This window comes from Dendropsophus ebraccatus, unplaced genomic scaffold (genome assembly GCF_027789765.1).
Source record: "Dendropsophus ebraccatus isolate aDenEbr1 unplaced genomic scaffold, aDenEbr1.pat pat_scaffold_476_ctg1, whole genome shotgun sequence".
Classification (NCBI taxonomy): Eukaryota; Metazoa; Chordata; class Amphibia; order Anura; family Hylidae; genus Dendropsophus; species Dendropsophus ebraccatus.
Window position 1 is genome coordinate 1 of NW_027210080.1, and position 120,304 is coordinate 120,304.

A 120,304-nucleotide genomic window follows, 5' to 3' on the forward strand; every position below is an offset into this window, starting at 1 on the left:
AATTATTTGTGGCAGGCGAGAACTTTCTGCATACTGTTACTATAACACATTTCATTAATGTTCTTTTTTGACACTTTTGTATGGCGCTGGTCATCTAAGCGATGTGTTAAATTATAGAAACGTTATTTAAATCCTCAAATATATAATGTGAGAAACTATAAACTTAGCAGCTAGTGAGAAAAATTCACCCATTGTTTGCAACAAGTGCCCTACATGTTTTTCATAGTCAACAAGGAGAGAAGGAGAAAAGAAGCAATGTAATACTAAACTAGTACAGGCAGACATTTATACAATACCGTCAACACCCTTGTGCTAATGAAGGGCTTGAAAACAATTTATAAGCAAACACAATGTACTACTAATGGAACACTTGTAAGGGAACTTACATCACTTTCAGGCTGTGTGGATCAGGAGTCATTAGGGTGGTCCCTGGAGCTTCTGTCTACTCCACCAGCCCTGATTGAGGGATTTAGCTATATACCCAAACTGGTAGGATGGAGAGAAGATGCTGGGGATGGCCTTGTGGTTTCGCAGCATGAAAGTGATTACAAGTTCCCTTTAAATATTATAAAATGAATGTTGAACAATCTTACGAGGAGGATACACAATTACTTAATACCAATACTGTAAATGGGACTCAAGAACTGTGCTGTTGTTTAGGTCTCTCGCAATCAGGATATAACAGTCTATGAAATTGTACTGAACATAAGTTTGAGCTTAAGTGGCTTGATGTAGCTTTTATATGAACATCAACAGAGATGAATATAGTAATCTCATATCTCTTACCAATAAGACATAAAACCAACCAAGATACGTCCATATCTTGAATTTGACTGGTAACTGACTGCTTAATAGTCCAGGGGCAGTTTGTGCAACTGATTGATAGCCTTCCCTGCAAATTCTGTCTATTTTACCTGAATCATGTTGTAGAGCATTAGGGGCTAAGAAGATTGATATGCAATATGGAGAGGGGAGTTCAGCTCATTCTAGGTTTAGAGAGTGGCCTGTGGCACAAATTGACAAGCCTTCTTTGAATGAATATGCTTATGAAGGATGTCGACTTCAGTGTCAAGTGGGCAGTCTTACTCAGTAACTGACAGCTACATCTGTATGCATAATCATACACTGTCAATCAATGGCAAACACCACTTCCTGGACTCCTAAACCTAGAATGAGCACTGATTTATTCAAAAAGTAACAAGTTATCCTGAATCTTTTCCCACGAAAGTATACAGTGTGGAAAATAAATATTTAAGACACTGTCGATTTTGTATGTAGAATGTAGAAGTCTGTAATTTTATCGTAGGTACACTTCAACAGTGATATACAGAATGTATCAAAAAAAGTCCACAAAATCACATTGTTTGATTTTTAAATAGTTAATTTGGGCACCTACTAACCAGCATAAATTCTGGCTCTCACAGACCTAGTTAGTTTTCTTTAAGAAGCTCCTCCTACTCTGCATTATCTGTATGATTAGCACCTGTTTTACCTTGTTACCTGTAAGAAAAAAAAAAAATCTGTCCATACACTCACTCACCCTCCAACCACTCCACCATGGACAAGATCAAAAAGCTGTCTAGGGACACCAGAGACAAAATTGTAGACCTGCAAAAGGTTGGGATGGACTACAGAATAATAGGCAAGCAGTTTGCTGAAAAGGCATGAATTGTTGGCACAATTATTAGAAAACTGAACAAACACAAAAAGAGTGCCACACTTCCTCAGTCTGGGGCTTCAAGCAAGATCTTGCCTCAAGGGTAGGGGTGATTTGAAAAAGGTCAAGAATCCGCCCAGAACCACACGAGAGGACATGGTCAATGAGCTGAAGAGAGCTTGGACCACAGTCTGAAAGATTACTGTTAGTAAAATACTACCCCGTCAGGGATTAAACTCCTTCAAGGGATGCAAGGTCCCTCTGCTCACACCGGAACATGTCAAGGCTCATTTGAAGTTTGCCAATTACCATCTGGATGATCCAGAGGAGGCATGGGAGAAGGTCATGGGGTCAAATGAGACCAAATAGAACTTTTTGGTACCAACTGTCTTTGCTGTGTTGGGAGGAGCATTAGAAGATAATAGAGTACAACACCATTAAAACTATCCCAAACATGAATGGTGGTGAAGAAAGGATGGATGTAGAGAAGTGGCCCTGTAAGAAGCATTGAAAAGGTCCTGGAGTGACCCAACCAGACTCCAGACCTTTACCCAATTGAAAATCTTTGGAGGGATCTGAAATTCAATGTTGTCCGCTGATAGCCCAGAAACCTGAAAGATTTGGGATCTGTATGGAGGAGTGGGACAAAACCCCTGCTGCAATGTGTGCAAACTTGGTCCAGAACTACAGGAAACGTCAGACCTCAGTAATCGCAAACAGAGGTTTTTGTACCACATATTAAGTTCTATTTATTTGTTGTATCATATACTTATTTCATGCAATAAAATGCAAATTAACCCTTAAGGTCTGAACTAATTTAATTTTTGCACTTTTGTTTTGTCTTCCTTGTGTTTTAAAGGCCATAGCGCTTGTATTTTTACACCTACAAACCCAAGTGGTCCCTTATTTTTTGCGTCGCTAAATGTATTTTGCAATGACTGATTTAATTGTATATGTGTGGTGAAAATAAAAATAAAATGCAATTGTATTTAAATAGGGGGGCGGCTGTGTTTACGCTATTTTCCCTAGAGTAAAACTTACATGTGATATATGTTCCTCATGTCAGTACGATTACAATGATATATAACATGCATAACTTTTATTTTATTTGACAGCTTTAAAAAAAAAAAAATCTTAAAAAAAACCTAAATGTTCCTTATTTTGCTCTATTCCCATCCTTATAGCGCTTTTATCCTTTGCTTTATGGCGATGTGTGTGGTGTCATTTTTTGCACCATGATCTGTTCTTTCTATTGGTACCTTGTTTGCATATGCAACTTTTTGATCACTTTTTATTACAATTTTCCTGGATTTGATGAGAATGCGCAATTTTTTTGTGCTTACGCGGTTTACCGTGCAAGATCAGGAATGTGATAATTTACTATTTCTGGCGATTATGCACGCGGCGATTCCAAATATGTTTATTTATTTATTAAATGTGATAAGGGGGTGATTTAGACTTTTATTAGGGAAGGGGATCAGTAAAAAGTATCACTTTTTTTTTAAACATTCACAGTAATTAGAGGCCCCTTGGGGCACTATATAAACTGCACTGATCTCCCATTGAGGTTAATGCTGTGTATATGATAGAGCACCAATCCATTAGATCGGTGCTCTATTACTCTGATCTGCTGCAGACCAGATACATAGAATACTGAGCCGGGATCATTCCGACGCTGAGGCCTGGCCGGATAAGGAAAAGGGATCCCCCCTCCGCAATGCGATCCCCCCACTAGATTACCACGGAGAGGCACGGGTCGTTAAGGGGTTAATTATTTAAGAATCAAACAATGAGATTTTCTGGATTTTTTTTTTTTTTATAGATTTTGTCTTTCACAACTGAAGTGTACCTAAAATAAACATTACAGACCTCTCCAGTCTTTGTACATGGAAAAACTTGTAAAATCTGCAGTATATCAAATACTTAGACTTGACAAAGCGCTGAGGCGCGAAACAGTTGGGTGCCACCGCTCCCTCCCTGTGATGTCTGAATAAACGCACAAAGAGATCACTTCATCCGGTGAGTGCTTGGACTTATTTTCTATTTTATATATCAAATACTTATTTGCCCCAATGTATATCAATCTTCTCAGCTCATATTGCTTTACAACATAAATTGGGTAGAGTGGACAGAATTTTCTTGGGGAAATATGCTTTAATATGTTATGGAGCCCACAATTTAATTGTCCAATCTCACACAGATACAAACACACATTACATCTAAAATTTATTGGAAGAAACTGACTTATCAATATCGTTTAAGATTCGGAATACCCCGAGAAAACGCAAAAAAAGCACAGTGAGAACTGACAAAGTAGGAATGGTATTTCTCAGTTGGATTTCTGAGTTAGTACTACCGGACACTAGTACTAACCGATGAACCCTGTAAAGTGGTGATTGGAAATTTGTAGATCTGTGGGTTTTTAATATGTGCAAACATCACATGACATACTAGAATGACAAGATGGTTTTATTATTGGAGAAGTGCCTCTACTGATCGGTTACTCTCACATTGAAGGGTCGTTCATCTGTAAATTAGCAAATAATACTGATATCAAACATGAAGTGCATATGTGCGTTCTGACACTTTAGAATTACTACAGCAAAAAAGTGTGCATACGATTTACGGCTGCTTTAAATAAATAAGCGGTAAAACCAGAGCGCTCAACGATTTAAGGAACAAGAGGAAGCCAAAAATAAGGTCTGATAAATCTTCATTACATAAATGTCACTCATTTCTCTGATACGTTGCAGGGTGTGCCAACCATTACTATGTTACATGAAGCCGGGGTTTATACATTGGACACGTCTGCAAATTGTGGGCAGTGCTAACGTTTTGTGAAAGCACAAGAAAAGATATGTTGCATAAAATGTGCATATTTCATTCACAGAGCTAACTTGGGATGAGAACTGGGATGAGAAGTGTTAGGACTTACACACTGGGTTACCTATATGGTTACCAAAGAAGCCTTTCAGCTTCCAACTACTAAAACAGTTTTTAAAATTAGATACTGGAATTCCTCATGATGATGTATCCTCAAAAATGATTCTCTAATTTAGGATTTTTCCCCAGCCTGGTGCTTACAAGAATTATTTTTATCACATCAAGGGGAACAACCTGCCTCTCCAACAAACAGTCCAATAGATAAAATAAAAAAATTGCATCATACAGAGCAAGATGATGTACACAATAGTGTCTACAGAAAATAAAGTCCACCTAGTAATTTTTGCTCATAGATTAACTTGACTAAACTATAAGATATCACAAAGGACCTCATATAGCAGTTTGTTCCCTTACCTGTACTAGTACCAACTATCAGAATGACTATGAGGTATAGCTGAATGAATCTACAGTAAGATTAGCTGAACACAACTGAACTATTGAACCAAATGAATTCATTGTTTTGTTTAGTCTTCCAAACGACTAAAAGAATCATGCAGTACCCCATGGTGTAAAGCACAGGTGTCAAACTGCTTCCCTCCAGCTGTTTCAAAACTACAATTCCCATCATGCCTGGACAGCTAAAGCTTTGGAAATTGTAATTTTGCAACACCTGCAGCGTCTTGAGTTTGACACCTCTGGTTTTAAGGGTTGAAAATTTCCATTTTTTCCCATCTGACGAGTCTGAAATACACTGCTAGGAGTGATGACTGTGCAGAGCAACATTCCAGACTTCTCCAGAGAAAGAGAATACTGTAGTTGGAAAGCGGAACAACTGTTTCTAACACTTAATCGACAGCCCATTCATTAGACTTGTAAGATTTAGGTTCAATAAATCTTAAGGTAGATTTGCTTAGCCCCCCCCCCTTTCCCCCCCCCCTCTCCTGCTTTCATATGGGATCAGGGGGAGGTGATGGTGGGGGGGGTTGAAGGGGATAAGGTCTTAGAAGATTGGAACTTAGCATAAATATATAGGTTTTTCTGACATTTCCAAGACTGAACTGTGATATCATTTTCTGTGAATTGAAATTTTTAAATTTGTAAAATAATACATATTATAATGGGGAAAAAAGATTTGCTCAACTCTACTCACCAGTAATGCTACATTGCAGTGTCCCTATAACTGTGCTAATAGCATATTTTCCCAGAATGTATGTAATATATAATACATCTATATATGTCAATTATACATTAAAATATAAAACTTCAAGACTAAAACATACACTGACTCCCAGACACTGCCAGGGTTTTCTGTATACCCTCCATTAGATGTCTTATAATAATAAGCACACCATTAGGCCCCCATGATACTGTAAATATATGTATAAAAAAGGTATTATCCATTTTGACGGTACCAATTTATAATCTAAACAGTGGTGCAGGATACGACGTTTCACAGCAGCAGCAACTGTTTCTCCAAAGCTTTCCATTCTCCCATATACACCATATTAATAGCTGTGGCTTTGCTGGAAACGGCAGCAAACCATGAAAGTGAATGAGTTTGCTGTTTATGATTCTTGCCTGGAGGGATCTCTGGTTGGAAAATACTTCTCAGTGTAACGTTTGAGTAAGAAATATGTGCCTACTTATTCTTTTAAGACTCTGCGTTATAAAAATATACAATATAAGATGTCCTCATACAGTATGTAGAAAAAGATGCAGCGAGATACAATTCAGTATCAACAGTATATTGTAAATGGAAACGGGAGACATTTCTCTACCTTCAGCTGCTTCTCTTGAAGAAGACTTTGCAGCTGCCACAAGTGAGGGCTCCATAGTGGCATCCAGATGCTTCATCTCCGCAGATCAAGCAGGTCTTCTGTGGTGGGAAGTAATAGTCAATAGGCAGCAGGTGTTCTCTGCCTCCTTCCAGCCTGGAGAGAGTATACATAAAGACAAATTATTCTGGGCAAACAAAACACCTGTTTATCTAATGGAAAAAAAAGCCTTTTTTTTTTTTTTTTTTTTTTTTTTTAAGGGATAGTTGTTGGGTTCAAGTGGATTTTTAAAGATAAAATATAAAATAAATAAATAAAACCAAAACAAAGAAAACTATTTCAAAACAAGTAAAAATATTCATATAAAAATAAGATTATAATGATCAATATATCACCTTTTTTATTTTGTGATGAATTGTATACAAGATCGTACTACCCACAGTCTGCCTAAGTAAAGACCACGGCCCCAAAAGGGAACCATCTATTTTCTGCCAAAAATCTGATCCGGTAGAACAAAGTAAAGAAACCTATCCCACAAGAAAATAATAATAAAGAAAGAATAGCACAGGATGGAAGAATGAGAATTTTATATTAACATGGAGACAAACGTGAAGAGAAATACAGTGCAGAGCAGTTACTCGGCAGCCTCAGGGACGGGGAATGGAAAAACCATTGATAATACCATGTTTTACAATCCAGTTGCAAGGAGACTTTAGTTAAATAAATAGCACTAGCTGGAGAACATACTATATTCTCTTTTTTAGAGTTTATAGACCATGGAAAATATGGTAAAAATCTGAACTTGTTACATTATTCATGACTGCAACTGTCCAGACACCCACTGTATCAATCAAGACCCCCTAGTTCACTACTGAAGACCCCCCCCCCCCCCCCATGAGTGAAATTAGGGAGCTCTGGGTCACACGCACAGTATGTTGGTCAGAATCTAGTCCTTATTTTAGTCAGGTTTTTTTTATCAGTGTGTAAACAGAATTGGCTCCTAAGCACAGAAAAGGTGCAAATCATTCCCTTATCGACTTTCTTCGTGCTGCTCCACATCTGGTCTTGGCTATAAATACTGACCAAACACTAAGTGTGATCTCAGCCTTAGGCTACATTCCTACGCTGTATTTGGGGGCCATAGAGGGAAAAAAACTTTGGGAACCTATCCAGGTTATCCAGGATTAGAAAAAATTAACTCCTTTAAATAACCGCTATGTTATACGTTTCCCCTGCTAAGGCTGCTACAATTGATCAGTATGGAGACTCCCCCATGTATTAAAAATAACATGTAACATGCCTATCAGATATATGAAAAAAAGTCTTAACAGTAAGTGTCCCCTCAACAACAAAGCCTGGGGCCTCTCGCATATCATATTTTGTTACATACCATTTGGTTGTCCTCATGTTGCCCCCATAGACAATGTTATGAGTCAGAGGGAGGGCTTTGTCAGGGGCAGAGTATCTTTCAACATCTGATGGAGGAGTCACCTTGCCTCTAAGTTTTACCATTGTGGAGTTGTATTGTGTTCCTTTATCCTTGTCAGACTCCTCCATGTCTGCGTACGTCCAGCCACTAAGTCATCTCTAATGATGACTGGAAATCAGAGCCCGGAGCTCTTAGATACAATCACTTCTAATTAACAGCAAGTTCATTCAAAGTGTTTCTCACCTAAAATTACTACCGCGGCATGCCTGGCTCAGTATAGGAATTATCTCAGGGAATCATTCACTGCCAAATAGTTCAGGACTCATGTTGTTCCTATTATAGGCTTGCTGCTTTGAGACAATTAAACCTTGATGTTCATTGATGTCTTCAAGGCTGCTGCATATAATTCATTTGGCTCTGACCAAACACACTAAACTACGCTGTAGTATGATGTTAGACAATAAAAGATGACAAAAGAAGCAATAAGAAGGGCAGTAGGACAGAGTCATAAAATAAGAACCGATGCTGGCACTGGGGAATCATAAAAAAAGCCCACCAGTACAAAGAGAGAATCACACTTAATAAAACACATGTAAAATAAACAGAAATACAAGTATTCAAAGCTGTGTTTGCCATTGGGCATCTATGGGCTTGTGTCTAGGGCAACAGAACTAAGGGGGAGCACCTTAGTGAGTAAAACTAAAACAAAACTTTATTGGTAGGCACTATGAACACCATTACACCAACACCTAGGGTGCCCCAAAGCCTATTGGGTAGAATAAAAAGATTTAGAACAAAGAAAAATAAATTGATTTTACTATATTTTACTACACTTGAACAATTGAGTTCATATTTACTATTGTCAGATTTAAAGGCCAAAATGGAAACTCTGCTGAAGGCAAAGGGTGGGGAAACATAATAAAGAATGTATACTTACCCATCCCCGTGCCCCCTGAAGCAATGTGTCACCAGCTTTCTGACCACCTCTAGCCTCCAGTTTTCCAGCGCTTCCTGGCACGTCATGACCTGGGGGAAAGTACCTGTTTAGCCAATCAGTGAATGCAGTGGTATCCCACCTTAGTCACTGACTGGATAAGTGGACATTCCTGAACCAAGTCTTGACATGGTGAGAGCGGAAGCTGCAGGAGCTTGGCGGGGTCTTGGTGAAGTGGTGCTATGGGGACACAAGGATGGGTAAGTAACTAAGTATACCATCTTTATTATGTTCCTGCACTTCCCTTCCTTCAGCAGATTTTTCATCTTAGCTGGACTTCTCCTTTAAGGCTTGATTTACTGTGTTTAGTGTTCATTTACTGTACACATTTTTATACTCTCAAAAATAAGAAGATATACAAAATTCTAAACTATGAGGGGCACTTATCAAGTATTTTTGGCACTGGGCTTAAAAATGTCCCTGCTTTGACAATGCTTCGTTAATTTACAGTATGTAAAGGCGCACTTCATGAAACCTACACCAGCTCAGTCCGTAAGAAAAATGCTAAATTTAGCGGACACAGAGTCTGCGCCCCCCCATTCAGCCCCTCCCCACCCCTCTAGTGCAGCGGGCATAGAAGGGCCTGATGTGAATTTTTTCCGCAAAACAGGCATTTGTGAAAAATTTATTTGCATCTGGCCCTTTTATACCAAAAAAATAAAACTTTTTAGCTTGATAAATGCGCTCTATATGTTATACCGGTGTTAAAAATTAACCTATGATATATTACAGTTTCTTACTGACATACAAACAGACTACGGCCATGTTCACATGGTGTAAGACACCAGCCATTGGGTGACCTAGCCAAGTCACGGAACGGCCAGTGTCAGAGAAGTTATCCTCGCCGGTGCTGCAGTACCGGCCAGATGATCTTGACTTTTGATGAATTGGGTTGTGGGCGCATCCGTGCGCGCCCACATCCCAATTTGCCGCTGAACACAATGGAGCAAACTGATATATCTCCTGCGGCCGCTATTCAATGAATAGCGGCCGCAGAAAAAAGACATGTCAGTTTTTTGCCGCGCCGCTAGGGATCACGGCCGGAGTGTATATTATAAGTATACACTCCTGCCGGGATTCCATGGATGGCAGTACTACGTAAGTTCCGTAGTGAAATGTAGACCAGTATAAATATTCTGTATGTTTTTATGGAAGTAAAAACGTGCATTTTAAATCCACAAAAGACGCAGTGGGAACAAAGTTTCACTCCACATGTATGTGTTATATACTGACTGCTTCCTATATTTTATTCAATACAAACAGTCACATAGTATGCTGCACTGTAATATATGTCAGGGATCATCCTCAGTATGTCAGAAGATATACACAACGCTATTCTGAAGCAGACCCGCCAGAATACTAGAGGATCCTCCTGTGGGCCCAAGCTTAGTTGGATACTAGTTTAACATGTATGTAATACAGGTGCAATCTCTGTGCTTAAATTATGACCACATGTCCCAGGAAAACTGTGGGTCTAATGACCTGAACTAGCAGCATGATAGGGATCTGTGCCAGTATTAAAGAGAAATCTGTCAAAGGGTTATGTTGCCCTATCTAAGGGCAGCATAAACCCCTCATTCCACCAATGGATTAATACAATTTTTTCTTATATTAAAGCTCATAAAACCACAGCAGACCAAGTACATTGCCAAACCGACTACCCATCTGATGCCGATTGACTGCTTTCAGCCTCTACACAGTATAGAAAGAAAGCTGTCCTCCAGTGGTTTGCTGTTTGTGGTTGTCCGCCCCCTCTTCCCCCAAATGGGGTCCTATTATATATGGTTTTTCTCCATTTATTCTCTATAGCCTCGGAGCACAATGCTTGGCAGCTTCCATACCCCTTTAAAAATGGCAACGATCTGTATATATGCATTTCTGTACTTTTTTTTCCGCTTGGGTTTTATAGCATGGCGATAACCCATCAGATAAACATCACAGGGTGGAGATAATAACAGAGATTTCCTAAGGGACTTCCTATCCCATGAAGAAATATTATAGTTATAAAATGAACACTTTTATAAAGTAACTATTAAACTCTGCCGGTCTGTACTCCAAGCAGCAGGAGTTGAAAATACACTAACTAAATCATGCCAAGTTGAAAGAGTCTACGAAACTGTAGAAATCCATTAAGGCTATGTATCCTGCTGGCAAAACAGTATATGAAGTGTGTTGTGTTTTCTTAAGTAATTTAATCTCCACTTTCCTCCTGATGTATCCAGAAAGGAGACCATGGTTTGATTATTTCTGATTTATGTGTCAGGAAAAGTAGCCTTCTCTGTGTTAAATATGTATATAGTTTCACGGGGACAGAAATTTCTAAACTTTCTTGCATCTCCCAGACTGTCAGTGTAGAACCCGGAGGATACGCTTAACCAAAATTATGAGCCACAAGATTCCCATGTTCAGCTAGCTCTGGAATAAGTATTCTCACAGCAGCTATTTTGCCGAGCGATCTTCCCATTCCTCTTCCCTGATTAAGTTCTCCAAGGCCTGTCAAGTAATTGGGTTAAAACAAAATCATCTCTGCAAAAGTTATTCTTGTCACAGGCTCAAAGTGAGTGTTGGATATAGCGATATAACTTGCCATGTGGTGCCTCCCATCACTCTCCATGTTATAAGGATATAAAATAAATGCTATTCATTGGCAGGGAACACATAAATCACAGATAGTAAAGTCGAACTCGCAGCATTTCTTGTGGCTTTGCTGGAATTTCAACACATGCAACAGGAGTGACTTGCAAGGCCAAACCTGTTGGCTCAAGAAAATCCAAAGATTTGTAGGGTTAACCTGCCTGGATTTAACCAGTATCTGCAATAAGCTGGTGAGATTTCTTCTGGTTGAAGGCAAAAGAATAGAGAAGAACGTTACAAAGAAAACTTTCTGGTCTGTTCACAGGATATGCTTAAAAGACTATTGTGCAGATGTAGAGTTGTATTTGCTGACTTGTAACCACAAGACCAACCACATCACAATCCTAAAATCAGTAGTCGTATCATGCCTGGAGGACACTGGAAAAATGGGCTACAGCGTAATCTGCCACAGTACAATCTGCACTACATGGGGAGTGTATATGGGGCTCACATGTGAAAGAAATCTAGACTTACTTGGAATTCCTTGCCTAAACCACACATTAAAAAATAATTTTGCTTGCTCTCATACAGTGTTGAGTAAGTGGAAATAATCCTTTAGGATATAATGCAGGGTTTTCTTTATTCATTTATTATGACTGGGATAAGGTTCTCTTCTGTGCTCAGTATGTTATGTACATAGCTGACATAGGAGGCTAGATATCCCTGTGTACATATGTGTACATCACTGTAAGCATGTCCACTGGTTTCGGTGGAAGTGGGTTCTACACCCATTCATTTCAGCACCGTGCTGTACTGTCCGGATTGAAAATACAGGAAGGATGTGGCTCCAATATGGCTGCTTCCCAAGGAAGGGTTATAAATGAAAAAGTAACATAATTTTTTGTCTATATAGTTACTTCTAAGTGCAATGGATGGAGCAGGGATGAGGAGGTGGATCCCTTGGATCACCGAGGAGTGCTGACGAACCTTCTCCAAGGTGGAGTCTAAGGAGAGCCAGTCAACTACAAGGCTGCTGAAAACTATCAGGTCGCTAACCTCAGAGAAGGTCCCTGGTGACCACCGATTGACGGTAGTGAAGAAGTACAGCAGCCTGGAACTAGATGCTCTTCTTCTGCGGTCACACTTCAAAATATAAGAAGGTGCTGTTCAGAGTGGAGCTGAGCTGAAAATTAGAAATGGAGCAAAATCCAACAGTTTGAAAGATGCTGGGAAGCGAGGAAGGGGAAAAAAGCTACAGATCACAGGTTTGCTGACTTGAACACACCGACAACTGAGCACAAAGGTGTAGAGGTTGTTGCTATATACCCTCAGGTAAACAGCCTGGAATTCTCTAGAACCTGTGGGCTGAGCTATAAATACAGGTGAACAGGTGCACGCCTGCCACTAGAGGGAGCCCAATCCTCCAGGAGGCCAGCTCAGAATGGGAGAAGCTGGAAGAAGCATACTAAGAAAAGCAGATGACCACGAGACAGAGCGACCTGAGGCAGGTAGGGATGACGAACATGACCGCATGCCATTACACTAAGCAATTAAACAAAATTTAATCACATGTCACATTCCCTTTAAAGGGGTTTTCTCATATAATAAACTTTTACTATTTGGTGCAAAAGTAATGATAATGGTTATTAATAGCGGACGTGATTATGGATGCTTGCCTTTCCTCGCTATGTTACTTACTTTTGGCCTTTTACTCTACTATATACTGCTCCTTGCCTAGGTAACCGACCACTGCTCTTTGCTCTGAGAGTGGTGGCCAGGCTGTTGACATCCTTGGTGGTTGATTCCAAAGGAGCTGGTATTCCAAGGTAGCTTGATCCCAAACTGTAATTTTCATACAATGTAATTTTCATACAATTTTCATACACTGTCATACCGCTGCTAGTAAATGCTGGCCCTCTTAACCTGCCGCTGCCTGGAGCATACTTTACCTGATCTGCACTCCGGCTGCATCCGAGGCTCCTGGATCTCGTAGGTCCCGCCCAGCCAATCGGTGACTGTGGCAGGGCCATGCACTGATTGGCTGAGCGGGACCTACGGGGATCAGGAGCAGCCAGAACCCACCCATAGGGAGATACAGAGATTCAGAGCCAATTCAGCTGTGTCCCATCCTTTTTCAATGCATTTCAAGTATTTTTGAAAGAACTTTTAACTTTTCTGCTGTTAAAAAATATATATTATATATATCATAACAACAATCAGAAGGGCTGCTCTCACATAAATGAAAACACTCTTGTAGATTAAGCTTTCTTTCTTTTATATTTCTGTTGTTCCCTAATTGCGTCACATCAGCAATATTTCTTTCAACTATAAAAGAATATAAAGCTGAACCTTTCGGCAGGATGCATAATTCCTAACATTGCATACATCTCTTTTCCAAACCTCAAAACATTGTTGGAAGACTTTTAAAATATTTTTTACCACAATATTATACTATAAATTCTCAAATGCTCAACACTTCTAGAGTTTTTAACACAATTCTCAACCAAAACTTCTTTTTCTTTTGGCTAATAGTCTAGTGGAAACTAGGTCAAACCATCACAATTGCCAAACAAATGGAAGCTAAAAGACACACAAAAGTAAGATCTAAAAACTGGACTTAGTATAAAAGCTATACAACCAACTGGGTAATACATTAGTGAGAATGATTACTGTGGTGGACATATAAATAAATGGAAAATCTACAAGACCTGTAAACCTTAATAATTTAGACTCATGTAAAGGGGGCATGGCAAAACAGATTTCCACCCTCTTACAAACTACAGGGGAGCAGCTGCAAAACAATGAGTTGATTTATCTGAGCACCGAGGAGGGGAAAAGAATGGCCGAATGCCCGGTTTAAATCTATAAATTTGGCTTGATTAAGGGTGGACGTCTATTGAATTCAACGTGCAGTTCCCTGACATAAAGCCAATGGGTTAAGCAACCTAAATTTTTGATCTTTATTATAGGGTCAAGTCTAGGCCAAGTAAAAGCTCTAATATTGATGATGCTTCTGATGCCAACTTTTCCCAACATAATTTGGCGCTGGTTTAATACACATGCTATTGAATACTCAACTAACACTAACATCTAGTTTCCTTAGCAGTACATGTAACATAATAAATACAAAAAAATTAAAATAAAAAACAGATGCAAATAGAAATAGAATGTTTTTGTTAACGAAATGTCTAAATGCAGCCGTACAAGCATCTCATCTGAAACTCCTCGGCTGCCAAGGACTGATAGCATTTAATATGGACACTGGTATTCCGTCTACAGCTTACTACACCCCCAAAATGTCTGAAAAGACTGTTAACATTAAAATGTACCTGTTGTTAAAACTTTTTAAAATCTAAACAGTAGATGTGAAATAAAGCAAGTTTACATTTACATGCATTTTGTTTAGTTATCATAGAAAACTAGGTACTTCCTGTGTTTCCCAGGTCATTTGAGCACTCACAGAGAAGGAAGTCATGTGACTGATGGACACATTGAGCCGTGACTCTCTGTACAGGTCAGATTTCATGTGTTTAGTTCAACTAGCACAAGACTAAAAAGCTGCCTTCAGGAGACTAAAGTATAGCTTTGCTTTACAGCATGATAAAAAGAAAAAAATATACTGTAAACTGCTTTATTTCATTTTTTATTTACATTTTGAAAGTTATAAAGCGCTCTGGCTGCATCTGAGGCTCCCGACTCCCGTAAGTACTGCTGAGCCAAACAGTGCATGGCCCCGTCACAGTCACTGATTGGCTGAGCGGGACCTACGGGAGCCAAGAGCCTCAGATACAGCCGAAGCGTGGACCAGGTAACGTATGCTGCGGGCTGTGGGTGATGGGTGGTTAAAGGGGCTGGTGTTGCATACTTGCAGCGGAATGAAAATTGTAATTGTAATTGTAAATCACAGTACATGGATTCGCAGCGGATTCAATCCGATGTGAATCTAGTACATGTGAAGCTACCCTAAACTTAAAACATTTTGAAAGGTCCTGTACACATCTGATACTACCGCTGTTAATATGAGAACCTTTATTAAAGGGAAATTTCAGCAGATGTCACAAATTTAAATGATAGCTCCCAAGTGCGCATGGGGTGCTGAGGATGAAGGTATGTCTGTTACCATCATCCTCTGCTCTGTTCCGGTGCTGCTAGCTGTGAAATCCTCTGCCTGGTAAGCTGTTACGAGCAGGGGGCAGGGTTTACACCATTGATAAACCTTAGGCGGGGCGGATCGCTGTGTCTAATGATTATCAATGTATGGGGCAGGACAGGATGGATTGGTGCTCACCCAGTTCTCCTAATGGCTTACCGGGCAGAGGATTTCACAGCTTACAGCGCCGTAACAGAGGCGAGGATGAAGCTAACAGACATACCTTCATCCTCAGCTCCCCAGCCCCTTCAAGCTGGTGATAAATATCAGATTAGATTATTTTATTGGGATATGACACCAAATAATGTCTTTAAAACTTGAACGTAACACTGTCTGATACTATTGTTTTCCCTGGTAGTTGTTTACCGTACCTTAAAGTAGATGAAAGTGGCCAATTTCAGGCAAAACTATAGTTTTTTCCAAACAAGGACAGATGAGTGTTATCATCTGAAAAGTTGACTGCATTGGAAATGAAAGATCATTCGTTCAAGAAAGATCTTTTGTTCGTTAAGACAAATGTACCATCACTACAGTAAATCAAGCTAGCTTAGGTCATCAATTGGAGGGGTAATGGATGCACTAGGGGTGCTAGGCCCGCCTCCAATGCACCAAACTTGCTAATTAGTATATTTACAAAACGTTGACATCTCGGGAACCGGGGGTCAGTTTTCAGGGGCACAGAGGCACTGATCAGTGGTGGCAGCTTGATTTACTGTAGTCAAAGTACATTCCCTTTAACCATCTTTCAGTAAAAAAATATTCTGGAAACGTTCCCAGAACATTCTCCGAGTATTTTAAAAATATTATATTGGTCTTTCACCCAATGTCATTGACCATGCACTGGCAGTTTGGACAACTTAAACGGCCTATATGGACTAAAGTATTGTATTGCCCCCCAAAAGTTATACAAATCACCAAAATACACTTATTACGGGAAACGCACATAAAGTGTTTTTTTTCCTGCACTTACTACTGCATCAAGGCTTCACTTCCTGGATAAAATGGTAATATCACGACCCCGACCAGAGATGTGCGGCTGTGGCTGCTGGAGAGGATGATGGCAGGGGGATGCTCAGTGTCCCTCCAGTGCCCTGTGCCCCTCAGTGTCCCCCTGCCATCATCCTCTCCAGCAGTCATAGCCTACACAGCTCTGGGAGTCGGGTCGTGACATCACCATTTTATCCAGGAAGTGAAGCCTTGATGCAGTAGTAAGTGCAGGGAAAAAGCACTTTATGTGCATTTCCCATAATAAGTGTATATTGGTGATTTGTATAACTTTTGGGGGACAATACAATACTTTTATAAAATTTTTCGCCAGACTTCTTTTTTAATGTGCACGGCTGTGTCTTTGAAAAGAATGTTTATCAGAGGATTTGTTAAACCAGCAATCTCCTTTCATCTAATGTGTATGGGCGACTTTATATATACATAAATTGTTGTTGAGATAATGCATCTTGAATGTAGGGCTGTCTATAGCGCTAAGTCACAGGTAACCTAATGGATTAAGAAATGGATGTGAAGTCAACATTCATCAGACATGTCAACATGTAGTCCCAGCATATCATCCTTAAACAGTTACTATCATTTCAACAAACTTCACATAAATCAATAATATAATAAAATGCAGAAAACTTTTAGAAGACTTTATAAGACACAATAGGAGCTCACTCAAGTATCAGGTTATATGTTAACCATGCAAGTCTATGGGGCGGAAAGGGGAGTTTGAGAGGTGAGGGTCAGAAGCAAACAGACTGTAAAGAGACTATAAAAGATCCCACTCCTTCTTTGTGTGTGTATGGGGTGCGTAGGAGCAATCATAGATATTAGGCTCAGGGACAATAGAAAATTACCAGTAAAATTACTAGAAATAGTGCTACCCCTAAAGTACACACATATAGCTTATACTAAAAAATGGCCTAAAAGAAATGTACACTTTAATGGTGCGTTCACACCTACAGGATCTGCAGCTAATTTTCTGCAGCAGATTTCATTTAAATAACTGAACACAGCATCAAATCTTCTGCAGATCCTGTAGGTGTGAACGCACCCTAAGAGTAGCTTCACACACACCGCACTGCAGCGGATTTTCTGCTGGGGATCCGCAGCAGATTAGATCCAGATGAATGAAAACAGCATCAAATTTGCACCATCAAATCTGCTGCAGATCTGCTGCAGATCTGGTGTGTGTGAAGGCACCCTGAGTAATAATTTAATAATTCGTACTGCTAATTTAAAGGGGTTGTCTTTTTATAAATGTGCTCAGGCAGGTAAATAACTATACTTACCTTACACACTTCCCCGACACTGTCATGGAGCCCTGATTCCAATGCACAGCGCTTCCAGGATCGGGGTTAACAAGAGACACTCTCTATTCACCAGCCACATGGGTGTCCCTGGAGCACATCCATACCCCAGCTCTTTTATGCAGCCTACTTAAATTTATTAGATGGTTATGGTTATGTTTATGGCTCAATTTAATAAAGTCAAAAGAGCAGCTAGATTGTAAAGGTCTCTGGCAGGAAAGAAAGTGTAAACTATTTCATATGTATTCACACTACTGTAGTATGTAAAATAACTAGGTGAAAATTAGTGCAGCCCATGACAGTCAGTTAGGTATAGCCTATAGGGGAGATTTATCAAACATGGTGTAAAATAGAATTGGCACAGTATCCCCTAGCATCCAATCAGATTCCACCTTTCATTTTCAAAAGAATCTGTGGGGAATGAAAGGTGGAATCTGATTGGTTGCTAGGGGCAACTGAGACACTTTCACTTTACACTATGTTTGACAAATCTTTCCTAATGTTCGCACGCCTTTTTTTTAATGAAAAAAACGGGTGCTAAAAATGATCACGAATATTATTTATGGCCATTCTTATTAAAACATTGGAGGAATGGAGGAATATTATAAGTGTATCCTTTTGGCATACAATTGAGCAGTTTGCATCTAAATAGCTTTGTTATAGACACAAATCTAACATTCCTACCTATTTAGTGTTCATATTGCTTTATCAACACACAGCAGAAGTTTAGCAACCTGACTATCCTGATGTATTAAGGCCCGTTCACAGGCAGAACTTCAAGCGGCACTCGCGTCGCGGACACCGCTTTAAATTCTGCCTCTCCCATTGTTTCACTGGGGTTTCTTGTGTGCCTCCGCTCTCTGCTCATATAATTGATATGCGTAGTTAAAGGGTTTAAGATATTTAAGTCAACATGTTTCGTATTTTCCAATGTTCTCTTCATCAGGTCAATATAATACAGGCATAAAACAAACGTTTATTTATACTTTCACTGGCAGGAAGTATGGGTATGGGTCATCATAGAGTACAATTACAATCAAATTAGAACACAAAGACAGAGGCACTATGCTACTCAAGACAATGTAAATTGTCATATCACCTATGACCTATAATTCCTGTGAGTGAAAGTGTAAATAAAGCTTTGTTTTTATTCGTGTATTACTGTATATTGACCTGATAAAGAGAACATTGAGGTTCTCAAAACACGTTGACACGTAGATACGAACCTGCCACCCACCCGCTGGCTTGTATGTCGACTCCAAATATGAATATTAATATAGCAGATAAAATGGTTCTTTCTCTGGAGCTTCCTAAATGAATTTCTGTACCTCTGACATATATTATGTTCATGAATCAGACTAAGGCTGTGTTTACACAACGTATGTTTTACATAAATCACGGCTGTTGTTGCAATTTGCAACAATGACGGCGATTTATGCAAAACATACGTTGCCTTTGAATGTATGGAATCCCAGCCGGAGCGTATACACATAGTAATGTCCGTTTTCTGCGGATGCTATTCATTGCCGCACGCTCCATCGTGTGCATCGGTGAATTCGGATCCGGGCGCACACAGGTGCGTCCGCATCCAAATTCACCAGAAATAAAGATCATTCGCCCAGTGCTGCAGCACCAGCCGCGATGATCTTCAGTAACACCGACACAGAACGGCCAGTGTTTCATGCAATGTGAACATGGCCTAAAATTGTATAACCTAATCATGAATCAAAAAACCTCTAATCTGTTGAGGTCATGGAAAATGGCAGCCACACTTTATTCCAGGTTATGAACTTGTGCAACAATAACTTATGAGAACATGCAGCTATTTTTACTTGGATACATAGCAGTCATAAATATAAAGGTTGATCTGAGATTACTGAATCACAGGCCATTGTTTTGTGACTATGCCTAAATATTGAGAATTGAGGAGGAATCTATAAAGATCTTCTTCTAACCACACAGATTTTCCTAGAAACAATCCTCATGTAATGCACATGTGCTGACTTGTCCACAGCAGCTATTATGTATATGAATCATATGTTCAATAATCACACCTAATAAGTTTAAAATGCAAAGGAGCAGCTTTGTGACTAGTGGAAAAGGTTAAAATCCCTGCATGTAGAATCTCGTACTACTTATATTTTGCAAATAATTGTCTCTTCTCTTTTCTCTTATATAATATCACTGTCTCTTTTTCTCAATAATCTTAGAAACAGAAGATTGTCGGCAGAAAAAGACCACTTTGTCCATTTAGCCTGCCCTTAGTATTTCCCTTCTTATTATCTTAGGATAGATATATGTTTATCCCAGACAGGTTTACATTCAGTTACTGTAGATTTACCTACCACATCTGCTGTAAGTTTGTTCCAAGCATCTACTACTGTTTTAGTAAAGTAATATTTTCTCATGTTGCTTCTGGTCTTTCCCCCAACTAACCTCTCATGTCTTTTTTTTTTTTTTTATTCTTTATTTTTACAAAGACACAGAGCAGTGTACAGCAAAGGCCCACAACGGCCGACATTTTACAACTTATAAAGAACAGCAATGAACAGTCAAACCATCTACCTTATACACAGGACAAGTTCGTTGAGGACCGCGTGACTTTGCGGCAGATAGGGCCCACCGACCCCGCTCAAATCTTGTTTTTACCAATATATAGAGGTAGAAAGCAGTAGTTAGACCCTAGAACGGGACATAAAGAAGACAACAGAACAACAAGGGGGGAGGGGGGGGCTCTCATGTCCTCTTGTCCTTGAGTTCATTTTTGTTTTTATCAAAAAAACACTTCCCTCTTGAAGCCTATTTAGACGTTTAAAATTAAGGTTTTAATTACGTAGCCCCTTTCTCTTCTTTCCTCCAGACTATACAGATTAAGTCTTTCCTGATATCTTTGCATATATCTCAGACCTCCACCATTTTTGTAGCCAGTCTTTGGACCCATTTTATTTTATCAATATATTTTGGTAGGTAAGGTCTCCAGAACTGGACGCAGTATTCCAGATGTGGTTTCACTGGAGCTCTATACAGCAAGATTACAATCTCCCTCTTCCTTCTGGGTATACCTCTAGCTATACAGCCCAGCATATGATTTGGATGCACTGGTGACTCATTTTAATTAGGCTGGGTTCACACTACGTATATTTCAGTCAGTATTGTGGTCCTCATATTGCAACCAAAACCAGGAGTGGATTAAAAACACAGAAAGGATCTGTTCACACAATGTTGAAATTGAGTGGATGGCCGCCATTTAATGGCAAATATTTGCTGTTATTTTAGAACAACGGCTGTTATATTGAAATAATGGCCGTTATTTACTGTTATATGGCGGCCATCCACTCAATTTCAACATTGTGTGAACAGAGCCTTTCTGTGTTTTTAATTCACTCCTGGTTTTGGTTGCAATATGAGGACCACAATACTGACTGAAATATACGTAGTGTGAACCCAGCCTAAGGCTGTCAGAAAACACTACCCCTAAATCTTTCTCTTCTGAAGTCTTTGCCAACACAAAACTGCCTTACCAAAGGAATACTAGGGACATGTCTGCTGGCTTGGACAAAAATCCATCTCCCATTGACCTGAATGGGAAACTCATTTCATCGTCCACATGGCACAAAAAAATCTTTTTTCAAAACCATCTTGAGATTTTTTTCTGCTATGAATAAAGCACTCTCTTACTTTCTCTTGTCTGTGACTTGCAGTCACAGACAAGATCATTCTCGACTGTAATGTTCTTGGATCAGTCTGGATGCTGTTAAACTAAGTTATTATACCCTGATAATTTGGTCAAATTAGAAGCCAGTTACACCTGAATAAAAGCGTTGCTGTGTTTGGGAGTATACAGTACATGTCATGTAAGACAAATGAATATGAGTAATAGCCTTAAAGATACAAAAGTTGATTATCCAGTTTACTGAAAACCTACCTTGAATGAAAAACATCTCCCCACACGTATATACTGCCAAAAAACTTACCAGGACAGTACCGGTAACTGAAATCAGTGCTGGGAATCGGTAAATAGGGTGGCAAATATCATAACTATAGTAACTTGTTTCCTAATAGACCCGGAGTAAACGTAACACACAATGAACAAAGTCCAGGCACACAGCACAGTTAATCCAGGGCCACACAAGCACCAATGATAGTGCCACATTCTCCAGCAGAGAAGGTGCAGACAAAGTCTGAAGCTTTTAGGAAATAGAAATTATAAGGTGCATTAGGAGTGCCTGATGGTTTTATATGTGCTACTGAGAAGAGATTTTCTACAGAACCAGTTTATATTACGATATAAGGGCAGTTACAGGAAAACAAGTCATAAACTATATGTACTCTGCTGCCACTGAGGCATGGATTAGGAGGAAAAACCCTTATATCTGTTTCACTATAAATTCAGATGTGTGTTTTTGTAATGAATATACAGAAAACTAAAAAATAAAAAAAGTGTAGATTAGGGCCTGTTCACACTGAGTTTTGTGGTTTTACTGATATGTATGTTTGAATATATATATATATATATATATATATATATATATATATATATATATAGATAGATAGATAGACAGACAGTGGTGCCTTCGATTACGAGCATAATTTGTTCCGGGTCTGAGCTTGTAATCCAAATCCACTCTTAAACCAAAGCAAATTTTCAAATAAGAAATCATAGCAATGCAGACAATTTATTCCATGCCCCAAAAATAATGATTTATTATTCTGAATGACATGTAAAACTAATGAAACAAACATTCAGAAACAGCAGAATATGTGATATTATAAGTTACTGTACAGTAATGTAGAGAATGGGAAACACAAGGACTGACAGAGACTGCAGGGAGCAGGAAGGAATGAGCAGGGCAGATGTGGGCACAGTATAGCAGCACTCTCTGTCCAGGGAGAGAGGGGTTACAGCTATGAAGAGATTACCCCCACAGTCCTGTCCCCTGATGTAAGCCGCAGCCTGAAGAGGATCTGCTATGACTTGGAAGGTGAGGGAGATTTCCTGGGTCAGAATACAGTGCTGTAGACCCCGCTATGCAGGCCATGTCCCTCCCCCACTCGTGCTCCCTACCAGTACAGGGTACTCTTACACCAAAGCAATACTCTTAAACCAAGTCAGAATTTTGAAAAACTGTGAGCTCTTAAACCAAAACGCTCTTAAACCAAGGTACCACTGTATATCTTTGTTGTGAGCGTGTGTGCCAAAAACTAAAGACAACCTCCAAGTGACAGACAAGACTCCAGACACAACAAGACTGTGCACAAAGGAGTGAAATTTAAAGGTCAAGGAAAAAGCTGCTCAAGGGTGTGGGAGTCATAAAGTAAATGTGAATATTAACTTGCACGCTGCCAAATGCCTATGAAATAATTACACCCGTCCAGCTCCTGAGCTATACGATGTAGGCAGGGAAAGCATTTTATTCCTTATCATGTTTTCCCTCTTCTCTGTATTTGTTCCCAGCCCTCCCAGACTTCACTTTACATTCAGGTCAAAAGTTGCATGGTCTTTTATTGTATGAACAGTCTCCTGAACGTCTCCTCCCCTTGTAGCCTTTTATTTCTGTATTACCTTTTCTCCCTCTGTTCCTAGCTCTCCTCTGCTTCCTTCCATCACTGTAAATAGCAAGACAAATGCCGACCTGTCTGCAATGGTTTTAACATATATCTTTTCTGTGTTTTAGGCCAAAGTACGCAGTCCCGTCTTTGATTCCAAGAGAAGAGACTTGGTTTTATTTTGTGTCTTCAGGGATGAGTACAACTTATTGAAGCAGCTCCCTAAATCAATGGAATGGCTAGAGTCAACTAGTTTATTTATGCACATCCCCTGTATCAACGCTGCTTTCTATCAGAAACCCACATGGTCCAATATACTATATCAATGGTCCCTCTGACAAATCTGCAATTCCTCAGCAACTCAGTCCAGAGCTCTAACACTCCCTGGCCTCAACCAGGATAAAAGCCAAACAACTCCCACCCAAATTTGGCATCCGAGTGTCACACTGGCAACCGGGAACATGGGATATCCATTTCCTGACCTTGAATTAAGTCTTTTTATCCTGTATTTAAAAATTCCGTTTCTCTCCTTCAACAAAGAGAACCCTGTTAAACTTAATTTCTCTACCAGCCACACACCTTGCAATATACTCCTTTTCCTAATGTGTGTGATGCATGTTATAAAATGCAATGCTATTATGTGATATGTAGATGTATATGTGGTTAATAAACTGTATGTACTGTACATACTGTGCTGTCATCTAATATTTAGTGCCCTGAACTGATGCACACATGACTGTACAGTCCAACGCCTCACTAAGCAAAGATCCCAGTCCTTGTAGATTTGTGAACAGCGATAGCACTGACATGTAGGTAGAAAAAGAAAAGTAGAAAAGACACTTTTGTAAAATAAGGTAATGATTCACTAGGAAAATGAAACATACAGTAAAAAATGTAAATATTTTTAGATATTTTGTTAGTCAAAGCAGAATACTTTTATGCTTTGCACACTTTTTGTAGAAGGATGAGAACTTACTTTTTATAAAGGGGATGAATATCAGGTAATGGGCATGATTATAAAGTCAAGAGGTATGTATGATGGGGCGTTTACACGGAACGATTATCACTGGAATTTTCGTGATAACAATCGCATTTGAGCAATAATTGGCTCATGTAAAGACAGCGAACGATCAAACGACAAACGAGAAATCGTTCATTTTGATCTTTCAACATGTTCTCAAATCTTCGTTGGTTGTCCACTAAAAAATTTGCAGATCGCTTGGTGTAAACAATCTTTCACAGGTTCACCCTATGTGTGAGATGGGCTTAAGCAATCTTAAAACGATCGCAATAGTGATTTTTCACTTCGTCTAAACGTTGATCGTTATTAAAAAAAAATTGTTGCTTCAAAATCGTTAAACGATCGATTGGGCGAATTATGGCTCTGTATAAACGTAGCATTAGACATTCTACCCCTCAATGTAAAACATTCACACCCCCTGCTTGTGTAATCCTGCTCATCACCTGATATTCACTCCCATTATTAAAACTAAGGTCACACTCATCTGACTATTTAGGGGTTGTCTGTCCAAGACCCCTTTTTTGTAAATGCCTAGGGAGAGGATGGGTCAAAACAATGACATCCATCTACCTCCCTGGCTCTAGCACTGCCACCTGCATTCCATTGCTCCGATCCCTGCTCAGCCATTCATTGCCAAAGGTGGGACACTACTGCAGCCACTGTGGATGTGTATTGTTTTCACCTCTCCCTGGGCACTGTCAAGAAAGGAGCCCCTCTAACTAAATTGTCAGACAAATTATTTATTTACAAATGTCGTGAACAGATGGGCATATCAAGGAAAAGTGCAAAAGATACCCTTTAAGACATAAAGGTCAGCCAATCTGTAAAGTTGAAGGTAACCTTAAGTGTAATGAAAATGATCAAATGCTACAATGAAACTGGCTCTCATGAGAACTATGCTAGAAAAGGGTGACGAAAAGTTAGTTCTGCTCCAGAAAGAGATCAAGCACCAGACAGAATTGCTGAAACCCAAGGAATTGGAAATCCGTCCAGTGGAAATGCACTTTCATCTGATGAGGGAAAAGTTGAAATTTCTGGTTCCAACTGCATTGTCCTTTTGAAAAACAGAAAAGGTGAGTGGGTGGTTTCTATATGTTGGGTTTCCACTGTAAAGCATGGAGAAAGAGGTGTAATGGTGTGGGAGTACTTTGTTAGTGACACTGTCAAAACTCAAGGCACACCTAATCAGCAAAGCTTATAAAACATGCAATGCTACCTGGTTTGTGTTTGTGGAACGAGACAATGAAGACAAACACACCTCCAAGCTATTTGACTAAGAAGAGAGTGATGGAGTACAGAATCAGATGACTTGGCCTCAATACTCTTAAAGGGGAACTAGCAGCAGATTAGACAAATCTAATCTGCTTATAGTCTCCTATTGCGCACAGGAAGCCAAGTAGGAAGGTATGTCTCTTACCTCCCTTCTCAGCGCTGTTTCCATGCTGGCAGCAGTGTAATCCTCAGTTCAGACCACCGTTAGGAGCACTGCCCCTAACGGTGCTTCGGACCAAGAATTACACTGCTAATAGCACATGAAAGGCAGTGAGAAGGGAGGTAAGAGACATACCTTCCTCCTCGGCACCCCATGGACAATAGGGGGCTATCAGCAGGTTAGACAGGTTCACCTTTAAGACCAAAACCTGAGTAAGATAATTTTAGATGAGTTGGATAAGTGCTAACCAGTGCTCAGCACCTCTGGTAACTCCTTCAACATTGTAGGAAAGACATTCCAGGTGACTACCTTACGTAGCTGTTTGACAGAATGCAAAAAGTGTGGCAAGCTATCATCAAAGCAAAATGGGTCTGCTTTGTAGAATCTAAACTAAAAGCATATTTTGGTTTAACATTTTTTTGTCCACAATTTTATTCCATGTGTGTTCCTACATAGTGTTTTATGTGAATCTATAAAATAATAATAATCAGCCACAACTTTAGAGCCACTGGAAGGTTGGCAGGTGAATAACACTGATTACCTTGTTACAATGTTTAGGAGTGTATACTGTATATTGTCGTTGGCACCAAGTCAACAGAGAGCCTATGTGTTGGATGGGGAAAAAAACAGTGTAAGAACCTGAGCAGCAAAGACAGATTAGATGGCTGTGTCAGAGCACCTCAATATAGTCCAAGCAAGGTCAACTGGTGGAACAGTAACAGGTTACATAGTGAAAACAGGGAGGAAAGACTACCTCATCTGTTCGAATCTAAACAGAGCTACTGTAGCACAAATACTCAAACACGTTGATCTGCGGAGCCTCAATTAGGAGTCTCAAAACACGGAATAGCCAGAAATCTCGCCAGGGAATGAAAACCTAGCAAAGGGGTGACTACAGTACGGAGACAACTACAACCACCAAATTAAGTGGTCCTTCCAGTCAATATCCAACTCAGTTATGAGTCTAAGGATATGACAAGGGAAATACCAAAGCGTGGTATCCATCCACAGACCGCTGTTTCGGGGTGTTGCCCCTCATCAGTGTGGCGTAGGATTCTGGCTAGTGGAAGCAATGGCTAGTAGACCACTCAGGCAAAGCAACCACTGATCTCACTGAGACTTTTCTCAGGGCATTTTGTTAACCAAAACGGACAGCAGTGCACAGTGTTCATCTGTTCACACTTTTATTTTACTGTGTGTGAACCTAGCCTGAATGTAGTTTAAGCCTTGCCATTTGTTATCCAGATTTTTCTTGTTTTGCAATTAGTTTCTGAAGAAAGAAGATGTTACATCAGCTATAAGGGCACCTACTTCATTCCTCTCAGCTATTCTTCCATTAGCAATAACTATGTTAACCATCTTTCCTATTCACAGAATCGATGCCTGAAGTTGATTTTTTGTGGAGTGTTTTCGGCTTTGTGTTGTTACGTACAGTCATTAGTAATCACTACAGAGGTAAAATCTTACACTTGTTTGCCAGTGCTATGCACATTAACTTTAGTGACCTGCACATAAATATTTTCCCATTCACTTTCTGCCAATAGAAATCTTAAAAATAGTTAGGGATAAATTAAAGAGGAAGGAGGAAGTCCAACAAAAATGAAAAATGGCAGGCAGACAGGGGGGTGCGAGAAAATAATGAGTGAGCGGCACAGCAGAGTTGAGTGCGTGGCATAGCAGAGTTATGTGAGTTGTGAGGTGAGTGGGGAGGAGGCTGTGGAGGCGGTTGTGCCACTGCAGGGGGGGTGTTGCGGTACTGTGGGTGAGTTGCGGCGGGGGGGGGGGGGGGGGGAGTGAGGGGGGGGTGCCGCGGGCTAGTCATGGGGAAGGTAGATTTGATGATTCTGTGTGTTTGGTGGGGGTGAATGCACCAAGATAAAAGCAAAACTATGCAGAATCCATAATAAATTGATATTGGAAAGATGTAAAGCTAAATCATTTGGGGGGGAATATACCTTAAGGGTACAAACCCACTTGACGTATTTGCTGCGTGAATCAGTCTTAAAAATAAGCAGGCAAAACGCAGGTTGGCTTTATACAATTGTTCTGTGTTAAAATACGCAATTGCTTATTTTTGAAGCATGAAGCTACATGCGTTTTTCACACAGGTTGTTAACAACTGATGCTTTGCTAACAACAAGCTTCACGCTTCAAAAATACGCAATTGCGTATTTTAACGCAGAACAATCATATAAAGCCAACCTGCGTTTTGCTTGCTTATTTTTAAGACTGATTCACGCAGCAAATACGTCAAGTGGGTTTGTACCCTTAAGAACTGAAATACGAAATATATTAGAATATTACATATATTGTCACCTTACACCTTTTTTTTCATTGGGGGGGGGGGGGGAATAGCAGTGCAAGGTTATGGTCAATGCACCTGCACAGTTATTTAATTCTGTTTTACGTGCAGACTGATTTGTATTAAAAAATATACTTTATATAGCAGGTTTTTGTTGCTTCTGTGATTTCTTATAAAATAAAGTACAACTATTCAGTCCCTGGCTTTTTATGAAAACTGGCCCTGTATATGAGTAATGGTATTTTCCTAGTAAAAACAGCTATCTGAATTAAGATTATGCACGCTGGTAGGAACACATTGAAAGTTAAGATGATTTATTCATTGGGGATATATAGATGTACAACACTGATAAGTTTTAGCACCTGGCATGGTCACACTATTACTTGCAGTTATAGAGTTAGAACACATATAAAGTAGAACGTTATGGTTTTTTAACACACCACAAGAAACTTTTAAATGAGAACCATGGCCATTAACCCTTCTCCCCTCCTTAAACATTCACACAAAACTTTAAAATGCTAGCCAAAATCAGACAAGATTTATATGATTTACCAATCTGGTATGAACTAGGAGTGTAGTGGAGAAGAAGAAGCTCAACAGTACTGCTTCTTTAGAAGTATAGCCTACATATAGCATACATATTCTACAATTTCTCTGGACTTTTTAACAGTAATATAGTAATTAAAACCTTTTTTTTCCCCATACAACCATCTTTACATTATGATTTCTGGGTCATGGTATGATGCCTATTGCTGACCAAGGAGATCACTCATATCCACACTCTATACTATGCCTGACATAGTATATACAACTTGCTAAGGCAGAAGACTCCCTTCTTTGCCGTGGGATATAAGGCTTATTAAAGAGGATGTACCACCAGGTACATCCTCTTAATATGACCCACAAATAGAACAGCGCCATCACGCGGAAGCCGGTGCCACTGTCCGTTTTTTGAACCATGGCCTGATTCCCGTATATGGCGCCGTTCTATCCACCGGTACCGGGCCGGGGCTGAAGCACAGGAGGCAGTCCGGACACTAGGGGCGGGCCAGCCCGCCTACTGCGCTTGAGCCCCAGCCCGGTACCCGTGGATAGAATGGCGCCGTACTCGGGAACTGGGCCTCGGTTCAAAAAACGGACTGCAGCACCGGCTTCCCGTGACTGCGCTGTTTTATCTGTGGGTCATATTAAAGAGGATGTACCTGATGGTACATCCTCTTTAAGCAAAATTTCCTTTAAGCTACAGTGTGTTCCATTTAAATGGAACCCAGCACCAGCAATACGTATGGAAGGGTGCATGTCTTCCAATCTGATGCAATAGAGGCTGCCTATGTGGCACCCTTACAAATCTACATCAGCTCAGAGCTGGCAGAGGATTTTGTTTGCAGGTGTAAATTCTAGTTAATACAGTATATGTGGAGACCATACCCCCTTTGTGATAAATCCCACCCACTAGCTCCAAGCAGTCTCTTGAAAATTTTCCTCCAGACAGTTTGGTATGGATAAACTGTATTAGGCTATGTTCACACAATGTTTTTTCAGCTCCGTTTAAAATGACGTCCGTCATTTTAAGTCAAAATAACGGATGTAAATTAGCAGCCTGGCCTCCCCTTAGTGCAATGACTGGTGTTTGCACATTATTCTAGTTTGGGATTACTAATTGGCCTTTAGATGCGGCTTGATTGAAAAGTCCATTGAATTTTATAGTAAAAACAGAGAAAGAACGGTGACAAAAGAAAACTGTGTATGAACAACTAATAAAAAACGTCTGCTGTTTGCAAAAGACGTCCGAAAATAATTATCATGATCATTGTTTTGATGTCAGTGGTGATAACTTCCGTTATTCAATACAATGTGTGCATTGGACGTCCGTCTTTCTATCGACTTCAATGCAGTGCCATTGCAATCAGTGAAATCACGGCAATAACAGAGGTTTTTTTTTTAAATTGCAAAAGCTGCTGCCTTTTCTCTATTTTTGACGTTGTGTAAACATAATCTTACTGTTATCTTTCAAAAAACAATGGTAGGTAACTAGATGTGAGCGTATAGATTCTGTGTGCAGTCCTTAAGGGATAAAAAAATTATATGCAAAGGCTAAAAAGTCACTGAAATCCCATTAGATGCTTTCCTGTGACTGATTATGCTACCGTGTACTGGATGGCACCTAAATGCCCCCTGTTCTCCGTTTGTTGTGGTAAAGTATGGCATTTTAGTCATGTGATTTATTATTTATTGTTCATTCTTCCTAGTCAAGTGGTTCAGTAACCATAATCAAAGAAAAATGTGAGCACTTATTTTGGAATGTTAATATAGTTAACCCCTTTATGGTCACCCACTACCAGCAGGGTGCACAGATTTTCAGTTTGCAGACAAGATTTTGGCATGGCTACAGTGAAGTGGGGTGAGTGCCTCACTGTGCGCTCCTCTTCTGAGAATATGTTGTTACTCATAGAGATGAGTGATTTTCCAGCACGCTCGGGTTCATCCGAACCTGAAAGCTCTGCATTTGATTACCGATGGCTGAAAAAGTTGGATGCAGCCATATGCTGTATCCATGTTTTCCAGGCGTCCCCAGGGCTGTATCCAACTTCTTCAGCCACTGGTAATCAAATGCAGAGCGTTTGGATTCGGACGACCCTAAGCATGCTTGAGATTAGCTCCTCTCAAGTTACTAACAGCTCCTCTACCCTATGATCAATATTGCAGAAACAAGGTTTCCTGATGACCCAACTGGAAACTGTGAGACCACTTTAAGACAAAGACCTTGAAAAGCAGCCTGTGTCATAGTGACATGTAAGATAATTGATTAGCATACATGAGTACGATTGAGGCTATGTTCGCACAACGATTTTCAATGGCCACAATTTGATACTCAAAATCACAGTCCTTATTTAGAGTATCAAATAACAGCCGTTGTTTAACATACTATGGCGGCTGTCATTACTGTGACGGCCACTGGTAGATTTTTCACACCCTTTTGTGTGTGGCTATTTTACAGTTCCATTCATTATTGTGTAAATTACAGTGAAAAGAGGATGTATAAGGGATATACTTAAAGTATATCCCTTGAAGCATCAGGTTAGACTATGATGACAGGAATGGGGGGGGGGGTGGATGAAAATAGAGCAAAAGAAAGAGAGAGAAAGAGAGATGCACAAAGAAGCTGCAGTAGTATGTAATGAGTATTAGATCTTACTCTACTGCTGAATTGACAGTTCAGACTGCTCAGTATTGCTTTGTAATGTCCTCCATGCTTCTACTGCTTAGTGTAAGCTATAGATATACAGGGGAACAGGATCCCTCATCTGTCTGTGAGATATATAGAAGCTGATCTCTGCCCACAAGAGTTGTGGACAACTTACAATCAGAGATAGATGCTACATAATGTAAAGCTAGTTATGCAAGTTATATAAAACCCAAATACAGCGCTACTCTCACGTATACAGTACATATAACAGCTTCTCCTGACTTTGGCTGTAATTACACAATAATTTATCTGCACAACCAAACAGGGCCAATTAATATTTTTTAGCCTAAATAAGTAGACATCTCTGTTATTATTATGCTATATACTACACTAATACACAGTACTAGTGATGAGCGAATAGTACTCAGTCGAATAGTTATTAGATCACATAGTACACTAATTACGCAATTCGATTGCGTAATTAGATCGAACGATAATGCAGTAAAAATTTGATTCACCCTCACACCCCCCGGTCCTTTTTTCCAGCCAATAAACATGCAGGGGGAGGGACAGGCACTAGGAATAGGCAGAACTTTAAAAAACCTCTAACTCTGATTGGCTGGCTAAACTATGTCACCTCCTGAGTATATACGAATAGGGGATTTTAGATTCGTGTCACTTGCTGGTTGGAGCTAGAGAGGGACAGACTGTATAACAGGGAGAGAAAGCTTTTAGGTGAAGTTAGGTAGGGAGGGACCCCCAAAAGCCCTTGTTAGGGCTAAAAGTATAGAAACCATATATTTAGAAGCTGTTGTAAAACAGGCAGTGTGTTCAGATATCTACTGCTGTATACTGTTATCTTGTTATCTTGCTGCTAATTTGCCCACTCTGTGTCCTGTAAAGGAGTTGAACAGTTTTTTCATTTTATTATTGTAAAAAACAATTATATATCCAGTATACGGCTGAATACTGTGATTGCAGGATAATATCTGTTATCTTGCTACTACTGATATGTACGCAAGTGCATACCGCTAGACCGAAACGTAAGCTTCTACTTTACGTTCGTAATTTGTTCAGGAATGTTGGGGGAACACGAACCGATCAAAATAATTATTTTTTTTTGTTCGTCTTCGGGATCCAAACCAAACATTGGGATGTTCGCTCATTGCTAGTGTTAGATGCACCCAACCATGCTTCCCCTGCTGTCCCATATGTGTTGGCATCATTTCCTGAGGTTTCATTTTGCATTGTGTTCATTGTGCGAATATTGATTTCCAGGTCCCAAGTATTTTTCTCCCATAGACTTTAATGGGATTCGATATTCGAATATACAAATATTGGGAGCTATTCAAATTGAATTTAGAATTATCAAATATTTCACTTTCCGCTCATCTCTACACAGTACTAATATGAATTATAATAAAAACATAAATTTAGCAAACTGTATCTCCTCCAGATGTCCCCACTCTCCTCCTATTGTCGACAGCTCACAGTCTACCACCACTCTGCTCTAAAACCAGTGGTCTAGCTGATTTAGATAATTATACATTTATATACTATGGGGAGATTTATCAAACTTGTCTAAAGTGAAACTGGCTCAGTTGCCCCTAGCAACCAATCAGATTCCACCTTACATTCCTCACAGACTCTTTGGAAAATGAAAGGTGGAATCTGATTGGTTGCTAGGGGCAACGGAGCCAGTTTCACTTTACACCATGTTTGATAAATCTCCCCCTATATATATATATATATATATATATATATATATATATATATATATATATATATCATCCTTAGCAACCCTTAAATCAGGATACCATTGGAATGTCCCTTTCAGCAATTCTAGTACATTACGCCATTTTCGGATTGTACTATAAATACTATAAAACAAAGTACAGAAAGCATGTAAGGGGAAAATAAAAACAAGCTCCCTTAAGATGCTATGAAAATGTACAAAGGTGCAAGAAAATGTACCTGGAACCCTTCTACACGTCCATAAAAGATGTCCAGATTGGAAATTGATGGCAATCTGGGCTAGTGCCAGATCCAGCAGATTGCAGACATTAGATCCCTGCAGTTCAATAAAAGCAATGAAACTAATTACATTGGAAAGGAAAATATTGTCTTGTTTATTGGTTTCTATTCATGCCCATAAAATTGAGGAAAACCAAATTTTTAGGCTTTCACACAATGAAAAAAGCTGTAAAGTAGGTATAAAATGAGCGTTTTTCTTGTTTAATAATGTGTTAGATTAAAATCTATGGAAAAGTGGATGTCACTGCACACATTGTTTAAAACGGCTATTAAAATAATGAGCATGTTCAGTCTCTGCAGGCGTTGGTGAGAAATAATGGGCAGAATAACAACAAAGGACTGTAAAATGGTAAAAATTGAATGTAAAAATGTCAAATAACCAGACAAATTCTTCATCAAGTTCTCCAATGTTAGGCCTGATTTATAAACTGCGAAAAACTGCAGAACAGTGTGTGAACAGCCTTAGGCACACAGAAGAGAAAAGGGGTCCCCTTTTTCTATTTAAAAAGACGTACGTTATTGCCACAATTTAACTGACTTCAATGCAATGCATTAAAGTCAATAGGATGACGGATGTCCAATGCACAGTGTGTAAAATAACGGATGTTGTCTGCGTGGACGTCAAAATAATGATGATGTCAATTATTTCCGTACGTCTAATGCAAAGGGCGGCAAGACAGCTAAATGACGTCTGTCATGGACGTAGTTTTAAATGTAGCTGAAAAAACGTTGTGTGAACATAGCCTTAGGCTATGTCCCCAGGCAGAATTTTTGGTCAGTATTTTGCAACCAAAACCAGGAGTGGATTGAATGTTCACACACTGTTGGAATTGAGTGGATGGTCACCATTTAATTGCAAATAATTGCTGTTAGTTATGCATTGAAGTCAATAGAATGACGGATGTCCAATGCACACTGTGTATTAAATGACGGAGGTTGTCTGCGTGGATGTCAAAATAATGATCTTTTCAATTATTTTCGGACATCTTTTGCAAACAGGCGAGATTTTAAACGGAGAATGAAAAACAATTTGGGGGAGGTTGATCAAACAGGGTGTAAAGTAAAACTGGCTCAGTTGCCCCTAGCAACCAATCAGAATCCACCTTTCATTTTCCAAAGAGTCTGTGAGGAATGAAATGTGGAATCTGATCGGTTGCTAGGGGCAACTGAGCCAGTTTCACTTTACACCATGTTTGATAAATCTCCCCCTATGTGAACATAGCCAATTAGTGGCTTGTGGATGGAGGGAATGGGCTACTGAGAGCATGCACAAAAGGGAGAGGACTAGTGCACTGTGCTCGGTGTCCTCCATAATGATGAGGGCATCATAAGAACGGCTGCACAGAATGAAGTGATACATGGTTCTGTTCGGCGTCTCTGTTCTAGGTTTTGCTCTCAGATGGGTGAGTCTCATTTGCTGTGTCTTTTGGCAATACTGTTAATGTTGCTAAATATAATAAAAAGCTTTAATTCTGGTTAAAGGACAATCATATTAAGAATTATAGATGAGGTGCAATGACGCTGAGATCTATATAACCAGCACAGCAAGATGGAGCTGACTGAGTATTATTAGTCTGTCTGGTCTTAAATGTTGTGTATGTTCACCATGTTAGTCACACCTCTCTATTGTGCCAGCCTCTTGTCCCAACTAAAAGGCCATCCTGAGTTGTATGGAAGCATCAAACATCACAGAACCGACTGGGATACTGACAGTAAAAGAGAGAGAGACATGTCAAAAGTGTTTTATCGACTTATGTTAAGACCGCCACTATCAGTGAAAGGAAATGAGCTGCTGCGTGCTCCTCTTTCTGCTCTGTTTCTATGTCTCCTCACATCACACAGAGCATATATATATATATATATATATATATATATATATATATATATATATATGAATGAATGATAACTCAAAAACTTTTTTTCCACTCATGGTCAGTGTGCTTGGGTGAAGCCATTTATTGTCAAACTACTGTGTATTCTCTTTTTAAATCATAATGACAACAAAAAACATCCGAATAACCGTGATCAAAGGTTTAGATACCCCTGTTCTTAATACTGTGTGTTGCCACCTCTGACAGCTTGAAATGTTTTGTGGTAGTTGTGAATAAGGTTTTGTTTTTTTTTCCCAGATGGTAAAGCCGTCCATTCTTCTCGGCAAAAAGCCTCCAGTTCCTGTAAATTCCTGGGCTGTCTTACATGAACTGAATGCTTTAGATTTCCCCTATGTGGCTCAATGAATTTGAGATCAGGAGACTAAGATGGCCACTCCAGAACCTTCATTTCGTTCTGCTGTAGCCAATAAAAGGTAGACTTGGCCTTGTGTTTTGGATCGTTGTTATGTTGGAACATCCAAGTACGTCCCATGCGCAGCTTTCAGACTAATGAGTGCTGTTAACCTGCTGTTAACCTGTTATCTTTCCTTCAATTATGACCAAGTTTCCTGTGCCTTTGTAGCCCACACATCCCCAAAACATCAGCAATCCACCTTTACAGTAGGAATGGTGCTCCTTTCATCATAGGCCATGCTCTCCAAATGGAACGCTTATGGTTGTGGCAAAAAAACATCAATATTGGTCTCGTCACTCCAAATTACCTTAATGGTGCGTTCACACCTACAGGATCTGCAGCTGATTTTCTGCAGCAGATTTCATTTAAATAACTGAACACAGCATCAAATCTGCTGCAGATCCTGTAGGTGTGAACGCATCCTAAGGCTGGGTTCACACTACGTATATTTCAGTCAGTATTGTGGTCCATATATTGTAACCAAAACCAGGAGTGGATTGAAAACACAGAAAGGATCTGTTCACACAATGTTGAAATTGAGTGGATGGCCGCTTTCCATCTTTCCATCGACCCCCCCCCCCCTCCTCTCCCACTGAGTTCACTTACCCGACCAGTGACCTATCTCCCCAGGCGAACGGCCACAGTCCGCACTATCCCCGCCCCCCACATCTCACCCGCGGCAACCCCCGCCCCGCGCGACTTGCGGCTCACCTGCCCCCCCCCCTTTATTTGGCCCACTCAACTGTCACTCGGTGGCCTGCCGCGGTCCGTTCCCCCCCCCACCCCGCATCTCACCCAGTGAACGCACAAAACCCTCCTACCCCCCCCCCATCTCACTGAGTGAAAGCACCCCCCACCCCCCGCTCCCCACCCCCTCCCGCGGCAATCCCCTTGCTCAACTCGCGGCTGGTCCGCACAACACTTTTTCACTCATTCAACTCAGCTATTTCACCCATTCAACTCAGCTATGCAACTCATTCAACTCAGCTATGTCACCCATTCAACTCAGCTATGTCAGCCTATGGCTATGGCTGTATCCCAGTTTTCCAGGCGGTCCTCTGGCTCTATCCACCCTCTTCACGGAGGCTGCAGACAGCGGGAATCAGACCCCAAGAGTTCAGGTTTATACGAACCCGAGCCTCGGCAGGTTCGCTCATCTCTACCAACGACTAACCATGAGTGGAAAAAAAGTTTTTGTGTTATCATTTATATTATCTGTAAAAAGGACAAGAAACCAATCTTTGGGGGAATGTAAACTTTTGAGAACAACTCTGTGTGTCTCTCCTTCTCTCTCTCTCTCTCTCTCTCTCTCTATATATATATATATATTGCATTTTCTATGTGGAAGGTACCCTTTTAAAGAGTTTGTAGCGATATTGAATCCACCAACCAAAACACCCCCCCCCCCAAACCATTGATACCATCTGTAATCCTTCCTAGTTCTGTCTTTTAAAATGCATTCGGTGCCTTAGCAGCCGAGTCAATGAGGCGGGGCCTAGAGTTTCTGTGCCTCAGGCCATGCCTCACTGACATATTTTAGAGGACTAACTGTCATCAAATAGCCGGTACCAACAATTTGGGGGTGGGGGGAGGGGTAAAGTATTACTTTAGTCAGTCAATAAACTACCAATAGTGCTCACATGTACACAGGATGGGACGAGGCAAACCGATACTTGGTGATATTACTGGAACACTGCTATATGCTATTACACATGCTGACAAATGACTAACAATGAACATTAATCAAATTTTTACATTTCAGCACTGAGGGGGGGGGGTTATATGTCACATGCCATAGCAATGTTTTTTTGCCAAGGGAAGAATTTATAACTGGTCTCCAAAGAACATTGGTGACTTCCGGGCTTTATTCTACTTATCCTGTGCGGTTTTCATTGGCTTAAGTGGGTAACAAAATGCATACAGGTGCAGAGAGTACAAAGCTATGTAAGGCTAAAGAAGTGATGCTGTGTATCTTGGGTTTAATAAAACATGTAGGCGTAGAGGATGGACACATCTGTAGCTTGTTAACTGTAGGCTAGTGTCCATACAACTGAATAATTTTTACCTGGACCATGAATGTGGAATGCTTGAGTTATGTGGCTTATATTATACAGTATGTGTACTGCTAAAAAGTGGAAAACAACGTATGCGCTAACTGTGTACGATTGGTATTCATTTGATTAATGGGGTCACTGAAGGATGTTTTGAAAACAGCAAACATCACTTAACCCCTTAAGGACAGAGCCTGAAATGGCCTTAAGGACAGAGACAAATTTTATGAATATGACCTGTGTCACTTTATTCATTAATAACTTGGGAATGCTTTTACCTATCCGGCTGATTCTGAGATTGTTTTCTTGTAACATATGGTACTTTACATTTCTGGTAAATTGGAGTCGCTACTTATAACGAATCTTTATGAAAAAAACCAAAATAACGTGAACAAATGTGAAAAAATGCATTTTTCCAACTTTGGAACTTTTCTGCTTATACAGAAAATGGTTATACCACATAAATTATATATTAAATAGCATTAGCAACATGTCTTCTTTATGTTGGCAGCATTTATTAAACGATCTTTCATTTTTTTTAGACAATAGAAAGCTTAAAACATTAGCAGCAATTTTCCAAATTTTCTGTAAAATTTCAAAATCAGATATTTTTAGGGGCCTGTTCAGGTTTAGGCTGGGTTAACACTACGTAAGTTTCCGGCCGTAGCGCGTTCCGTGAATAAGCGGCCGGAAACTTACGTAGTTTGCGTACAATGTAAAGTATATGATCTACGGCCGCACAGTTCACACTACGTACGAACTTACGCCCGGATCGTATGCGGTGCCGTAAAAAATGAACCAGACCATTATTTCGGGACGGAAATGCCGTCACTTACGCCCGTAGCGTTACATGCGGTCCCGTACGTAGTGGTGATTTCTTCATTTTGAAAGCTTTTTGTGCCGATTCCAAAAGGTTCTGTGGAGTGTCCGGGGTTAGGCGAAGATTTCCAAGTAAAAGACCGCTGTCAGATTGCTACGAAGAGCGCTCAGGAAGCGTAAGTACACTACGGGCGTAAGTTTGCGTTCCGTACGTATCCAGCCGCAACTTGCGTAAAGTCCCGGCCGGAGTTTCATACGTATATGTCCGGCCGCGAAAAATATGCGGCCGGACATATACGTAGTGTGAACCTAGCCTTAAAGTGTATTTGAGGGGACTGTATGTTAGAAAGCCCCACAAAGCACCCCATTTCAGAAACTGCAACCCCCAAACTCTGCAAAAGCACATTGAGAAAGTTTTTAATCCTTTAGGAGAGTCACAGAAATAAAAGCTAAGTGTGTAAGAAATTAGAAAATTTTAATTTTCTGTGCAGAGATTTTATTGTAATCCAATATTTTTCATAATTGTAAACCTATTACCAGAGAAATGCACCCCAATATTGATTGCCCGTTTCTGCATTTTATAGAAATACCCCATATGTTGTCCTATTGCGCTACTTGACGCAACCACAAGCCTCAGATATATAGGAGCACCTAGTGAATTTCAATGCCTCCGTCAGGGGCATAACTAGAAATGGGTGAGCCCCATAGCAAACTTTTGATTGGGCCCCCCCCCAACTGACCACTAAACGGTCAAGTGAAGTCATAACTGCATAACTGCTAGCTCTGGTCAGGAGTGCTTGCAGTTAAAGGGACATTTGCAAAACCCAGGAGACCAGCAGGGCCACCCGCTGCTGCAAATGATGACGGCTCAGGGGGCCCAGTGTATTGCAGGAGCAGGCCATGGGGCCCCCTGATGCGGCGGGCCCCATAGCAGCCGCTATGGCTGCTGTAGTGGTAGTTACGCCCCTGGCCTCTGTTATATTTGGTCATTTTTGACTGTACCACTTCAGGTTGGCAGAGGCTCTGGGGTGCCAAAACATAAAAAAACACCCCTAAAGGGACACCATATAGAAAAAAGTTCCCTTCGAGGAATGTAACAAGGGGTGCGGTGAGCATTTGGACCCCACAGGTACCTCACAGATTTTCAGAACAATGTGGTGTAAAAAAGGAAAAATTCAATTTTTTTCACTAAAACGTTCTAGTCTTGATTTTTCATTTTTACAAGAAAAAAAAAGAACACCAAACTTGTAACGCAGTTTCTCCCGAGTACGGAAATACCTTACTTGTGGACATAAAGTGCCAAGCCGGCGCAGGACGAGCCTCCGAAGGGAAGGAGCGCCAATTGGCTTTTGGAAGCTGAATTTCACTGGAATGAATTTCAAGGGCCATGTCGCATCTACAGAGCCCTTGTGTTGCCAAAACACTGGAAACCCCCCACAAGTGACCCCATTCTGGAAACTACACCCCTCAAGGAATCAAACAAGGGGTGCACTGAGCATATGGACCCCACTGGTGACGGGCACAAATGTGGAACAATGTGACGTGAAAGTGAAAATGTTCTTTTTTTTTTACATTCACGGTACAAATGTGCCCGTCATCAAGGGGTCCATATGCTCACTGCACCCCTTGTTAGAATCCTTGAGGGGTGTAGTTTTCATAATGGGGTCACTTGTAGGGGTTTTTCACTGTCTTGGCAGCACGACGGCTCTGTAAATGCGACATGGCGTTCATCATCCATTCTGGCCAAATCCAGACTCCAAAATCCAAATGGCGCTCCTTACCTTCGGAGGCTTTCCCTGCACCCACATGGCACTTTATGTCCACATGTGGGGTATTTACGGACTCGGGGAGAATTGCTCTACACATTTTGTCCGTTTTTTCTCTTTTAACCCCTTGTGAACATGAAAAATTTAAGGCTAAACCAACATTATAGTGCAAAAAATGTAATATTTCATTTTCACCCCACATTGTTCCACATTTGTGCCCATCACCAGTGGGGTCCATATGCTCACTATACCTCTTGTTACATTCCTTGAGGGGTGTAGTTTCCATAATGGGGTCACTTGTGGGGGGTTCAACTGTCTTGGCAACACAGAGGCCTTTCAAATGCAACAAGGCCCAAATGGCGCTCCTTCCCTTTGGAGGCTTACCCTGCACCCGCATGGCGCTTTATGTCCACATGTGGGGTATTTTTGTACTCAGGGGAAATTGCTCTACACATTTTGAGTTTCAAAGATCAATGATTTAGTGTAAAAATTAAACATATTTTACACTATATGTTGGTCTAGCCACATAACGGAATCCGCCCGTGCATAGGATGGAGTCTATGACACGGGTGGAAACGCACACCCGCATCAGTCCGCCGGCGGATGCCAGCTGCGGAATGCACAAAGGGTTATCCTTCGCCATTCCGCACTATGCACGTACCCTAAATTTGTAAGTCTACCCTGAGGTACTCTCACAGAGTTTGTAGAATTTCACGCCATACCGTGATCTCTTATTGGGGCGGTACTGGCGGAAAGGACGTGTCTGGGGGGCAGCGTACGCTACGCTACCCCCAGACACGTTACTGGATGATGAGGATGAATGGAGGAAAGAAGGATCCCCCCATTCATCCTCACTGGCTGTTTTGGTGTCGGAGGCAATAATAACGTATGCGTCCACCACCGAAAACACCCTGGGGGCCATTTTTATATGGGGACTAGTATATGGGGTATGTAAATGTGTAGTGGTGTAGTGTAAAACTTTATTTCATGTAGTGTGGTGTAATGTAGTGTTTTTTACGTTTTTTTTTTTTTTTTTTACAGTAAGAAAAAATATACCTACCCCAAGAAAGTAGTTGCTGATAAATGCCGCACTTATGTGCGGCACTCATCAGCAGACAGTGGCGGTAGGATATAGGGGGGAAAAAACACCCCTACGCCAAAAAGGAGGAGTTGCTGATCAGCAGCGCACTTATGTGCGATGCTGATCAGCACTCAGCGGCGTTAGGGTGCACAAAAAGGAAAAAAATATATATTATTCACTGATCAGCTGCTAGGGGGCAGTAGAGCAAAGCTGCCGAAGATCTACGAAGATTTCCGACGGAACCCGATGGAACCCAGAAGTCGCGTGGAGGGACCCGATCTCCGCTCCGGACGCCGGGATCAGGTGAGTATGGTACACCTACACCACATACACCTGGCTACCTAGCTGAGGGGTGCAGAACCGGGGAACATTGTTTTTTAACACTTTGATCGCCGTGATGGCAATCGTGGGGGTGGCACCGGCGCCATCTTTTCCCCGGACACTAATGGTGATTGGTGCTGTCTTGGACAGCACCAATCGCCATTGCTTTCCGGGTCACAGATGACCCGGAAAGCTGTTTTCAGCTGCTATCGGCTGATCTGTATTGATCAGCCTATAGCAGCGATCGTCGGCACGGGGGGGGGGGGTTAATCCCCCCCCGTGCCGATGAGCAGAGATGGCCGGCTATACATTATAGCAGGCCATCTTCCCCGAACGCTGTGTGTGAACACACAGCGATCGGGGAAACATCGGGCGTAAGTGTACGCCCATTTGCAGTAAAGCCCACCCTGCAGGGGCGTACACTTGCGCCTGATGTCGTTAAGGGGTTAAATCTGGTGCTCACTTGAACCCCTTCAAAAACTTATATTTGTGGATCTCACCCATTTTATCAATAAGGAAGCACAAAACTGAGCTAATATTCACAACTCAAACCCCACAGCATGAACAACACTCACACCCATACTGCCTACTACGGGACATTTACCGAAATTCACATTGCAGCTATCCTGGCACAATCTGTGACAGTTAATGTGAGGGTAAAGAAGGCTTAGAGTTGTAAGATTGTTTGGTCTGTGCCACGTTTAAAGTCTAAGGCCTATACTTTAGGACCACTCCACAATTTCACAACTTCAAATATAAAGTAGGTTTTATATTTCTATATAAAAAAAAAGTTATTTTGACAATTCACCACAAACATTTTACTCCTCTTTGAATGTAGCCATACGCACTAGGTTTTTCAGTGGCATCACTCTAAAGTACATATACCTTACATATTGGGGGAAGTTATCATGGCTTCACCAGACACAGAATGGGCAAAAATTTGCTAATTTTGGTTTAATTATGACAAACATACAAAACTGAGATCTTAATAATTTCCCCCAAATAACTTTAAATAACTCTTTCTCAACTTTTTCTTCGCTCAAGACTCAATAACTGCAACTAGCACCCGGACTGCTAAGAGTTGATATTCTCTTTCTTCTTAGTAATTAAAGAGGTACTTAACAGTTTTAGTTCTTCACCTATGGGGCTGTATGTGGTGTCATTTTTTCCGCCATGATCTCTAGTTTTTATTAATACCATATTTGTGAAGATCGGACGTTTTGATCACTTTTTATTAAATTTTTTTAATATATAATGTAACATTAAATCGGTAATCCGCACACTTTTTTCCCTCTTTTCGTGTACGCCGTTTACCATTCGCAATGACGCTTGTTATATTTTAATAGATTGGACAATTACACACGCTACGGTATATTATATGTTTTTTTGTTTATTTATTTTTATATGTTTTATTTATATAATGGGAAAGGGGGGTGATTTCAACTTTTATTGGGGGAGGGGTTTTGGGGTTGTGTGTTAGTGCTTTTAACTTTTTTTTTTTTTTACACATTTGAAGTCCCTTTGAGGGACTTTTACATACACTAGTGTGATTACACACACTGATCATTGCTATGCCTCTGCTAAGGCTCTCCCTTTTCTCCCCCATTCTGTGCAGCTCAGACAGTGATTCTGTCCATGAGATGGCTGCAGATGCAGAAGCATGTGACATACATGTCATTATGCATCTTTTATAGGTATACACTGAGCACCAGTGCACAGGGCCTAGTAGGCTCCCAGCAACCCATCAGCACCCTATGATTAGACTTCAGAATTACCAATGAGCTACAGTGTCTTGCAAAAGTATCTACACCGCTTGGCATTTTTTGTGTTTTGCTACCTCACGTGTAAAGAACATGGCAACAACTTTGAACTTTATTTTTTTTTATTGTGAAGCATAACAGAAAACTTCAGTGTGCATAACTGTTCACCCCCTCGGCACTATGTAGAGACACCTTTTGCAGCAATTACATCTGCAAGTCGTTTTAGATACACATCTTGATACTGGGATTTTTTTCCCATTCTTCAAGGAAAAACTGTTCCAGCTCCTTTAAAGAGACTCTTTCAGTGGGTATATGCTGTCCTAGCTAATGGTGTTTACACAGAGATTTATCTGACAGATTTTTTGAAGCCAAAGCCAGGAACAGACTATAAACAGAGAACAGGTCATAAAGGAAAGACTGAGATTTCTCCCCTTTGGGAAGCCTTTGGCTTCAGAAACCTTTCAGATACATCTCTCTGTGTAAACACACCATAAGGGTAGCATAAACTAATGACAGAGAAGCTGAATAGAATGATGTATTGCTTACATTATTCTGTGCAGCTGATTCTGAGATATCCTCCTGAATACCATGGACAATACATAGTCCTCTCCATTATGTGCATGAGCAGTAGTCCTCAATATTCAAATAAAGCAGAAAACTCCGCCCACCAGCTGCTGATTGGAAGTTATCTATCCATGCTGTGTATAGGTAAACAACTGTCAATCAGCAGCTGGAAGGCGGGGGGAGGGGTGTGGCAAGAATCCTATTCTCCTGCATATTAGGAGAATGGCCGTACAGAATGATGTAAGTAAGAAACTGATCTGTTCAGCATTTCTGTCACTAGTTTATGCATTTAAGACACTACAAGGCCACCGGCTGATAAGCGGATTACAGAGATAACAAAGTGCTTTGCTTCGTTATTACTGTAAATCCCATCATCTCTACATATAACACTTAGGACCAAAAGTGGCGGAATTGACAAGTCAATTTTTTCAGTGAAGAGCCGTGGAGAGTGGAAGTGCGCAAGCCCTCCCATAGACACACTGTGTGAGACTGAGCCAGGCAGAATTCAACGGCGGAAAGTTCCACCGCTTTTGCTCCATGTGAACTGGCCCTTAGATTGCACACAGGGGAACGTCATTATACTAAACAAGTGACTTCTGAAGGAAGTAGTTTGTACCAGAACTTTTTAGATACCGGAAATAGATGACTAAATTTTGTACTTTCACAAGCCACTGTATGTTTTTCCTCTCTGTCTAACTACCTACTGTAGGTGTCACAATCACTACTGGTCATATTATCTAGGGGATTACCTGCCATTAAAAATAACTTCTGACATGTCATCAGGCATCAGTCAAAAGTTATGATCACCCGAAGAGTGAGTGCGGCAGCAGTGCGATCCCCCTCCCGGCTGTATCTCCATAACGGCTAAACCCAACAATATAAATCTATGAGACTTCATTGCTGGAATTAGAAGCCTGTCAGGGAGTGGATTGAGCTGCTGTTAAGCTTTCCCCCGTCTGTAACTGAAAATATTCAATATTCAATAAAGCAATTGGCCTGTAAAGAAATGCTGTTCCCTGAGTAGCGTACACTTACTTTTTAATTTCACTCTGCATACACTTTTTAATTTCACCCTGCATCTCCCATCATATCCTTTGGGCTATAAAAGAGTAACATTAACCTAGCGCTAATATTTCACACTTTATTTTGTTCTTTATGCTTCTAAAATTCTTGGCTTTCAGTCAACGACGTGGCTTCAGTAAAAGCTGTTTATTGTACTTCTATGTTATCTAGTTGTGGGCTTGACTTTAAAAAGCAAGTGTGAAATATTCATGGGAAACTCAAATTTCATAGAAGCACATAAAATGCAACACAACTCCTGTTAACCACAAAGCCAACCAATTCATTATGCCATACAGGGAATACCTAAAGTATAATACAAGTTACTGCTAGCAGCACTATATCTCTGTTAACAAACGACACCTCATAAATAAATGCTAGTAAAGAGACTTCAAATGTTGGTAAGGCTGGGTTCACACTGCGTTTTTGCAATCCTTTTTTGCAATCCGTTTTTTGCAAAAAAGGGATGAAAAACGCATAGCAAAAAACGGATGCATTTGTGTGCAACCGATTTGATCCGTTTTTCCATTGACTTCCATTGTAAAAACAAAAAAAGGGATCCGTTTTTTTGACGGACACAAAAAGGTTGCTGACACTATTTTTTTTTGTCCGTAAAAAAAAAAACAGATCCGTTAAACGTATGCTAAAAACGCAGTGTGAACCCAGCCTAAGCAGATAGAAACACCACACAACTAGCTTTAAATAGACCAAAACACTAGTGTACTTCAATATTTCAGAGTTACCACCTTTAAAGGTAAAGTATGAGCAGGCTAGACGCATCAAACCTGATATGTCCCTATTGGGAATGGGATGCTAAGGATGAAGGTAAGCTTCTTACCTTCATCTTGGCACTGTTTACGAGCAGTTTGTAGTTAAACCCCTATGCTAAATGCGGTGATTTAGTGCCCCAGCCAGCCCATCCCTTCTAATAAATTTCAGCAGAGTGGGAAGGCCGAGGGAGCGCCAGCCACAATAGATCAGTGAACTAAGGGTGGTAGTCCTGCCCCCAGTGCACCACACCGCCTTATTAGCATAAGGATTAAACTACAAACTGCATGAAAACTGTGCCAAGGATGAAGCTAAGAGACTTCACTGTGCGCTTGGAACATATCAGCAGTTTAAAAGGCTTTCCCTTTAAACATTAAGTAAAAGGGTTCAGCAATGCTTGAGTGCCCTAAGACACACCCTTAGGGCACATGGTGATTATATGGGGGTGGAGTAACCCGCTGGGGAGGTAGATGTTAGCGGTACCCGGGCTGCCACTGTCAGATGCTATGGTCACGGTATTGGCACGAGGGTGCAGGGCTAGACCACGGGAACTTGAGCAAGTGGGACCCCAGGACAATTCTTCCTTGCCCCTAGTCAAGGCACCAATAACTAGAGCAAGAAACAACGGGAGCTGTGCATTTATTAATGAGAAGAGTACTTGCTGTTAGCGATGAACTGAGGGTAGCGACTTGAGGATGTACCCAGATCTTGAGTAGGATTAAGAATCTTGAGGATGAGACTGGTCTGGACTGGACCGGAATAGGTCTCAGAGGTAGTTGAGAGGATCACACTGAGTTGCGGTCTTCTCCCTGAGGAGCAGCAGAGAACATGTCCTTCCCTCTTGAAGGTAGAGGGAGAACACACACCCTAGAGGGAAGTGACTAACTGACCCCAGCCAAAAGCTCGACGGCTTTTGGGGTTACTATGGCAGCTGGGAAAGTCACGTGACACTAGGCCGTTTGCATTTCCACACCATGTGGCAAGCACAGAAAAATATGCAAATCAATATACATAGGAGAATATGAAGGATACCAAACTTGAACACTGGGGGGCAATATAAGATGAGCCCTTTGCAATGGCCATTAACCCTTTCCAGTACAAGAACAAATGGAATACAGATATATATATATATATATAGAGAGAGAGAGAGAGAGAGAGAGAGAGAGAGAGAGAAGAACCTTTTGTACTGGGACACTGCAGGGGGGCCATCCAACCCATGAAGTGATGCTGAATAGCATATTTCCACTGGAACACCCACAGTAAGGGCTTGAAGGGCCCTAATCTGACAGGAGTTTATTAAAGCAACTTTGTACCCACAATCCCCCCCCCCCAAAAAAAAAAAAAAAAAAAAACTGCTTGTACCAAGATCTGTCCTGGGGTCCATTAGGCAGGTGATGCAGTTATTGTCCTAAAAACGACTTTTAAACTTGTTGCCCTGTGTCAAACTGGCATGGCCTAGAGAGTCTGTGCCCCAGGTCTGCGATGCCTCTCCATCCCTCCTCCCCACCCTCTTTATCATTAGGAATGCCTCTGGGCAGGATTTTTCCTAATCATCACTTATTTGAATACTGCAAATGGGCCTTATTGATCCAGCACACGTGCAGTGTTCAGACGGGTAGCGAATAGGAGAAATCCTGCCTGGGGTATTCCTAATAACGGAGAGGGCAGGGAGGAGGGACAGAGAGGCGTCACAGACATGAAGCACAGACATTCTAGGCCACGCCAATTTGACACAGGGCTGCAAGTTTAAAAGTTGTTTTTTAGGACAATAACTGCATCACCTGCCCAACAGACCCCAGGACAGATCTTAGATTGAAAGCAGCTAACAGTCGGTACAAGCGGTAGTTTGGGGAGGGGGGCAAATTGTGGGTACAGAGTTGCTTTAAGCTCATTCTGGTGTAACTGTTCTGTTTAAGGTTTTCTTTCTTCTTTAGTGCTAACCAACAGTCCTTCTACAAATTTGTAGTGTAATTTACCCTATTTATTTTAATTCAAAATATATTTATTGAAAAAAAAACAAAAAAAAACTCTATTTACTGATAACAACACTAAAATACCAAGACGACTCTTGAAGAATTCTCAGCAGACACGGTTGTGTTTTTCAGTGTTAACGTGAGTGGCAGATAATTTAGAATAAGTGGGAAATTACAAGTCACAGTAGAGAAGAAATTGGGAAATTAGTAATACTGTATGCAAATGAGGCTTTGTACACATTAGCATTGTGAGCCAGGATTTCAGTTTAGACACCAAGACTAGGGCAGCATAACGACAGAAACATATACTGAACTGCCTACAGAATAACAGACTAGCACAGCCTTAGGGCTATTGTTATAATCTGAAGCCGCGACCAACAGATCTCCAAAGCCAAAGCTATAGCCATGAGCTTCCAGGTCACATCCATATAACAGAATTTATTGTTAAGCAGCATCCATATAGAAAAGAATATAAATGATAACTCTGTGGTTTCAATTAAATATATTGGTACAGGCAAGAACCTGGGTCATCCATGACTTTGACACCAGTCTATCGCCAGGCAGTATTAACTATGAACAGCAGTTGCTGTAACATCACCGTATTTCCCACGGATATATTTTCACTCTTAGTATATTTACACCTTTTTAGTCTGAGATCCCACAAGAATACATTAGTGTCTTTTTCTGTAAATTGATTATTTCACTGTATTATTTTTTTCCCTCTGTGTTTTTATTCTATTTTTGGTTTTCAGAGTTCTGTCATTTTGGTTTATGAACGTCATGTCGCCACATTTATGTTATGTCCTTGGTTGGTGGTCTTCAACCAATGACCAGCTGTTGTAAAAGTACAACTCCCAGCATGCCTTGACAGCTGTAAATTATTTTACAACAGCTGGAGAACCATAAGGTGAAGATCACAGTCTTAGGGCAATGTTTTGTTTAGCAATGCAACATTAGTATAATCTTCAGTAACGGGTATTTGTACTGTCATCTGTCAGTATACAATGATTTGTTTGGTTTCTCCGTACAGAGCTAACATTTCTACTGGCTATGTGTGCGCAAGCCTATTACCTTGGGTTCAATGTGAGGTTAATATCACACACACCACCCACTTCCAACATCAAGTTAAAGGGAGCAGTCTATTCTAAAGTGAACTACTACATGCGCTGCTACACAACAGATGCCTTCCCTACTGGCAACTGCTAAAAATCTAAAATCTGTAGTCAAACGCTATAACTCCTGGTCTTGCTTAAGGGGATATTCCAATATCAGACATGTATGGCATGATCCAGATCCCACTCTAATAAGGGTGGTATTACACGGGCTGATAATACCTCTACTAGGTCAGCGCTCATTAACTGGGCCTAGTACACAGGCCGATAATCGTTTAACAAGGGCTGCAGGGACATTGGTAACGATGTCCTTGCAGCCTTTGTTTAAACTGTATACATACCTATCCAGGTTGCAGGGCTCCTCTTCCTCTCTGCTTCTCCCCGGGTCCTGCGCGCTCTAGCTTCCACAGCAGCTTGTCTCAGCTGACGGGCCACTCAGCCAATCACTGGCCGCAGCGGTCCCGGCCTGTGATTGGCCGAGCTGTGAAGCCGGAGCGTGCGGGACCCGGTGAGAAGCTCAGAGGAAGAGGAGCCCTGCAACCTGGATAGGTATGTATTCCTCTTTGCATCGTCAGCGTCGGCCGCGCACCGCTTTTACACGTAGCGGTGCACGGTCAACCCCCAACGATTATAGGCTGACTGTTGTCTTTATTACACGGAACGATAATCGGCCGAATCGGGGAGGTTTGGCCGATTATCGTTCCGTGTGATAGTACCCTTAGTGCAGTTAAATTTGCTTTTAAGTGAATTGTTCCAAATTTTGCACTATTAAGTTTACGATCCAGAGGTGGGTGACCTTTTTGTATATGTAGGAAGAGGACCTGAGGTAGCTTTAACATCATTATGTTATAGTACTGTACGTGATGTTTTATGTTTTGTACATGTAACCCATACTTGTGATACCTTAAGTTTTGGTAATATTCTGACACACTGTATTGTTATTAGTCTTTTATTGTGTGGTAAAGATGCCATTTTTTTTGTGTACGCCCTTCCCAATAGCGCAGCATACACCTGCTAACAGAGCCTCTTTAAGCACAGGCTGGTGTATGACAGCCAAAAATTTGCTTTACTGACAGATTTACATGAATGATGAAGAAAAAAAGAGTTCTGTTACTAAGGGCCCCTTTGGGCTGGCAGACACATACCCGATAGGGGCCCTGATTTAGCAGATCGGTGCCCTGTTTATAAGCCTTTTAAAATTCTCAACGATTGTGCAGCCGGGGCCACACAAACCAGGGCCAGGGCTAAATTGATTGTGTGGCCTGTCACTTACATAACTGTCCATCACACATCACTGTTTGCATTGACAACCAACATGATTTGAGTTGACGAATGAGAAACTGCTTGGTAATGGTTCTTTTACACAAGGCAATAATCGTCCCTCTCGGCATCCATTTGACTAAAAAGTTAAGGCCATGCTTACAGTTGACCCTGCAGTGACTTACAAAATAGAAGCTCCGCTGTGCCATTTATATAAATGAAGGGTGAGATCAAATACATTATACCTATTACACTAAAGCTGGAAGAGGTCAGATAAGGTGAGTTGTGCTTCAGATCTGCCATCACATTACGTGGTCTTCTGCTTTCATTCAATCTGACTGATTTATATAAGTGGAAAAATACTGCTCTGTTTTATGAATCAGCCTGAAAAGCGGAGAAAGTGATTTATTAGGGTTGTGTACTTGCAGATCTATATGAAACTGAAGATATAGTAAAGTTGGTACAGAAGTATATTAATGGCGTTGGGCTAGACAATCGGTGACTAACTGTAAAGCATCAGAATCCTGGCAGAAGAGAAGGAAAACAGCACCATAATATTTAGAGGAGAGAAGGCAGTGACAGCACATTGCCAAAGACTACATAATAATCTGTTTTTGATTATTATAACCACATAGGATACTGGATACTGAAATCAGATACTCAGACCTGTTCTGTAGAAGAAGGTTCTTTTTTTTTTTTTCTTTTACAGTGATTTGCTTGTAAAAGGTTACAGAACGATTCAGAATAATTGGTTACAACCTATTTCATTTACTCAGTTTATTACTTTGCTCTCAGCAGGGCACTGACATCTTGTAAAGCATGATATGGTCTAACGTTATACATTTAGCCTTGAAGAGGAAGGAATCCTACATTTTTCTGTTCTAATTCAGTGCGACTGTTGTGGGGGGGGGGGGGGGGGTTGTTTAGTTAAAGCGTACCTGACACCAAACAAAACTTTTAACATGTCACAGAGACATGTCAAAGGGGTCAGGGTCTGAGTGTTCCAGAGAGCGAGAGGGGGTGTCTATGTAAGCGAGAAGGCCCCATAGACGTACATTATATGGCCATCTCAGTCATGCTAAGGTTAATGTTTAAATGTGCTATAGTGTTAATGTGCTATTTTCCTGGCTCGCTCCCCTGATCAGTCATGGTCTGAACAGAAAATCGTATAAAATCGTATGATACGTCTCTATGACATATAAACAATTGTTTGTTTTTTTAGTGAAAGTGCCTATTTAAACATCTATACATAGCAGTAAAGTTGCTAAGCTTAGGCACTTGTCTAGGAGGGGATCACTACATTCTTCAATTGTAGCCATACAAACATAATTGAATAGACATTAAAGAGGTACTCCGGGCTGGGGTCATTTTCAGTGCACGGCCAGGGATGGGGTGGATATAGAAGCCGCTGGTCACTTACCTCCCTGGTTCCAGTGCCGGGTCCCGGATTGCGCCACCCCGTTCCCCTGTCCGGCTGTCGCCTCTGCTCTGAGCTGCGGCAGCTCTGCTATTTAGCGGCCGAGGCAGGACTCCGCTACGACCGTTGAATGGCTGAGCTGCCTTGAGACGTCACATCTCAAGCCACAGCTCAGACCAGGAAGCGGCAGCCAGACCCGGTGCTGGAACCGAGGAGGTAAGTGACTGGTGGCTTCTATTTCCACCCTCTCCCCGGCTGTATACTGAAAATGACCCCAGGCCGTAAACATAAAAAATTACTCCTGCATCCAAGTTAATTTAAATCATCCGGTACACAAAATGTGACTTTTCGACCTGAATGGGTCTTTAACAAGCATAGGCTTTGCATGATAAAGACCCATGCGGGTCAAAGCATCATGGTTTTGGTTCCAGATGTAAATAATCTTGAACTTTGCTGATATTGCGGATGCTGTTAGAGTACACCATTTTTAACCCCTAGACGATGAAGGACATACCAGTACACTATGGAAGTCTGTGCCCAGATGACCCTGGGTGTAGCGGTACATCCTGACCTATGAAGCGCGCTCCAGAGCGGAGCGTGCTTCATAGGAGGTGGGGGCCGGCTGCAGTGAGCAGCCCGGCCCTCACCGTCAGTGACAGGCTGCAGCGATCGCACTGCAGCTTGTCATAAACCCATTAAATGCCACGATTGCGGCAAGATCGCAGCGTATAAGTGTAAGTGACAGGGGGAGTCCCCTGTCACTTAACGATCGAGATACTCACAGTGTGCCTGCGGGGGTCCGATCATTGTAACGGACCGCCTGAGGTCTCTCACCTGCCTCTGCGCGGTCTATTTGGCGATCTGCTCACTGAGCCTGCACAGGCTGCAGGCTCAATGAGCAGATCGCCTTTCACAATGATCAATGCTATGCCTATGCCCCCCCCATTATATAAATAAAACACATAAAAATAAATAAACAAACATATAATATACCGTAGCATGCGTAATTGTCCGATCTATTAAAATATAACAAGCGTCATCACTAACAGTGAACGGTGTAAACAAAAAAGAGCAAAAAAAGTGGCAGGATTAACGATTTTTTGTTACATAATATATTAAAAAAGTTAATAAAAAGTGATCCAAACGTCAGATCTTAACAAATATGGAATAATAAAAACTAGAGATCATGGAGGAAAAAATGACACCCCATACAGCCCCGTGGGTGAAAAAATAAAACTGTTATAAGCGTCACAATAGGCCCATTTTATTAATATTTAATTGCAAAAAAAAAAGGATTTCATAAAAAAAAATATATATATATAACATTAGAGAATCTGTGTAACCTGCATATGGTTGTGTTCGGACTGACCTATGGAATAATGGTATCATGTCACTTTTACAGTATAGTGCATTATGTAGACACAGGAACCCCCCCCCCCCCCCCAAACGTTACCATATTGCATTCTTTTTTACGATTTCACCAATTTATATCTTCATAAATAATAATTTTGGGATTCCATCATACATGTTATGGTAAATTGAATGATGCAATTACATAGTACAACTACTCCTATAAAAAACAAGCCCTTTCATGGCCCTGTAGATAGAAAACTGAAAGTGCTGGAGCTCTTAGAAGGGAAGGAAGAAAAAACGAAAACGCAAAAATGAAAATTTGCGTGGTCCATTGGGTAATTTTGGGCTTGGTTCTCAAAGGGTTAAAGTTGTTCCTGTGTCCACACCTGGATTGTGCGTGTATCAACTGTTGAAACACAAAATCACAACTGGACTATATACCTTGGTGCTGTTGGATCTTCTTTCTTTTGAAAATTTCATTGTGCGTCGCCTGCAGGAGAAGGCAGAGGACCTCACCAGCACTGTAGCGGAGGAAATGTAAGTGGGATGTTTATATCTAGTACAGTCTACAGTGTTATCATTGGGGATTAAGTACAATACAGGGGGCATCATTGGGGGATTAAGTACAATATCAAGGAGCATTATAAGGGGTGGATTAACTAGAATACCAGGGGACATCATTAAGGGGGAATATCTACAATACCAGATGGCATTTTTGAGGGGATTAAGTACAATACAGGAGGCATCATTCGGAGGATTAACTAGAATAGCAGGGGACATCATTGGGGGGGATTATCTACAATACCAGATGGCATTTTGGGGGGATTAAGTACAATACAGGGGGCATCATTGGGGGGATTAAGTACAATACCAAGGAGCATTATTGGGGGGATTTACTAATACTAGGGGACATCATTGGGGGGATTATCTACAATACCAGATGGCATCTTTGGGGGGATTAAGTACAATACCAACGGGCATCATTGGGGGGATTAAGTGCAATGCCAAGGAGCATCATGGGGGGATTAAGTACAATACAAGGAAGCATCATTGGGTGGTTAAGTACAATACCAGGGGGCATCATTGGGGGGATTAAGTGAAATACCAAGGGGGCATCATCGGGGGAATTAAGTGTAATACCAGGGGGCATCATGGGGGTTTATGTGCAATACCAGGTGGCAACACTAAGGGGATTAAGTACAAAACCAGGGTGCATCATTTAGAGTAAACAGGTGCAATACCAGAGGGCATCATTAAGGGTGAATAGGTGTAATACCAGGGGACATCATTTTTGGTGAATAGGTGCAATACCAGGGGGCATCATTGAGGGTGAATAGGTGCAATACCAGGGGGCATCATTGAGGGGATTAAGTGTGATACATGGAGCATCACTGATGAGGAACAAGTGCAATACCAGGGGCATCATTGGGGGTGAATAAGTGCAATAACATGGGCATAATTAGGAGTGAGTACCAATACCAGGGGGCATGCTGGACTGAACCTACAGTACACTATAGTCAATAGCAAAATAGAGTAGAATGAATTCAATTTACTATAAGTCACCATTAAAAAAGGGAATGCTGACACATACAGTACAAGGACCAAAGTCAACTAGTTATGTTCGCTCATATGGGTTCCACCAATGGACTGGCCTATGGAAACAGAATTTAGAATTTAGCATAAGATATGAATTTGGAATTTTGATGATTACGGCTGCAAATAATGATCAGGATCAAAATGACGGCCATCCAAAAAGACGACCACAAAACAACTGTGTAAACATAGCTCAAACTTGTAATATCTTGTAAGTTATTTACAAAGAAGAGTTTTCCTTTAAAATACATAAGTTGGCACATATTAACTCATAATAAAAGATAAATTCCATAATTCCATGTCCATATTTCCTTCCTGTAGTGAAGCTGAATTGCAGCTGTAATGCAGATGTTGCCCACATGGCTCCTAGCCTGACAGTTCAGTTACATGAGCAGTCCTCTTCAGATAACAGTAAATGCCATTTCAGCAGTGACCATGTCTGAGCTATTCTGAATCTGTAAATCTGTCATCACTGTCAGCTAGAGACTGAAACAGTTTTTTTTTTCCATTTCTCAATCATATGAAATACATTTACACTTGATTTATTTGACCAAAATCCAAATATGCATAGATAGTTATGTTGCATCTATCTAATTTGAGGGTGCGTTAACACTGAGGAATAGGCGAGAAATTGAAGAGGAAAGTTTTTTGCTTGAAATTTCTCGCCTATCCATCTCTGGCAGAATAGGAGCAGAACTCGAGTGAAATTCGAGTGCAACTTCAAGCTGAATTTAAGCTCCATTGACTTCTATAGGATTCCTCTAGCAGAAGCCAAGGCGGATCCAAACCGCAATTTTCCTAGTGGAAATTCTACCGTGTGAAGGAATGAGCGGAAAGCCCATTCAACAAAATAGAAAAATGAAATGTTAATTTTTTAAGGGTGGAATTTTTAGCGGATTCCACGTGTATTTGCTTGAAATTTAGCATGTGAACGCACCCATAGATCGGAAGGAAGACAGAAATGTGAAAGAGGAGAATGATTGAGAGAAGTACAGGTTTTCCATCTACTGAACTAAAAATACTACATATAGTTGGGCTTGGTTCACATCTAGTACTTAGAAAATAATTTTGCCCTTATTTTTGTAAGTATATGTAGCCAAAACCATGAGTGGGTCCAGAATGCAGCAAAAGATGCCCATTTTTATTTGTGCTGGCTTCACTGCTGGTTTTGGCTACACATACTGACCAAAATGACCACCAAAAAGAGGACCAAATACTGACCAAAATGTGAACATGTGAACCCAGCCGAATGATACCTTCACGGATTGATTAATATAAATAAATACATGTGAATGTACCCTTAGGCTTTGTTCCCACGACGTCTATTTTTGGCCGTTTGAGGCAAATAATGGCCACTATTTTATAATGAGGGCTGTCATTTGTACAATAGCGTCTGTTATTTTGAACTAAAGGACGTTATTTGGCCTCAAATGACCCAAAAAAGACATTGTGGGAACAGAGCCTGTGACTACAATCATTAAGTAGATAGAAATGTCTGCCAGTGATGATAAAACAATGTCTAAAATTCTGAATTAAAAATTGGGAAGGAAAATAAACTTTTTTTTAATAATTTATTTTTCATTTGCTTAAAGAGGATGTACCATTAGAATGTACCTTCCCCGTTACGGCGCCGTTCTATCGGTGGGTCAAATTAAAGAGGATGTACCTGATGGTACATTCTCTTTAAAGGCTATTCATTTGCTTTGGCCCTTGAAGGCTATTTTGTAAAAAGCTGTAATTTTGTGCCCAAATAATATCCATTATTTCAAAACAACAGCCGTTATTTCACGGATAACAGAAGTGGTTTTGAAATAACGGACGTTATTTGAGCGTGAAATGAAAGCCCCACCGAAATAAGGCCATCAAACGGCCAAAAAAAAATTAAAATAAAGATAAAGCAGTTTTGTAATGAAAGCATTTTTGTTTTTCACTATTTTATGAAAAGGAGATGTTTTCCGAAGACAGTGTAAAATGTACCAAGTAAACAAAGCCATAAAAATACACAAACTCTGACAGTAAAAGAACTTATACTCTCCAATATAAATTTCATTACTGGATTCCTGAGTATGGAGTACAGCAGCCTGCTTTATTATTTCATACAACAAAAAGGTATACTGACATATAACAGCCTGAGGGAAAGAAATAGGACTCGTGGATTAATACGTTCTCCAGGAAGTAATTGAGTATAATCCGCCGAAGTCACATAAGTCACATAAGAGAAACATATGTCTGTGTGTAGTGTTGCTATCATGCTGAAAGCTGGCCTCCACTACAAATGGGCTATCATTAAAGGGGTTGTTCCACCATTAACATTTATCCAAACGATACAGAATAATTGTATAATTGTGGGGTCTGAACACTGGGACCTCCCATGCCAAGTATAGCATTTAACTACTTTCAGCATTCCCACAGACAATAAATGGAGGGACAGTGCCCTCAAATATTCACTATTCCATTTGAAGAACTGGGACTACTTTTCTAATGATTATGTGTGTGTGTGTGTGGGGGGGGGGGGGGGGTTGGACCCTCCACTATCATATACTTATCCCCTATACTGTGAAAAAATGTTTCCAGTGGAGCAACCTAGTGCCCTACTGACCATGTCCCAGTCTACACAGTAATGTTGACAAGTGAGCTGCAGCCAGTAGGGAATATCAATTTAATGTAAAAGAGCTAAAAAATGAAAGAGCTAAATGTAAAAATATATTTAGAAATACTAAAAATAATTTATTAGCCTCCAAGGTTCTTTTTCTGTTGTTTAAAGCGATACTGTATCCACTAACCCATCCACCCCACACCGCTGGTACAGTTTATTTGATGAAAGTAAGGGTAGTATTACACGGGCCGATGAAGGCCCGATAATAAATGTAAACGAGCGCCGATCTACTAGATCGGCGCTCCTTTACTTGGCCTATTACATGGCCCGAAATCATTAAACAAGGGCTGCAGGGACATCGTTACCAATGTCCTTTCAGCCCTTGGTTAAACTTTATACATTACTTGCTCAGCCAATCACTGTCCGGGACCCCGCGGCCAGTGATTGGCTAAGCGGCCTGTCATCTGAGACAAACCACTCTGGAGCTTGAGCGGGCAGACCCGGGGAGAAACACAGAGCAAGAGGAGCCCTGCATATATATAAGTCAGAACCTTTATCAACGATGAGCCGATGACTACAATCATCGGCTGATCGTTGTCTTTATTACACGGAACGATAATCGGGCGGATAGGAATGATAATTGGCCGGATAGGGCCAATTCGGACGATTATCGTTCCGTGTAATAGTACCCTAAGTCCTTTCTGTTTGTGTCTTTTAAAGGGTTCTGGGTGCCTTGGTTAGGGTAAAAAAGTATCTTTTAATCTGCAGCAGCAAAGTCAATGAGGCATCCCACTGTTTAGACAAGTGATAAATAGGAGAAATCCCGGGGGTGTTCCTAATGACAAGGAGGGTAGGCATTGACTTGGCTGCTGCAGAGGAAAAGATCTTTTTTTTTTTACCATAACCAAGGCACCGGGCACATTTTAAAAGACACGACTGAGAAGAACTTACTTTCATCAAGCAGGCGGTACAATTGCTTTAGGGGAGTGGGTTATGTGGCTACACTATCGCTTTTATATAATTCAAATTCACTCACCCCATACTATATGAAACTACAGTACATGTATATTAACTCCAAAGCAGTCAATCACAATTTATGTTTATACTAATAAAACAAAAGGTTTTTACATAGTAGAAAGTTTAGAAAGTTTTAGTCAGGGGACATATGAATGGGCCCTACTGCCCATGTACCAAATGTCAAAACACTACATCCGAAGAATATATACACTACCGTTCAAAAGTTTGGGGTCACCCAAACAATTTTGTGTTTTCCATGAAAAGTCACACTTCTTCACCACCATACATTGTGAAATAAATAGAAAATAGAGTCAAGACATTGACAAGGTTAGAAATAATGATTTGTATTTAAAATAACATTGTTTTTACATCAAACTTTGCTTTCGTCAAAGAATCCACCTTTTGCAGCAATTACAGCATTGCACACCTTTGGCATTCTAGCTATTAATCTGTTGAGGTATGCTGGAGAAATTGCACCCCACGCTTCTAGAAGCAGCTCCCACAAGTTGGATTGGTTGGATGGGCACTTCTGGTGTACCATACGGTCAAGCTGCTCTCACAACAGCTCAATGGGGTTCAGATCTGGTGACTGCGCTGGCCACTCCATTACCAATAGAATACCAGCTGCCTGCTTCTGCTGTAAATAGTTCTTGCACAATTTGGAGGTGTGTTTAGGGTCATTGTCCTGTTGTAGGATGAAATTGGCTCCAATCAAGCGCTGTCCACTGGGTATGGCATGGCGGTGCAAAATTGAGTGATAGCCTTCCTTATTCAGAATCCCTTTTACCCTGTACAAATCTCCCACCTTACCAGCACCAAAGCAACCCCAGACCATCACATTACCTCCACCATGCTTAACCCCTTAGCGACCCATGACGTATCTGATACGTCATGGTGTCGCTCGGGGTGTTCAAAGCGGGGTCCCGCCGGGACCGCGCTCTGAACGGCGCTGATCCCGGCTGACACGTGCAGCGGGGCAGTGCCTCTATTAGCCGGCGCGGGTCCCGTTGCCGCGCCGGCTAATTAAGCCTCTAAATGCAGCTGTCAAACCTGACAGCTGCACTTAGAGGCACTGCGCCGCACGTCCCTGGTGTCTAGTGGGACGGATCTCCCCCCCGCGATGCGATCGCGGGGGGGAGATCCGTTCTTCTGCCCGTGCCGGGCCTCAGCGTCGGAATGACGCTGATCCTGGCTCTGCAATAGATTGCTATGGCCTGCAGCAGGCCATAGTAATCTATGACCGATCTAATCGATCTTTGCTGTGTATATACACAGCATTGATCTCTATGAGAGATCAGTGCTGTCTATATACAAGTCCCACAGGGGGGCTTCTAGTTACAGTAAAAAAAAAAGTAAAAAAGTGTTTTTATTAATAAAAAATCCCCTCCCCTAATAAAAGTCCAAATCACCCCCCTTTTCCCATTTTATAAATATAAATTAATAAATAAATAAACATATTTAGTATCGCCGCGCGCGTAATCGCCCGAACTATTAATTAATCACATTCCTGATCTCGCACAGTAAACGGCGTCAGCGCAAAAAAAATTCCAAAGCGCAAAATTGCACATTTTTGGTCGCATCAAATCCAGAAAAAATGTAATAAAAAACGATCAAAAAGTCGTATATGCGCAATCAAGGTACCGATAGAAAGAACACATCATGGCGCAAAAACTGACACCTCACACAGCCCCATAGACCAAAGGATAAAAGCGCTATAAGCCTGGGAATGGAGCGATTTTAAGGAACGTATATTTGTTAACAATGGTTTGAATTTTTTACAGGCCATCAGATACAATATAAGTTATACATGTTATATATCATAGTAATCGTAACGACTTGAGGAACATGCATAACAAGTCAGTTTTACCATAGGACGGACGGCGTAAATGCAAAACTCCCCGAAATCAAAACAAATTCGTTTTTTTTTTTCAATTTGACAGCGCAAATGATTTTTTTTCCGGTTTCGCAGCATATGTTATGGAAAAATAATGCCTGTCATTGCAAAGTACAATTGGTTTTGCAAAAAATAAGCGCTCATATACGTCTCTAGGTGAAAAAATGCAAGCGCTATGGACTTTTAAACTTAAAATGGAATAAGCAAAAGCGCAAAAACGAAAATAGGCTTTGACCTTAAGGGGTTAACAGATGGCGTCAGGCATTCTTCCAGCATCTTTTCATTTGTTCTTCGTCTCACAAACGTTCTTCTTTGTGATCCAAACACCTCAAACTTGGATTCATCCGTCCACAACACTTTTTTCCAGTCTTCCTCTGTCCAATGTCTGTGTTCTTTTGCCCATCTTAATCTTTTTCTTTTATTGGCCAGTCTCAGATATGGCTTTTTCTTTGCCACTTTGCCCTGAAGCCCAAAATCCCACAGCCGCCTCTTCACTGTAGATGTTGACACTGGTGTTTTGCGGGTACTTTTTAATGAAGATGCCAGTTGGGGACCTGTGAGGCGTCTGTTTCTCAAACTAGAGACTCTAATGTGCTTATCTTCTTGCTTAGTTGTGCAACGCGGCCTCCCACTTCTTTTTCTTCTCTGGTTAGAGCCTGTTTGTGCTGTCCTCTGAAGGGAGTAGTACACACCGTTGTAGGAAATCTTTAATTTCTTCAATTTCTTAGCAATTTCTGGCATGAAATAGCCTTCATTTCTAAGAACAAGAATAGACTGTCGAGTTTCAGATGAAAGTTCTCTTTTTCTGGCCATTTTGAGCGTTTAATTGACCACACAAATGTGATGCTCCAGAAACACAATCTGCTCAAAGGAAGGTCAGTTTTGTAGCTTCTGTAACGAGCTAGACTGTTTTCAGATGTGAGAACATGATTGCACAAGGGTTTTCTAATCATCAGTTAGCCTTCTGAGCCAATGAGCAAACACATTGTACCATTAGAACACTGGAGTGATAGTTGCTAGAAATGGGCCTCTATACACCTATGTAGATATGGCACCAAAAACCAGACATTTGCAGCTAGAATAGTCATTTACCACATTAGCAATGTATAGAGTGTATTTGTTTAAAGTTAGGACTAGTTTAAAGTTATCTTCATTGAAAAGTACAGAGCTTTTCCTTCAAAAATAAGGACATTTCAATGTGACCCCAAACTTTTGAACGGTAGTGTATACAAAAAGTGCATGTTGTTCATAGTGACCAATTAGAGTCCAGCTTTCATTTCTGGACAGCTATGAAAACTAGAGAGCTGACAGATTTGATAATCAAGGCGCATAGTGTCTGTGGCCGTTTATATCTCAGAAACAGTATACAGTATATTATGGGACCATAGAAACACCAAGAAATAACAAATACATAAAGCAGATGTAGCATGGAAAAAATAGAAGAAAAGAGGGCCCTGAAGGCGGGAGGCTAGTACTGCGAGCAGTTAAAAAAAAAAGAACACTTATGAACTAAATAATGTAGCTGGAATTAGGTTCAAAATGACAAGCCAGCTTGCTGAAATATAATCCACAGAGCTCTGCAGATAAAAAATACTCTGCACCTCTCTAATGTATGCACGTCGCTCCATATGCATATCATCAGTCAACTCTCTGGGTTTAGATGTTTGCTCTCACTATTGTGCACTGGAACCACAGCTCTATACACAGCAAAGTGCTCGGCACACCAGTCACATGTCGGTGCTGTAAAGTGAAGGGTATTCCTTGCTGTGGTCACGAAGGGGATAATTGGTGTGTAGTATCTGACAGGTGTGAAGTGAAATTGAGGGGATGCTGAGTGCTCAGTGGTTGCCAAAATCCTTACACTGATATTTTTGTTGGAGCTTTTATATGGCTCAGTTCTTATACGCTGGCAAAAAACAGTAACACTTTAAACTGTTCTTAGGCCTGGACTATTAGACTAAACATTGGAGCACTCTGCATCATTACTGCTATTAATATATCATGTTTAAAGCCCCAATCCCCCTTTTAAAAGCACACAAATTCTGTCTAATAATTGTATTACAAAGATCATTTATCTTAGGGCTAACTAAACTGTGCTCCGACATAGGATTTACAGGCTCTGTAATACAAAAAATTAATTCTCATTAACAATGTGGCTTATGGGTGCATGAAACGTGGAGCATTAACTCATACCTCCCTACTTAAAGAATAGGAAGAGAGCCAAACCTTGCAGGACAATTTTTTCGGCTAAGCCATGCCTCCAACCATATTGCCAATCTGCTCCAATGTATGCCTATACCAAGCTGGGGGCTATAGGTGGCGTGGCAACCATACAAACCATCAGTCCTATAAGTTAAAATGTAATTCATTTGCTATACTCTCTGGGCCTTTGAAAGGGCTTACAAGATTTTGAGAAAACTAAAAATTCCCACTGTAAATCCCTGCAGCTGTTATTCCATGCTGGGTGTCATACGGGTACCTTAAGCCCCTATTACACCAAGTGATTATCCGCCGTACTTGGCTGATTACAGACCGTTACGGCCCATAATTCCTTGGTGTAATAGCTCCTGTTAAAAGACAATGATCAGCCAACATGCACGATGTTGGCTTATCCAATGTGCAGCCGCAGACCGCGGCTGACATTGCATGTAATAGCACTAGCAGTGAGCAGGGAATGAGGAGCAAGCGAGCGCGGATCTGACAGGTCAGCGCTCGCTTGCTCCTCCAAATTGGCCCGTTTAATAGGGCCTTTAGTTACAGGAAGATAAAAGGAAGATGATAAAGCTGAAGGGAGGAAAGAGCTACCTGTTTGGCACAATGCAGTCCTGGCCAGTGACTCAGTGCACTGACAGAGCAGCAACAAACTGGTACTACAGTGGAAAGTAGCAGCACATGCAGAAAACTTTTTGGATAGCAGACAAACACCTGAATTGTGTACCTGTCCCGCTTGACCATGGACTGTTCAGACGTATGTCTATCCCAACATATTCTTTTCTTATCTACAAATCTATAAATTTACATTATGCCCTAAATTCCTAAAATGAAGGATTGTCTTGCTGGATAAAAGAAAGTTGGGAGGTATAGAACTTCTTAAGTACTGTGTACCCTGGGCCTTGGCTAGGAAGGGAGTATAACAAAGTAATGCCATACATACTAAGAAATCTAACTTAATAGCTGATGGCTAAACTAAAAACTACAGTAAGTAGTAGCAGAGAAAGGTCATGACCTAAATTTATTAGTCTGTTCCTTTACATTGAAAGCTAGATAAGAAGTATTGTATTTTCACTTCAGAATGATTGGCCAGGAAGGGAACAAATGCCATTTTTCTTTAGAGTAATGTCAGATGTAGATAAAAAAACAGATTCTTTTGCAGGTATTGGGATAATATCCCAAACATATTTTACAGCAACTTTCTAATGTATTAAATCATTATCTGGAAAGAAAATTTATTTCTCATCTTTGTTTCAAAACTTCTAAACAAAGACCAGATTTTGGACAGATTTTGGACTCCAAAATAAAAAAAAAAGAAGTATACCATAGTTGATGTAAGGCAATTGAGATTTTGAAGATTTGAAGTTCTAATGGGATAATTTTAAGGATCATTTTATTGTGGAATCATTTTATCATTTGGTATCATGAACATATAAAACTTCCTTCCTTTCTTCTTTGCTCTCCTCAAATAACTGAAATAACAGTGGCATCTACAGTGGCATCTACAGGACCAACAGTAACAATGAGCGCAATAATACTCACCTGTCTACTGCCTTCCAAAGGTTATTACAAAATACACTTCCAGTTCCCTGGATCATGCCTTTTGCCCCCTTCCCAATTGGCTGCAGCATGTAATGGATGTCATCAGAACACAAGGTAGAGTGTGCCATCCAAGGAAATAAACAGAAGACTAGAGTGCCATTGATAGACTGACTCAACACCTGAGTTTGGTGTATTTTGTTATTCTTGAACACTAGAATGACTAAAATTTTTTGTAATTTGTCTCAGTCAACCCTTCTAATAGAAAGTGGTGATAGCTATATAGATTCTCTTCTTTTTTCAGTCAACCTACAAGATGAAGTTTAATGTTTAGCTTATTGCTCTGGACTAAAAGGTCTGAACAAAAAGTCTATTCAGGACCCACTTAAAATCTATTAACAGATCATCATGAATGTTTTCCCATAGACTTCTATGACACAACATTGTGATTCCATTGGCATGAGTTCACCAGTAGGGACCCCAGTCATCCTAGGAATGAGAAGATTCTAGTTTACAGGTGTTCCAAGTATCAGACTTTCTTGTCATATTGAAAAATACTAAGTAAAACTGAAATTAATCTAACTAGGGATTAGCAAATTTACAATACAAACAAAGCAAATCCTATTGTTAGTTCGGCAAGTTGCTTATCAGCCTGTTGCTTTTGAAGTCCATGCCGCTCTGGGTTGCTCAACTCCAAAACTTCTTCCAGGACTGGATCCAGCTTTTCCAGGTACCCAGGGGGTGGAGCAGCAAGGACCTCAAAGGCAACCAGCTGATAAGCAGATTGTCGACCTAAGAAAGAGATTTGCTTTACTTGTATTGTAAATTCAGGAGGGAATATATAACAAACAGGCTATATGCCTCAACACTGCAGGAGAATAGGCTGAACTGAATGGTCAGATATCCTTTTCAGCCATGTTACTTTGCTACTTACATGACATATCCGAGATTTCATGTAATTTAAAGCAACTCTGTACCCACAATCTGTTCCCCATAAATCGCCTGTCCCTTCTTATAGTTGCTTTTAATCCAAGATCTGTCCTGAGGTCTGCTCGGCAGGTGATGCAGTTATTGTTCTAAAAAACAACTTTTAAACTTGGAGCCCTGTGCCAAATTGGCGTGGTCTAGAGTGTCTGTGCATTAAACTTGCACCAGCCCCTCTGTCCCTCCTCCTCGCCCTCCTCATCATTAGGAATGCCCCAGGCAGGTTTTCTCCTAGTCATCACCTGTAAGAACACTGCACATGTGCTGCATCGTTAAGGCACCTGTGCAGTTTTCAGACAAGTGATGAATAGAAAAAAGCTTGCCCAGTGGCATTCCTAATGGTGAAGAGGGCGGGGAGGAGGGGGCGGAGAGGCGGTGCAAGCCTGGACACAGACACTCTAGGCCACGCCAATTTGACACAAGACTGCAAGTTTAAAAGTAATATTTTAGGACAATAACTCCACAACCTGCTGAACAGACCCCAGGACAGATCTTGAATTAAAAGCAGCTATACAAAGGTACAAGTGGTTACGTTTCTATCACAAACCAGTGACATAAATATTGAGCAGAACAGTGTATTACTTACATAATTCTGTTCAGTCATTGTCCTGATACATAGGAGAATGGGCTTCATGCTGTGCCACTCCCTACCTCATACGGCTACTGATTGACAGCTTTCTGCCTATACACAGTATATACAGTTTACACAGTATAGATAGACAACTGCCAAACAACCAGTGGGAGGGGAAGCTGGTGCCCATGAATATCAAGGACTACTGAGCACTACTAAGTCCTCATTATTCAGGGGGATATCTCTGGATCAGCTACACAGCACAATGTAAGTGATATATCATTCTGTTTAACTTTTCTTTCACTAGTGTATACTAATCTAAACTACAAAACTATGCTACTAAAATTGTTGGGTTTTCAAAATCCCTGCACAGTAGGGTTTTAGTACATCTAGTATTACGTGTCTAATTGTCCTTAGTGTAGTTGGCTGTTGTTTTATTTTTTGCGCGTGAGCACACATTTGCACCTACCACATCACTAATGTGAAAACCTACCTCTTTAAAGTTGGTAAGCTAAATATAAAGTACATGCACAAAAACTGAAGACAAACTATTTTAGGCTATGTTCCCACTTCGGAAACATATGGGGGGAGCACTGTCATTTTGTTAGTGTAAATAATTTATACTGTAGTTTTTAAAGTAAGAATACAGTCACAAACACATACTGCATTGACAACCCAGAGCCATCAATGCAGCACAAAGCTTAACAAAAGAATAGCAACTAAAAATAGAAATCTGGAATAACAAAGAACATATTCACTTTTTTTTTTTAGGTTTTTAGGCATGTCCCTTTCATGTCCCTATGAAAACTGTTGGCTTTCTGTTTGGTAAATCTGGGCCAATGTGGTACATGGTTCCGAGGTCATATCCTACCATTGCTATTTTACCACAGTTTTCTTTGGTCTATATTGACTTTTACTGGTTCATCTCTAGTACCACAATAACACAGCCTTCAATACACTTTCCTAGAGCTGTTTCTAAAAAAAAAAAGATGCAGCCACAGTACAAGTCATTTATTTGCAGTGCTTTTTTTGCTTGTGGTTTGGACTTGAACAAAAAGAGGAAGTTGACCTTAATCCTAATTATTGTATAAAATCACAACACAGCGCTTTCACTATAACTATGCACTATATTTTCTGCTTTTTAAGTAAAAATGGCATGTAAATATTTTCTCGGTCTCACAGCTCAGACCCACTGTAATCAGGAGATATAGTCAGGGAGAGAGTGAGGCAGCCATGTGATCCACTCTCAGGCTAGGTTTAGAATATGTTACACCGGCCGCCATCGTTAGTAGCAACGGAATTTATAAAATAATGGACTTTATTTGCACAATGATGATCGCTGTTATGGAAGACAGCTGTCAATGTAACACAGTGTAAACCTAGCCCCTGGCTGTATCTGCATTATGGCTAATTCTGAGAATGTAAGTCCATGAGGCTATATCGTCCGAATGAGCGAGCGGCCAGGGAGTGGATAATGCTGATGTTGTGTTCTCTTTCCAACTATATCTTCTGATCACATCCATTGGCTGCATGTCTCCTGATATGCAAGGAGATGTGTGGCTGATGGCATATTTTTTACAAATTTAGGCTTTGTTCACACATGGTATTTTACCAGTAGTGGAACTGACAGGGCAAAATTATATTAGAAAGATTAGCACAGTTCGGCTATGTTCACACAACGTTTTTTTCAGCTCCGTTTAAAATGACAACCGTTATTTTGGGTCTAAAATAATGAACGTTTTTCAAAGCCTGGCATCCCCTTAGTGCAATGACGGGTGTTTGCACATTATCTTAGTTTGGGGTTACTAATTGCCCTTTGGTTGTGGCTTAATTGAAAACTCCATTGAATTTAATAGTAAAAACGGAGAAAGAATGGTGACAATAGATGTGAGTGAACAACTAATACAAAACGTCCGCTTTTTGCAAAAAAAAGTCTGAAAATATTGTTCATGTTCATTATTTTAACGTCTGCGGCAAAAACGTCAGTTTTTCAATGCATTGTGTGCATAGGATGTCCGTCTTCCCATTGACTTCAATGCAATTGCATTGAAGTCAGTTAAATTGCTGCAAAAACTGACGTTTTTTTAAATAGTGAAATCGGATGTTTTTTCTCCATTTTTGACGTTGTGTGAACATAGCCTTTCTGTGTTTTCAACCCACTCCTGGTTTTTGCTGCAAAAATACTGACCAAAATACTGACAAAAATACTATGTGTGAACAAAGTCTTAAAGTAAACAATCAACCAAAAAGTGAGCCAATGCTCATCAGCTGATCCCTGACTGTACTGCACAGAGCAACATCTGCCAGATATAATGGCTCTGTGTAATTGGGCCTTTACCAAAATATGCCAAACAGCCATAAAAACACAGGGTAATACTATGTTCACACAACGTTTTTTTGGACAGCTGACATTTTAAGGCAAAAATACATCAATATTAAAAAAAAAACAAAAAAAACAAAATGGCTGTACTTATGGCGATATTGTAGCCACAAAATAATGGACACCAAAAAAATACAGCCAAAAAACTATGTTGTGTTAACATAGCCTAAAACTGTTTGTTCTCAGTGGCACAAACAGCTATGTGAACTGGCACTCTTAAAGTGACACTGTCACCCCTTTTTGCATTATAACTTCTCTACAAATAAAAAGGGTAAATTTTACAGTTTTCATACGCCATGGTGCTTGTTCCAGTAAAAAGTGATCTTTTATCATCTGTGGATTGTGCTACCTGGGCGGGGCTTCACGGCCCCAGTGCTACTTAGCTCAGCCCACATCACCACTGTAGGCCCCACCTCTCAGTGACGTCATCTGCGCAAAGGTCCCGCCCACCTCGGCAGCAATTGGTATGGGCAGACCTAGAGGGGGTACACCTTTAGGCCAGCCCATTCCTATGGCTGTTGAGGGGACGGGGCCTAGACGGCTTTGATGTCACAGAGGGGCAGGGTCTAAGGTGCTGTTGTGGGCGGGGCTAAGTGGCGCTTTAGTTGAGAAGCACCATAACATATGGCATAAAATAAGGTATGAAAACTGCCAAATTTACCCTTTACACCTGTGTAGAGGAGTCATAATGCAAAAAGGGGTTGGATTTGTTGATCTATAATGAGGATATTTACAATGACACTCTACTGAGGTGCAATTCAGTACTTGGTTTAACTTTCCTTCCGTTAAAACAGCTACATAAAACACATTGCATGCAAATTTTACCTCAAGTCAACTATCTTTTATCGTATCAGATGGAAAACTAGTATTTCCCTTACTGAATTATAGGCCAACATTTCTGAAAAATTATGTTGAAATATTTTTTATAAAAGTTGCTTTAATACAGCTGCATTCAATTGTCTTGGCACATTTGTTTCAATCCAAGAATGTAGAAAGCATAAGTATAAAAATAAAAAATAGTGCTATGCATATATATATATATATATATATATATATATATATATATATATATATACACTACCGTTCAAAAGTTTGGGGTCACCCAAACAATTTTGTGTTTTCCATGAAAAGTCACACTTCTTCACCACCATATATTGTGAAATGAATAGAAAATAGAGTCAAAACATTGAAAAGGTTAGAAATAATGATTTGTATTTGAAATAACATTGTTTTTACATCAAACTTTGCTGTCGTCAAAGAATCCACCTTTTGCAGCAATTCCAGCATTGCACACCTTTGGCATTCTAGCTATTAATCTGTTGGGGTAAGCTGGAGAAATTGCACCCCACGCTTCTAGAAGCAGCTCCCACAAGTTGGATTGGTTGGATGGGCACTTCTAGCGTACCATACGGTCAAGCTGCTCCCACAACAGCTCAATGGGGTTCAGATCTGGTGACTGCGCTGGCTACTCCATTACCGATAGAATACCAGCTGCCTGCTTCTGCTGTAAATAGTTCTTGCACAATTTGGAGGTGTGTTTAGGGTCATTGTCCTGTTGTAGGATGAAATTGGCTCCAATCAAGCGCTGTCCACTGGGTATGGCATGGCGATGTAAAATTGAGTGATAGCCTTCCTTATTCAGAATCCCTTTTACCCTGTACAAATCTCCCACCTTACCAGCACCAAAGCAATCCCAGACCATCACATCACCTCCCCCATGCTTAACAGATGGCGTCAGGCATTCTTCCAGCATCTTTTCATTTGTTCTGCGTCTCACAAACGTTCTTCTTTGTGATCCAAACACCTCAAACTTGGATTCATCTGTCCACAACACTTTTTTTCCAGTCTTCCTCTGTCCAATGTCTGTGTTCTTTTGCCCATCTTAATCTTTTTCTTTTATTGGCCAGTCTCAGATATGGCTTTTTCTTTGCCACTCTGCCCTGAAGCCCAAAATCCTGCAGCCGCCTCTTCACTGTAGATGTTAACGCTGGTGTTTTGCGGGTACTATTTAATGAAGATGCCAGTTGGGGACCTGTGAGGCGTCTGTTTCTCAAACTAGAGACTCTAATGTGCTTTTCTTCTTGCTTAGTTGTGCAACGCAGCCTCCCACTTCTTTTTCTACTCTGGTTAGAGCCTGTTTGTGCTGTCCTCTGAAGGGAGTAGTACACACCGTTGTAGGAAATCTTCAATTTCTTAGCAATTTCTGGCATGGAATAGCCTTAATTTCTAAGAACAGGAATAGACTGTCGAGTTCTAGATGAAAGTTCTCTTTTTCTGGCCATTTTGAGTTTAATTGACCCCACAAATGTGATGCTCCAGAAACACAATCGGCTCAAAGGAAGGTCAGTTTTGTAGCTTCTGTAACAAGCTAGACTGTTTTCAGATGTGTGAACATGATTGCACAAGGGTTTTCTAATCATCAATTAGCCTACTGAGCCAATGAGCAAACACATTGTACCATTAGAACACACGAGTGATAGTTGCTGGAAATGGGCCTCTATACACCTATGTAGATATTGTATCAAAAACCAGACATTTGCAGCTAGAATAGCCATTTACCACATTAGCAATGTATAGAGTGTATTTGTTTAAAGTTAGGACTAGTTTAACCCCTTCCCCCAATATGACGTCCAGGGACGTCATGAAAAGCAGTGGCAGAATGCATCATGACGTCCCTGGACGTCATGCCTTCTCTGCCTGCCCCCTCTGTCCCTATCTGAGATCGGAAGCAGGAGGAGGCTGTGTCACACAGCCTCCTCCTGCTGCCACTGCCCGGAGGGGTGCCGTGCTCCCCCCATGACAGTTAACCCCATAGGCGCCGCGGTCGTTGTGACCGCAGCGTCTATGGGGAGATCTGCTGTCTCCCTCGCCGATCAGGCGGCAGGAGGAGGCTGCGGGACATTGCCTCCTCCTGCCGCCACTACTGATGTCCTCCCCAGGCCCCCCATGCAGCTCCCTCAGCTTCCCCCGTCCTCCCCGTGCCTCCAGCCTGCCGCCCGGAGCTTGCAGCGCCACCCCCTCCCGGCCGGCCGGAGCTTGCAGCCACCACCCCCTGCCTGGAGCCTCCAGTCCCCCCGCCGCCCGGAGCTTCCAGTCCTCCCCCCGCCCGGAGTTTTCAGTCCTCCCCCCACCGGGAGTCTCCAGTACCCCCTGCCGGGAGCTGCCAGCTAGCCGACCCCCGGAGCCGCGCCCCCCCCCCGGGTTACCATAGTAACCCAGACGCTACCCGGTGCGTCTGGGTTACTATGGCTAGTGACAATCAGGACCCTGCACAGTGCAGGGACCTGATCGTTAGAATGAGCTGTCAGTGTGTAACACTGACAGCCCATTCACTATATAATGCAGTACAGCACCGATCAGGTGCTGTACTGCATTATATATATACCTGTAAAAGTGAAAGTAAAAAAAAAAAACACACACACAAATAAATACATAATTAAGTAATTAATTAAATAAATACATAGATATATACATAAATAAATAAATTAATTAAATAAATATATAATATATATAATATATAAATAAATAAATATAAATATATATACACATTCCCCATCCCCTTTATAAATGATCCCCTATGAATAAGATACACATATTTGGTATTGTCGCATCCGTAATGACCCTGTCTATTAACCGGTTATATTAATTATCCCGTCCGATTAACGCCATAAAAAAATGTAAAAAAAACTAACCAAAATGACAATTTTTTATTAATCCCGCCCCCTAAAAAATATAGAAAAAAAGCTATCAATACGATACATGTACCCAAAAGGTACCACTAAAAATGTCAGATTATGCCACAAAAAAAAAAATCTCTCACATAACTCCATTGGCCAAAAAATGTAAATATTACTGCCCTTACAATACGCAAGACACAAACAGTTTTTAAAGTATAATTCCATAAACTATAACAAAAGTTATATAAAATGGATATCACTGTAACTGTACCGACCTGATGAATAACGATAATATGTCATATGTAACGTATAGTAAATGGCGTACAAAAAAATGGTGAAAAACAGCTGCTAAATTGTGTTTTTTATTTGTACCACCTCATAAAAAATTTCATAAAAAATGATCAGGGTGTCAAATGTCCCTCAGAATGGTACCGAAGGAAACGTCAACTTGTCTTACACAAATATTTTGGCACCGCAAGGCCTCTGTGACATGGTATAATGGCTAAAAAAAACGTGAAATAAAAAAAGGCCCCAAAATTCACCAGGTCTCTGTCATGTCTGAGGCCTGTGGTTGAGTCAGGTGACGCACTGCGGCCACATATGGGGGATTTCTAGAAACATTGGAATAAGAGGAATAAATAGAGAGTGGTATTTCTCAGTTAGTATTTGCTGTGTAAGAGGAAAAAATGAATTAAAATGGAATATCTGCCAAAAAAATTTACATTTTAAATTTTGCCTCCAACTTGCTTAAATTTCTGTGAAACACCTAAAGGGTTAATAAACTTATGAAATGTTACTTTGCATACTTTGAGGGGTGTAGTTTTTACAGTGGAGGGATTTATGGGGGTAACTAACATACGGGCCCCACAAATCCACCTCAGAACTGAACTGGTCCCCCAAAAAATCAGAATTTGAAATTTTCCTGAAAATTTGAAAAATCGCTGCAAAATTTCGGAGCCCTCTAACATCCTAAAAAGTAAAAGGACGTTCACCAAATGACGTCACCATAAAGCAGACATGTTGTAGATGTTACAGTAATAATTAGTTCATGTGACATGACTATCTTTCTTAGGAAAAGAGAATTTTGAATAGAAAGAAATGTACATTTTTTCTAATTTTTGTGCAAATGTTGTGTTTTTTACAAAAAAATACTGAGTGTATCAACCAAAGTATACTACAAACATAAAGAGGAATATGTCACGAAAAAACAATCTCAGAATAACCGCGATAGTTAAAAGCATCGCAGAGTTATCACTACATAAAGAGAGACAGGTCAGATTTAAAAAATAGTCCTTGGTCATTAAGGCCAAAACAGGCTGCGGAGGCAAGGGGTTAAAGTTATCTTCATTGAAAAGTACAGTGCTTTTCCTTCAAAAATAAGGACATTTCAATGTGACCCCAAACTTTTGAACTGTAGTGTGTATATATATATACAGTATATATATATATATATATATATATATATATATATATAGGCTTGGTTCACACTGCATTTTTGCAGTCTTTGTTTTTGCGTTTTTATCAGGAAAAGCAGATTTAAACGGATGCACACAATTGCATCAGTTTTTGCATCAATTTCTGTCCATAAAAAATTATATCAAACGGACTTCAAAAACGAAGTGATTACCTTCTATAACATTTACTGCCTTTGTTAACCCTTTGGGACTAAAGAACTGAAAAATAATACTGAGCCAATAATCACACAACATATGTATTTAAGCCACCCTTTACCTTCTGCTCCTTGCTATTGAATGGTGGAGAGAATAATCCTGTAACATTTGTATTCTTAACAGACAGCTGCCAGAATACAGAACCTGTAGTAATATCTGGTGACATAAGAGGAATCTCGTATTATTTATTCATCGACCAAAAAAGTGTATTAAAGAGGTTTTCTGGGCTTAGTAAATAATTCCAGGGGCAGGGATCTGGAGGGAAAATAAAAATAATTTTTTCCCCGTCCCAATCCCAGACTCCTTTAAAGGAAAAAAACAACAAAAAAACAACAACAAGGAAACAGTTCGGAAGCAGACAGTAGTCTGGATGTGTTTTTTTTTTTTTTTTTGGGGGGGGGGGGGGGGGGGTTAAAAGTATAGAAGATCATGCGTTTGAGTTCCACACAAATAGAATGTATGCTTGAGAATACTTGGTCCTAATTATTTTTGGTTCTTTGAATAGTAGAGTTGACTTACAGTATACCATTGTCTTGTGGTGGCATCATTTGCCTTTACAGTATTAGTTTCTCCATTGCATGTCAGTTATTTTCCCGGAATTATGTAGTGTAGAATCCATTGTTCCCTTTAGCCACACAATATTTTTAGTGTGACTGGCCGCCACATCAGTCAGAAGCATAAATGAACCAACCACATGATCGAAAGCTGGCAATGTGTTCTTCTCTTCAAATGTTTTTTCCCTTCTTGGCCGCTCCTAATGATTTCTTCATCAGACACTGACACAATTTTTTATGAACAAAATCAGATAAGGATTTTTTTTTCCAATGGCTCCTAGACCAATGCGTTGTGGCAACCAAACATTCTTGCAGGTACTTGGAAGTCACGTAGAGGTTGTCTGCTTTGCATATAACTCTTCTAAGAAATGTTTCTGGATTTTCAAGGTCTTGTTTTGACTTCAACAATTCCCTTTCCAATTCGTTGTGTCATTTCAGACAGTAGCAAGACTCTTTTAGATAATCTTTTGAAGGGTTGTATTCAGTTTTCAGATCCTTAGTGAGCTGCATAGAGAAGCCGAATATCTTGAGTGGGCTGAAGGGTCATAGAATGTAAGAGGCAGTGCATCTCTCGCAATCAGCACATCATTGCGAAACCTGTGATACACAGTAGGCTGTAGGGACCTATTACAAGGAGCCAGGGGCGTAGCCAGGATTCATGAGGCCCCATAGCAAAAAAAATTATACAGGCCCCCCCCCCAGCACAACAAAAAGCACATTATATAGAATAAAGTCTCATGTGGCAGAGCAGAGAGCCAATCGCTGCTTGCTCTGTCAGTCCACAGCATTAAACTATAAGGGCCTATTAGGAGCTGTTATGGGTAACCCCTTATGTACTGAAGTGTGTGACATAAGCCTCACCAACATCCTGCAGCACAAAGAAGGGTTAAAAGCAGAACAGAAGGAGATGGCTTGTGCATTCATAACCCCTGACCTCTGCAGGGCTCAGGAGAACAAAGGTCAGGGGTTTTCAGACAGTGAAGCAGAGATCGCCTTGTCTTCTGCTTATTAACCTTTTTTTTATGTTGCAGCATGTAAATGATCTTTGGGTCACTTACACACAGCAGTACATGAGGGGTTAAGCAGAAGGACAGAGGTTGGCCATTATCTTCCCTGTGCATCCCTGGGCCCCCCTTCTGCAGGGGCCCCATAGCAGCTGCCTACCCTGCCTCTATGGTAGCTACGCCTATGCAAGGAGCGATAATATTGCTGTGTGTAATAGAGACAGCGATTAGCACTGCAAGGATGATTGACAAGGAAAGAGGGCCTCTCTGCCTTTCAATCTGTAGGTAATGAATGGCAAGCAGCATTGGAATATAGACATGGAGCATAATCCTTATCGACTGATTTTCTTCTACGTGCTGGTGCGTTTCAGAAAAAACTTTGCTTTAAATGGGATAAATTATCGCTACTTCTTGCCCCACTGCCCACGAATTACTCTCTCTACCTTCACATGCATGGGAAGAGATGTTACTCTAGGATGGCTGGATGGATTCCTTTCAAATGACTACTCCCAAGTGTTTCAAGGTACATCATAGCCAACGTGGATCATGCTCCCTGTCTGTTTTAGGCTATGTTCACACAAGGTCAAAAATGGAGAAAAAACATCCGATTTTGCTATTTAAAAAAGTCAGTTTTTGCAGTGCAATTTAACTGACTTCAATGCAATTGCATTGAAGTTAATGGGAAGACGGACGTCCTATGCACACAATGCATTGAAAAACAGATGTTTTTGCCGCAGACGTCAAAACAATAAACATGAACATTATTTTGGGGCGTTTTTTGCAAATTGCGGACGTTTTGTATTAGTTGTTCACATACAGTTCTTCTATTGTCACCGTTCTTTCTCCGTTTTTACTATTAAATTCAATGGATTTTTCAATTAAGCCACAAGGGGATGCCAGGCTTCGAAAAACGTCCGTTATTTTAGACTCAAAATAACGGACGTCATTTTAAGCAGAGCTGAAAAAAACGTGTGAACATAGCCGATCAAACTGAAGCTAAGCTACCAAACTCTTTAACATATTGGCTAGTAAATAATAGCCCTGAATGATGACCTGATTGCTGTATAGTGTCTCATCTGGCACAAAAATGCTTCTAGTCGGAGAAAGGTAAACCAGAATAATGGTCACAGACCTAAGCCCCTGTGAAGAGGCAGCATTAAGTTTAATGCCACTGGCTCAGATAACAAAGGGCTTTAATTTTAATTCAGCTGGATCTTCTGTGACAAAATTAATTGGAAGGTGATAATCAGGAGGACAGGCCGGATTAAGCACAAGGCAGAGGCCAATTGTTCAAATGTTTTCACTTGATCACTCTTGTAATTTTACTTGGCTTTTGAAAGTATTACTATGTGCTAATGTTGTATAGTATTCTTCATGTGCAAGTAAGTAAAACCAAGTCCTGCAGCAGACCGTGTAACTTCTAGATCCAGCTCACTGTTAATGATAAGTAACTAATTTTAAAGTATTTAAAGAAGGTAACATGTATTTATTCATCCACATAATCACTTCACACCAATGAAGACATCTCGTTTAGTTCATCAGTAGAGACTACAGTTAAAGAAGCAGTTCACAATTTTTTTTTAATTTGCCCTCCGCTAGGCGCTGGTGCGTCTACTCACCACAGGTGATCAGTGTCCCGCGGTGCAGCATGGATTCTGTCCTGTGGTGCCATTGAAATCCGGCACGCACTCAAGTTATCCGCTGCTGTGACCCCTCTTCTGTCTCCTGTGAATCAGTGACGGAAGTCACACACTCCCATAGAGAATGCATTGTAAAGCTTGACTTCCAGCGTTCAATCAAAAGAGACAGAAGAGGGGTCAGAGCAGTGGATGACGTGAGCGCATACCGGATTAGAACGGCTCACTGTGACCACAATAAAGCCGTTCCCGTCACGTGGCACTGTTCAAATCTGGGACACTGATCACCTGAGGTGAGTGTACGCGGCTAGCGCGCCAATGGGGTTGGGCAGGGGTGGGGCGGGGCTGGCGGGGACAATAAAAAAATTTAAGCAAATATTTTATTGTGTTAGAACTGTACTAGAACAATTGAAAATTTCATAATGTAGAAAAAAATGGAAGGAATCTCAAGAAAGGCTTGAGAAAATGTAAACTGAGTTGCATAATTCCCATGTTTGCACCATTTGTGCTATGGTAATTATTGGCTAAAATAAATTAGTTCCATATTGGAAAAGTACTACAGCAATGTTCAAAAACACGAAGCAACTGGAGAGAATTAAGTCAAAGCGTAAGCTAAGAGGCTCAGGTAGGGACACAATTTATTCACCATACAAATTAATGACAGAATCAAGAGATCTTAGAAATCTCGGAGCAAACAGTCCAAGAATTAATTAGAAAGAGGGAAAAAAACAGATGGTAAAAAAAAAAAGGAAAAATTAAATTGCATGTTTTTGGGTTACTAAAATAAAAGCATAACAGCAATTTAGCAAAACTGGGCAACTATTAAATAGAAGGGAGTGCTTTGATGTGCGCACACAACTTGATACTAGATGCACATGGATTTGACTTCACTTTTAAGTTCCTGGGTGTGGAGCAGTTAAAGTAAAATGGCTGATTGCCACATTTTTTTTTACCTTTCTAAACACTCAAGTGTTGGAGTATTGCCCAAACTTTAAACACTTTGATCAGACTCCCGCCTTATTTAAAATTAAAATAAATGTTTCCAATAAAAAGAAAAAGAAATAACTACTCTTACTCTTACAGATGCCATTTCCAACATCCCCCCCGTCCCTCCCAAAAAAAAGTTTATAGTTAAAAATATACAAGAATGATTTGTTATATCTAAAACCTTCACTACCACTCTAATGAAATTATGAATTAAATAAACTTGCCTATTGTAAGTGGACTAGTATTAAATGAACTCTAATGTTTTGTATGCAATTGCAAGACTTGATGTCGTCTAGTTTTACTCTCTCGCTATACAGCGCACACATTCCTCACATTTCAGAAGTATGGTCTGCACTAAGGAAAACAAATGGAAACCATTAATGTCTTAATAACATTAGTTCTGCACTTAGTTATTATTAAGCGGTAGAGACAGTGGAGATGAGTTATGTTACATGTGCACCTTTTCTTATTGGGTTCATCTACATTGTTTGAGTTCTTTACAGAGAAGACTCTATAGATACTGTACATACTCGATGTTAAACACAAACTGGATCAATGTAGGTTGTGACGTAAATCAGGAACGATATTCGAAAAACCACAAATATATTTACTTCCATTTTGGCAAAATTGTAATTAGGAAAGGATGAGCTTATTTGCCTGTGCAAATGTCAAATAATAAATTGGAATCCAAAGATATTTCGAGTGAAATTTAGTCAGAAGGAAACAATTACCATAAACAACTCCTTATTGGAAATAATTGATGGCGGTCATATGTTACATAGTTGCCCTTAATGTAATTTGCTCATATAGCGAGGGATATATTATTTTAATAAGCCAAGCCCTGCTTTTAAGGAAATAGACTATAATAGTTATAGACGTTATAATGCCCTTCTCTTCAATGGAGAGAAGTCAGAATTGTTGTCTCATTTTCTCTCGTCTGACCCTGAGGCTACACATATTGTATATTAAATAGTTATTTAGGCATTCAAAAGCATTCAAAGTATACTTGTTGATCTGATTATTGTTTTGTGCTTACAGAATATTCTATTGCAATAATAAATAAAAATGAAACCACTTATCCAAACTTAAAAGTAGTGCAAATAAAATGTAAAAGATAAACAAAATGCTGATATGTTAACTAACAATAACTATTACCTTTTATACGCAAGAATTCTGAAAATACAACAAAGTAAAAAAAAAAAAATACAAAATAACTCACAATTATACATGTCAATTAAACATATTCAGCACTACCTTTAATAGGCCTTAAGACGCCGTAACAACGCTAGCAACAGATGGGCGTTTATTTTTCTACACGTAAAAAGGTTTATATCTGATCTCAAATGATACTGAATATAGCCATCTATAGAGAGCGGTATGCTGAATTTGGCACATCTGGTTATACTATTATTTGAAGAAAAAAAAAACTACTTCAAATAGCAGAATCTAGTTGAGTGTATCTCCGCTTTCGGAATTTATTCAAGCTACACATTAAAGAGAACGTAAACCATGACAAAAGTTTATCCAATAAAAACCAGTGAAACTGACAAAGTACAACGTGAAACATAAATTGTAAGACGTTTCAGGAGCACTTGCACGTATCGAGAAAAGGTTTTGTAATTTGTTCTTAAACGCGGATTCTCTTGAGGGCGTTAAAACAGTTCAACTGCAACTATAACAGTCGTCTGGAGTCATAACCTATTTGCATATAGTTTATGGGCTCTATTCTATAGATCTCTTGACGCTCCTACTATTTCTATATGGAATAACTGAAATAACTGTTATTATATGTTTTTATGCGACTATAAACAATTTTATTAGTATCATTTGTCTTGATTAATCTGACAGATTCCTTTATGGGGACGTCGTGTGCATTAGATCTCTCCAGGTACCCTTTCTAAATTCTCCAGTTAAGAAGCCAAGTGTGGGGGCTTACTATGTATTAGTATCAAAACAAATTAACCTAGAATATTTCTACACCCCTAAAACAATCGTATTCTGAATGCCAAGAACAAATTGATCAGGAAAAAGATATTCAAGTGATTGTGCTGCTGTAAGTCAAGCATTGACTATACACAGTGTACATCCGTGAAAAAAAATTATTACAGTGAAAAAAAAAGTAGCATAAAGTAAAATTTACAGAATTTATAATGCTTATTCCAAATGAAAAAGATGGATTCTACTTGCTGTTCCCAGCGGTATTTTAATCAGCTAAATTGCATACTGTGTTTCAGAGATTCGACCACATTATACAAATAATTTTACTCTAATGTATTATTTCTGTAATATTAATGAATATCTCCTGTAAAATAATTCTGATCCATGATAGAGGAAGTCTCTACAATTTATCAAAAAAGTTAGAAAAGCCCATTCCACATCTATCGTGTCTTTCCAATGAAATATAAACACACTGCAATAAAAAAAAAAAAAAAAACTAAAAATGACACAAAACAAATACACAAGGCCTATGCCGTAAATCTCAAATAAGTTAAAAAATAAAACCATGTATGCAGAAATTTCAGAGAAAACAGACCTATATATTATAACATATGGACATTAAGAAGATTATTTTTTTGCTTTTGGCATTTACATTTAACATACAGGGCAAAAACTTCAACTTTTTTTTTAGGATTATATTGCTTTTTAGCATCAGATTTTTTTTTTTACTCTAAAAATTTAGGTAATATTTAACAATTTATAGAATAAACTACTAAATATTTTGTGCTCCAAAACGCCCAAACTAGAAAATGAAGCAAAAAAACGGTAAAGGGAAAGACTATTCGGGACCATTGAAGGCACTGATTAACGTTTGTATGTTTGATGCTATTCACTGGTTAACTCAAGTTTACAGCTTCATGTGTTGCCTGAAAGGTTACTACAGCAGCAGTCTTTAATGTCAGAATTGATCCCAGTTGAACTCTAGAGGTTATTAAAATTAGAATGCCGCTCTCATTCTGCAAACATGCATACTATTGGCTTTTTACGGCATAAAAATGCCCTGTGCCGCTAATGTGTAGTAAAAGAAAACAAAATGCATGCTAGGGACTTCACTTTTATTTAAAGGAACAGACATCGGCTATGTTCCCACAACGTCTTTTCAGTCGAAAAGATAGGCGTTTTTTAATAATGATGGCTATTGTTAATGATGATCATCATTATTAACAGACAAGTCCAGCACCTTGAATGGAGTAAAAACTTCTCGACTTTCTTTATTTTACACGGGGTAATACAGAGGAACAGACAGAAGCACTAGTTAACATTACCCCATGTGAAAGTTGTGCATTTTTTTACTACATTCAAGGTGATGGATTTTCTGTGCACCATTTGGAGAGCAAGAGCCGGTAGGCTGGCCAGCAAGGGTTTGACAGACGTAATTTTCAGAAAACTGCGTGTTTTATCACCTAAAAAAAAGACGTTGTGGGAACATCTACTGGTTTACTGTATATAAGGTTTTGCTTCAAAATTGCCCATGGAAATTCAGGGCCGAAGAATTTCAATTACGTATTACTCTTTCCAATGATCAAATGACCAATGTGTGTTAGAGCTGTTTTTAATTTAATTGTTTTTTTTTTCTTTACGAGACAAGATATTTATTGGCCTTTTTTCTTCATGTTACCAAAATGTATCTACTATTTGCTCCCCTTCCTTGGTTATAATGCCTTATGATCTAACATTTTTGTTATAAGGTATAATAATGTGGTTAGTATATAAAATCATACTGTATTATTGCTTTTATACTCCACTATAGTTAGTGCTAATGGTATCAAAGATGGTAGTATATATAATGTACTTAGTATAAAGATATATATGTGGTCAGCATACACTAACGTAAATTAGTACAGTATGTGTAAAATATGTATGATATAACAATGCATACTCATTGCATATGTTTCCACACAGTATTTTTGCTCAGTATTTTGGTCAGTATTTTGCAACTAAAACCAGGAGTGGATTAAAAACATGGAAAGGCTATGTTCACACACTGTTGAAAGTGAGTGGATGGCTGCCATTTAATGGCAAATAATTGCCTTTTTTTAAAAAAAACAATGGCCGTTATTTACCATTAAATGACGGCCACCCACTTAATTTAAACAGTGTGTGAACATAGCCTTTCTGTGTTTTCAATCCACTGCTAATTTTGGTTGAAAAATACTGACCAAAATACTGTGTGGAAACATATGCATTGTTATATCATACATATTTTACACATACTAATTACATTAGTGTATGCTGACCACATATAATATCATTATACTAAGTACATTATATATACTACCATCTTTGATACCATTAACACTAAAGCCTAAGGCTTTATTCACACAGTTTATTTTTTAGTAAAAATAATGGCTGTTATTTTCAGTCTTCAACAATTTTTAATTGAAGACTATGGAAACAATGACTGTTAGTTCACACAATGCATAAAAACACTGTTGTGTTCACAGCGGCCATCAAATTAATGTTCAGGACCTTTATTGGAGCCATTATTTACCCAAAAATAGACATTATTTTAAGTTGTTTACACTGACTTTTTTTGGGCCATCCTTCCACTGTCTTTTCAACAAAATTCAATGGATTCAAAGTAGCCATCATTCAACCTAAACTTATGTAATGTACCAAGGCCGACATTAAAATGATGGCCACCAGAGTATGTAAAACAATGGCTGTTACTTGGTACGCTACTTTGACAGGGTCCTTGAAAATCGTTGTGTGAACATAGCCTAAGGCTATGTTCTCACAACATCTTTTTTAGGTGAAAAAAATGCCATTTGTTTTAATAATGAAGGCTGTTAGTAGGCTATGTTTGCCACAACTTCTTTTTCGGTTGCTGTTTTTACAATTACTGCTGTTATTTTATAATGGCGGCAGTGAATAATGATCATGAAAAAAAACAGCATTTTTTTCAGCTAAAAAAGATGCTTCGGGAACGTTCTTTTTTTTACTATTTATTTGAAGGCACCGTCGGGTGTGCCCACAAATTAAATGACCATTAACTTCAATGTAACTTCAATGCATTGAAATTTGGTTAACATAAGAGCGAGTAGGAACAGGGTTGTACAAGCAAAAAAGGTTGATATTTTGTGGGAAACCTACAACTTGCTTAAAGTGACACATTGTATCATACATAATGATATGTTTTATGCAAGATCAACAATGTAACATGAATGGAAATTACTGGATGAATATTTGGAGTTTATTTGTTTAGTTTATTTAATAAAGAAATATGTATTAAAGAGAATCTGTCAGCACCTGGGCCTTATCTGAGATCCTGACATTGTGCTGTAGCTGGCAGTCCCTTAGTGAGCATGTTGTGTTTAGGTAATTTGTCTGTGCAGTGGATTATGCACAATCTTGCGTCTCCTACTGTAACGTCAAACAGGAGTTGCAGCTCAACGTTTGTGCCACACTCTGGCACAACTCATCACTCCTTTCTCCTCCCTCTTCCTCATAAATAATCAATGCTGCCCGGCCTTCTGCTTTCTCAGCTGTCAGCCAATGTCTCTGATTGCAGATCAGTCCTCTGTAGGCAGTTTATGTTTGAAAGAAATACTCAGAGATAGTTGAATCTCTGAGCCCAAACCTGTTGGAGCTGTGGTCTAAGGATAAATTACCTGACTAGAGCCCACCAGCAGTTCTATCTTTGGTTCAAATCCCCTGATGGAACTTAAATATAATTGAGCAAGCAGGAAGACAGGCAGCATGGATTATTCATGAAGAAGTGGGAGGAGGAAGGAGTGGTGAGAAGTGCTAGAGTGTGGCACAAGGGAGAGAAAAAGAAGAAAGCGGGCGCGCCTCGTGTGATACCTCAATACACCAAGGATAAGGATTATGTGAGAAGGTGCTCACCTGGATGCCACTTGGGCTTTGTGCATATCACCCCTCAACAGGGTACAACTCCAAATCCAGGGTCTTGTTAGGTGACAGTCCACTGTATAGGGGCCTAATACCTCTAGGGACTGCTAAGCTGACTGTACCAAAAACACAGGATACTCCCAAAATAATGGGGCCTGTGGAGAGAATAAGTGAATAAAATAAAAAGGAATTGAGGTACTCACGGTCAGCGCTGTCCACATAGAGAAGTGGCCGAAAGCTTAAATAAATGAATTTAATATAGTGAAAAATATATTTAATATAGCACAAATATGACGCGTTTCGAAGACATACGTCCTCTTCATCAGATAAAACAAAGTGCAACAAAGTGCAACAAACACTTAGTTACAACTACTGTTTCACTCTTCATTACAGTAGGAGATACAATATTGTGAATAATCCACTCCACGGACAAATTCACTAAAAGGTAACATGCTCACTTGGGGACTGCCAGCTACAGCACACTGTCAGTGTCTCAGGTAGGGCCCAGGTGATGACAGATTCCCTTTAACCCCTTTGTGCTGCAGCTAGTTTGGGCCTTAATGACCAGGCTAATTTTTCAAAATCTGACCTGTCTCACTTTATGCTCTTATAGCTCAGTGATGCTTTAACGTATGCTAGCGATTCTGAGATTGTTTTTTCGTGACATATGGCACTTTATGTTAGTGGCAAAATTTGGTCACTACTTTGTGTGTTTTTTGTGAAAAACATCAAAATATCATGAAAAATTAAAAAAATTTGCATTTTATGAACTTTGAAATTCTCTGCTTCTAAAAAAAGAAAGTCGTAGCACATAAATTAGTTACTAAGTCACATTACCAATATGTCTTCTTTATTCTGGCATAATTTGGTAAACATATTTTACTTTTTTAGGGTGTTATGGGGCTTAGAAATTTATCAGCAAATTATCACATTTTCGTGAAACTGATTTTTTTAGGGACCAGTTATTTTTTTAAATGGATTTAGAAGTCTGGTATCCTGAAAACCCCCATAAGTGACCCCATTTTGGAAACTACACACCTTAAAGAATTAATCTAGGGGTATAATGAGCATTTTAACCCTACAGGGGCTGGAGGAAAGTATTCACAATTAGGCAGGAAAAAAATTGAAAATTTTAATTTTCCAATAATATATACGTTTAGATTAAAGTTTCTCATTTTCAAAAGGAATATGAGACAAAAAGCACCCCAAAATTTGTAATGCAGGTTCTCTTGAGTACAACGGTACCCCATATGTGGGCGTAAACCACTGTATGGGCACACAGCAGGGCTCAGAAGGAAGGGAGCGCCAATTAGCTTTTCCAATGCAGATTTTGCTGAAGAAGTTTCTGAGCGCCAGGTGCGTTTGCAGAACCCCTGTAGTGTCAGCAGAGAGAAAACCCCCCATAAGTCACCCCATTTTGGAAAGTACACCCCTCAAAGAATTCATCTTGGTGTGTGGTGACCATTTTGACCCCACAGGTATTACAGGAAAGTATTCAAAAGAAGACAGTAAAAATGAAAAACTCGAATTCTTCCAATAATATGTTCGTTTAGTTTGAAATTTCTCAATTTCACGAGGAACAAGAGGAAAAAAGTACCCCAAAATTTGTAACGCAGGTTCTCCTGAGTACAATGGTACCCCATATGTGGGCATAAACCACTGCATGGGCACACAGGAGGGCTCAGAAGGGAAGGAGCGCCAATTAGCTTTTTCAATGCAGATTTTGCTGCAGAAGTTTTCGAGCGCCAGGTGCGTTTGCAGTGCCCCTGTAGTGCCAGCGGAGTAAAATCTCGCCATAAGTCACTCCATTTTGGAAAGTGCACCCCTCAAAGTATTCATCTTGGTGTGTGGTGACCATTTTGACCCCACAGGTATTAGAGGAAAGTATTCAAAAGTAGACAGTAAAAATGAAAAACTCAAATTTTTCCAATATTATGTTCTTTTAGTTTGAAATTTCTCAATTTCACGAGGAACAAGAGGAAAAAAGTACCACAAAATTTGTAACGCAGGTTCTCCTGAGTACAATGGTACCCCATATGTGGGCGTAAACCACTGTATGGGCACACAGGAGGGCTCAAAAGGGAAGGAGCGCCAATTAGCTTTTTCAATGCAGATTTTGCTGAAGAAGTTTCCGAGTGCCAGGTGCGTTTGCAGAGCCCCTGTAGTGTCCACAGAGTAAAATCTCCCAATAAGTCACTCCATTTTGGAAAGTGCACCCCTCAAAGAATTTATTTTGGGGTGTGGTGAGCATTTTGACCCCACAGGTGTTTGAGGAAAATATTCAAAAGTAGACAGTAAAAATGAAAAACTCGAATTTTTCCAATAATATGTTCCTTTAGTTTGAAATTTCTCAATTTCACGAGGAACAGGAGAGAAATGTCACCCCAATATATGTAAAGCAGGTTCTCCTGAGTAGAACAGTACCCCATATGTGGGCATAAACCACTGCATGGGCACACAGCCGGGCTCAGAAGGGAAGGAGCGCCAATTAGCATTTTCAGTGCAGATTTTTCTGAAGATGTTTCTGAGCGCCAGGTGCGTTTGCTGAGCCCCTGTAGTGTCAGCAGAATAGATTCCCCCCAAAAGTCACCACATTTTGGAAAGAGCACCCCTCAAAGAATTCATCTTGGTGTGTGGTGACCATTTTTACCCCACAGGTATTAGAGGAAAGTATTCAAAATTGGCCAGTAAAAATGAAAAACTCGAATTTTTCCAATAATATGTTGGTTTAGTTTGAAATTTCTCAATTTGACGAGGAACAGGAGAGAAAATTCACCCCAAAATCTGTAACGCAGGTTCTCCTGAGTAAAACGGTACCTCATATGTGGGCATAAACCACTGTATGGGCACACAGCAGGGCTCAGAAGGGAAGGAGCGCCAATTTACAGGAGCAAAACCGCAGCTAGTAATGGTTATTAGAATAGCGCAGTTACTAAAATAAAATAAAAAAAATGAAATTACAGGTAATGTGGGGTGGTTATGGGCAACCAGGGGTGGTTACAGGTAATCTGGGGTGGTTACGGACAACATGGGGTGGTCACGGGCAACCTGCTGTGGTTACAGGCAACGTGGGGTGGTTACAGGCAACGCGGGGTGGTTACGGGCAACGTGTGGTGGTTATGGGCAACGTGTGGTGGTCACGGGCAACGTGTGGTGGTCACGGGCAACCTGCTGTGGTTACGGCAACGTGGGGTGGTTACAGGCAACGTGGGCTGGTTACAGACAACGTGGGCTGGTTACAGGCAACGTGGGCTGGTTACAGGCAACGTGGGCTGGTAACGGGCAACGTGGGCTGGTTACGGGCAACCTGCTGTGCTTACAGACAATCTGGGATGGTTACGGGAAACGTGGGGTGGTTACGGGCAACCTGCAGTGCTTACAGACAATCTGGGGTGGATACGGGCAACGTGGGGTGGTTACGGGCAACCTGCAGTGCTTACAGACAATCTGGGGTGGATACGGGCAACGTGGGGTGGTTACGGGCAACCTGCAGTGCTTACAGACAATCTGGGGTGGTTACGGGCAACGTGGGGTGGTTACGGGCAATGTGGGGTGGTTACGGATAAACTGAAGTTCTTATAGGCAATCTGGGGTGGGTACCTGTAATCTGACATGGGCACCGCAATCTGGAGGGGGTCATTGGCAATTTGGGGTGGTCAGAGGCGACGTGTGGTGGTCAGAGGCGACGTGCGGTGGTCAGAGGCGACGTGTGGTGGTCAGAGGCGACGTGGCGTGGTCAGAGGCATCGTGGCGTGGTCAGAGGCATCGTGGCGTGGTCAGAGGCATCGTGGCGTGGTCAGAGGCAACGCGCGGTGGTTACGTGCAATCTGGGGGGGGTTACATGTAATCTGGCATGATTACGGGGAACCTGGGGGGGTTATGTGCAACCTGGAAGGGTTACAGACAATCTGGGATTGTTACTGATAAACTGAAGTGCTTATAGGTAATCTGGGGTGGGTACATGTAATTTGGGGTGGTTACGGGCAATCTGGAGGGGGTCACTGGCAATTTGCGGTGGTTACGGGCAACGTGCGGTGGTTACGGGCAACGTGCGGTGGTTACGGGCAACGTGCGGTGGTTACGGGCAACGTGCGGTTGTTACGGGCAACGTGCGGTGGTTACGGGCAACGTGCGGTGGTTATGGGCAACGTGCGGTGGTTACGGGCAACGTGCGGTGGTTACGGGTAACGTGCGGTGGTTACGGGTAATCTGGGGAGGGGTTAGGGGTAATTTGGGAGTAAACTGCAATTATTACTATAATAAAAAGTGTGTGTTTTATTTTTTTGTATGTTTGTCACTTTTTGTACTTTATACATTCATTTTCACTGTATTACTATGATTACTGTGATATTTTCTATCACAGTAATCATAGTTCAGTGACAGAGACCAAATTGGTCTCTGTCACTTTAAATTTTCAGAGCTTGGCTGGTTGTGAAGCGCATGCGCACTTCATAACCAGCCAGGACGTCGAGGAGGAAGGAGCTCCGTGGATCCGGTGAGTATATGGGGAAGGGAGGGTGACTCGGGGACGGGGGTGACAGGGGGGGTGACAGGGGGGGTGGGGGGCGACTTGGGGGGTGGGGGGACATCACTTTTTATCCCCTGTCACCAATCATTTATGGTGACAGGGGATAAAAAGTGCCAGGAGCACATGGTACAAGCGATCAGCGGTATATAGTATATACCGCTGATCGCTTGTACCGGGACCCCACAGGGGGGTCCCCGATGACTGCCCCATGCTCTCCGCTACCTCCGGTGGCGGAGAGCATGGGGCTTTCATTCATTTTAACTTTTTAATCGCTGTGAACCGACGTTAGTCGGTTCACAGCGATTGCGGCGGCCATCTTGGAAATGATGGCCGCCGGGGGAGGGGGGTTAGTTATCGGGGCACTAGGGGGGTCTGATCTGGGGTCTGATATACACTTATTTCATCTCCCCCCGCCGTAGATTCACGGCGGGGGGAGATGAAAGGTGGCGGCGGCACCGGTAATCCTCTTTACCGACGGTCGCCGCTATAACGTTAATAGCGGCGATCGTCGGTAAGGGGGGGGGCCGGGACGGACCTCACACACTGCCCCAACCCCTCAGCTACCTCCGGTAGCCGGGGGGATGGGGTGGGAGCCGTCCCGGCCCCGCAGCCTTATTCTCTGCCATCGCCGTAAAAAGCTGATGGCAGCAGAATAAGGCCCATTAGTGACCGCCGTAGAAAGCCGTATCGGCGGTCACTAAGGGGTTAAGCATTCATTAACAGTGTAATCTGGGTGCTGCTTTTATACCTATAGTGAAAAAGATCTAATGAGTTTCCATGTCACACAGGTCAGGATAGCACTGTGTTACCAAGTGCAAACTGAATATACAGATGTCATGCTCAAAAGGGTTAAAAACAGATACTTCTTTTCAACAATACTATATCTGGCATCTCCATTATTAGTAAATGATCAGGTCACAGCAGTGATGTAAGAATGTGGTCGTATGGCAATTCATCATATGTATGCGGAACTGAGTGCAAATGTAAGAAATCATTCCATCTTCACATATGATGAATGGCATTCATATTATACTACTCATAGATAAATCATAAAATATACTAGGAACAGGAGCCAGATAGCCAACGACCTAAAAATTTGTACTGACAACTACTAAGTGTTTGAGATGTAGGGTGACCACTAAATACATTTAACTGGCCTCTGGAGTAATCTAAGTAGCAGCTGAACGCTTTCATCTCTTCTCACCGTGAATCCACAGTGAGAGGAGATAAGAACATGTCCCCCCCGTCCCCAGAATTAACCCTAGTGACCTGGCCACTGACCCTCCCCTCCCTGGGTGGCCATCTGATCCAAGATGGCCGCCGCCATCACTGTGAACAGACTCTGTTGACAGTGATGGATTCCTAAAAATGATCAAAGCTTCATTCTCTCCACCACCGAAAGTGGCGGAGAGCATGGGGCAATGATCGGTGACCACCCGGTGTGGTCCCGGTACAAGTGATCAGCGGTATATACTATATACCACTGATAGCTTGTTCCAAATGGTGCCGGCACTTTTTTATGCCTGTCACCAAAGTCAAGTGCCCTCGATTATCCGTAACCACCCTGGATTACTTGTAACCACCCCAGATTATCCGTAACCACCCCAGATTACCCGTTACCACCCCAGATTGCCCGTAACCACCCCAGATTGCCCATAACCACCCCAGATTGCCCATAACCACCCCAGATTGCCTGTAACCACCCCAGATTGCCTGTAACCACCCTAGATTGCCTGTAACCACCCTAGATTGCCTGTAATCTCCCCAGATTGTCCGTACCCACCCCAGATTGCCCGTATTCACCCCAGACAGCCCATAACCATCCCAGACAGCCCATAACCATCCCAGACAGCCCATAACCATCCCAGACAGCCCATAACCACCAAAGATTGCCCGTCACCACCCCAGATTGCCCGTCACTACCCCAGATTGCCCTTAATCTCCCCAGATCGCCCGTAATCTCCCCAGATTGCCCGTATCCCCCCTGATAGCTCATAACCATTCCAGACAGCCGATAACCACCCCAGATTGCCACAGACTGCCTGTAACTACCCCAAATTGCCTGTAACTACCACAGATTGCTCGCAACCACCCCAGATTGCTTGCAACCACCCCAGATTTCCCGTCACCACCCCAGATTTCCCGTCACCACCCCAGATTGCCCGTTGCAACCCCAGATAGTCAGTGAACACCACCAGATTGCCCGTCACCACCCCAGATAGCCATTGAACACCCCCAGATTGCCCATCACCACCCCAGATAGCCAGTAACCACCCCTAAATAGCCAGTAAACACCGCAAGATTGCCCATAACCACCCCATACAGCCAGTAAACACCCCAGATTGCCTGTAACCACCCCAGATTGCCTGTGATCACCCCAGATTGACCGTAACCACCCCACATTGGCACAGACTGCTCGTAACCCCCCCAGATTGCCCATAACCCCACCAAATTGCCTGTTGCCACCTCAGATAGCCAGTAAACACCCCGAGATTGTCTATTACCACCCCAGATAACCAGTAAACACCCACATATTGCCTGTAACTAAAATGACACTCCTTCTCTTCTGAGCCCTGCTGTGTGCCCATACAGTGGTTTATGCCCACATATGGGGTACCATTGTACTCAGGAGAACCTCCGTTACAAAATTGAGAAATTTCAAACTAAACAAACATGTTATTGGAAAAATTCAATTTTTTTTCATTTTTACGGTCTAGTTTTGAATACTTTCCTCCAATACCTGTGGGGTCAAAATGCTCACCACACCCCAAGATGAATTCCTTGAGGGGTGTACTTTCGAAAATGGGGTGACTTTTGGGGGGGGGGGGTTCTATTCTGTAGACATTACAGGGGCACTGCAAACGCACCTGGCGCTCAGAAACTTCTTCAGAAAAATCATGCACTGAAAATGCTTGGCGCTCCCTTCCTTCTGAGGCCCGCTGTGTGCCCACAAAGTAGTTTATGCCCACATATGGGGTACCGTTCTATTCAGGAGTACGTGCGTTACATATATTGGGGTGATTTTTCTCCCCTGTTCCTCGTGAAATTGAGAAATTTCAAACTAAACAAACATATTATTGAAAAAAAATTATTTTTTTATTTTTTACTGTCTTCTTTTGAATACTTTCCTCTAATACCTGTGGGGTCAAAATGGTCACCACACCCCAAGATGTATTCTTTGAGGGGTGTACTTTCCAAAATGGGGTGACTTTTGGGGGGTTCTATTCTGCTGACACTACAGGGGCTCTGCAAACGCACCTGGCGCTCAGAAACTTCTTCTGCAAAATCTGAACTGGAAATGTTAATTGGCGCTCCTTCCCTTCTGAGCCCCGCTGTGTGCCCACACAGTGGTTTATGCCCACATATGGGGTATCGTTCTACTCAGGAGAACCTGTGTTACATATATTAGGGTAAGTTTTCTCCCCTGTTCCTCGTGAAATTGAGAAATTTCAAACTAAACAAACATATTATTGAAAAAATTCTATTTTTTCATTTTTACTGTCTTCTTTTGAATACTTTCCTCTAATACCTGTGGGGTCAAAATGGTCACCACACCCCAAGATGTATTCTTTGAGGTGTGTACTTTCCAAAATGGGGTGACTTTTGGGGGGGTTCTATTCTGCTGACACTACAGGGGCTCTGCACCTGGCGCTCAGAAACTTCTTCAGCAAAATCTGAACTGGAAATGCTAATAGGCGCTCCTCCCCTTCTGAGCCCCGCTGTGTGTCCATACAGTGGTTTACGCCCACATATGGGGTACCATTGTACTCAGGAGAACCTGCGTTACAAAATTTGGGGTGCATTTTCTCTCATGTTTATTATGAAAATGAGATACTTTAATCTTAACAAATATATTATTGGAAAATTTCTATTTTCCATTTTTTTCTGGCCTAATTGTGAATACTTTCCTCCAGCCCCTGTAGGGTTAAAATGCTCATTATACCCCTAGATTAATTCTTTAAGGTGTCTAGTTTCCAAAATGGGGTCACTTATGGGGGTTTTCAGTATACAAGCCTCCTAAATCAACTTAAAAAAAGAACTGGTCCCTAAAAAAATTATTTTTGGAAATTTCATGAAAATTTGATAATTTGCTGATACATTTCTAAGCCCCGTAACACCCTAAAAAAGTGAAATATGTTTACGAAATGAAGCCAGAATAAAGAGGACATATTGATAATGTGACTTATTTTTGTCATGTGCCTTTTTTTTTTTTTTTTTAGAAGCAAAGAATTTCAAAGTTCGTAAAGTGCTAAATTTTAAAAATTTTCATTATATTTTGATGTTTTTCACAAAAAACACACAAGACAGTGACCAAATTTTGCCACTACCATAAAGTACCATATGTTACGAAAAAACAATCTCAGAATCGCTAGCATACGTTAAAGCATCACTGAGCTATAAGTGCATAAAGTGAGACAGGTCAGGTTTTGAAAAATGAGCCTGGTCATTAAGGCCCAAACAGGCTTGGTCCCTAAGGGGTTAAAGGGGTTGTCCAGCAAAAATCTTTTTCTTTCAAATCAACTGGTAATATAGATATGTAATTTACTTCTATTAAAAAATCTCAAGTCTTCCCATATTTTTTAGTTGCTGTATGTCCTGCAGGAAATATGGTTTTATTTTCAGTCTGACATACTGCTCTCTACTGACATCTTTGGCTGAGACAGGAACTGCCCAGAGCAGGAGAAGTTTTCTATGGGGATTCATAGAAAACCTGGACGGTTCCTGTCTCAGACAGAGATGTCAGCAGAGAGCAGTGTGTCAGACTGAAAATAAAATCACATTTCCTGCATGACATACAGCAGCTAAGTACTGGAAGACTTGAGATTTTCGCTGGACAACCCCTTTAAGATCGCTAATTGTACATATTTGCAAATAGCGCAAAGCAATGGTTGATAATTTTAACTTCTTTTGCTCACCAGTTATTTTAGAATTTTCAATTAAAAGTTAAGTATTATGTATTTATTTAGTCTCGTTGACCATAATCCAACACATGGCACAGCAGGTCTATAACCAGAAAAAGGCAAAAGCAAATGTTCTGTCTGAGGTTAAACATAAATCCACCGCATTATCGCCAAAATGATGGGTAAACAAATATTTGCAAACAGAGAAAAGCCGCAGGAAGAGGACAGGTCTGAGTGACCCAGTTGTGGTTGATGTTTCTCTTCTGAGTGACCTTTCATGGCCTTGGTTTGGATGTGCAGCTATTCTTTAGAGAAACATTTTGTTTGTAGAACAGCTCTAACTATTGGTATATTCTGTAATCTGAATTATTGCGGCGCTTTGCTTGAGATTTCCTCTGCATATATTTCATCTGGAATATTTGTAAAAAGGACTATGATTGTCCAAGCTGCAGCATGATTTACAAACTCGTGGGATTGGGGCAGATGGGTTTGCCAAATGGCTTTTTTTTTTAACTTAAAAAAAAAAAAGTTGTTCCTGTTATACTTTTTATCGTTTTAGTTCTCTGAAAAAACTTGATATCTGATGAAAATAGCAGAATAGATAAAAAAAAAACTTTTTTTGTGACATTTTAAATCCTTTAGGTTCAGATTTCACATAGTATTTGGGTCAGTATTTCGCTTAGACTTTAATCGGTATTTTTTCCTAAAAGCAAGAATAGGTCGAAAACACAGAAAAGATATGTTAACACACTGTCTATTTTTGTCTTTATAAAGTAACGGCCGTTCTTTGGTCTCAAAATGACCGCTTTCCTAAAAGATGGCCATCAAACGGCCAAAAATAGATTGTGTGTAAGCATTGCCAAAAGGTGTTATTATTATACCTGGTCTTGGTTTTTACCTTGTCATTACATTGACGTATAGGGCCGCTTAATATGGTGGTATTGGTGGTTTCCTTACAGGAGCCACCCCTAGGCTGGGTCCTTCCCGGAGGGATATCTGGCTAGTCCTGTGTTTCGAAAATCTTAATTGAGGCTCCACGGGATCTTCTTTTGCATATTTATGTTTCCCAGGGAGCAATGCACCTAGGATTTTTACTGCACTGACTGGCAGCCGGCAGTGTTATCGTTTGGCTGGTCTCCCTGAGATCAGCGATCTGTTTCTTTTATTATTTTGACTAAAAATACTGACCGAAATACTTCAAGTGATCCGCTGGGTGGATCCGCAGCGAGAAACTCGAGACCCAATGCGGATCCCTGCCCTGCACATATATGAGTTTGTTCGCAGCCCGCCCGTTAACCCCCCGCCGGATGGAGCGTATACATCACCGGGTCCCCGCTCAGGCTTGCTTCTGGGCTCCCGGTGTCTTCACGTCCCTCTCAGCCAATCCCGGAGTGGGGACCAGGTGATGTATATGCTCCGGCGGTGGGGTGTTAACGGAGCGGGCTGCTGACAAACTTGCAGCGGGATGTGCATCCTGCTGCGAGTTTGTCTGCCCATATGTGTGCAGGGCAGTGATCCGCAGCGGGTCTCACTGCAAATTCACAGCAAGAAACTCGCTGTGGATCTGCCTAGTGATTTTGTACCCTCAGGCTATGTTCCCACTTAAACGGGATGACCACCTTCCGCCAATTCACACACTGTAAAATGAAAACAAAAATGCAACCACAAAACAGCAGTGTTTTTTTCTTTTTTGTAATATATTGAATCTATAGAAAAGCATCTGGCACTGTATGCATTGTATAAAAATGGCAGTAAGTGTTTGAACCTGTGGACAAAAGGTAGTATTTTGCAAAAGCAGGTGGTAAAAAAAGAGCAAGTTCATTATTTGAACGGTCATAATCAATTATGTCAATTATTCTATTCTTTTATGTCAATTATTCTATTCTTGCAAAAGCAGCCGTCTTTTCTCTATTTTTGACATTGTTTGAACATAGCCTAACATTGAAAAAATATGACTGTATTTTAACCTCATGCCAACATAGCCTATAAAGCTATGTTCCCACAACATATTTTTTATGTGATTTATTTATTTATTTTTTTTAACAATGACGGACTTTATTAATGCTCATGATCATTAGTAATGTTCTGCCATTGTCAAAAGACGGACATTATCCACATAAAAACAGACATTGTGGAAATTTAGCCTCACAGGCTATGTTCACATAACGTAAAATTAAATAAAAAAATATGGCCTTTATTTTGAGGTTAAGGATGACTTGGGGCTCAAAACCCAAGCATTTTATGGAACAAGTTGTTTATTTTATGGTCCGATTTTACGATTTTGTAAGGTACATAATTTAATAATTTGAGGGTCTTTTTCTTGGGAATGGTTGATTGCAAAAAAACTAAAGAAAAATAAAACTGTAAATCAGCCTTTGCTGACCCCCCTCCCCGCCCATTTTACCGATTGTGCAACAAAAACATATCTTAGGGTACAAACCCACTTGACGTATTTGCTGCGTGAATCAGTCTTAAAAATAAGCAGGCAAAACGCAGGTTGGCTTTATACAATTGTTCTGTGTTAAAATACGCAATTGCGTATTTTTGAAGCATGAAGCTACATGCGTTTTTTGCACAGGTTGTTAACAACTGATGCTTTGCTAACAACAAGCTTCACGCTTCAAAAATACGCAATTGCGTATTTTAACGCAGAACAATTGTATAACGCCAACCTGCGTTTTGCCTGCTTATTTTTAAGACTGATTCACGCAGCAAATACGTCAAGTGGGTTTGTACCCTTACAAAAAAAAATCATATTTTTCTCTTGACATTGCCATACAAGGCCTTGATTTCTTCCAGGACATTTTATTACACATACAATTATTACAACAAGGTAGCATTGATTCATTTCTCAAAGCTTTATATTTAGAGGGGGAGGAGGTACAAAACAACAGCAAGTCTGCAATTCCACTTTTTTGGTGTTTAATATGCAATAAAAATGTGAAGCTAAAAGTATTTAGAAAAAAAACAACCACTGATTGTTTCACCAGCACAAAAAGACCACCAACGCTGCTGCTCACTGCACTGCAGGACCCTGTTCACCGCAGAGATATAAACTACAAAAAATAAATGACTAATAAAGAGAGCGCTCCCTTTAATAGTAATTTAAAAATGTGAAGCTAATTTGATTTTACTGGCCATTATGATTGTGTTTGTAACCCTTTCTTTTAATTTTAGGAAAAATTAAGAATAAACACTTTTTTTCGGTGGTGGTGGTGGTGGGTGTTACATATTAACTTTATTCAACTAGACCCTCACCAGCTCTGATGACCTGGATGTATTTGTTAGGTCCCTGGCTGCTATAACCTAATGGCATCCTGCTATCATGTTGTGAGGTGCCAGAGTACGACAGAGTAGCCCCACTGGTGACTCTGTCTAGGACGGTGGCACAAAGTTTTGTTTTTTTTTAACTCTTTATTTCTGTTTCAAATTCAATAAGAAAAAACATGAAACATTGGGCGCAACCCAATACATCATTGATTTCTGCCCATACAACATTTATCTTGATACAAGAAAGAAATGAACATCAACCATACATATGTACGGTAGTACATTTTCAATCCTGGAGCTGTGCCAAAGTTTACAGACAGTAAGTCCTGGTTGAGAGTCACATGTTTGTATTTTAAAAGAACAAATAAAAAATCTTACCACATTCTGAATACATGAATACTAAAAAGGAAACTGACAGGGATGTTTGTAAAAAAAAAAAATATATATATATATAAATATATATATATATATATATATATATATATATATACATACAACATAGACATAGACAACATTTGTAGTAAAATTATAAAAGTTGTGAGATCTTGGAAATTGGAGAATCTCCACCTAAATGTATTTTATACATATCTAAATAAAGGCTAGTCTCACACTGCACCAAAAACTGTCAAAAAGAGAACACCAAGAGATAGTATTTACAATGTTGATGAGGACCCTAGCCCCAATACAGAGTACTGAAATTTGGCTTCATAGTCTGCTGTTTTTCACTTTGCTTTTAGTCAGTCACATGACCAAGATTGACATCTATAAAAATTAGTAGTAGAGATGGCATGTGATTCTATGCCTTCCTGCTCTCTTTCACAACGCGAGTAATCTTAGACAGGCTTGTTGTTGCCTCATGCCTCATAAAACATAGCTACCAACTCACTTCCTGAACTGCGACCAACCCAGAATGGGAAAAGATGCTTGTCATTTCCCATTTAGACACATATAAGGCTATGTTTACACTACATAAAAAATACGGCCGTAATTGCGCAATTACGGCCGGTTTTATGAAATATGGCCGTGTTTTTTACATAGTGTGAACCCGGCCTAAGACTGTTGACCGGAAAAGACCACCTGATCCATTTGGTCTGCTGTGCGTTAATCTTTCAAAAAATAAAGTTCTACATTTTGTATAAAGTAGTTCTACTTCACATCTCTACTACTGATTCCTAAATGTACAGTCAAGGTAATTTAATACTGTCACCCACAGCGGCTGCTGGACATTGCAAATTTACCTTTTTGAGCTTCTTATGTGGCTTCTTTTAGCTGTAAAATAGCTTGTTAAGGAAAAGTCCGGCCTCCGGGGACTTTAGAGGCCGATATGGGCCCCCCTTCCTGGCTTTGGGATCTCCAGTGCTGCACACGTCATGACCTGGCTTATGGACTGACTGCTCAGCCAGTCAGTGACTGGGGTAAGACAACACTGATTGGCTGAGTGGCCAGTCCATCGGTCATTACAACCTGGGGAAAAATGCCTTCTGGCGGGGATCCCAAGGCCAGTGCTCACCACTGCCACCACGCTCACCACCCTGCCCGAATTTTAAAAATGGACAGACTTCTCCTTTCATTGTTGGTTAGAAGGGGCTTCTCGGCTGTTGAGTCCCTTGTCCCACATCTTGGTCCAACGCTTGTTTCACAAGGATCACAACCACCACATAACATCACAAGGGGGACCTCAATTACAGTGTGAGGAGGCAAGGACAGAGGACTCAAAGGCCGAGAAGCCAAACCTCCACTAATTAAACTGATTAAATCCTATTTTACCGGTGAAAGAAGCCACAGACGTTGCCTATAAAGGTAAATTTGAAATGTGCAACAGCGGGTACCACTTTAAGGTACACCCTTGTGAGAAAAGTCGTCATGCTCACTATAGTGACTTTTAATCAAGTTAGATGTATTAAATTACAATTCCCTATCACAGGTTTAAACTAGGGATGGTCTGAACCTGCCGAGGTTCGGGTTCGTACGAACCCGGACTCTCGGCAATGATTCCCACTGTCTTAAACCTCCGTGCAGAGGGTGGATACAGCGGGAAGACCGCCTGGAAAACTGGGATAAAGCCTGTGGCTGTATCCCGATTTTCCAGGCGGTCCTCCCGCTGTATCCATTCTCTGCACGGAGGTTTAAGACAGCGGGAATCATTGCCGAGAGTCCGGGTTCGTTCGGCAGGTTCGGACCATCCCTAGTTTAGACTTTATGACTATATGACTAACATATAAGGAAAAGTAAAGCATTTGCTATCGCACACATGTCAGTTTCAATGTAATGTGGACTTTTAAATATAGTGTGGTATGGTACAGCTTATTAAACAGAAGGCAGAATATACAATACAATTATCAATATAGCATCTCTATTACATCAGGCTTTACATTCCAGTTCTACAACAGACGGGGCTGTCATCTGTGTTATACTGGTGTTATCCTTTGATCTGTGTTTTTAGGCTGATACCTCAAGAGGCTCTACACAGATAAAGTAGCTCAAAAATACCAGCACATGGTTGAATGTGAGAAGCAAAACTAATAACATGATTGGTTCATAATCAGTCATGTGTTGCCCTGTTTTGCTTGGACGCTAACTTAAGTGTATACGTGCCAATGGAGCTAAATATAGCTGTGTAATGCAGACAGTGATCCAACCTCTTCAACACACTAAAAATATAAACATACCTTCATATCAACTTCATGCGTATATCAGTGTTACATAAAATAACACTGTACTAACAGAAACAGTTTGTAATAAAAATAATAATAATAATAATAATAATAATAATAATCGGTGGTAACACATCTAAATAAAAGCCCTGTGTGTGTATATATATATTTTTTTATTTTTTTATTTTTTTTGTCAATGCATGCATTTGGTGGTAGATGCGTGCTTTATTTAAGAGAAGTTTTCTCCAAGCTACTCAAGGAAGACTACGATTCGCAATCTAACTTGCTTATCTAGGGCAGACACACATAAATGTGCCTAACTTTCCTAGAAAGCAAACCGACTAAATATTGGAGAGTGAGAAATTAAAAAAAATAAATAAATAAAGACAAAAGACCACACATACTCCATACAGGCACATGCTGTCATGGCTGGATACACACAGCCCAGGTGCTAATACTGCATGGCAGTGTTATACCCTGAGTTTCATACAGTCTTGTGGTATGTAAAGTTTCTGGATTTCACATTTATATAATGTGGTACAGTACTTAAGGAATTCTCAACATAAAATCGTAAAAACATACTGTAAAATCTTAATACAGTGTTGATGTTGTAACCGGAATTTGGCACCTTACAGTATGGGCGGTTTTGCATAGCTGCATGCACATGTATTTTAAACATACTTCTGTTGCTATAGATTGGCTTTGAATAACTTAGATACTGAAGGTTTATTCACTGCCCCTGTGTCCTGGAGGCACGGCCGAGCTGCTGAAGTGCCAACACTTCACTAGCCTTCTCTTTGGTCTTGATTGGCATATTGAGCTCGGCTTCCAGAACTGAGCTTAGTTACAAAATATCTTTATACTCATATTGATTCTGCCGCTATATAATTCTTGAAACAGGCCATGTGCTGCATTCTGATGCGGAGAGGACTACACTACTCTTGGAGACATAACAGGGAGAATCCTTGGACATATATCATCATTTGTGGGTTTACAGCAGGTGAATAAAAGTAATTAGAAAAAAAAATCAGATTGTGAAAAAGATAGAGGACCTTTGCCCCACCTCCCCCCACCTTTTTTTTTCTATTTCATAAAAAAAAACAAGTATATTTCCTCATAGCTCTGTGATATGCCATTCCTGTTATTGTAGTTACAAATATGTGACTAAATGGCCAACTGAGTGTTACCAGTTGGGGGTGTGTCCTCAGACTGTCTGGCAGCCTCACTGTCCTCTGATTGGATAGCGTCAATGTAGGGACACACCCTGTCCTGATGACCCCTGGTTATTTGATCCTACATTTCTAGTAAGAATAATGGAAATGGCGCATGGTATTTCCTAAGTAATGTATGTACAGTATTCAATAAAATAGAGAAATCAAGAGGCCATGGGTCTTCTTTAAAAAGGTTCTCTGGCCTAAATTATAACACTACACAAACACGGAGGGCCGCAGTTTGGAGACCCATGTCCTAGGGTATAGGAGTTTTACAGGTTAACCTTGCTAGACTTGTACTTTAAGTTCATCTCACACTTACTCTTTCGACATATGTACCAATCAGACATCACCTCATCCCCTATCCATGTTGTTGGTGGGAAACCTTCCATATTTAGGCTATGCTCACACAACGTCTGACACCAAAACAAGGAAGCTTTATAGGAATTATGGCTGTAATTTGTATAAAACGGACACATTTTGGCAAAAAACAAAAAAAACATAGCCTACAGGTGATACCAGTAGAACATAGTTATTGTTCATTCACTCGTCCGCAGAACTCCAAGCATCATGATTAATTATGATGTTGGGAGCTCCTAAAGAAGTTTAAAAGTTCATGCTCGTGTACTGACACAGCCTCTCAGAACACAGCTCCCAACATTATAATTAATCATGATGCTGGGAGCTGCCAGGTCCAGTCCGTAGAACACCATTGGTGTACAGACGGAATTCTACGTTCATGTTAATTACCTCTAACTATAATCTACTGGTATCACCTATAGGCTATGTTCACACAGCATCTTTTTTTTCTTGCCAAACGCGGGCATTTTATGCAAATTGTGGCCATAATTCTCATAATGCCCCTTCTTTTGGCACATATAGTGCTGCCACTTCTAGAGACATCTGAGCATAGCAATTTGGGCAATTAATAACTGTGAATACTGTTTTAAATGTAACCACTCAATTTCCCCCTCAATGATGTGCAGTGAGTCCGATCTTTGGAAAAAAGGTCAGTAAGTATGTTGCCAGAATAAGGAAAGACTCTTTGCACCATGACTAGAATAATCACTTAGGGTATGTTCACACTGAGTAAATCAAGCAGAATATGCCACGGAATCATACCGGCCTCAGTGCCTCATAGCCTAACATGTCAATTCTTTGAGTGGAGAGTGGCGGCAGTGGAGCTCACCCATAGACAGGCTATGGTACACTGAGGCAGGCGAGATTCCGCAGAAAATTTCGTCTCATTTACTCAGTGTGAACCTCCTAAAACACCCCTAGGCTATGTTCACACTACGTAAAATAGCGGCCGTTGTCCACGCCACCAGACTACGGACGTTGTTTTGAGGTTCCCTATAATGACTGGAATGCAATGTAACTACGGTTGTTGAATGCACACTACGTATCAGATATACAGCCCCGTGAAAAATGAACATGTCAATTATTTACGGCCGGTAATACTGCAACAACGGCCGTGGATTTCAATGCGGCCGCGAACGTAAAACTTATATCTGCCGAATTAAACTTGATTTTGATGTAAATACTGCTGGGCGCAGTATTTAAAGTAAATGACCTGTTTCATCCCGCTTATAAACATGCTAGGAATCAAAATTAAACAACAGCCGTAGTTTCACGACTAGCCCGTATGATCGCAATTCTACGGCCGTAGTTTTGGTCACAAAAGTCCGGCCGGTGAAAACAACGGCCGTTTTTTTACGTAGTGTGAATATAGCCCTAAAGTCTACCTGGCTTTATAAAACAAAAAAAAACTGGTTCCAAGCTGTTCACCAATGCTCTCTGCTTCTTTGATGTGTCATCTGCTGACTGGGCACTTATTGTTAGACAGTGGGAACAGGAGGAAATTCCGGAAGATCAACTACCACATTTTGGCAAAAAAGGAAAAGGGCGATCAGCTCACCTCACTAGTATGTGAAGCAACTTTAATATCTTCATAGGGACGGTCACGGACTCGATGGCTACTTCATAAGAGCACTGGGATAAAATGTGCACAATGCAGCACTCCAAGACATGTTTAAAAGAGAAAACTTTTATTTTCTGAACACATCTTGGAGTGTCGAATCGTAAACATTTCATCCCATTTATCTTTGATGCTGTTTTAAGAGTCTGTTGCTGGCATATTTTGAGCAATGGCTGACACTGTTAAGTGGCAATGTAGATGGCCCATCTTAGTGGTCACTGTGGTTGACAAATTTACTGTGGCTTGTGCTGCTTGATACTGGATGACGCTATTTTGGTAGCTATTATTCTTTAAAACAGTGCTGGGGTTCCACAGTAGAGTTAAGCAAGAACTCAAATGCTCCGTTTTTTTTTTATGCTCAAAGGCTCAACTCGAGTAATGAGCCCTATTGACATCAATAGGAGACTCAACATTTTCCAGGTGCAGAGCGGAGGATGGCTTGTTAACCTAGACCATTATGTTTCGATAACTGAAGCTGAACGATTGCTATATTTTGTCCCCTCAAGGGAAATTTCATCAAGATAAACAAAAATTAGAAAGAAAAATTAAGACACATTAGTCTGTGTCCGTTGGAATGCCTTCAATTGACGCGTCCTGCCAGACATTTTATTTCCTTTTAGTATTTATTTCGTTTAAACATCCCTTGAAGGGACGAAATATGCAAAAACTATAGCATTTTTTTAATTGTAGTCGCCGGCCTAACAATTGTTCGAAGGTTACCCGAGCACTGAGCATGCTCGCTCAACACTACTGCACAGTAAAATTTACATAAGGGTGGGAGGAGATTGATCATCTCTGTGCGTGGCAAATATTTGGAAATCATTTTTTAGTTTTGCGCGAAGCAGCCTCCCTGCACAAAAATCTGTGATTATTTTGAAGTATTCGCCAGAGGTAGCCCCATGCGCCTAAAGAGCGGCTGCAAAGGGGCGCACAGCCTCCTCATGTGCCTGATTTAATATAATTTGCGCCTGCTTGAAGGCCAAAATCATGCTAAAAATCTAGGCCTGTTCTGGAGCAGGAAAAGATATTTGTGACTGTCGCGGGCTGCCTGGATTTACTAAGTGCTTAGTAAATCCAACACAGCGCACAGGGTGAGCAAAATTTATTAGATTGGTGTACTTGTAGGCCAGTTGGATAAATTTTCCCCGTTCTGGCTAGTAAGAACCATGGCTGGCACTGTCTGGTAACATTGTGGCTGCTATTTAGGGGTTATGATAACACACATTTCAGTTGTGGTAATGCAAGCTGGCCTTCGGAAGTGCTTCCTTTGGGAAAGGCTTCTGTTTTCTTCTGATGGGATCTTTCACTTCGAAGGAAGGCAAGTTGGCCTTCAGAAGTGCTTCCTTTGGGAAAGGCTTTGGTTTTCTTCTGATGGGATCTGATCCCATTTTTGGCATAGCACACATGGTTCTCACACTGTTCATTTATAGCCATGTAAATTAAGTCTTATTCAGAAAAAAATCCCCATGTGATTGCTCCTTGTAGTACCAAGGCAAGTTAACCTTAATGAGTCATAATGTTTGTTGTGTCTTTATGAAAGCTAGGTCTAAACTGATGCATTATGTGAAAGAAAACATATTTAAATGTACAATTATTTTTGAAAACATAGGGTGAGATTTATCAAACATGGTGTAAAGTGAAACTGGCTCAGTCACCCCTAGCAACCAATCAGATTCCACCTTTCATTCCTCAAGGACTCTTTGGAAAATGAAAGGTGGAATCTGATTGGTTACTAGGGGCAACTGAGCCAGTTTCACTTTACACCATGTTTGATAAATCTCCCCCATAGTCTTTAGGAGCTATAGACTTACTAAATGTTAGTGCATTGTTTTGATAACCTGCTTCCCTTGGTTATGACTCCCTAAGGTGGGTCAGGCATGCTCAATTTAACTGCAATCTCCAGGAAGTACTGGCAGTTGGTCTTCAATGAGCCTGCAAGCAAGGGGGATTATAGGAAAGTGAGGGCACTTTTCCATATCAGGGCAACAGTTCATAGAGGAAACCAGGGAGTGATTAGATACATGGAGAAAAGTTCTCCTTTTCATCTAAGTGCCCCATCACCACAGTGACTCCTGTTCCTGGTCAGAGACACTTACATGATAACTCTCAATTAGCACAGCCATTCAACAGATTGCTGTGATAGGTAAGCAAGTCAATGTTTCATGTTGTTTATGATTCAGGCAGCATAAAACTAGTGACAGGTTCCCTTTAAGTTAAAGAATAAGGCTATGTTCCCACTAAGGGAACATAGCAGGGAGAGGCAGCCACCTCGTAATATTGACAGCTGCTAATAATGATCTTGATTATGAGACGCCCGCCTTCCCCCGCTATGTTCCCGTAGTGGGAACATAGCCCTAAGCTTTACATAATTTTTACTATACAAATTCATTTTCTCAAAAACATCAAAGACCCCAAAAGATTGCTTTATTTTTAGCTTTTGGATGCAGTTATAATGAGGGGATTGTCATCGTGAAGGAATGAAAAGATTACTGTGGCAGCTCAGATACGCTGCACTGGTACATTTATAGGGAGCAGATGACGTAAATAAAGAAGTGCGTTTAGGACTGGGAACAAGTTACTGGAAAAAAGAGTTGCGAGTAGCAAAAATGCAAAATATTTCTATTTCCTGTTAGCTTTTAGTGGTCATATTCTAACTTTCACGAGTGTAAGAAATTCTGCTCAAAGTTTCTGTCACAAACAGAACTATTATGTAGCCAAGTAAATACTTACGGAATTTGTCCGGATGCCAAGGCTATAATCATTAGCAATACAGAAAAAAACAAATCAGACCTACACTTTCTACTGACCATTTGTCCAGGTCCAGATCATCCAGCAATGGCATTTATCTTGTTTTGCCACGTTTATAGAACCTTTATTAAAGCCTGCTCTTATCTATAATAAAACATGGGATTACGAGGGTCCTCCCAAACAGCCGGTCCTTCTTACAACCGTACACACTGATGTAGGACACACATATGAATGAGCATTACAATAGCACACACAGGTGCAAGGAAACCCCCTCTAGGCTTTGTGTTCTACTATTCAACACCTTTTATGTAATGCAGGCAGCCAGAATGACGAAGCATCATCGTCAGGGGAAAAAGGCTTCCAGCTTGTCATTGCACTTCCCCTGATGATGATGCAACATTCCTTCACTTATGTCATTGTGCCTCTTCCACTGTTCTGCAGGAGCCTGGCCAGAAGAGGCCAGGAAAGATGGTGAGAGCTGGTATTATAACCTGTGGAGGTTAGTGGCAGATTGGCATCAGCGTAAGTAGTGGCAGGATAGCGCAAACAGTGTTTGGAGTAAGAGAAGAGAAATCCTGCCTATGACCCAAAGAACACCATCCTCACTGTCAAGCATGGAGGTGTAAACAATATGTTGTGGGAAGTTTCTCTGCTAAGGGCACAGGACTACTGAACTGCATAAATAAGACAATGGATGGAGCCATATACCGTAAAATTTTGAGTGACAACTTCCTTCCCTCCGCCAGGACATTAAAAATGGGTCGTGGCTGGGTCTTCCAGCACAACAGTGAGCCAAAACATACCGCTAAGGCAACAAAGGAGTGGCTCAAAAAGTAGCACATTAAGGTCATGGAGTGGCCTAGCCAGTCTCCAGACCCTAATCCTTTAAAAAACTTATAGAGGGGGCTGAAGCTAAGAGCTGCCAAGCAACATCCTCAAAATCTCAGATTTAGATCTGCAAAGAAAAGTGGGACAGAATTCCCCCTGATGTGCACAAACCTTATCATCAACTACAAAAAAGTCTGACCGCTGTGCTTGCCAACAAAGCTTTTGCCAACAAGTATTAAGTCTTGTTTGCCGGAGGGATCAAATACTTATTTCTCTCTGCAAAATACAAATACATTTATATATTTTGTAAAATGTGATTTTCTGGATTTTTTTTTTTTATTCTGTCTCTCACTGTTAAAATTAACCTGTTAAAATTATACACTGCTCATGTCTTTGTCAGTGGGCAAACATACAAAATCAGCAAGGGATCAAATAATTATTTCCTTCATTGTAACCATATTCACGCAGTACATGGTAGTATAACTATATTCAGAAGGCACAGTGTGGTTTAACTATATACATTGGATACAATGTGATATAATTAGCAGGTTCACCATTTGGTACAATTAAATTCTAGGGGCCCAGTATGGAATAATTTAATTTAGGAGCAGTGTGTTATATTGATATCTAGAAGACACAGGGGTGGGGATATAGTGGCAAAGGTAGAAGCAAACACATTTGGGGGATCAATGCAATAGAGATAAATCCAGGCGATCTGGGCTGGATGGAGAAGAAAATGGAATAAGTCACTAGATGTGTTTTTACTACCACTGACTGCATCTGATCAGTACTGGATTATTAGTACACTTTTAATTTCAATTTTATATTATTATATAGTGCATATGGAATATTGTAATTAATATGTATGCTTATGAAAGAGGTTATCCTTTTAAAAAAGTCATACTCACCTTACCCATCCTCCTGCACTCCCATTTTTCCTGACACTGTCCTGACACTGGCTGGAGTTTAGAAAACATCATCCCTGTCTGTGATTTTTTTTACATCTAAAACATTTGATTCGTAAATATTTAGAGAAAATTGCAGAATACTTTCAAGAATGGAGAAACACTGCAATTCAAACAAAAATAAAAATGGATAGTTCAACATCTTTGTCCCATAAGTACAGTTCAGAGATGGGAAGATATTATAATTTCAGACATGGCTGAAAATACAAAAAAAAGGCATAATGCAGTATGGGCGTAAAAATAGTGGAAATGCTCACTATTTACGCCCAGTTTAAAAAAAAAAAAATGGTGTTTACCTGTTTTATTTTCACTCAAAATTATAAATACATAATACATAAACACACAGCAAAACTCAATAGTTAATATTACCATGTACAAGATGATATACTAGGTTAGTTTCTCGTATAGTTGATTTACATAACCCCAGTATATTCCACAGCATATTATAGTCAAAGACGAGTAAACATATCCATACTTTCCAGGTTTATGTATCTCTGTCTATAACCAATAAAAATACTTATTCCAGCAGAAAGTCTTGAAATATAGAAGCTGCATACGATATAACAAAAGGCGCTGTTTGCACGCTGTTAAGTAAAGCTTAGAAAAGCCGTACATCTCTGTGCTGTTTAAAGTCACAGTGATCCAAAATTCTGGACAAAGAGTCAAACATAGCTGATGGATGGCCCGGATTTTGCACACAGTTAATTGATCACTGATCAACTGAACAGAAATCAAACTTCAAACCGAAGATTATCACTATTTTTTTTATTTATACCGAGGATAATGAATAAAAAAGGACACACTTCTGCTAAGTGTCCACGTGCAAGACCCATTTGTCTATGTCATCTAGTTCTTTCACAGCTGCAGGGATAAAGGGAACAACTGTACACAACGAGATTATAAGATTGCTATGAAGACACACGTGGGGTATACACACAAAGTTGTCACTGCGCATTACACAGTTTTTTGTCAGAATATCACATGCTCAAATTTTTCCCCTCTCCCGAAGTCTTACAAATGCTGCATGTTTTATATGTTTAGGTATATTGTTAGGAACAAAAAAAGCCTACATTTTATTAAAAGTATGGAAAAGTATGGCATATGTGTGACAAAAAAAAAATCTTTTTCTGCCCCTCCTTTTACTTTTGTGAATTTTTGAAAACAAAACATAACACCTCGCAGACTATTATAATTGTATACACCACATACACTTTTCTTAACATGAATAATAATCTGTGTTATTAGTTACACTGAGAAAAGTATTCATGTAGTCTGCCACATACTATTCATCAGCAACTAAGGGATCATTTACATACAGTATGTGTGTTTCGAAAAAGAATAAAATACCCTCGGGCTATGTTCACACACAGTATTTCTGTTGGTCTTTGGTCTTTTTTTTTTTCTTCCAACCAAATCCAAATGACTTGTATATACTCAGTAATGCTTTTAAAGTGTCCCACCAGGTATATACCAACACCTGATCTGATATCAAGGATAAGAAAATGCATTGGCACTCTGGGCGATACAGTTACTACGGCCTATGTATAACGCCCAATTTAGTGATGCCCAATATGCCACTGCATCACCGTGCTGAATGTCAAGTTGTAAATTTACACGCCTGGAGGACGTCAAGTTGAGAATGTACACGCCTGGAGAACTTTTAATACATGTTCTATTTTTTTTTCTATAAATGTTGCCGTATTTTATTTTATTTACATTTATTTAAAATTGTATATTTGTGTAATATATTTAATACGTGTGTTCAAACCTAGGAGACACATACTGCACGGTGCTGCCGTTCGTATTGATTGCATTAAAAAGGTGTAATTTAGACACCCAGTCTAAATTAAAAAGGTTTAATTTAGACACCCAGTCTAAATTAAAAAGGTGTAATTTAGACACCCAGTCTTGTCAATGGAACTATAGAAATATTGATACATGATTGCAGATTTACTTTCCTCCTTGCTTAGCTTTAGGGTATACCATATAACACCATGAATGCATAAACTATAAAATATATAATCCCTGTATAGTGTCACCATAGTATGTATGTGGTCTGATCTCTATAACACTCAACAAGGAAATTATTTTGCCATTATAGATAATTTACTGCATACACTTTTTATTTTACCAATACCGTACACAATCATCATATTGCTATACAAAACTTCATGAAATTACTTTTACTAAAATACAGAATTTTACTAGGTCATCTGAGAGTATTGACCCTGTTCTTCACTGTTCATGGTAAAGAAATAAAAAAATTAAAATAAAAAAAAGAGTTGTCACTGGCAAACATGCAGAAAAGCTTTGTTGAGAAAAACCGTTCACTAGACACATATCAGATAATCTGCTAAAAAATGTTTCTCTGCTGGGAGCGGTAGGCCTGTCAGGTGTTTTCGGTATTCCTAATGGCTCAGGACAACCTTTTTGGCTTTAGAGTCTTTGCAGTAACAAACAAAAAGAGACTGCACCTCAATGAAATAGATCAGCCCCAATCTAATCTATGGGTTAGTAAAGTAGGTTAATAATTCATTAGTTGTACCCAGGTAACTATCCGATATACAAAATGCTCTATAAGAAATTACGGGCAGGCCTCACTGTTTGTACATATGAAGTCAAATTTGATCGACAAACATTTCTTCCACTTTCACTTCAAAGGCGGCTGAATGCTAATAGGCTATCACGTTGAGACATGAAAGTCCAACCATTAAAACATTAATAATTGTATAATAGTGCGTTGGAAGTTATACAGTGAATGTATCCACGAAGATTTTGCGGCCAGTTTAATCCTCCGGACTAATAACGGAACGATTTTCTGCCTATTTGTATCTACGGTTAATTTTTATTGTGTTTTTTGGTTCTTTAGTAATCGCTTTCTCCATATTATGTATACTACGCACAATGTGTTACAAATTGATAATGAAGAGTTACTTCAATGTGTAACCCTAGCTCCTTTAGCTGGAGCATCTAGGAACAAATGTAAAAGAAATGCCAGGGAAGGGATTGGGTTTCAGCTAATTAACCATCTCTGATACTGCTCACATTAATGTGAACTTAACGTTTTCTTCCCCCTTTCTGTTGTGTATATCGAATAGCAGCTGTAACAGGTGACACAAAAACAGTTGTCAGGCATCTAAAGCTGCAAAAATATATATTCCCCGCTGTCTGTGCGGAGAAAAGAGGGGTCTTCCTGCTTGGAGCCTGTCAGTCTTACCAGACTTACAAAATGTCCGCGACGCGAATAAGAAATCGTAGCGTCTCTACGCTGTGCCTGAAAAGTTTTTTTTTCAATTTAAGTCAAGATAAAATAATTACAGGACTGAAAAAGCAAACACATATGCATGTTATAAAGTCTTGATGCTTCTGTAGAATGAACAGAACCCTCACAATTATTTTCAAAGCAACAGGGAGGGAAGAGGCCATTATGACACCCAATGAAGTCATTATAAACACTAGAGAGGAAAGGAGGAAAATATCCGAGAAACAGATGACTAAAGAAAAATCTTACTATTTTGAGTTTAATATACTCTGAGCGAAGTTGGAAAGTTTGCAGACTTTACTAGCAAGCACATCTTCACAGTAGCTAGTGCTAAAATGCCTGCCCATACTAATGTGCCAACCCGAGATTGTCCCATGCCAATAGTGCATAGATGTTCACGACTATATAACATATCTCTCTTTTATGATCCCAAACTGCTATAAACTACCAGGAGCAGGAAGTCAGTAGTAAAATGAAGCTGTATCTTACTGTACTAACCCGTGAAGTCAGAGATCAACACTGAGGAAGGCCGTCAGGCAGTAAGTATCATAGATGTGTTGCCTTCCTAGACATTGCCAAAAATCGAGGACTGTCTCTCTGAATGGAGAAGACCCGTGAGGTTCATGTGACTCTCTAGACACATTTTGGTCATCCTGGCTATAGTGTAATAAATGAAGTCACTCCTGTTTGCAGTGAGAGTCTCGTGAACACATATAAGGTGACTGATGAATTGCTGTTCACCCTTAGTTGCCTGCGTTGTCCCCAACAGACCAGGGATTATCATAGAACACCATAGAGAGCTGACAGATGTAACATTTGCACTATTTTAAGGCTGTTTAGGCTGTTAACAGCGGGAATTCTATTAATAAAATAAAAAATTGGAATTAATATATTTTGGAATTCTAAGATAGTTTGAGAGTTCAGCACATAACCACATGCAGCCTTTAAAGTGTCTCCATGTTTTATCTTACAATATTTTTTATTTGTTTAGAAAGAAAAAGTAACAAACTCAACAGAGAGAGGTGTCGTGTAAAAGGGTAACATAGAATAACAAGCTATTTGCAATTTAAGCTTATTTTTTAGCTTTACTCTTGCCCACAAAAACCAACCCGTGGAGAAGTAAAAAAAAAAAAATCATAAACCGGTAACAAGAGACCTGATACCATAGTCTAACAACCCGAGCAGAAGGCGTCTGAGTAACTTCACTATAAACACCAAGTATCTCAGTTTTAGGCTATGTTGCCACAATGAGAAAATGACGCCCTTCTTTGTGGACGGCCATCACTTAAGCGCCAAAAAATGATGGCCGTCCATAAAGACAGCAGTCATTTTCTCATTGTAGGAACATAGCCGTAAAGTTATACCCAAACCTAAGAACTGCCTGATTTCTGAACCACAAAAAGACATATTCTGTAATAAATTGTTACAAGTGGGAGTGATGCAAATCAGACAACTAAGAAAAAACAGGAATACCAATGTGGATGCACCTCATAATGGAGTATTCTAGCCATAATATACATCAAACACAGAGTTCCACTTACAATGTATGTATGAAGGTGTACATTAAAATCATTTGTTCAAATGGACGCAAACTACTGGATCCATCAGCGATCTTACCAATAACCTAAATAAAGCTGACTGTAGTCTGTGACCAACATAAACCATATCAGGCAAAAAAGCTGTCCAGACTATGGTATGGCCCATTGGGCCACGTGGTGTTCTGTGTTGCAGTAAGTATTAGGTTAGGTTCACACAGTGTTTTTGCTGTCTGTTTAATGGATCTGTTTTTAAATGTTTCATTTTAACATATAGAAAAAAGTGGTCAACATTTTTTTTTGTATGCTAAAAAATTAAGAAAAAAAATGTTTAAATACTTTAAAAAAAATATATATATATATAAGTCAACGGAATACGGATCCTGAGAGGGGGCACAACAAAATCCTTTTTAACCGTCCATTTTTATCCCCATATAATGGATATTTTAAACAGACAATGAATACACAGCATGAACCTAGCCTTAGGCTAAGTTCCCACACCGCCAAAATTTGTATTTAAGTTTTACTCTGTCCGTTTCATTCTGTTTAATTTTGCTGCATACAAACGTGTAGCAGACTATGCTATTGTATATAGCAAAAAAAATAAATGAATGTTCTCCGTTTTTATATGTAATGTAATTTCATATCTAGGACATTGTATCTACACAGAACGATATTAACCAGACTGTAAAACTATAACTGAATGGGAAACTGTATTGCATATGCTGTATGGCATATAGCAGCATCCGTTACTATATATGTTTTTATTCTTAGTATAAAATGAGTAAGTTAACTATTAACACAAACGCAGTGTGAACCCAACCTTTTTGTAGCAATCATATATCTTGGCGAAGTTTGGCATCTGAAGAAGTTCTAAAGGCAATTTATCCTAAAAAAACACTGTACATCCTGAAAACTAGAGCATGCTCAAAAATATGGTATAGTCCAGGAGTGATAGTAAAAAATGCAGCAAGGTGGCTGAGAGGTTAGTACAGCTGCCCTGCAGTGCGAAGGTCGCGGGATCAAATGTGACTGAGGACAACATCTGCATATTGGGTTTCCTCCCAAGTTCCTAAAAAAAGATACTGACAGGTTAATCTAAAAATCCCCATTATGTCCCCAAAGTCCCCATTATGAACATGAACCAATGGGAGTGATGGACGTCTATATACAGCATTAGAGAATAGTAAAATTCCAAACTCTATATAAGCACAATAAAAGCAGTTTTCAGCGATTCCTAGTTCTGTGCTATAGTAAATCACAGCATTTTACCGTGTCAGTTATTAAGAATGGTCATATAGATGCCATGGAATTCTAAGTAATGATTCCCAGGATCAGCAATCCAGACAAAAATAACAAAGGTGCGGAAATAATTCAGCAAAAAACGATCCACTCCATTCCATCTGCTCTTCATTTCTGGCCCCTTGTTCCACTACAGTAAGACGCAAAGACATTATCTCACGTGTATATACATTGTATCCATTAGCCCTTAGACCTGTTATGCATTTGAGAAACGCCGAGAATATATTTAGTTTAGTTTAGAACGAAGAGGAATGACTCAATAAGTTACCTCAGTGCTTATCCATCACTGTCACCAGCTAAAATAACCAAAGAGCGAACAAGAGAGAAACACGCTACAAACGTTAAAAATGAGCATAGAAACCAAAGAAAACGTGGAACATACGCAGTGGATTTTGTTCGATTTTTTGTTGTGTTCAATTATTTATTTACTCTGATTAATACAATATAAAATCTAAAACCTCAGCGTATACACTACCCTATAGTTTATACTTCAGATGAATCAGCCTTACTATTACATACATAGATACATAGAACATCCAATGGTGAACACACAACTTGTTCTGCGGACATGGGACTCTCATAATACGCTGGGGCTGAACATTTCATTATCTGGCTTTACAAATCCTTCATCTCTGGGGAAATTATACTTCCCAGTATTATTAAATGTATGTAGTAAAGCCCACCATACGTGAATGAATTATAACTTGCATAGGTGGGGTCGAAGATAAACCCTTTAGCATAATCTATACATCTACAACAGAGTGCATGTGTAAAAAGTGCGGATTTATGCACCCAAAATGAGAGCAATGTGTCCATATGTATTACTAAGGCAAGCGTGAAGACTGGACATTCATACCGGTGTATATTTCCTTGGGACCTGAAAGAATAGATGAATTAGAAGCACAATAATGCAATGACTGTACTAATGAAAGTTATTTTTTAAAAACAAAAAACTTAGTAAATACATTTCCTCCTCCTTATATATCATTGTCGGCCACATGGTGGTTAAAGCCAATAAATGTAAAGACACCAAGAAGTAAAGCAATGTAGAAAAAATCAGAGGAAGATGAAAATAAAATCGAGCTATTCTGTCCGTGAACAGAAAGCTGAAAATACGACATACAAGAAATACGACATACATACGACATACAAAATAGAGAATTCGGGGCGACTGCTATTACAGATCAGCTACACTACACACACATCAATATGCAATAGTATAATGACTGAATGTTACTCAGCTGGGAACAGCTGCGAAGAAAACAACATACACCCCATCCGACAGGTGAAAATGTCGCTCTTGATAGATGACAATATTTGCTGCTATTAGATATGGTGCCATTATCCCTATATATATATATATATATATATATATATATATATGTTTCATATGTTTTTCTGGGATGATTTATACAAAAGCCTGTATGTACAGAAGTAAACTTAATTTTTAGGTAAAACCACAACCAAACAAAAATTAAATAAATAAATTTATAAAACAAATCGGAAGTTCCCATGAAATGACATTTATCAATTGAGAATGATGACCGGAAAAGAATGCGACTATCTGTGGATAATATGATCTAGTTGTAAAGTAAGCGAGCGCACAATGTGTATGCACCTCCTGTGATGACTGTACAATATTGTCATTCATAGACGTAAAGACCACGCTAAGTGTTTACAGACTAAAGAGCCTGGAGTGATCTGACGTAACATTTGAACGCCGCAGCTGACCTTTCTAGAATATTTATTTGCATGTGACAGGGTTCACCTTATATGATACGTGGTAATGTTTTCTGCGAATGATGCGTCTTTCCTGGCCTAGATATAGTTTGAAAGCTGGCACCATATGCGAGAAGTTTCTGAGGGTGAAAGTGAAATGTATTACGCCTGTCCTCAATATCAGAAAACTAGTAAGAAAAATACAAACAACACAAGGACAAATTCCACTGAATCTACATTCACATGGACCTCGCGCGCTGCCAGTTAAAGGAGCCAATGGTTTCGAGGAGAATGAGGGAACATTAATCGTGTCACAATGATAAACTTTATTGACTTTTTTTTTATGGGAATCCTTCATAACATTAATATGGGCTTCAATCAATGAAAGTGCAGTTATGTGAACTCAGTCACTGTCTGGATGTACAGTGAATTGCGAAAAGGCCAGAAAAGGCTACAAAAGTCAATCATTGATATGGACAGCAAACACATCAAGACTATACATATAGATCTGTCTACTCTATAGACATCTGCGTTTCCTATCTAGGACGCTGCAATCTATACAGAATAATATTTGCCGGACCATATAATGTACACAGCCCTTATGATGGTATATTGTGTTCTTTGATGAAATATTTTTTTGTTCCTACTTTATTGCTACCTGTTATTATACAGACATAAAATACACTGTAGCAAAGTATATTATTAAGTAATGTTATGTATTAGGTCTTAGTTTCTCACCAAAGGTTTTAACAATTCCATTAACACCATCTTAGTTTTTTTTTTTTTTTTTTTACTACACCTGCAGGCTAATTTCTTTCCTCTAAGAAGGCTGTATAATAATTCCTCGAAGACGAGCAGAAGACAAAGAGTCCATTCTTATAAGTTACTTAGGACTTGGATTATAGAGTCATCATCTTTCCAGGGGTTTAACACCCAATGATCTTTTTGTACTTGATATAATGGTTTGGGGGTTATAAGAAACTTAAATACAATATTAAAAAAAGAGGGAAAACTAAAGGCATAAACTGTAGGTACAATACAGATGTTGTTCTCTGCACCCGCACTGACTGATCCAGAAAAGTTCCTTTGAAGAATAAATCCGCAAACACCCTTCACTTTCACTGCAGGCTCATATACAAATATCAGACAGAGGAAGAAATAGGATGTTCTGACCTGGACTTACCCTGATAAAAAATACACTGACCTTGTGCCACACACAAGCAATTGAGCATAATGTGAGCAATCAAGAGCTTTTCATAGTTTGATGGATAGATAGATAGATAGATAGATAGATAGATAGATAGATAGATAGATAGGAGATAGATAGATAGATAGACAAAAAGAGATGATAGATAGATAGATAGATAGATAGATAGATAGATAGATAGATAGATAGATAGATAGATAGATAGATAGATAGATAGGAGATAGATAGATAGATCAAAAGAGATCATAGATAGATAGATAGATAGATAGATAGATAGATAGATAGATAGATAGATAGATAGATAAATAGATAGATAGATAGATAGATAGATCAAAAGAGATCATAGATAGATTGATAGATAGATAGATAGATAGATAGATAGATAGATAGATAGATAGATAGATAGATAATGGATAGATAGATAGATAGATAGACAAAAAGAGATCATAGATAGATAGATAGATAGATAGATAGATAGATAGATAGATAGATAGGAGATAGATAGATAGGAGATAGATAGATAGATAGATAGATAGATAGATAGATAGACAAAAAGAGATCATAGATAGATATAGATAGACAGATAGATAGATAGATAGATAGATAATTGATAGATAGATAGATAGATAGACAAAAAGAGATCATAGATAGATATAGATAGATAGACAAAAAGAGATCATAGATAGATATAGATAGATAGACAAAAAGAGATCATAGATAGATAGATAGATAGATAGATAGATAATGGATATATAGACAAAAAGAAAGAAGATATATCATAGATATATAGATAAATAGATAGATAGATAGATAGATAGATAGATAGATAGAAGATAGATAGGAGATAGATGATAGATAGATAGACAGAAAGAAAGAAAGAAAGATAGATAGATTGATAGAGTAGATGATGAAAGAATAAATGATAGCAAACACATAGATAGGCAGATAGATTATAGATAACAAATAAATAATACATAAATGGATAAATAGATAGATCATAGAAGATAGATATATATTTGATAGATAGATATATAGATAGATATTAGGCAAATAAATAAATATTAGACCAGTAAACGGATAAATTAAAAGATAATAGACAAATACATACTGCAGATAGATAGATAGATAGATAGATAGATAGACTGATTAAAGGCAAATACATAGTGTAGATAGACAAACAGATACTGTAAATAGATATGTAAACAGATAGATATCCATTGAACTATCAATGCACAGAACAATACAAAGATGAGTAGATAATAGTACAAGATAGATAGACAGATAGGAGAGAAAGATAGGAGATAGAAGAGAGAGAAGAGAGAGAGAGATGATAGATAGATAGATAGATAGATAGATAGATAGATAGATAGATAGATAGATAGGATATAGATAGATAGATAGGAGATAGATAGATAGATAGATAGATAGATAGATAGGAGATAGATAGATAGATAGATAGATAGATAGATAGATAGATAGATAGATAGATAGGAGATAGATAACTGCACAGTAGATCTGAAATGTGTGACCTGATCCTGAATAAGCCACAGTGTTTTACAATAAATGACTTTTTCAGTCCATGGTTACTCTTACACTTTGTTTGACATTGTAAATAACTAAATACAAGAGACATACAGTATATGAGACCACCTAAATATATAAATAACCAAACAAAACAGACAAGCTAACAATTATGGGACACATAGACTGGAGCACAGAACCCTGGTGCCCATGCAGGAATCTTCCCTGCTGTTGTATCACTCACCTCCTGGCTCTCCTGGTTGTCCTAGTGCTTTATAGCCTGTGTAACCTGCTAACCTCTGATCCTAGAAATACTATTGTAAGAGACAGTGAACAAAAAGAAAGTCTAAAAAGTCACCTAAAATCTTTGCAGGAATGTAATGTTACCGCACACATTGACCACCAGCTTTTCTGCCACTTCATTTATTTTTTTTACTTACTTCTTACAGGTAATAAATGTATTGTATACCCGATGAATGATTATTTTTTCAGTGCTGTTCAAAATTAACAATACTGTATATTCTATGGTATTGGCACTGTACAGCATTACTTACAGGTGCCCTCCTTACTATTATGGCATAGGTTAGGGCAAAGCACTGGATAGCAAGTAGCAGTGCTGCCCAGTGCTGCTACCACTGACAGCACACACAGGTGACAGCACACACTGTAGATGTCATCATGTCGATAGCAGACAGTGACACCAGATAGGGTCATTACAGAACACTGATTTATTATAGCATTCAGACAGTTGCATCACTACAACTCCCAGCATGTCTTTGCAGCAGCAGGTTGTTACTTTTATAGAATAATCACATCCTTTACCAACCTGTACAAGAAAGGAGAACAGTGTAACATTCAGTCCACTCACCTCATCTCACCAAATGCCCCAGGGTATCCCTCCATCCATGGACTCATCTCAGACTTCATGGGACTGCCATAGGGCACTCTGCCCAGCATGGCTGTCGCTGGATACCAAGTGTCCGATGGGAATTCGCTGTTGGTACCAGGTGGAGCATGGCTTCGTGGGTAACTATACAGGCTGGCATCAGTAATAGAACCAGCCGACTGTCCCTCCTCGAAGAGAGGGTGCCAGTTACCAGCTGGACCACAGTGGGCATAACCTGATATTTCACCATACCTGGCGGGGGCCCCCCAAGCACTGCCACCAAACTCCATGGGGCTTTCGACTTTTATTCTGCCATGTGGTGTTAGGGCCATCTGAAAGCTGTAGGCTGGGTAGGCAGGGTTATCTTCCATGAATGTAGAGGGCTTGTACAAAGTAAGGCTGGGTGCCAACTCCATGCCACGGCTTCTGTAGCCCCCTGATTCAGGCAGTGCCAACTCTGTACAGGGTTGCTCCTTCTCATCTGTGCCCAGAGAGCTGCCATCCTCTGGGGCTTTGCCAGCAGAGAAGTTACTCTGGCTGTTCCTCCTGAAGGCACTTTCGTGGTACTGGGGGGATGAGGTGGCAGACTTGTCTTCCTCACCAGCTGGCACTTGTGGGTGTCCACAGTGTGAGTGGGGGCTCCAGCGAACATGCAGTCTCCTCTCTGGGTGTCGGTGCCAGCGTTAAGGTGCTCCAGTGCCTCCATGCTCAGCCCTAGGGACACTGAGACAGCTTGCAGATCTCCTTGGCACTCTCTGAGATGCCCTCTGGCGTCAGCGGGTACCTCTCCTTGGACACTTGCTCTGAGGTGCCCTCCTCTGTCTCTAGCATCCTCCCTGCTCGCCCAGAATCTCCTTCAGCTCTGAAGAGCAGCTGCCCAGGCAGGGAACTGAGACACCTCCCTGGGGGGGCTGCAGGGAGCCGGCTCTGGCTCGGCACCTTCTCTCCAGGGAGCCGCCTGGGTGCCCGGGCTTCACTCCAGTCTCCCTGGGGTTCTGTCCAGGTGGTGTGGGGGTGGGGGGCTCCCTCCAGGCTGGCAGCGTGTGGCAGGGCTCAGGTGGAGCAGCAGCCTTCCTGTCACTTTGCAGCGCCCCCCGGACACTCAGAAAGAGATTCTCAAATGCCCCTCGTATCATCTTGCCGGGCGGCTGCTTGTAGACCCCCCCGAGTCCAATGTGCACCTCCATCTCCTTCCCAGGTCAGGGCTCAGGGCTGCAATCAGGGCAGTATGAGCAGTAAAGTTGTCAGGGGCCCCGGCCCAAACTAGAATCCAGGGGGCCCGCTGAAACTCCTCACAACTGTACTGCACGCACACACACTGCTCCTACAGCCTGTCAGCCTGCTCACTGTGACAAGCAGAGGAGGTGTGGACAGAAGCAGGGCCCCTCCTCACTCCCCCGCCTCCTCACTACCTTCGCTCGCTGCTTTCTCTGGGACAGAAGAGGAGCAGGAGAGGAGGGGCCCCAGCCGGCTGTGTGCTGGAGAGAAGGAGACCAGGACTGCACCACATGCTGCCAGAGAGTGTAAGTGTACTGGTGTGTGTGTGTGGTGTGTGTGTGTGTGTGTGTTAGTGAGCTGTGCGTGTGTGTGTGTGTGTGTGTGTGTGTGTGTGTTAGTGAGCTGTGCGTGTGTGTGTGGGTGTGTGTGTGTGTGTGTGTGTTACTGAGCTGTGCGTGTGTGTGTGTTAGTGAGTTGTGTGGGGGTCGTCTGGAGTGAGGGGCAGGTAGTAATGGTGAGCACAGCTTTGGATATCTGAATCCAACTCCCAGCCCCTCTGTGCTATATGCTGGAACTTGTAGTTAGGAATGCACGATGCACCGAACTATTGATACTACTATAGATATAAAAATATGGTTCAGTACCAGGATTTCCTGGTATCAATATTAAGCTGCCTAATAACGCAGCCTAACATAAAGTATAGTGCAGAGAACACGGCAGGCAGGCAGACTTGATGAGCGCCGGCATGTTTTCTGGGTGCTGCCCTGCCCCCTAGCGTCACCTCCTTGACCCACCCCCCTTTCACTCACTGTAGAGATAAGTTTTAATAGCCAGCACCCAGCGAACGCTTGAGCCGGCTATTTAACTGTGTAGATGCCCTGTTACAAGTGACAGAGGCATATGACCCCCTCCTGATGCAGTGAGGGTCGGCTACTATGTGAAGCAGAACCCTGCTGCTAATGAGTGCAGCCCCTCAGACCTCAGCCCCTTGTCCCTTGAATGCAGCCGGTGTGAGAAGCTGCGGCTAGAGGAATGGACCTGTGGGGCAGATTAACCCTTTCCTGTATGTCCAGAGCTGACAGCCTTCTGTAGCCTTCTGTTACTGCTGGGTGCGCTGACACATTGTCCATATTTCACAACTACAACACCCAGCGTACCCTAATAGCTGAAATATTACAAGACTACAACCACAGCATAGCCTGATAGCTGAAATATTATACAGCTACAACCCCCATCATACCCTGACAGCTGAAATATTACACAACTACAACCCCCAGCATACCATGATAGCTGAAATATTACAAGGCTACAACCAGGGGCGTAACTACCACTATAGCAGCCATAGCGGCTGCTATGGGGCCCCCACATCAGGGGGCCCCATGGCCTGCTCCTGCAATACACTTTGCCCCTGATCCGTTATCATTTGCAGCACCGGTGGCCCTGCTGGTCTCCTGGGTTTTTCAAATGTCACTTTAACTGCAAGCACTCCTGACCAGAGCTAGCAGTTATGTGGTTATGTCTTCACTTGA

At 40.4% G+C, this 120,304-nt stretch overlaps 1 pseudogene; it reads right to left on the reverse strand.

Moving 5' to 3' along the window:
- Positions 1-6,320: 6,320 nt before the first annotated feature.
- LOC138776785 (androgen receptor-like) lies at positions 6,321-118,744 on the reverse strand (annotated as a pseudogene).
- Positions 118,745-120,304: the final 1,560 nt, after the last annotated feature.